Here is a 121,896-nt window from a genome sequence, read left to right as displayed (position 1 = left end):
TTGTCTCTGCTAAAAACAGACCACTTTAGATAATGGGCATACCAGGCACAAGCGTTTCAAATGTATTACACAACAAATTTGTATTAAATATTTACAAATTCAAACATTGTTTAACAATATAATAACTGTGCAATCATAGTCACTGCATTTAGGACAAGATAAATTCAGAACTATCAAACAAAATATATTTGTTATTGCATGCTTTAACAATTAAATTGTCGTACTGTGCTAAAATTTGCCAAATAATTATGAGAACTGCTCCCAGACTGTTCCATACACTGCTGTAGTGCATTCACCACACAAGCTCCCCTTTGCTCCTTTTTCCACAATATAAAAAGCAATGTGCGTTTCCTGGAGGTGTCCAGGTGTGATAAAGTGTGTTGAAAAATCAGTAACAATGGGAAAAACCATGAGGACTACTAAGCCTCAGCCTATATACAGTACTGCAGAAGGTAAGATGGATGATTATATCAATGATCCCATCCCCCAACCCATGGCTGTCACACTAGAGTAGTTTCACGTCAGAATATTTGAGAATGACAGGCATTTATTTTGAGATGTTTCAGCAATAGTGATAGCTATAATAGCTGCTAAAAGTAACCAATTGCAGGAAAAAAAGAGTAAAATGAATTTTGAAGGTTGGTGTTTAGGTCCTTACAATGAATTACAATCAAATCTGGTTTTCATAGCCAAGTTCAGGTCAATACTGTTACAGACACTGTACAATAGACACAGAACAAATGTGTAACTGTAGAAGAAGCTATGCAAGCTAGTTATTTTGTCTTACAGAGCATATTTAAAGTACTGTAGGTTTAGTTTCACGCTGTAAGCAGGCATTACACATTAGAAATTCACGCACGCACGCACACACGCACGCACGCACGCACGCACAATACTTATGTTAAATGCACACAGCGGAAATGGGAAAGTTGCATAGGTACTGTTGGCCAGTATTCCGGTCGAATTTCTGCCTCATTTTAACAATCGACCTCATTGGTGGAAAGCAGTAAAGGGAACGCTCCATTTGCGCGAGAGTAAGGCAACAGCAGTACAGTTAAATGCTAGCTTACAGTTCTTCGGTTGGTTACAAACAGAAGCCAGCAACATCATTTGGATATTGCCCGATGTTGTTCACAGTATTCCATAAAGGGCCTAAAAGTTCAGTTCGCAAATTTGGGGGGCAGGGGAGAGTGAAAACTCAGTATTCCGCGGTGTTCCGGAACACTTCCTTGAACTCAGTCTGTTATCTGTGAGAAGAGAAAGCCGGATGAATGCAGGAACAGTCCAGGAGGCGGGATTTTTAGTGAACCTTGACCCCGCCTCACCTTTTGGCCTTCTTCTCCTTCATCATCTTCTTGCTCTCCTCTCTCCGCCTCTTGTTGACAGGGTTGCGTGGGTCGTAGATCTCGAAGGTGTCCTCGTCCTGCACGTTGGCGTCCTTCACTTTCCTGGTTTGCTCATCAAACTGCAGAACGTGGGCCATCCTAAATCAGACAGCGAGAGTTCAAGCACAGAAAATCATTCCGCTTTTGATTTGATTACTCAATAGGACTTCTTTCCACTGTGCCCCTACTGCACAGTGAGAGAGCAGATGCCCCTACTGCACAGTGAGAGAGCAGATGCCCCTACTGCACAGTGAGAGAGCAGATGCCCCTACTGCACAGTCAGAGAGCAGATGCCCTACTGCACAGTCAGAGAGCAGATGCCCCTACTGCACAGTCAGAGAGCAGATGCCCTACTGCAGTGAGAGAGCAGATGCCCTGCTGCACAGTGAGAGAGCAGATGCCCCTACTGCACAGTGAGAGAGCAGCAGATGCCCTACTGCACAGTGAGAGAGCAGATGCCCCTACTGCACAGTCAGAGAGCAGATGCCTACTGCACAGTGAGAGAGCGATGCCCTACTGCACAGTCAGCAGTTGCTCTACTTTCACAGTGAAGAAATGCTCATCACAATGAGAGAGCAGATGCCATCCTGCACAGGAGAGACCAGATGCCTACGCACAGCAGAGACAATGCCCTATTGTCACAGTCAGAGCAGTGCCTCTTACTGCACGTGAGAGCAGATGCCCTACTGCACAGTGAGAGACCAGATGCCCCTACTGCACAGTGAGAGAGCAGCAGATGCCCTACTGCACAGTGAGAGAGCAGCAGATGCCCTACTGCACAGTGAGAGAGCAGCAGATGCCCTACTGCACAGTGAGAGAGCAGATGCCCTACTACACAGTGAGAGAGCAGCAGATGCCCTACTGCACAGTGAGAGACCAGATGCCCCTACTGCACAGTGAGAGAGCAGATGCCCTACTGCACAGTCAGAGAGCAGATGCCCCTACTGCACAGTGAGAGAGCAGATGCTCTACTGCACAGTGAGAGAGCAGATGCTCTACTGCACAGTGAGAGAGCAGATGCTCTACTGCACAGTCAGAGAGCAGATGCCCTACTGCACAGTGAGAGAGCAGATGCCCTACTGCACAGTCAGAGAGCAGATGCCCTACTGCACAGTGAGAGAGCAGATGCCCTACTGCACAGTGAGAGAGCAGATGCCCCTACTGCACAGTCAGAGAGCAGATGCCCTACTGCACAGTGAGAGAGCAGATGCCCCTACTGCACAGTGAGAGAGCAGATGCCCTACTGCACAGTGAGAGAGCAGATGCTCTACTGCACGGTCAGAGACTGGGCCCACAGACACCGTGTGTTCCACACGGGTAGAGCTCACGCGAGCTTCGCCGATTCCCCATGACGAGCTCGCTGCTCCGTTTCGCCTGGCCGTAGAAAAACAAACAGTGTGGCAGCCCTCCACGGTACAAGCACAGCACGACCCATTTCAACTCATACATCGTTGGTCTAGAATGGTGAAGTGGCACACATTCATTCATTCAGTCTGAAAGAATGAATGAATGAATGACCAAATAAAAAAATTCCAATGATTGAAAAGGACTGGAGACCCAACTGGAGGACTGACTTTAGCATCCGTTTGAGCCAAGGAGCAAGCAACACTTAAAATGGAAGAACAAAAAGGCTGAAAATGTGACATCTGCAAAAAGTAAAGGCAGACAGATAAAAAAAAATACTGCAGACAGAAAAACAGGACTGCTGCAGTGGGGCAGGTACCGTTAATGTGGTTCAAAGCACATCAACAAGAATCTACAATGAGTAACACAGGGCCTGATCGTCCATCAGACGTGCCTGTGGACCATTTCCAAAGCGGCCCCTAAAGCACAAATTTCAACAGGAGGCCCAGATCAACAGACACGCAGGCGAAGACAGCAACAGGGACCTCGTTCAGCGAAAGTGCTGGGGAACAGCTGCGGAGGCTTGTCGAGACAGCCTGTACGAATCAGGATGCCTGGCGATACTTCAGAGTGATGAACCTGACACAAGCAGGGAAAACACGGGCGCAAACGTGTAGCACAAGGCAATCGCCAAGTTTATAAGAGGGACATCCAGCAATATGAACGGGGGGGTTACATGTAAAACTGACCAACTCTGACTTGCTGGGAATGGGTGTTCCACTGCTGTGGGACCACAGTGCCACGCTGCTGAAGCACATACACGCCCACCCCCCCCCGAACCTTGCCAACATGTTAACTGTCGGGGGGGGGCTGGGCGCAAGCAATCCAATAGCTTTCATCAGTAAAAAGGCAATCGATCATCTGCAAAAACTACAGAGAGAATAACTTTCACGAGGACAGGCAGTGACAGAGAACGGGGAGAATCTTCTAGAAGGGTGAAGCGGGTCACCGTTACGCATCGAGTGGACGCAGCTGTCTTACCTCGCTGACATTCGCAACAAAGCAACAAATGCAAAGCAGATCGACAGCTCACACCTGCTCCTAGCCGTTCTGGAGACGGACGCTCGCATTTCACAACAGGGTCAGGGGGAAGGGAGCTTCCAGGAAAACCAAAAACCAGAACATCAGTCAATCGTCAATATCTATCAGTGCCTAGACACAGAGTGGACGTAGGGAGCCCAATGAAGCAACTGCCCAGCTTTTGGTCCCTTCTGGAAACGGCCATGCATACATTCAACCATAAATACATTAACTTTTGCTTTGGCCTTACTTGGCCTGCACGTTTGAGTTATGGCTCGACAGAAACATCTGTCAATACTCAATACTCAACTAGCGTTCAGACAGGAAAATAGCGTTCAGAAATAGTGAAATATGGTTCACATATATCAGGCAAGAGCCATGACGTAAGAAGGTCATGTGTTAAATCACATCATTCACCAGTTCACGACAACCAATAATGCAGAACAGGCATAAAAATATCACACAGAATTCCATCAATCACCGATCCTCATGCTCGTTTCCTCTACCATTTATGGAAAAACGGCGGTTTCGTGATGGATTGTTAGAACGCGTTTATGCAAAAGACAAAATAGCAGGCATGAGACGATGCACTGAGCCCAGGAAATGATTTGTATTTTCATGCAGGGTTCATGACATGATATTCCCTCGGCGCAATATATAAAACAAAAATTATGCGGGCCGAAGAAGAAACAACCCTCAGCTCAAGTTTTCCTATTCACCGAACAGAAGAAATAAAATATGAATTCAAAATCAGTGACATTTTTATTCAACAAAAATATATTTGAAAGTTTATTTTAGTGACAATGCAAACACCCTGGTACTTATAAAGCATGCGCTATTTTGTAAATAACGTTTCCTGAATGAACACCTAAATTTATCAACCATCAGTGTTTACTACATGCAGCCTAATAAAGGAAGCAAAAAAAAAATCAAGTAGAGGCACCACTAGGACACTGCACTTGCATGAAAGCTGGCACTTTGCCAGGCAGTCAATCTCGACGAGAAACCGTCATTAAAATGCAACCTTTAAGTGAGGGCACTGAACCACACTCATGCGGGAGACGGTATAGGACACAGGGACACGTTTCGTATCGTATTGTTTTGCATTGCAGAACGCAGTAGAACAATATTTTGTCAAAGCCCTACAAAATGAAGTAGCACAAATCACAAAGGGTTACCCTATGAAAAATAAAGGGGTTATCTGGAAGCCAAACAAACGATAAGAAATTATTAATGGATTTTATGGTTTTTTTTTTGTTTTTTGTTTTTTTTTAAGCTTTTGAGCGCGAAAGAAAACGGACTAAGCCGAAGGGCGGGACGACCGCGCCTCGCCACAGAGCGAGCGCCGGAGCGAGCGTCGGAAGAGCTCGGCGAGACGCGAACGCGACGGCGGCGTTCCGAGGGGCCAGCGGGACGGCCGCGGAGAGAGAGCCGAGCGCGCTCCCATAATCGGTCTAGCAGTCCCGGCGATGACAGACCCCCCCCCCCCCCACCACCACCACCCCACCCCAAAACTCGCCGCAAAGAACTACAGCTGGAGCAGGGGCCCTACTGTTCTACTCACCGCTTATGAAAACGGCTCTCGCTCCCGCGCTGCCCCGACGCGAGGCAAACCTTCCCCCCAATTTATTTTTCTTCTGCTTTTCAAGAGAGCGGCTCATGGATTGGGGGGTGGGGGGGGAGGGGAGGGGGAGAAGGCCCCTTGCTTTTCTTTGAGAGGGGCTTGTAGACGCAGACACAGATGGAATAGTTTACACTTCTGGCCCAGACTTGACTTCCAGTGTCTGACCTGTTGTAACCCATGTTCCGTTCACGGGGTGCAGCAATCGCGCAGAAAGCGCTACGGATTCCAGCCTCCCTCTTTCTTTCTTTTTTGGGCTTTTTTTTTTTTTAGGAGAGACTGCCGTGATTCCCCGCTCTTTCCTCGATACGACTCTCGGGTTGGCGGCCCCACTCCATCAGGGGGACAGACAGGTGAACCTGGGCCTTGTACGTGCTTCATTTCAACTGTCAGCCCTGGAGCCGTTTCAGGGATGAAGTAACTGATAGGAAGTAAAGGCTTTATTATTTTAAATCTCACACACAGGCGCTCCATTGCTCACAGACACACAGACGCACGCACACAAGGACTCGCGCACGTACACATTCAGACACACAGCGGCAGACACCTAGACAGACACAAAGACACACAGAAACACATACATACAGGCATGCACGTACTCATGCACACACACACACGCACGCACGCATGCACACACACATGCACACACGCACACACAGCAGAAGACACCGAGACACACACCAAGAAAACCAGAAATATACACAAAACCACATGCGCGCGCACGCACGCAGACAGACACACATCGACAGACGCGCACACATACACGCAAAGACACACAGCAATACCAGCAAGATCTCTTTCAATGTGACACTCGTGCCATGATAACATTCAACCGGTATTTCAAGCCTACACAAAACGCTCATACTCAGGATGTCTCAGATGAACAAAAATATACGAGAGGAAGAGCCGGTCGGAGCTTATTTCCTGTTGCTGCCCCTGTAGGCCACGGGGATGGGGACGTGGATGGTGCACTGACACAGACAGCAGCCCCCTGCCCCCACTGAGGCAACACATGAAACCACAATCCAGCGCAGACAATGAGGGTCGCCAATAAATCTAAGTGGGAACCAAAAAAAGAGAACTACCAGCACTGCTATCATCTGGCAAGGCTGAGAAACAGAGTAAGTACTTCAATGCATTTTCCACAACCGAGCCGCACTATTTGGTCTTGGGCTGAATAAAAATGAATGAGGGCATCACATTTACAGAGACAATGGAGTAATTAGACAATCAATCAATTTACAAGGAATGTTCCTATACATCGGACAGATGTATAACTGCATGTGTCATTGTTACGTTTTCACTCAAACTGCTTTTTTTCAGTTTTTAAATTGGAATGACTTAACAATCGGTGACTCGACTGTGTCTCTGGGGTACACTTCACTGCAGACTGTGTCACAGGGGTACACTTCAGACTGTGTCACAGGGGTACACTTCAGACTGTGTCACAGGGGTACACTTCAGACTGTGTCACAGGGGTACACTTCAGTTCAGACTGTGTCACAGGAGTACACTTCAGTTCAGACTGTGTCACAGGAGGACACTTCAGACTGTGTCAGGGGTACACTTCAGGTCAGACTGTGTCACAGGAGGACACTTCCGGTGCGGGAAGGCCGCTGGCTCTCAAAGGACCAGTCACATTTGCACAACAGTACAGGGAAAATGACTCACAGCCGCACAGGTAAGCGTGCTGGCACAGTTAGGATTCAATATCACGTACCGGCCCAGAACCTGCGCTTTGGAAAGACAAGCCACACAGCAGCCCACAGATGATTTTACGTGTAAAATCTGTTAATTATGTACACAACAGAGTGCAAAAACAAAGCAGACTGCCCAAAGCTAGCATGTGAATGCTAATGAATATGACATCACCCCTGGAGAAGCAACGTGAGTGCAATAAGTTCCCTTGGATGGGAATCTAGGTCTTTGGCTGAGGAGGCCATTTGTATCTTGAAGCTGGCGAGGGCTCTGGTGTGTTAGACACAGCCTACTTGTGACTGAGCTAATACAGAGCATGACAGTATTTATTAAAGGAAATAACCCCTGGATCAGTCTGGACTCAGCCTGTTCAGACTTCAGATGAATTTAATTCTGATGCTTGATTTTTCACATGTGTATTCTTTCAGAGGGGAATTCTTCAGCTCTCATGCCACAGAACAGCAAAACCAAAGCCCTAAAATCTCTCTCCCTTTCAGTGCTCAGGGCTCAGATCCTCCAAAGCCTTTGAGGATCTTGATTCAGCAGTTTTCCAACCATCCTTAAAGCACAAACCCTTCCAAAGGAGGTTAAACTGGTTCAGCCCAGACTGAATCAGGTGGCGATTCGAGCCTGGCAAAAAAGATGTAAAAAGTTTATTCTTCAGAAAAAAAGTGATAAGTTCTCTCATGTAGACTCAAACATAACATGATGTGACACAACCTTTAAGATTTATATATTTTGTCACGCTTCTTCAAGATCTGAAACCACACAAGAACCATCTCTCAACATACACACTTGTAACACATGACCCAACACTACATGCAAAACAAAATACCATCTCCAGCTGATGCACTCAAACTCTCAGTTACACAACTATTGCAGTTACACTACCATGGAAAGTGGAATGACCTTAATGCTTCTGTACTGTACGTGTGGGGGTTCTACTACCCAAACAGATTGAAAAAACACATTAGAATTAACATACAGCATATTCCCATTAAGGTAATGTGTATGAAAAATATTTTTAAAAACCTCAATTCAGTCTTAATATTTAACCGAGTGTGAAATATGACCCAGTAGACTTAATATTTGCAAAGTAAGTGGTGTCTGCGATACTCTGCTGTGAAGTCCGCTGACATGGAAATCATTTCATTTTCTCCTTTCTCATCTAATGTAACACAGTGCTGAGAGACGGGAATGTCCTCCAAAACAGACCGAAGGCAGCCACTGGCAAGCCACACCATATATTACAGCACGGTACCCATAAAACACAATACCTAACACACACACACACACACACACACACACACACACACTGTATATCAAAAACAAACAGCATGTCACTAGTTATTTGAATGTGGACACAAGTGAACAAGAAGTTGTACACCACTTTGCAGTAATATAATCTATTTTTTTTTTTAAATCAAGAGACCGTACACTGTACTGTCACACGAATCCAGCGTTACGCACAAAACAGGACACAGACAAACAGCTCTACACGCGGACGAAACGTCTATACGGCTAATAAACGGCCCATGTTTGTTTGGGCTCTTCAGCCCGAGCCTCCTATCCTGGGACCGCGGACAGGGAGCAGGGGCAGGCGGCCTCCGGGTCCCGCTCTTTTCGGGCGCTGCCTGGGTGGTGATACACCCCATCTGCGCTCAGATGGACTGGACAGCGGCCCGTCTGGCTGGGCCGGCTTATTTACCCTGCGGGCCCGGCTGAGTGAAGGGCCCATTCACAGACGCCCGCCGTAGCGCTGCGAAAACAAACAGCCCGCGCCGCTCAAATGGCGTCAGTGTCTTCCGCGGCTAAACACGCTGTCTCTCGCCGGGCGGCGGGGTCCCTGCTCGCGGCCGCGCGCAGCCCCGTTCTGCTTCCTCGGGGTCCCGTTGGACGCCTCCCCCTCCCCCCCAACTGATGTGCAGAACAAGTCCGCCGGTGCGTTTCCTCGTTCACGCTGTGTTCAGTGCTCGCTAACGGCACCCTTGAGAAAGACGGGATTTGGTGAGATGTGGGATACTGTTGCCTGTGCTTCTACCAAATACGAATGAAACTTACAGTTTTTCAAACTGTTCAAACTCATTTCTTGTATTGGAGCCTGCTCTTTCAGGCTGTACAGACCCCTCTCGAATGAAACTTACTGGGGCATTGGCACAGCCAGCAACTGTTCTCCCCCTACGATTGCTGAAATGACTTTTTTTTCCCTTTTCCTTTACAAACTCTGTGAAAGCACTCTAAAAACAGTTGAAATGGGAAGCTTTCAAGAGGACCTGAAAGTGAGTTTTTCAGAACAACAAAACTGTGGAGAATAAATGTAACATCTGTCATGTTCCCGTGCTCTGTGCCAGTGCTGAAGAGCACAGTGCCATAAGAGGACCAGGAGCAGCGGTAATGAACAGAATGTGCTCACCAGCCCTTGTCCTCATCCTCTCCAAGGTCCTCCACGTCCTCCTCCGCACCTTCCGGGGTCTCTGTAATGGCCGTGGAAAGCTTGGACTTGAAGCGATCCAGAAGGGCCATCGTCTGTGAGAAAGCGGGAAATTAACGATCGCTTCAGACAGACCCAAACAGAGAGGTTATACCTCACACTGACTACAAAGACATAATAATGTACATCCTGGTATTGGCATACATTGTCTGCTTTAAAAAAAAGTAAAATGTGATATAAAATGATTGTTTGTACCACGTATTGTATAAAGTTTTGTGTTGGTTACACACGTCTGGCTAAATAAACACATGAAATGAATGATATCGAAAGTCCCCCGACCAATGACATTCTGTGCCTCCAACATCCGACAGAACATCGATAGCACAGACTGAAATCTGCTGGAAGGATGGAGGCTTTAGTTACTTGCGCTTCCCTGGAGGATCCCTTCTTCAGCTTCTCTTTCCGCAGCGCCACGTACTTCTCCCTCTCCTCCAAGTACTCCGCCACCGCCTGGTTCGGGGCCATTTTTTCATCTGTGAAAACAAAGACGTTTCCAGTTACGACGCCGTGACGGAAGCGCCTCGGCGATTGACAGGTAATTACTATCAAAGAGCTGCTACCCCCAATACCAAACCTATCAAAAGCCAAGGACGGTGATGCGAGGAGGGAAATGGACCAATCATGTAAAGACAAGATAAGAACGATGTGGTTCCCGCTCACAAACAGCTCACTTGAAATGAAAGCACGCTGTACAGCAAGACAAAAAAAGAAACGTATCCAAAATATGTTATTTGGGCTTTTTTTTTTTTTTTTTTTTTTTGCATTTGGACCTAAAGAGAGGTTGTGGATTCGATCAAAGAAAACCAGGAGCACGATACAGAGCTTGTAATTTACCGCAAATCCCAAGCTCAGCTACTGAGAGGAGTTATTTCCATTTCTGCAGTAACAATCAGTCTCACAGCACAAAAAAAACCGCAGAAAAACCAAAAAAAAAAAGCCCCACATTGTGATAGCGAATCGGCCGCTGGCACCAGACCGCGGGAGCCGCACGGGGGCGGGGCTCGCCGCTCGCCACAGATTACCCGGGATATCGCCCAATCGGCTTTACACTCAGACGTGAGGACAAGCTTCGGCGCAGCGACAAACTGATAGCGGAATCAACTACAAAGGCCGGGATGCAGATCAGAGGACTATAACTGATAGCGCCCCCCCGCACCCCCCCCGTGCACGTTCTGTTTAACAAGGGGATCCCTTATCCCTTTTTCTCCCTCATGCAGTTGTTTGACGGCATCCAAGCTACAGTAAATTTTCTCCACCGAAAGGAGGGAGAAATGTGCTGAATTCAGAAGTCTGTCCTTGAAACCGAATAGGTTTTCTTTTAAAACTATACCTCGGGCCAACAGGTTTCCAAATGAGAAAACCAAATCCCCACAGGGTGCCTGGACTTGACAAAGAGTACGCGCTTAACATAACAGTTATGTTAACATAAGCAATGAGCTTATTATAAAGCAAAATATTTATTTTTGTTTCTATATTCTGAATGATTAATGCAAAATGAACAAACAAATTATTTAGTTAGAACATATTTTATACTTAAGACAGAAAAATGCTTGCATTAATAAAACATCAACTACAAATAAATAAACCAAAATAAAGCCAAACAATATGAAGAAATATTGGCGTAAAATAACAGTTATATAAAACACATCATAGCACATATTTTCAGAAGACCTTTCCATAATTGATTTTAGAGAAGACCAGCCATACTCTCTGCACTAATATGCACTTTGTTTACATTCCAGGAGCCACATAATCAATTACACTGCACAAGCAGTTAGGACCTGCACAGAACCAAGATCCCACGGCAGTGAATGGACCATTTCATTTTAAATGTCCATCACCATGCATGGACTCGAGCTCCCACTTTTCTTGAGGAAATAGAATGTCTTACACTGACACCAGGCCGGTCTTAAAAGATCAACTTGGAGTTTAACTTGCACTTTCCTGATGTGAAAAACTGGAATGCAAAAAAAAAAAACCAGCAATCCTGAAGGACTGTCCAATTGACCAATACATACAGGTTGGAATAAATTACCAGAGACACCATCAATAACTCCCTTTTAGTGTCATGTCAGATATTGGCCAAGGACTGCAAGGTGGCTGCTATGGCAACAGTTGTCCTGGGGTTGTTTTTGGTCATAATATTGGCTCGTTAGCTTGTTCCTGACAGTGTCTGTTGTTAGACAGAGCGGACAAGCCAGGTCTCGCTGGTGAACTTTTTGGAGCTGTTGTGTGACAAACATAAATTATACATCTCCGGTTTTTCATGTATTTTGATTTTTCATTATACAATATAATGTTCTCATTAAATCTGTAAACCCACGTTTTTTAAGAGTGTGTGGGTTAACAGATTTAAACAGTGTTTAATTGGGTTTATTTAATTAATTCTGGTGGCCAGACTTATCCAAGGTTTCCTTGAGGTCGAGGCCTGCAAACTGCTTAGCTGATTTAGGTAGATTCTGAAGCTCATAATAGCAACCACATGGTCACAAGGCTCTCACTACCCTCACTGTAACAGTGACCCTGGAAAACAAAGGTGAAATAGTGCTCCATTGGAGAGGCAATCGATCAAACTTGGAATACATCTATCTATGCAAAGGCTAGCGGGGAAACAGCTTCCCCGGAGACAGGCAGAGACAGGGGGAAGATTCCTGGAATGGAGAGTGTGGTTCAGGTCAAAGCTTCTTGCTCCACTAATCTTTTCACCGGCAACAAACACCATGCAATCTTAGCAACTGGATTATGTGCATGGAGAAAGGCCAGCGACGCTCCTCAAAGGACAGGAGAGATAGAAAGAGAGATACACAGAAGGAGAGAGGAGATTGAATGAGATAAGGAGGGAGAGGGACAGAGAGCGAGGAAAAACAGAACGAGAGAAATGGCGAGAGATAGAGATAGAGATAGAGAGAGAGAGAGAGAGAGAGACAGAGCATGTGTGTCTGGGCAGAGAGGCGGAATCTACAGAGCAGGCGCCTCATAGTCAGAAGCGCTAATGTTCTTGTGTAAATCTCTCGGATCAGACGATCTGGCACGGGCATTATAGCTGTACCAGACGCGGAGCACAGAGCCGGCCTCACAGCCAGCCTGGTTCAGTCTTTTTTTCCACGACGCCTCAGACGCGACGCACACACTGCTGACCTCACCTGGCTGCTCGTGTCACGGCAAATATGCCAGCGCTTGGCAGCGCAAACCACGCCGGGGCCTTCCCCGTGCCTGTCAGTCAGGCCCACGGTTCGCCCGGTCACACACACTTGGACACCGCAAGACTTGGCTGCGAATATGGAGGTCAAATTTGGACGTCAAAAAAAGGCTATATGGTGTGTATGGAGGCATGTGACTGGCTGGTGTTCAGGGTATGGATAGCATTAAAGGGTGGGCTTTTGTTTTCATTTTAAAAAGGGTGGAATATTTCCTCACGCTCAGGCGGTCAGTGACTCAGGTGCCAGAACTCTGACAAAACTGAAAAACCGGAGGAAAAAACAAACTACATCAACAACCTTCATGATTCTGCCCACTGCAGACTTTGTTAATGTACTGAGAGAGAACTTTCAGCACCTACTATACAGATTCAACTGTTGCATAAACGCACAGGAACACAGGTATGAACACAAACGTGCGTACACACGAACACACAAACCCCTTCTCTGGGCTTCTCTAGGGAACAATTACATGTTCAGTTTCATGTGGAGTGAGGCCTAACACACCCTGGAACAGCATTGTATACGTGCTAACAGCTCTCAGGGGCTATCGCTCAAGGGCACCATCAAGCCAAGTGATCTCAATTTCACCCTTTCTGATGGAGATTGGGATCATCAGTCTTGCATCCTCTGTAGCAGTTGCATGCATTGCTACATCAAATGGACCTTCTTCTGCTTCTGCTCACAGATTTCTGGCCACATTCACAGCAGCATGTTAATATCTACCACCAGGTAGCACAGAACCGAGAGAACAGTATGTATATCCACGTATACCGTAGGGCAGCGTTTCCCAACCATTTTCCTTCCACGGCACACTTTCCAAATTTACAGAATCTCACGGCACACCACTCTCAAAAGCATAAAAAATAAACACCCTGCAGCCCCCCTCCACACACGCATGCACGCACGCACATGTTCTTTTGGGGTTTTAATTAAGTGATGTGCATTTTAATTACATTTATTTTGGCTTTTGTGAATGGGACTTGTTCATTTAAGTTTTTTAAATTCATTTGAACATTAAAAGTTTTTTAAAGGATGTTTCACACGGCACGCCTGACGGCACACCAGAGTGCCGCGGCACACTGGCTGGGAAACGCTGCCGTAGAGTATATAAGTCTGTCTCGTCCACTAAAGTCACCGAAGAAGTTAGTCATTCACGCAGAAAATCGCAAAGGTGTGAACCAACTCTGGCAGAACAGCCAGACACTGACTTATTTTGGGAAAAAAAAGAGTCTAAATTGCTTCTTGTCTGTAAGGGCTGGGCAAGTCTTCAGAAAGGTGTTAAAAGTCTGCTTCAAGTAGGACTCGATGAAGTAACAGAAAAGGTGGAGCCCCACAGGATATTTGGCCTGGGCGGCCATCGTTAAACCCCAGGATACCTTGCGAGTACAATCGTTTAAACCAAAGAATTTATTCTTGGGGCGAAAAAGGGAACTGAGCATTTTTCGTACGGCTTTGCGCATGCGGGGAGACGAGCCCTCTCCAGTGCTATCGGGGGCCTTGGGGCCACACGGACGGGGGTGGGGGGGGGTGGAGGAAGCTGCTGCCTGATGAAGCGGTATCTGACGTACGCGGAGCGCAGCGCGTTCGGCGGGCTTCTCGCGCGGGACGCTGAGCGATCGCGCCTCGGGGGTCGGAGGGAGCTCCTCCGCTCCAGCTGTTGTCACTAAATACTATCTTTGAGTTTGACGGCCATTCTGACAACATTCCTCCCCTGGCCCGTCACCTGGGCCACGGAAAGCTACAAATCAAGCCCTCGGCTGTTGTGGCAACGGGAAGAGAGGGAGGCAGTGAAAGAGCAAGAGGGCGGGAAGGGGGGGGGGGGGGGGCGCAGTGTAGGGCCATAAGTTAAGGATTGTTAAGGAGCTTCTTTTTTTTCTGCCCTGCCAATCAACACATTCTCAAGATAGAAACAAAGGAAGGGATAGCCTCCAGCGTCGAGCCCCCGAACGGTCTCCTCCTCAGATCAGCGCAAATACCTTTGGACAATTAAAGAGTTTTTCAAGGAGGTGAGGGGAAGGGAGAGGGCTGACAGTCCTCTCCCCCTCCAATCCATCACTTATTGTTCCAAATCGATAAAGGAGGCTCCAATTCCAGCCGTCATCTGAGGGGGTATAAATCGGCACTGCTCATGCTGCCTTCAACGGGGGGAGAACCAGGAAGCAAAGACCAGAGTGAGAAGCTTGAAAGGCCAGGTAACCAGGTACACCAGCATTCCCCCCAAAAAATGCCCAAAAACACCCCCCACCATCTGGAAAATATTAAGCAATATTTGTTTAACAAAAAAATAACATGACAATATTACAACTCAGTTACAGTATGAGTACAAACAGCATAGCGCTGTGATCAAGTGCACAATTCAGCACTGTGACTGGAACAGAACTTTATTACAGAGAATGAACTGATAAATCAATTAAAAGAAAGAAGAAAAAAATGCAGGAAAAAAAATCTGGAAATCAGGAGGCAAGAGGCAAGAAAAAGATGCAGACGATAGTATACTTGAGCTGAACGCATAATACATATATACATATATATAGAGGCTAGGTGATATGTGTACCATGCAATCACAAATTAATGGACATTTTCAAATTGTTCTTTCTATTTTTCTTCCCACATCGACGGCCTGACTGACTGGGCGCCATTGAAATAAAACACCCCATGAGCACAGGCATACCCTGTATAAATAACTCGGAGTGGTCGAAAAAAAAAAAAAAACCGTTGCCACATCATTTAGGGTGGGTATAAAACGGACAGTGTTTTTAGCATGTCTTTCTTATTTTTGGCTCTCGCGGAAGACGGTCATGCCAAGAAAGAGAAAACCAGACTGGAGGAACATGCTATAATTTATGTCTTGAAAATTGAAGAGATGTCTGTCTAAAATAATAACTCAAAAGGTACAAATGTCTCTTTTAGCTTGGTCGCCGAATTCTGAGGAGACAATTGGCCTTTTCCCTCTCAAATATGACGCCAGATGCCAAGAAAGTGCACTGCTGTTATTAGTACACAGCGAAGGAACGCGTTTGCTTTAGCGACCGAGACCAAAGCCGCACGTAGCCTCTGTAGGCACAGGACACCAGAGACCAGACTGAAGACCAGCTCGAAAGCTCGAAACGGCGAGATCAGGGGGCGTGACCATACGGCTGTCAAAATATCCGACTTTCACGTTAGTTAAAAATGACCTGGACAGCTCGCTGCATTTCGTTCCACTTAAAACCAGCAATTACCCAATCAATTTAACCACTGCTTACATGTAATATTATCAATGTTGTCCTTGCTCTTAACAGGGCGTTTTCAGAGACCTACAAACCCTGCTGGACCACACCTAACGAGGTGCAACTTTTCATAATCGCAGAGACCTGGAACTTACTGATATTTATATATTTTAAGACCCTATCTTTATCCCAGTCTTCAAAACTTCCCTGCGTATGGAACTATTCCTTTCAGTCGTGCCGATTGATAACAAAGAACCACTGTCTATCAAGCTTGGATTCGGATCAAAACGGTTGTAAGATTGGTTTTTCTCTGGTATTTAGGGAGATTGCAGAGTAAACGGTGAACATGCCTCCTCCAAACGGTCCATGACCTCTCTTGGCCAACGAGTTGTGGGGGGATACTGGTCCAAGCTAAACACGTGCACAAAGGACAAGAATTTCACCCTCTGTAATTTCATTCTCAAAAAAAAGAGACAAAGCAAGAGCACTTTGGTCTTTTGTGTATTTATCAATAGCATAATAGAGTTTAAGTTCGGCCGGCTGACAGAGTGATATGGAATTTGGGCTGACCATAATTTTGCACTTCCATTTATCAAAACCCACTTCCAAAAAATATCTTTGGAAGGTGACAGCTTTGTAAACATACCACACATCTGCCAACAACCAGAAACATAAAACTTGTTTGGGTCTATTCATCTTCTTCAGATTTCATCTCTTTTTAAACGTATAAGTACAATTCTCCATTCTTTCCCTGGGAATGTCGGGAATGTCAACAGTATGTTAAAGTGCATGGCTGTATTTGTATTGGAAAGACTGAATATTGTAACCAATGAAGTAAAGGGGGGGGGGGGGAATCAAATCTGTGTTTATTAACGATGGGCTAAACTCCTTCACCCGCCACATGATTTAACTGTGGTCAGATTTAATTCTGATCAACATACGGTATCAGCCAAAGACATTTCACTGAATTGGTCAGGAAATTATTATTTTAAATTTTTTTTTTTTTTAAAGTCCCATACCGACTGCGTCCCTTGTTTGAAAAGTGTGCATGACTGTCATCAGTTTCACTCATACAATTTAAATAAATGAAATGACTGTGAGCGATAACAGGACCCTTTAGAGGCACAGCGCCTCAGACACATCCAGCTCTATTCAAAACCAGAAGGAAAGTCTGTTTAAACCACTGAGCAGTGGGCACCAACACGCTTTCTTCCCTCATACTTCAGGTATACCAGAGGGTGTCTGTAAATGGTGTGCCTACCAGCAGTCTGGCCAAACAGACAGAGGAATAGTTTGAGCATCTATTTGGCTTTCTCAGAGCCAAGCAACAATAAACCCCTTCCAGTTAATTTGCAGTCGTCTATTTTCATGTTTACTCACAGGTATTTTTGGTCATATTTTACTTCCTGTTTTTATTTGCTGTTAAACAATATGGTAGAGTTTTTATACTCATCAAACTCTTGTTGTTGTCTAATGTCAATTTTGCTTTACCAAAAACTACATACAAAAATACAAGCTTGATATGTGCAATAAAATACTATTGTGCTGAGCACACTAGCCATTTAGCATATGTAACAGCAAGTGAAAGATATGGAAACAGCACACTGTTTGGGTCACTTGACTATCATCAGGGTTATAATGTAGTACAAGTCCTTCATACATTGCTTGAATGCATGACTTGCCTTTACTGGTAGTTTCTTGCTTCATTTAGTGATGTATGCATGAAATTGCAAAGGGAAAGTTAAGCAAAGGGAAGGTTATGCATTCCAGGACCAGGGGCTAGTTCCCAATTGATACGCTATATGTGTCCCTGACACTGCACTGCATGCTATCAAGAATCCCTTTATTTCTAGATCTTTTCAATAAAAGAGCATGCATTAAAACTCCCACAAGGTCAGGGTTGTACAGCAGGCAACTGTGTTTACAAGTGCGATGACGGTTATTATTTTGCTGGAAACTGCAAGTGAACCTCGACTTCAGTTAACCTGAAAATAATGGCAGCGTGGTGTACATTATTCTCCTGTGGTTCCCCGTAGCAATTCCCAGGCACGCTGGGTGTCAGCTCTTCGCCGTATGCAGGCCTGCGTGTTTACATGACGTGTTGTACACGATGCTGACAGGCCCTCAATCAACTCGCACCATTACAGAAACACAGCCACGCCAACTGCATAAACCAAAAAACTAAAAAGCCCAGCATGAGGGAAAGTGGCTCGCCCAGAAAGCGTAATAAAACATCTCTGGCCTTTTAATTATCATTTGCTTTGTCATGCCATTAGGATTGCAGTGGAAGCAGAAATTAGATTACAGCGTAAAGCAAAGCCGTAATTTCACTAATTTGGCATTAGCATAAATTAGTTTACTTGGAGTTCACACCCTTATTACGCATCGCTTGCGAAGCGCGCGGGGGGGGGGGGGCTGTGCTGTTAAAGCGGACCGCAGTCGCCCAATCGAGTCATGGTTGCATAAGCTGAAGAATACCCAGAGGGCCGAGGAGCGCTCCCCTCCCCGAGTGACGCCACGGACGAGCGTGCATCGCCCCCGCGGGGGCTCCCGGCCGCAGTCGGCGCGGCAGCGGTCCGGATTTGATGCCAGACTGAGTGGCGCTTCGCCGCCCCGAGGACCAGTGATTTACTTGGACGCGGATCCCGGGAGGGTCACAACAACGTACTTTATGAGGCAACTGCAGAAATCATTTGATTAAATTTCAAACGCCAACAACTAATTCGAATTCTGACTCGCGTGCAGCTCACGATGGTGCTTTCTCCGTCTCTTCGCAACAGTTCAACAGACAACTGCGGCACACTGAAGAAAAGTACGACTGCAGATTTGCGTCCCTGTTCTGAACTGAAGACGGACTTTAAACAAAAAAGAGAAGGAAAAGGTCTGAGCTCTGACCCCTGGGGGCTTTCCCTGCCAAGACCATGATATACAGCAGGTATGGTGAGCAAAGTTCAAAGGTCAAAGGTTTCCCTGTGCAAAGCTCAAGCCCAAACTAATCTACAAAGAAAGTAGGGCACAAACCTTGAGGACTGAGCCGTTTGAATTCATGACCCAAGTCAAATATGGATTAACCTTGCCTGTACCAAACTGATTTAGGTTTTCAACCAAGGGCTGTAACCTGTTCACTAAATGTTGAATTAGGAAGCACGTTCAGTTTCACTGACCTCACGGCTACTTCTAATGTGCAACCGTTAATGTAGCACGTTGTCTTTGTTGAGGCCATAAAACAAGAAGTTAATTATCTACTGCAGCACCTCCACTTGTTCTTTTAGTTTTGCTTAACTGCAGTCAGTAGTACTGAAATAGTTTATCATCTTATTATCACAAAACACGTTTTATAAGCTCATAAGGCATTGAGGTAATCTACAGTCAGTGAGTTCTCAATGCCTTGAGTGGAAAAAAGGGGAAAAACTACAGAATTAGTCTAGATTTAACACGTACATTGAGTTCCTCCAGACTTAGTGCAAATGTGCCTTATTTTGTTAGCCATTTGGCTATTATTTACATTTTAATAATAAATGAAAAACAATTTTATACTTAGCATTTCTTTTTTTCTGCAGTACCGAAAATGAATCGAACCGTGAAGACAATACTGAGGCATGTACCAAACTAAGAACCTTGTGTACCGTTCTACCTCTAATGTCTACCCATAATGTCTACCCATTCTTCTTGGCAAATTTTCTCAAACTTTGTGGGACCATTGTTTACTGACAGCAAATTTCAAGTGTTACCTCAGACCAGATTCAATTAATGCCTGACCGGGCCACTCAAGGACATTTGCCTTCTCCTTCTCCTTGTTGAGCAAGTGTTGCTTTGGCCATGTGCTCGGGGTTGTAGTCCTGCCAAATGGTGAATTTCCATCCCAGTTTAGCAGACTGAAGCAGGCTTCCCTCCCCTGGATTTTTTCTGCATCTTGCAGCATCTATTTTCTCCTCAGTTATGACAAGCTCCTGAATCCCTGCTGCTTGAAAGCATCCCCATAATGAGATGCTTGACAGTAGGCACGGTGTTGCCTGTATCATGCACTGTGCTGGTACTGATCCAGGGGAAACGCTTCACACAGACCAAAAAATTCCAAATTTGTGGATCTGTGGCCGTCTCACCACAAATCCTTTTGCCATATGTTACAGTATTGTTTAAATGTGTGGTTGAAAACTCATATGGGATTTGAGACGGATTTTCAGTAATGGTCTCATTACTGCTGCTGTCACACATGACAGCTCTGCACAGTGACCAGTATATTACAGACTCATGGACATTTTCTCCCATCTCAGCCACTGAACTGTTCAGAGGGACTAAAGTGTCGAGATCCAGGAAGTGACTGGCTGGTACAATGCACCTTCTACTTACAAATGTTTGACTCGATTGTGCTTAAAAATAAATATTTCAGTATTTGTTAAAAATAACTTTCTCCTTATTTGTGCTTTTCTACAACTTTATACCATAGTCATTTTGAAACGACCTTAGTCTTCATAATTGAATTTTGGCTTGTAATTCAAGACCGGAAAGGTAATAATTAAACAAAAGACAAGTTTATCTTTAGGCACCTCACTTTTTTCAGTAAAAGTCCTGAACTCTTAAGCACTCTCATAAACGATCTGTTTCGCCTTCCCAAAAGGCTTAAATGTGCAGCCAAATTTCTCTGAAAGAAATCTCTAGTCCTACACAATGTTTATAAGCAAGACCTCATTTTGCCCTCCCATAATGCCCAGATACAATTCAGGTATCACAGAAACCCAAGGACGTGCTTTGAAGGTATCAAGCATGAACAAAGCACAGTGTCTTAAACAGGTTAAATTATAAAGACAATGGTTTCAAACACCTCTGGGTGCTCTACAAGAAGCTAGTTCGTATGATTTCAATGCCCACTCAACTCACCAACCCACTATGAATGACAACACTACTTTCGCTGACCAACTAACAAAATTAATCTCAATCTAACAATCTCATAAAACTGAGCAAGGACCAGGAGACACCTTATAAACCCGACCTGCTCCACAGAACTACTTCTTGTAATGTATGATTTCAAGTAGTATGGAAAAAAAAAAAAATCTAATTAAGATGAAGATTTTCCTTTCCCTCACAGTATTAAAACAGGCCTTTTTTTTTTTTTAGCACCGCAGACGCAGCAGGTTCTCCCGTGAAGGCCAGTGGCGCACTGGGGTATCCGATGGCGGCAGTATTCACATCCTACACACTCGTGTAATCAGAGGAACCTTCAAAGCTGCACTTGCCCTGAGCTGAACTGCTGGAGCGGCACATTGAGGTTCACTGAATACCCTCGACAAGAGGGAGGCCCGACTGCATGGCAGACAACTTCGGGGGAAAAAAGAACGTGAATAAAATCAGTTGTGAATCACGCTGGAAAGCGGCTGTATCACTGCAGCGGAGCTCAATGTTCTCTCGGCAGAACACAGTAACCACTCGCACATGTCGCGCTGGGTACAGGAATCTGGCGCAATCTGACGGCCAGGCATGCAAAGTCGTACATCAGATCGCGGAGACACACATACATGAATAAAATGTTTGTTCAAATCTGTTATAAATTTACTTGGGAATGTGCCAGATGGACTAAAAACGAATATTCCATGCCCCTGGATCTGATTGTGGCATGAAGTTGAGCTGGCATTCACACTGCCGCAAGGCAACACGGGGGATGTGCTGCCGCTTCTGTTGTGGGCCGATGTTTACGGGGTCTGAGCCTCATTTACAGGCCACTGTGGTTTCCAGACTTAGCCGAACACAGAAGTTTGATCATCCGTGGGTGCGCACCAGTGAAACGCACTGAAGACGATGTGCCCGTTCCGCTTTGTGTCGGACACGAAAGGCTGCTCCGGATTGGTGCTCAACTGGATGCCAAGCGTCTGTCTTTAAGGAATGTGCGGGCTGTTTGTTTTTTTTTTTTCCTTCTTTAAAGATTATGCTGATTTTGTGGTGAAGAATGAAGAAATGTTGGGAACACAGAAAGGGGAAGGGGGAAGATAAAATAATCACACTTGTACTACAATCCTGGATGGGTTAAAGTGCAGTAAAATCTCATCTATAAAAAAGGTTGCATGTTTTAAAAAAAAAATCAGGACAATGGCATATTTGCGATATGACATTCCAGGTTACATTTCACCTGAAGTTATATTAAAAACAATTATCACTGCATCAGCCAGGGTACTGGGGCGAATAGTGGTCCATGTTTAATTGCGCTACAGCGCCCCACCACTGGTTGCTCAGGTGCCCATGGACTACGTGTTAAAGCCACATAAGAAAGGTCTTCCTCCGACTCCACTCTGTGAGAGCTCAGCTGCAGTCTGCGGTGTAAAAGCTGCTGGCGACACCATATGTTTTGGGGGAGAACTGCGGATGTCTACACTCTCCCGATTCGGCAGCAGGGCTTGTGCATGAACGTGGCTAGTTGGCCATTCAAAATTAGGGTGGGAAAGAGACCCATGTTCGGTCCCATGTTGGCCATCAAATTTATTTTGAAAAACTATTAATATGTTGTTTTCCCTTAAGAAAGATTTTATTTCATATTACTTTCAGTAGTTGTTGATAACCTGGCTAGCACATGAGAACGTTGAAAAATGAGAAGTGTAAGTTAATGGCACATAGCAAATAGTTCCTTCGCACATGACCTTGCAGGTCTGCAAAATCTCCCTTGGTAAACATGTTACATTTGTATTTTTGAAATACAAATAGGTGATGAAATAGTGGGTCCCCAGTGAGATAAACACAAGGAGGAAGAAAGGAAAGGAAACCTGGACTGTGACATGGGCACACAAGCTTATTCTCACACTTTTCCACAGACTTTAAAATGAGACCACTGGCCATCATCAAAACAAACACGATGCCCTGAGTTCAGGCGCCGCACCTTTTAATGGAGTTGTGTGTCGTTCCCCCCCCCCACTCCCACTCCCACTCCCACTCCACTCCCACTCCCACTCCCACTCCCACTCCCACTCCCACTCCAGAATATCACTAAGAGCTTGCCCCGATCTGACAATGTTTACAGGACAGGAGGTCCAGCTTTGATCTGATTTGTAAAGCTACATCATTTCAGAAGACAATCAACTCGGTTTCACACTCCACAGATGTAGCCACCTACCAGCAAGCCTAGCGGCTGGGGGAACACTGAGGGAAACCATGCAAGGAGAAAAAGAACGCAGGAAATGCTGTGGCAACAAATACTCACAAGCAACATCTAAGTGTGTGGGGGAGGGGATAGCTCACTTTATTTTTTACAGATGGTGTCCTATAAACCAGTAATAAACCAAACAATATCCAGAGTATCTGCTGAGCAGCCAGGGAACATGAGGACACAAAGCTAAATGACGAGACTGGGCTTCTCAGCCCATCCAGGGGCCATCATTTCGCCAGCAGTCTAGAGCGCATCCAGCATCAGACACAAGACCAAAAAACCTTCTGCCCTTCCCGTTGGAGAAACATCCTCACCTTCTTTGCTCTCTTCCTCCTCCTGTGCCCTGGCATTGTCCTCCCTCCTTTGCTTTATGGCCAGGAGGTCCTTCTTTAGCTGTCGAGCCTCCTTACGCAGTTCATCGCTGCAGACGGGGAAAAAAAAACCACAACACATTTGTTTTCCAGTGTAGTAAAACTACTGAGAAGGAAAATATACAGGAGATCTGGGAGCCGAATACGACCTGCTGTGAATCGCTGCCAGGCAAAATCTTAAGTGCGTCACAGGTTACTGCCAGCAAGAAAGATTATGAGTGATGCAATTTAAGTACAAGCCATACATAAAATAATCCTCTGCTAATTGTATCTATTATCTAACTAGGCTTTATGTACAATATAACTACTGCCAAAAGATGAAATACATGTACAAATTAAGAGAATTCAAATAAAAAATTAATGAGACACGTTAGCCACAGGCCATGAAATCATACTGGAAGATCTGTTTTGCGAGTTAAAAATAAAAGATACCCTGCAGGTCAGTTTGACTGAGAGGATTCATCATCGTATATCCATCATATACATCTTATCATCAATCAGGCAATTACTGGGGCCCTCCCACAGGGTGGTGAGGGAGGGAGGGAGAGCCACCATGCTCCAGGCCTTCCTGATGCTCTCCAACACTGATGGCATCTATGGAGGAATTTATATGGACTTTCCGAAATGTTTTGAATTTTTAGTTTATTTTCTTTTCCTCCCCATGCCACACGCACAGAAATATTTTACTGAATTTACGATTCTTGTAATTACACCTTGCCCCCAGAGCCCGAGTTTGTGATCAGTGCATGTGATCAGTTATTCTCTTGTCTGAGCACCTTGCTGGATGCATTCAGATGCACAGACAAGGAAAGACATTCTTAAAAGATTTATTTATTTTTTTAGCTGAGGCACAGCCTGAGGGGCAGTCCATATACAACACAAATGCCTAAATACTATCCAAATGCAATCTTTGCAAATTAGAACTTGGCAACAAAATGCATGAATAAATGTCTGAGTAAAGCTGCTATTAAATCTTGGCTCTTGTCAGCGTTTATTGTGTTCTGTATTGTCTGCACTAATCATTTTCTGTATCAGTCCGGTGGTCTTGGTTTTGTTTCTAATTTACCTGCAGAATTGACAGTTGAGATGTTGCCAGTGCTCTTCATGCCAGAGGCATCACAGGATCTTACAAATAAACACCAATCAAATAACTGGAAGCTAGATGTTCATATACCATTTCTTCACACTGATTTATCCTTACAAATGTAGTCTTTCTTCACTGAACTTAAGCCATACTTTCAAGCCAGTCATGATGTGAATCCACACATTTTAATGGGATGATCATTAATGTTCTCAATTATAGTTCTTTCACACATTCAGGCTGTCTGTTGAGCAACGATTGGACGATAAGTTATTTAAGTCCGCAACTGAGAGGACTACATTTATTTTCACGGCACTTAAAAACTTCATGTCCCAGCAGTAAAATCTCTTTAACACTTACGGTTTATTATGTACAAGTCTAACTAATAAAATGAATCCATTAATGAGAAATACACAAATAAGCACAGTGGTGGTCAGATGGACAAGTTTGAAAGGTGCACAAGCTTAAGCAAAGAGGCAAGACCTGAGGATTGTCCTCCCTGGAGCCAGAGTGGGCTGAGACCAACACAGAACATACTGTGTTACTTCCATCTTCAATGAGAAATCCATGAATAGATTCCAATGATATTAGATTCCAGTTTATGGGGGAAGCTCATATGAGAAATGCGACTGTGTGGGTCTGTGCCTCAAAGCACCATTAACTTCCTTTGAAAAGCTAAGCTATTATGATTTGAGTGACCAGCCCAAGAAGCCATATCACCAATGTCTCTGACTTGCCATCAAAATTAAGCATCCAACACAAAACTGTCCCCCAATAACGAATATTACAAAGACATGCATCAGTATTACTACCACATGCAGTTTAAACTAAGCCCAAACCATGAAAAACAGCCCCAAACCAATGGGTGTCCAGATACTTTTGGTCATATAGAGTATGTGTCCAATACAGCCTATTTAACTAGGCGGTGCAAAACCAGCACCGAGAACCTCGTCCAACAGCAACATTAAAGAGTGAAGGATTTAGACGCATTAAGGAAAGAGTGTGGAGCCAGCTGTTCCAAAACAACCTGCTCCAAGCCGCTCACTTCATTAAAGCGTGAGCACGAGACGGGGCTTTTCCGCAAACGTTAAAGTAAGCAATAAAGGTGGCGACCAAACTTCAGCACAAGCATCAGAAACAAAGATGAACGTTAGCGGCGAGAGCTTTCGTCTCTAATGAATCGAGTGGCGCCTTATGGGAACGAGTGTTAGCCAAGGCTTCCAGGCTACACGGGGTTCTGGCACCGGCAGAAGGGATGCTGCAACGGAGCCTATGCAGCTCAGGCCCATTAAACTCCAACTGAAAACGCTTCACATAATTCTGGGTAAAATGGTTCCAACCCTTACCCTGGTGGCATAACGCACCAAATAAAAACAAGATCAAGGTGAAGAGAGAAATTGGATAGAGCCCGTCAAAAACACTGAACGGGTTCACACTTCAGACTACCGTGCTGCGGTCAATCACTATGGAATTTTTCCATTTGCTTCCCGACATAAAGCTGGGGCAGTGAATCGAATGACTTCTGAACAACTGCCGACAAACGAATAGATTGGAAAACATCCAGACCACGTCCCCTTAGCATAAAATGGCTTTCGGCTAATACTTTGAAACTTGTAAATATATACTTGCACCTTGAGACTATCTTCGTTTGGCGCAAAGCTATTTTGCTCCCTTTCAATGCTCTGCCTGTGATATATTGTTTCCTACCGTTATTTCTACTGACTGCTGTTCTTCTGGTAAAGCACAATGGTAGGGTCTGTTAAGACGGGCCCTCAGCCGTTTTATTTTTATAGATGGATGTGGACGTATACATTCTTCTGTTTCTGTGCATGCCAAAATATGCTAGACAAAGGACTGCCAACCGAGTCAGTCTCAATAGCTATTCAAACAATATCTTTGAGTGTGTTGATGTCCATACTACACGGTGTTTTCTTCTGAAATTTGGCTGCGCTCACAGCAATCTTCTATACCAAAAGGAGAACACACAGTAGGTTTTACTCCAAATTCAGAAACCATCCCGCTGATCATAAAAATACCAGCGATGGAACATTTCAGACATCAACATTTATGATATGCAATGTTTTACTGGCGGCACACACTGAAGGATGCTTCACACAACAATATGCTCTTAATCTGAGAGGGAAAAGACTGGATGACTGCATGACTACATTTCATTTTATAGAAAGATTTTTCTTTTCTTTTTCCTGAGACTACAAAAATTGCAATGGTCCCTTTTAACATGCCACTCCAGCCCAGTCCAGATATGCTTTTCATAGCATTTAAACTTTTATTCATGTTCGCTTTTCTTCCCAACTTTTCCCATATTAGATCAACTAGTTTTTATAAATGTCTCAATTTGAAACTCAATTGTACGATCAGTCACTCAAATGTGCTGTTGCAATGCCTGCAGCTACAATAGTTCCCTGCTGTTCTGTGCCCGCTTACACCACTGGCCTGAATTTGCTCAGTGATCCTTCCAGCATCACAAAGGTATCAACTGCCATGTTATCACTGAATCAGAGTGGCTGAAAAGGATTCCATTACCCTCTCACAATGTGCTGCACCACTGTTGACTTCGCCAGTGCCAGGAAACCCTCCCCCAAGACATACAACTCTTCCTCTTGCCTAGATAACAAATGTACACTCGACAGAAGTCCCGTCCTTGCACATATCTCTCAGTGGAGCCAAAACAAACCAGGACCCCGGACCACCTCTATCAAGTGCTCGGAAACAGTTTTCAGTTTTGCGTGCACAAGATGATGGCAATTAAGCCATCAATCCCCACTCTGGTGCAAATTAATGTGTGATATGTGGAAGCACCCCAAAATAATTTAAGCCCATGGGTGCCATTTGCGTCCAAACACAATTTTCCATCCAAAGAAATATATTGCCCTTCAGTCTCTCTCTCTGGTGACTACAGTTTGTCAGCCAGCACACGCCCACACACCCCCACGCCCCCCCCCCCTACACACACACACACCCCAGTTAGGTATAAAGAAGGCTGGCGCAGTGAAACATTCCATATTCGTGCTCCATTGAACCCCTCGAGTGCCCACTTGAGAGCTGAATTATTTGTACAAGAGTATTCTTAAACTGGGGTGGAAAGGAGGGGAGAAAGTAGGGTGTTATAACCAAGTGTGAGAAAGTTGGGAAGGTCTCCTGTCAATTCCCATACAAGCAGAGTGACAGATTTTTAACGTTTAAGCCATCAAATTATTGTTATGTACACCCAAAAGCCAGTCTTCAGACACTATGACCATTCCAGCTTTCAGACTAAAGCTTTACCCAGCTGATGAAGCTTTACCCAGCTGATGAAGCTTTACCCAGCTGATAAAGCTTTACCCAGCTGATGAAGCCTTACCCAGCTGATGAAGCCTTACCCAGCCGATGAAGCCTTATCCAGCTGATGAAGCTTTACCCAGCTGATGAAGCTTAACCCAGCGGATGAAGCCTTACCCAGCTGATGAAGCTTAACCCAGCGGATGAAGCTTTACCCAGCTGATGAAGCTTAACCCAGCGGATGAAGCCTTACCCAGCTGATGAAACTTTACCCAGCTGATAAAGCTTTACCCAGCTGATGAAGCTTAATCCAGCTGATGAAGCACCCACGCTGATGAAGCGCGTACCCATCGCTGATTGGCTCTTAGCCAGCTGAGAAAGCTTCCACAGCATGATTGAAGCTTACCCAGTCCGAGAGCCTTATCTAGTGATGAACTTAATACCAGCTCGCCATGCTTGGCTGTACCCACAGAAGTGTACGCTGCTAAACCTTAGCCCAGCTGATGAAGCTTTACCCAGCTGATGAAACTTAACCCAGTTGATAAAGCTTTACCCAGCTGGTGAAGCTTTACCCAGCTGCTAAAACCTTAGCCCAGCTGATGAAGCTTTACCCAGCTGATGAAGCCTTACCCAGCTGATGAAGCTTTACCCAGCTGCTAAAACCTTAGCCCAGCTGGTGAAGCTTTACCCAGCTGCTAAAACCTTAGCCCAGCTGATGAAGGCAGGCCACACTGCCGATACAGGCCGAGCGGGAAGCCCATCGGCCTGGACTTGGCTCTCAGGACGCGAAAGGAGGGAAAGCGTGTGCCGGGAACAGCAATGATTCCCCGAAGTGTACGCCAGTCACAGAGCAGGTTATCTAGTGTTGGGAAAACAATAATATTTTTATATGGACCAACAGCTCCGTTTCCATCCCGCTTTGCGCCGGAGCCACAAAGCACAGGTAAGCTGTGCTGCCTGGGACATAAGCCCAGAAACACGTGAAGCATCTCCTGCCCAAACAATGGCTGCCTTTGTTTCTCACATCTGCTTCTCTGAACCACCTCACTCCTTTTTTTTCCCTTCTTTTCCTCAGCTCTCTCTCTCTCTCTCTCTCCTCTGCATTATCCTCAAGCTGCCTGATGTATGGATGAGAGTACTGAGAAATGACAAATAAAGAAATCTCTTGAATCTTGATCACTCCTGGGGCTCGCTTGAAGAAAAAGACTGGGAGCTTCAGATTGGACAAACCGTCAGGATGCAAGACTTCTCTGTATTTGCAAAAGGACGGAACAATAAACAAGCGCGGTCTGTTATCCCCTTTAAAAATACTGCTACTGCCCTTCCAGTGTTTATAAGGTGGGAGGTATAGCTTCAGCAAACACCGGGAGGCGAAGTACTCTAAAGTCACCACTCTTCCATAGATGAATTCCAAACAACCAGTCAGCTACAGCTCCAGGGGCCCATTTCTGAGAACCAGCGCTCGCTCCGCTGCCCGTCACTGCTGGAGCCCTCTGAAGGTTGAAGCCTATATGCTTACCCCCCCCAATCCCAGCCCGGGATTCCATTCTCATTTCCTGTAGGGTCCCGTTTGTTCTGGGGAGAATGGCTGGGTCGACCGAGGCGGCAGGAGATGGGACAGGTCATCTGAGTTGGTGTCGCAGAAGTGTTTGAAAACCTGACGCCACGTCTCGAATTTAAACAAGTTTTGCACACCTCGTGGCTCCTTTTAGAACATCTTGCTGGTCCGGCACTTCTCACCTATCCTTCTTGTGGCAAGGACTTAACCTCTTTGTGCAATGCTGCACTGAACCGGAAGTGCCTTGCCATTTTGTTTGGCATGTTGTTTCAATTTGTTTCTTTGCAATATGAAACCCAAAAAAAGACTCAGATGCATATGTAAGGCCAGGCCAAGAATAAAGAGATTTACGGTAAAACTCTGTTGATTTTTACAGTCCTACAAGTGGCAGGTGTCTATAGAAGGACAGAAGAGGTTACCTTCAAAACTGCAGCCAAACCTGAAAATGCACACAATTCATTACTATGATGACCCTGAACCAGGCAGGAAAAAATTAATAGCATTCAAAGAGAATCTTTAACTTTACAGTTATGGTTACATAATGATGGCATGTTTACGAAAGAAAAATATAGGTATGGTGGTTCGGGTAAGTCCGATGGAAATAATAATTCATATTAAGCATTATTTTGAGAATATGAACATTATTGAGGAAGGAAGGTTACACACGTTATGCACCCCGGTAATCTCAATGATGTAATGACTTAATAATACTCACCATCTCCATTATAATTTTCAAGCCGCTTGAAAGTACAATCATTTTTCCCATTTCTATTATTTCTTATTTTTTTAAATTAGAAATCATTATCATTAGAAAGTGCAAATAAGAAGTTTTTGTTTAAATGTTCTCAGAAGATTACTCTTCCTTAGAAAGTAAACAGGCAATGGCAAAAAAGGATTAACCAACACCTGCCAATGGATGATCTAATGGTTAATTCTATCTAAATGTTCTCAGAACATTCATCCTTTCTTATAAAGTAAATGGGTAGCAACAAAATTGATCAACCAGTGACTGCCAACTGATGACCTAATGGTAAATGCTGTCAAAACGTTCTCAGAATGTTCCTACTTTCTAAGAAAGTAAACAACTGGGGATAAAATAATTCACATTTTCACAACCCATTAATCAAGACAAAGCGCTTCTGCTCTGTAACACATTCATGACTATAAGCTTTCAACAGGGAAGTGCATCCAACAAACGGGTAATTTTGCTTGCCTTGACCTGCTGTTGTTTACAAACCATATAAGATGTATCCTAGGCAACAACCAAACAAGCATGTCCGTGGGCCCCGCTGCCAGTAAAATGGAGGCCAGATAAAAACGGGGGAAAAAAACCATGAACACCTGTTAATTCACTCCTCAGGGCCAAACAATTACCTCAGAAAGCTTGATTCACAACCTGAAAAATCCTTCTGTTCCACAGGTAATATCTTACCTTCACTGTCTGAATGGGGGGGGGGGGAGTTCACCTTAAAAACTGCATTCCAGCTGTAAACCAGATCAGTCAGAATTCATTTAGAGCAGCTCCATCTGCGTTTTCTCCCAACAGCACTTCGGTCAACACAAGTTTTTCATAAGTGTGCTTTTCAATTAAACTGAGAAAGAAAATGTTAAATTAAACAAAATAAAAACCCTGGTATGTCTTAAACAAAAAGTTGTCCGGCTGTTTATTAACCAAAGACAGGCAGTACACAGCTGTTGCTGTGTGACACTTCAGAGGGAAATGGAAGCTACTAAGCATTTGCAACAAATTCATAGCTGGAATTGTTGGTTTGTCACCATCTTGATGGCAAACGCCCCCCATTCCCAACACACACACACACACACACACACACACAACTGGTGAGTGAAACATCATGTCCATATTTAAAAAAAAAAAAAAAATCAATATAAGGTTTCATTAGTTGTGAATTTTCCCATCATTCACTTTGAAATTCTTCTATGAAAAGTTACATCAACAGTCCGTACGAACCTCGTATTCGCAATTCGACAAACTTATCATGGCGATGTCAGGACTCAGCAAAACATCCAGACACACATTTATTTGCCTTTCTACACCATTCAAAGGAGAATGAAAATAACAGGCCCCAAATACCTCCATATCTGTTATTAGCTTCCTTTGGGCAGAAACTGCATTACTCACAAAAGCATCACCTCCGTTCCCTCAAGGACCATGTGCTTTGTCTAAGGCCAAGCAAGCCACAGACCACAAGGTGTTCCGCACTGTTCACAGAGAAGCCAGTATTTCTATCCATTTGGATTTGTTCTTGTCAGTATTATTTCAGTAAAATAAAACAAAATGAAATAAAAACATTTTTTCAAGAATTTGGAATACTCCACCATAAGCTGTATGTCAATTTAGGAGGACACATACTTTCACCTCAGGAACCTTGTGTATGCTACCAGCTACTACTACTTTTCACTTTGAGGTCTGCCAGCAGAGCGGCACAGTTGCTCTGCCTGAACACCTGGCAGACGGCATCTGTAGGCGACTGAGCGACCAGAGGAGTCACTCATGAGCAGTGAGACGGGGAAAGCCCTGTTGACTGAAGCTCTGCCCACTGAACCCCTCTCAACAGCAACATTGTGGTTAATATCATGCAGTATCTTGTGGGATTTGCTTCCACAGACACAGTTGCACAAACAGGGTCTGAATAGCACACATTATTATTCAAGCAATACCGATCATAATGGCTCATTTTGGTGAAAGGCACTCGCCACAACCAGTCTGAGCCCTGCACAAGCGTCTGAGACTGCGCTAGCTTTACTGTATCATTAGCCCACCAAGTCCTCAGCGGCAGGACACAATGGGCCGCGTGCCACCAGGGTAGGCCCAGGTTGGCCAGTGCTCCACAGGTTACCCTTGCATGAGCATTTTCACCTTTGTGGCACGGTTAATGTTATAATAATGTTATAAATGGTTTGGCTACATCCCTTACTCGCATTACACACAATCCTTATCACAGGCCAAAGACCTGCCTAGTAGTGCAGTGAAAGGCCCCAATCAGCCCTCCTGTTATGGTCACATAAGGCGTGGCCATGAGGTACCTGGAGTGGAAGTGACAGAGGCTAAACATTAGTGTCTTCTCTGTTACTAACTGTTCCCTGTTAGTAACTGGGATGAACTCATTTCTTGGACTGCATGCCTTCTTTTCTTTCTTTCTTTTATAGGAAGGGGGGGGGGGTATAATTCAACATGAACATCATGATATTCACTTATAAACTAGCTTATGCTGTTTTGCTTCCTCTTAGTTTACTTGCCAGTGTCTTTCTAGCTGCCCTGAATGACTCGACATTGGTGGTCACAGTCTGGCAGTGGGCCTTGGTTTCTCCACACCAGCGCACACATATTGGTCCACATTCATTTTCCCTAAAAAGGGCAAACAAAGTCAACCGAGCCATTCCTGAAAGGGCAGAGAGCTAAAATGCCGAAATCAGGGAGCACAGAATTAAGTGTGAAATCACACAGCGGTTTAGCTTCAGCGTTAAGAAACCTGAGACCTGCAATTACATCTGTGACATTTTTCGACCAGAACCAGCCATTATATGGGCTGTAACAACCATGAAACGAACCTGCCATCAAAACAAATGGTAGAAACGCCGCTATAAATTGGGAAATTGGGCTTAGTGTAATGTTTGCCTCCACCAATGAGCTTTCAAGCTGAAAGCTTTTGTTTGAAAGGGCAGTGAGAATGTTAAGACAGGAGTGAGTTTCCATGCAGAGGAAAGTGCAGGGGGCACACCGCTGTGAGGGTGACATTAAACAGAGTGGTCACTGCTGTCCGTCACAAATGGAATTACAAAAACCAAGCTAGCCCTCTCCACCGTAAATCTTCCCTTTCTTAATTTTCTAACAAATACACAGATTCTTTGGCTGGATGAAATTATATTCATTCTGTGGCTTCTAGTGGTAAAAATTCCTAATCTTAAAATAAACGTATGTGTAATAATGCATAAATGTGAGTGTGTGTGTGTGTACTGTAAAAGAGACAGGGAAAGAATGGGAATAGAATTTCTGTTACAAATCACTTAATTCAGGTTCAGGTTTTTTTTTAAATCCCGCCATTTTTGACTAAAGACATATACAGTTTAACCCTTATTAAAATTCACATATTTTCAATCCCTGTTTTACAATAATAATATTTCAAAAAGTTTCCCAATAGCCCTGAGAGTTCATGAGTGCCTTTTACATTTAGTTATTACTGTACAAAGAGTGGAAATAATCAAAATGGATCATTATTGATTTTGGAAATTGATCAACATTTTGAATAAAGGATATATGACTAGAGGGCTTTTAAGAAAGTCGTTGCGACAAAGTAGCCTTTATCGGACAGGAAGCAATCGAGTGCAGCTACTGACTACATTTATTTTCAAAATTTTGAAATACCTCCCTTTCAGTCTGATATTTTACTACCCTGGTGCAGCTTTCCAGAAATCCTGGTTATTTAAGACTCGTGCAGAACAGCATCAAACCACAGCTCTGCAGGTCCAGAGACTGAAAAAATACATGAATAAAAACACACACTGCTTCTAGAAAATGTAATAATCTGTCGTCTACATTCAAAATACATAAATGTGAAGACTTGCTTCTAAAATAGTACTTCAATAAAAGATAAAAATTGTGCTGCTCTTAACACATATTTAGTTTTTGACATGTTGTTAAAAGAGGATGGAGCTTTTGCTTGTGTCTTATGAAGTATTTTTCTGTTCATATTTCCACAAATAGAATAATGTTGCAAGCTTCTGTTCAAGGGCACCTTGGGTGGTTATGAGAAATTAAACCCAGACGAGCTTGGATGGACATGCTGAGAATTTATTAATAGACACTGGAAAGGCCATTAGCTTTCAGACAGCTTGCTACGCCCCCCAAAAAACCCTTTCCTGGGTTTTCAACTTTTCTTAGAACTTGAAACAAAGTAACAGTAGTAGTCCATTCTTTAACCCTTTGAGGGCTAGGGTCATCACACAAATAATCTGTGGTGCACACTGTACTTATAATAAATGCACAAAGATGACCATTGACAAAACTTGCCAAAAAAAAAGTTGTGTGGACATGAAAGAAGGGTTAAATATAACGTTCTTGAAAAAAAAAAAAGCAGCGAAACTCGCCATCCCAAAAAGAAAAACATGGGAGCCGTTTATTACACAGAAGAGAGAAAGAAAAACAGCCCCCGTGAATAAAACGTCCTGTTTAACGGGGGGAATCTCAGTCCTTTCAGAGCGCATTAATGAGAGCGCCGCTTTGAAGAGGAGCCAGAGCGTGCCCCACTGTCTGTCACCCTCGCTCCCTCTGATCCATCAGCCAGGGAAGGGGGACGGACGCGGCCGCAATCACAATAACAGCCATTCAACGCGTCCGCCCCACCTGCCAGCTCTTCAGGCTCAGCCCAACGCAAGAGCCTGGATGGAGCGCTGGACGCCCCATATACGCTCAGAGCACTCTGAGCGAGGGGGGGGGAGAGAGAGAGAGCGACAGAGAGGGGGGGGAGAGGAGAGAGAGAGAGGAGGAAGAGAGTGACAGAGAGAGACAGTGACAGAGAGGGAGAGAGACAGAGAGAGAGAGAGAGCGACAGAGAGAGAGAGACAGAGAGGGAGAGAGAGACAGAGAGAGAGCGACAGAGAGGGAGAGAGTGACAGAGAGAGAGAGAGACAGTGACAGAGAGATGGAAAGAGAGAGAGACAGAGGAAAGAGGGAAAGACAGACAGGAGGGAAAAAAAACGTATTCGTCACTCACAACTTTCAGCGGCTGCCAGCGACTGTCGCTCACTCAGACAACTCAAATAAGCGAAGCCCGGGGAGCTCTGGGTGATTTACTTTTCATAAAGAAAGCACACAAAAAAGTGGTCTGGCCACAGACCAATCCCTCTTGTGAAATCAGCGCCAAATATTTAACACTCTCCCACCCAGAGGAGTCCAGGAACAGCCGGAGGAATTGACCTACCATAGGTGGCCTGGAATTTTTTTTGCTTATTTTTGTAGGGGGGGCATCTTTGTCTGGTGTCTTGCCAATGTACAAATGACAATATTTACAATGGCCTGTCAATTTTCTAGACTGAACATGACTGCAAGTCTCCTTTAGGAAATTAACAAGAAGTCTTATTCAGACCTATTCTCCACTGGATCCTTTTCAGAGGGACTACGCAATTGTGAATAGATCCGATCACGAGATGGATACCTGGTAAATGGTAAATGACTGCATTTATATAGCGCTTTTATCCAAAGCGCTTTACAATTGATGCCTCTCATCCACCCATTCACACACATACTCACACACCAACGGTGAAAGGCTGCCAGGCAAGGTACCAATCAGCTCATTGGGAGCAATTAGGGGTTAGGTGTCTTGCTCAGGGACACTTCGACACACCCGACTGCCAGACAACTGCTCTTACCTCCTCAGCTCTGTCACCCCTGCCGTGCGTTTAATCATATTGACCTTGGGGACTGAACCATATAATTCTTTTTAAGAATTTGGGGGTTTTATGGTAAGTACATTAGTTTAGGTGACAGTGCCAAATGGTCCAATATGTGCCATCTGTAGGCATGTATTTTGGAATGCCCAGGATAACCAAAGAATTAGACACTAAAATACTATATTCGCGGCAAAGGGTGAAAATCAGGATTAGTTTTCTGTGGCATGATCAAAACAATCCTGAATAAAACCTGACAAACTATGTCTAATTCTTTCATTAGAAAACCGATGCAAAGTTTCTGATTTCCCATCATTCGACTTACGCATCTCTAAAAGGGCATCTCATGGCTGTTTTTGGTTGAACTGGGTCTTTGAGAATGTCCAATTACTATAAAAATCGCAAAGTTGACAGATCATAATTGACAGGGATCGTAATTGTAAAGCGAAGGCCTTCCCACCGCACCACTTCAGTTCTAAACACAGTGCTCAGTGATGCAATGTCAGGTCACTGACGGAGACAAAACCAAGCTGGACTAATTAGTGAGCATGTCTTGCTCAGCCTTTATATGGCAGCAGCCATTTCATGCAACAGGGCACAGGGATGGGATACACAGCAGGCCAGACATAGGCCATGACTAAAAGGACAAAATGGCACCACATCCAGACTCTCCTGCTTCTGTTAAAACACCATCAGGTTCCGGCTGAACAAATATATGCATGGCTTGTTGTTTGCTTCATTGTATCCCTCAACACATGGACACACAGGCACGTGCATGCACACAAACAAACATGCACACATGCATACATACACACACACACGTGCACACACGCACGCACAAACGCATACACACACAAACACACACACACACTCAAAACAAACCATGCCTCCAAATATGCGCTTGCTACATTCCGTTGCCACTAAAGGGAGATGGGAAGTTTCAAACTGGAAGAGGAAGCCTCTTAATTAAAGAGACGGCCGCGCATTTAATTGCGGCAGCCAACTCAGCTTTGGCCTGCCGATCAAAAAAAGCTCAGGAAACCGCTTCCTGAACGGGCTCCCACGCTGGGCGGACACGCCAGAGAGGGAGCCGGAGGATCCGCATACCCAGCGCGCGCCGGAGAGCTGCCAGGAGCCAGATTATCCCCGACGGTTCCCCGCGCGAGGAAAAGGGCCTGGGCGGGCTCCTCGTCTCCCTGACCTTCCACTGTGAGGTCGGAGGAGAACCGGATTACGGCAGACGACGAGCGACAGGTGCAGCCAATTACCAACCGGGACACACCGTCCCCGGGCGGGGGGGAGCGGGGACTCACAGTCGCACTCCTCTGCGGGTACCTGGCGTCTCCGAAAAGCACGAATAAACACAGAATTTTTTATAAGCAACACAAATGTTAGACACTGAAAGACAAGTGCCTCAAAGACGCAGGTGTGATTACTTCATTGTGGTTCAAGTCTGGGCCATGGCGTGTAATCTTAAAAAAGGAACTTGGAATATCTGCGTTTATAGAACGCAGAGTATTTTTCCCTGCAGTTTGGCTCTTTCTCCTGCATAAAAAAACAAACATTTTGCTTTAACGCTATGACTGCAAGGCGTCTGACAGTGTCAGTATACTATCTGCTTGGGGTCCCTGTATCTTTGTCACATAAAGACGTATTGTGACGTGTTGCATTTAGATCACTCCAAACTATAAAATCACAAATGCAGAACTTAACGTTTCTGCCATTGCCTAATCAAAGGAGGAAAGCCATTTGTGTCTTTGCTTGTCTCAAGATATTATATTTTTAATCATATGTACTCCTTTTTAATAATATGAATATGTACCTGCAGCCAAGCAACAGTACCATCAGGGCTGAAGACAGGGATCACACACACACACACACACACACACACACACACAGTGTGTCACTACCAGCCATAGATAAATTTCAGGCATTGTGAAAACAACACTGTAACAGCCAGCCAAAAGCAGAAATCACTACAAGCCACTCCAACTCTCATTATTATTTCCAGCGAATCAAAAACTGCACACCAAAAACAAAAATAAGTTTAAATCCTTTTCTATGCACTTTTGCCACGTAAAACAATTTGCAGTAGGCTACATCTGTACAGAATTTTGTCAATAAGCCAATGTCTATCGAGAGCTTAATTCCAGCCTAAACATATTTAAATGAGAGAACACCTCATATTTTTCACCCTCAATGAAAATAGTCACCCCAGGTCAATTCCTGGCCATTGTTAACTTCTCGTACAGCGTCATGAGACCTTCACTTCCAAGATAACAACCAGGGACCTAAACTGCCACACTGAACGTAACAGGCTGCAATAATTAGCCACCCTGGGGAAAAGCCTACTGAAATAGTGGAAAAGTTGAGCTGCGCGCATTACTGGAGGAAGCAGCGCTGTGCGTCAGGTGGGTGGGGGGGTTAACGGGGTGCCCGGGCTGAACGGTGAGCCGGGTGAGGGCTTTCACATGCTCACACACACAAAAAACGCCACCAGTGAGTAGGACCACACAGCGCCCTTCTGCACTGTGTCTGACGCCATTTTTTTAAATTTGGTACAAGCATACTTTTAAATCCAGGTGCATAACCAATCTAAGACTACAGTTCCAGGAAGAGGCACAACAAAAGGTGCTGCCAATGAGGGGGGGAAACAGTTACAGAGGAGCAACGTAAACTTCACAATTCTACTTCAACATCACAAATAGAGGCGGTACTGTCAAATTAGGAAATAATTATGGCAGGTGTGTATCACCCATTCTTACCCAACATACATAGCCGCATCAGCTATGAAAGGTAAACTTAACTATGGGAAGCAAAACCTCCCAGCCAGTGTAACAGGCAACAGAACAACAGAGTCCCTGTGTTTCATGGTAAAAACCCAGCCAGTACAACAGGCTACAGGCACAGAGTCCCTGTGTTTCACAGTAAAACCTCAGCCAGTGTAACAGGCAACAGCACAGAGTCCCTGTGTTTTATGGTAAAAACCCAGCCAGTACAACAGGCTACAGCACAGAGTCCCTGTGTTTCACAGTAAAACCTCAGCAAGTGTAACAGGCAACAGCACAGAGTCCGTTTCACTGTAAAACCTCATCCAGTGCAACAGGCTACAGCACAGAGTCCGTGTCTCACAGTAAAAACCCAGCCAGTGTAACAGGCTACAGCACAGAGTCCCTGTTTCACTGTAAAACAGGCTACAGCAGCAGTAATTTCAGCCTCTCTTCAGATCCACTCCACAATATAAAATATCAGCCAAAATAAAAATCTCCTGATGGAGGGCTTAAATAAAGAGGCAATTAACACAGCGTTGGTAAGAACAGCCACGCCACATAAATACTACGGCTGCGAAGCGCTCGAGGCTGAAGCTCTCCCTCGAAACCTGCGTGACAAATGCGAAGGCGCAGGCCAGGGACCGTGGCCCTGCACAAGGACATCCCAAATTTATTCGTCGACCCTTCCTCTGGATCGACTAGCGGGCCCACACGGCGCTGTGTGTGCGAACGCATTAGCAATAACATAATTGAGGATAATTTGTTTTCTCTAATCATAACAGCATTAAATTACAGATGTTAAGTAAGGAGGATATGGAGAGAGCCAAAAGGCCTGCCGGCAGGAGCAGTAAACGCCATGTCCCAAAGCCATATGGAAGCATTTTGTTTCCCCAGTCATGGCCTACCGGCTTTAACAGAAGTGGAGGCTACCACATGACGCTGCTTTCAGAGAGCTTCTTCACGTGAAGGCAGCATATACTGTATAAATGCCATTTGCGATTCAGCCTGCGCAAAGAGGCACACTTGACAGAGGCACAGCAGCACAACAGCAATATAATCCTGTTCTGACATCACGCAGTGAACAATGCAAGATCACAATAAAGTGCTGTTTTAAAAAAAGCATTAAATTACACCACTTTAAAAACTGAAAAGTGCTTATACAAAGACCTTGCGGTTGGGGGGGGGGGGGGGGTGAGTTTGGGTACACAAACCCTTTCTTATTTTTTTTAGAAGAATAGAAAATGCACTATAAAATGACATATACAAGGTGTAAAATAGCCTCTATACATATTGCTTTTACTTCAAAGTGAAATATCTACATGCAGCCATGTCTTTTTGCTCACTGCCTTTCTATCAAAAGAACAGTTTTATTATGTGTTATTGTATAGCACATTCAACCTGTTTCATGAAAAGCATACACCTTCAGTGAATATCCCTGGGTATTCTATATTGTGATAAAATAACCAATCTGGGATAAGTATCTGTGTTTAACACAGAGGAGAGTACACCATAACTATTCATGACAAAGACGTTAACAAGATATAAAGGTATGAGAGAGGCTTAGACAAAATATTACCACTTTATATGAAGGGTCTAACATAAGAATTACATAAACCCTTCACAGGAAATACATAAAACATTCAAATGGACAAAAAGGCTAACCACATGTCTGATGCACTCTACAATCCACTGGTCATGTCTGGTTTCTCAATCATAAATACGCACCCTCAGTCTTCTGAAAAAAAAGCTTGCGATTCTGCCGTTCCAGCAGCTTCCTGATGGTTGTTTCCATCACTGGCAGGGGAAGAATGGAGAAGATCTTGGGTATCCATGGTAATACATGATGGGTGGAGCTGAGACAGAACTGCACTCTGCTAGGTGGTAGAAAAGTCCAGAAGAAGCATTCTGGAGAAGCTTGAGAGGGCTGGCGGCACATGCAGTCAGCCCAGCAAGCCTACAGACACAACAAGGCAGGCTGAAGACAAAAAGGCCTGGACTTGGAGCTGGGTCAAAGAGCAAGAGGGTGAGAAATGGACAGAGCGTTTGTGTTGGGGAAGAACCTCGAGAGAAAGACTTATCGGTGAAGGACGACCCTCTGTTGAGTGTCACAACAAACCTGAGGTTGAGATTGGGCACCTCATTTCCAGCACGCTCTTGCCAAAATCTTTCTGGCAGTTGGGTTTTTGATTTAGCATTAATAGGGCGAAAAACTCTCTGTCACCTTGTGCTTGGACACATTGCAGCCAAGCTATTAATAAGCTCCAAATTTCTGAAAACCACAACTGATGTGTACTGCTTGTGTCCACAGATTTCTATCCATCCATCCATTGTCTATACCTGCTTATCCAGGTCAGGGTCACAGGAGCTGCTGGAGCCTATCCCAGTGTGCATTTTTGTGAGAGGCAGGAATACACCCTGGACAGGTCTCCAATCTATCGCAGGGCACACACACCATTCACTCATACCAATGGGAAATTTAGAATCTCCAATTGGGCAACTTGCATGTCTTAGGACTGTGGGAGAAAACTTGAGTACCCGGAGGAAACCCACATTAACACAGGAAGAACATGCAAGTTCCACACAGAAAGGCCCAGGCCGGGATTCGAACCCAGGTCCTCCTTGCAGTGAGGCGACAGTGCACTACTGCATAGCCGGGGAATAAAGGTGATATATTTATTTACAAAGAAATATCACCTTTATACCACCAAAATGAATCCTAGCCCAGGCTGCAGAAACATTTTGCTGAGAAGCGATCTGCCAGTAAGGTTCTATTGATACTGTGTGCTGTGGACAAGCTTCCTGCAGAGGCAGCTGCTGCTCCAGCAGACTTCCATGAAGAGAAACTGACAAAGATAACCCCCCATTTATTAGACCGGGCTGCAGAGCAGTCTGGAGCAAAGCTAACAGCAAAGGTTTTACAAGAACTGATTTGTTTCATATGGATCCAATTGAGGAACACAAGGGATAGAGTCAAGGGAACTTGGCTTGTTTTTGATATCACAACTTAGATAGGGGGAAGTAGCAGAAATTTGTAAACCTTTTTTTTAAACCACTGAGGTCATTTTTTTCTGGAGTCTCTAAAAATACATAATAATTTACAGTCTACAGTGAAAAATCATGCACTTCTAAGCTAACCCATTACCATCTAAGGACGAAAAGCAAAAAGAACGGTCATGTGATTCATAAGGGATTTTATACAATTTGGTACCGAAGAAATTCAATAAATGGCGTGATGACTCACTGTTAAACACTGTTATAACAATACGGTGAATTACAACAGACAAAAGTTTTCACTTTAATCATACATTACGCTAAGACTGGTGGGATGTTTAATGTTCATGGCAGTGCCAGCATTCGCTTTGACACGTAGGCTACACAGCAGAAGGGATTTTCTGTTCTGTTCTTGTTTTTGTTAAACCGCACCTACCAACAGAAGCCCATTGGCAGCAGTATTTAAAAAGTACATAGTAATGCATTTATTTTTTAAAAACAAGCCCCTTCCTGCTAATTGCCCACAGTATATTATACCAAGCGATCTTGTCTTGACACAACCAATCAAATGCCTGGCCTCCAACGACATCGCCAGATATCTCGCGCCACTCCACAGTGTGCTTTCGCCCGTGTTTCACAGAGCCTTCCGAGAGACTCCCAGAATCCTTTTCTTCATTTCCAGGTGACTTTACACATGCGCGCAACCCCTCACCTAAGATCTCGCACAGACCCCCGCCAAAATGCGAGTGGGAACGAGCACTCTCTGCACTGCAACAATGCCCTCTTTGTCCCCAGCCAACACTATACCTACTGGCCTACTCTTTGATACCGGGCCAAGACAAACAACTGCGTTGGGTTACAGCTCTTGTAGCCAAACAATCTGCGCTTGTGTTTAATATACTACAGTCCGTCTGCATTTTGCTCGCTGTCAATCATCCACTAGGGGCTGGCGGGGGCCAGGTTCATATTCCATTAATGTTAATAAGAAAAGGGTGTGTTTATTACAAGCAGAAAATAACGCGCAACACAGGGTTTTAGCTTTGAGATAACCCTAGAGGGGGTAACTGACAGCTGTAAAGTGGCAGCCCTAGACTGTTGGGTTTCATTGACTGGTCATAATTACTGCGCCTGAGACGGGTACCGTGATTCCACTCAAATGTGCATTTCGGCTCCAAAGCAGTTCGGTGTCTTAAGCTAAATACAGCATGAGCCAACTGAAACATCTTTTCTTTGTGGTCAGAAATAAAAACAGAACATATTTTCTCTAATTCAAATCTAATTTTGTCCACCACACAAAGCAATAAACCAAGCTCACAATGCAACAGAACCAAAGAGCATTCAAATCACTTCTACTATGCTCTCATCTATACCATATCTATACTTGTATCTATACCATTTATCTTTTTTTTAATCTAAAAAAAACCAAAACATTCCTTCTGTATCCCTCCTCTCCCATGCAATTCACACAAGGGTTATCAATGCTTTACAAAAAACAGAACCAGTGTTTTGGACCAAAATCACAGCAGAAAGACGATACATTTAGAGCAATACATTTAGGCTGAACCAGCACATTGCCAGTCCAGCCAGGTTAGGTGATCCTTTCACCGGGCTACCAAAAAAAAACGACGGCGGCCCCAGGTTAGCCAACACGCTAAACCGACCTGCATCTTATAGCAATTTGTACTGCGCGGGTCAGAGACAAGACAACTTTGCCAGGAACATACAACGCAATAACAAGAGGAGACTTCTCCGTTCAGCTTCCTTCCAGGACCAAATGTGCCCTCTGTTTACTCAGAAGTGCAGCAACCGCGTAGCGCCTACAGTAGCAGATCTGAATAAGACACAAGAACGCACACACAGCAGGGCGGTTAAGGAGAGGGGAAGGCCGGTCTTCTCTGCTTTCCCCCATGCTAACCTGCACGATGACAGCTGATTGGGACTGACTGCATGTTGGAAAGAGGGGCCTCCTGCACTTGAGCAGAGGCTCAGAAAGTCCTTCTCTCTGCACGTCCACCATTACCGCTACAGCCGCTGCCACGCGGAGGGCCGTCTGAAAACAAACTTTTTTTTTTTTTTTTGCATTTCACAGCCTGCAAAATGCGCTATTCTGTCCCTTGTTAAGAGAGACAGATGCTGTTGCACTTTCGCGGGAGACCCTACGACAGCTTCCTGAAGCAATTCATTCAGGAAAGCCGCGCTTCAAAAAATCACGGACTGATGTTATTTTAAAAATACCTAACAAAAAAAAAACAGCCATTTTGGATCTCACCAGTTGCTGACTGACACTGAATGACGTAGGGAGATGAGACTCCTTCAGGAAAGGCGTTTGCCATGAATTTGGGCTGGGCCCTATAGCCCAGACGTCTCCTGTGTCATCAGCCAACAATGATATTGGGAGTCTTTAGTGGCAAGACACAATTTTATTCTTCTGACTTTGTCACAATTGAGTAAGGGTGGGCAGATTCGCCAGGTTTTTTTTCAGGTTATCACTGAATAAACGCTCCTTTTCTGGGGGCGTCAGAGAGAAATGCGCCTTTCCTGCTGTATGTGCCAACTCGCCTGTGGTGTGCCGTGCGGCCTATAGTGTGGATAGAGAGCCATTTGCCTGTGGGCAAGTGAACCCGAGATGCACACGCAGCTGTAGGGCTCCCTGTGCAGGTGTGTGGTCACATAGTGGTGGCCCACGAGCGGAGCACAACTGCCGACTTCAAATGGGAGCAACGGGGGGGAGGGGCTGGGGGCTGGAGAGAGAGCCACAAAAATAGCCTGTAGGGAGTGACAGATAGATTGATAACCAGAAAAAAAAGTCAATAAGAGAGCTTGCAAATCCTTATAGTGAATTTAACAAATCGGTGTCAGTCCACACGAAAAGAATAAAAATGAATGAAAGAATAAGATTATGTGATTACAAATGAACGAATCCATTGTTTTCTGCAATAAGGCATTAATGAATTGGCATTCAAGAATTAATGAATTGAGTTAAAAAATGGCTTCTGCTCAATGCGACACTTTCATTATGATACTGGTTTATGACACCTCTCAAAATTCTCATTAAGCATCCATTTCGACAAGCTTAAGTTATTAAAAACAGAATGTTCTCCTAACTTGAGCGATTCAGGTGAAGTTGCTTTTCTCCCGTCTTTCATCAGCCGGGCTTTTCTGCCAAGGATACGACCGAACAGGAGTCTGAAGCGCTCCGCTCCGCAGTGAAAGAGCAGTCTTTGTCTTTCGAAGGGCACGCAATTAAGCGCGTCCCAGACTCTATTAGTCTGAGTGCATCCTTGGCAGGCCCGAGTGGTCTCGCCCTCCGATCGGAGGTACGGGCATGCCCAGCGGCCGCCTCCTTCACCCAAGCCTGCCACACAGCTCACCGCCACGGGGCTTTTCATTTTCAACACCAGAGAAAGGATCGTTTTCCTATCGAAGACCGGCTGCCAATGGCATGTGTCATTTTTTTTTTAAGGCTTGAAATTAGTCAGTTTGGGGAAGCAATTATATTTAACTAGACTTCTTATTTTTCTCCAATCTGATAAAGCGAAACCCAGCAGTTAAGAGCTCCTTGGGCTTTCAATAAAGGGAAGCTTATATTCATAAATTCTTAACACGGCCTCCCGAGGCTGGTTTGAAATGTTGAAGTAATTACAGCAAAGGGGTCAGTGAACTCCACACACCAGGGTTACAGGTTTCTCTTAAGTATTTCATTTTCTTTGTGCGGGCCGGGGTGCAGGGGGGTGGGGGGGTGGGGTACGGCGGGTTGATTCATGTGGTCATTTACTGAAGCATCCTTCCAGCCAGGGCAAAGTAAAACTCTCCTCATTGCTAGGACTTGACTTCTTCCTTCTTCCCCCCATCCCTCTCTCTCTCTCATTCTCTCTCTCTCTCTCTCTCCATCCAGGACTTTACTGGCACAGCTCAGCTCATTGCCCCGCAGTCATGCTGCAGAGTAATTCCACTTGTGTGCCAGCATCTCTCTTTCACCTAGACGGACCCAGGCCAGGCTCCTTGACGTGGGTCCAGCGGGCGCGATGTGTGTGTTGGGCTCAGAGGCGTGGTAGGAACGCCCCCGCCCGGGGTGTCGCGCGGCTTCAACCGACACCTCGGCATCTCCTCTGCCAACCCTTATGGCAGCGGTCAATAAAGCACCGCTATCAAAATGTCACTTCCTGTAACGGGGCGGGGGGAGTGGGGGGCGAGTCAAGCATGTCTGAGTGTGCCTCTTACTCACAAATACATCTGCATTGGATTGACCTGCTGTTCACCTTTGCCTTTGATGGCCAGGCCGTGCTGCTGTTTTAAAGTTTTACCTATTTATTTAAATATAATCTGAAGCGATAAAGGGTCAACTGAACAGTTAACTGAAATGCAGACGTATCCACACACAGTAGGGTTGCTGTGGTCGGAGACCTTCTGTAGCCGATCTGCCTTTGACCAGGACATCAGTCCAACATCTGCAAAGTATGTGTTATGGGAGTCATTATTCATTAATGGAATCACACCAAGGTGTTTACAGTCAATTGCCTGGCTGGAATCTCAAACTAGCAGTACAGGCCATGAACCACTATTTTTTATTTGAACATATGCACAAGGCAAGTGCATTTTTACTGCGACAACTTTTAATAGCGTTGGTATTACCCCGGACCTCCACTTGCATTCATAAAAATAACTTTCAAAGAACCGCAGGGTAGAAAAATTCACATACAGACAGAAGTATGTGAAACTTTTCAATCGATATTTGAAATTTCTGTTGCCTTCATATCTCACCCCCCCAATTTACACTCAACTTAACAAGCCTGTGAACAAGAATTGAAGTTCTACTGCCCCAGTAGTTACCACAGCAAGACCATCGTCAACCGAAGAAGATTTTAAAAAGCACAACAGCACCTCCTTCTGGCTGTTATGTGATGTGCACCATAAAGGCCAGGAGATTCAGCCCATTTAAAATACTGATCCACATCCTCCTAAATTAGCACCTCTGAATCTCAAGCTATGACTCTTAAATACGATCTCCAATGGTTAGAAGCAAAGAGATTTCATTATTGATTACAGTAGGCCATCATACCCCACTATTTCTGATGAGGGAAAGCAGCTCGCAACCTGAGATTAAGATGAATAAAGTCTTACTTCTTTACTCTTCTAGGCGTTCCACTGTTTCAGGGTGGTTTATTTTGCTGTATGGTGTGATTACCTGACCACGAGGGGACTACAATTGTCACAATCACAAGTTATCAAATGCATTTTTTGTACCCAACTATTACACTAAATGTCCACTGAATTAAAAACCTAGGAGATTCATATAAATCAGCAAAATAAAGTACCAGTACGCAAGCCTATTGCTGACTGAAAAACCTTTAAAAGTTTGTGACCGTAAAAAGACTCAATTGTACCTCAATTTACCTCCAGAAATAATCAGCTTTACTGCAATGGATCTTACCCTTTTAGAACAGTGCTGTTGGTGAACATAATTAGCGGGCTGCATTTCTGTGGTATTGAATGAAGAACGATTTATGTTGGTTCAAGTATTGAGAAATGGAAGCCACAGGCTCCCCTTTTAAGAATGACTCATGGATGCTTTGTCACTAAGGGGGAGCACTGTTAAGAATCAGCAATTTAAAAGTCATTAAAATGTGGGTTTTAAATTAATGCAGAAAATGCCAAATCCTCAAATAGCATGAAATGTATTCACTACCCTTTTACCCATTTCACAGCTTTACTGAGGACCCTTTTTTCAGCACAATATTGCCCCCTGCTGGACAGAAATCCAACAGTGGTATGGAAAACAAGCTGCAATTGGATTTCAATTCATTGATTTTTTTTTTCAGATTTCTTATTATTGCCCAGCAAACATGATACAAGACAACTAAAAGCAGTAATTATCTGCTGCTAAAATCTTGCTGAGTAATTATGAAGACTGCACTTGCCGGAGTAGCCCCCAGGTTTACCTGCGACTCGCCTTTCGTCCTCTCTCCTCCTCCAACGGCTCTGCCTTGTTCTCCTCCAATTTGTATTTCTTCAGCTTGTCTGAGATGCGCTGCCTCATCTCCTCCCTGTCTTCAGCATCATCTTCATCAACTTCAAAGTCTCCTTCGTCATCCTCATCCAAACCCTTCACCACGTGGAACAAGGAGAAACCCCCAATCAAACGCGAGACAAAAATATTACTGCAAAGATTCTGTCCGCAATATTTCTCTGCCTCAGAAAATATTTTTTTTCCACGTTATTTCCAGGCTAAATAAAATAAAAGGCGAAAAACAATAACAATTAATAATTTCATGTTAATTGTACTCATCCGAAATACCATGCTTATAATACTCCTCGTAAAACATGCTCTGTGAAGATACTGATGAAAGTTTCCAACTGTTTCAAAATTTGAACTTGCAACCTACCCCTGATGAATCCCCAGCGTCTCGTTTGGACTTTTTCCTTTCGAACAGAAGAAAATATTTACATTACATGATTGAACATAGCACGCTTCTATTTTTTTTTTTGCCCAGCGTACCTCGTGGCTGAACTCGTGATTCGACAGTTAAACTGAACTTAAACTGCAGGGGTCAGCGTGAGGTCAGCGAGGCGAGAGCTCAGTGAGGTCACCGTGGTGTCAGAGCAGCACGCCCGCCGATGGGAACCGCAGGGACGGCAATGAAAAAGCCCAGCGCACCCCACACGGCCACTCCACTGAGACCGCACGCGGCTCAGAGGCTACCTCTCCCCACTGTTCAGAGCGCCGCCGCGTTTGATTTACACATGCAGCATTTCCCAAGAAAAGGAGTGTTTTCTGCCAATGAGCTTCCTGACCACGGAAACAAGCGTTTTCATAGACAAGCAAACGTGAGACGAGGTCGTTTCTCTCGGCTACGGACATTGAGCAGCACAGTTTTCTCATACCTGTCTATGGCAGGGACGGAGCTTAACCTGGGGTCATCCTTCAGTAAATCATGGCTGCTTTTGCTTTTGCCTTTCATGGTCTGCAAGAATAAAACAAGAGGAAACACTTGCATGAAAGCCAGGGAGAATACTGAAGTCTCTCTGCTTCTAACTCTTGTAGCTCACATTTTGGAGTCACACAGATACAGAGGTACCAATATAGCAAGAGATAGCTCTGTTTCAGACAGGTCTAATGCTGATTAAGGAGGAGTGTAATGCTAAAGGTTAAAATGGCTACAGTATCAGAGGTTTTCACAGTTGCTTAAGTGTTCTTTATCATTGCACGGTCAAATAATAAGCCAGTTCAACAGCACTCAAATACCCTTATTCAAAAATGTAAAATTTTAATGTAAACATATCATGTTCATCGTTTAGATGCAATAGGCTTGCTTTGGGCTTTTTGGGGGGAATTTATTTCTGTCTAACTAAAACTGAAACAAAAACTGCAGTTCGAACCAAAAATTATTTATCAGAGGATGGCACAACCACACCCAGCAACCTACAGCCAGCAGAAAATTTCACAAAAATCAATATAAAAATCTGATATTTTAATACTATTCTAATGGAGGCTTTAAATAGATAAAGCCTTTAACACCAACAAAACAATTCCAGGAAACAACTCCAGAGAACACTTACAACCACCCTTTAAAACATTAAATAGTGAAACTGCATCAGTAAAGGTGACACTATGGTAATATGGAGCGATGGCAGGAATTCCTGGGGCACTCTTACATATTTAAATCAGACGATGGCATTGCATATTTCAAATTTTTCCCCAAGTGAACCAGTTTCTTTTACTGAGCACTCAATACATTCTAATACATGAGAACCTTGGGAGCCTCTTCATTAGTCTATGCTGTACTATTGTTGTTCAAATGCCACATTACCACATTTATACAGCAGTTTTCCATTAATCTGACACGTTGGATTGGGACATGGCAGTTATCTTGCGCAGCACTCTCATGCCACTCAAACTACAAGGCTACGGAGCTGCAGGATAACTATCGCAGCTATCGAAACTACCACAGGGGCAACAGGCGCGGCAACGAAGTGACAGGTGATTCAACACTCTGCGGCCCACAACAGTACCTGACTAACTTTATTCACCATCTCCTCCTCCTCTTCCGCCTCCTCTCCAAAAGACAGCAGGCTGAAGTTCCTGGTGGGAGACAAAAGCACTCACGCTTTTACAAACGAACAAGGCAGTGGGGTGCCCGGAAACACTGACGCTTAGCCAAATGTGAATATACAATGTCTCGATTCACAGGTTAATCGTCTCACCGGGAAAAGAGTCAGATTACAATTAAGAACCTGAGATCTAGAATTATATACAGAGAAGAATCATACACTGGATTTGGCGGACATTATCTCAGAAGTATTTATATTGTTGTCACTCAAAGAACCCAGGGGCGTATAACAGCACGCTTGTACACACTTCGCAAATGGGACATTCTAAATTTGGGTGGGATTGGAGGGACCGAATAAATAAAAAAAAGAATGAAATGTGTGTATGATAATGCAATACACACATTGCACACAGAAAGATAATTATTTTCATTTTTCTTGTCTTTTTGCCAATTTAAACCACTTACTTTGTTGCTTTGGACTGTGATTTCTTTCCCTCTTCCTTATCTTTGTCTTTTTTGGCTTTTTTTATTTCCCTTGGAATAATGTCATCAAATGGAGAATGCAGAACCTTAAAACATGAAATATGTACACAGTAAGTCCTTGTCAAAACAACTGCAGTAGTCACAAGGAATTCAGAGGCCAAATTTCAAAGACTACCAATTCATTATTATTGAAAATAACTTATGAATGAACGTATGAATGAATATTTATGGGACAGACCTCGGCGGATCGGATCTTGTGTGGATTCAGAGGTCTTTCATCGCCGTCACATTCTACTTCTGCTAACCTGAGCATGTTGTACACGGTATCACCAGTGACCTGTATGATAGGACAGACACAAGCCCATCCTCAAAAATATCATGCTTCTGCTGTGAAGAACACAAGAGTAATACCGTGGTACATTCACCAGACACTGAAGACAACGGCAAAAGCCAGGTAACTGCCAAATCTAAGCACAGTATTTACATCCTATTTTTAGCATGAAACAAACCATGTCCGGTTGCTTTCCGTACAAATAGATAATTCTTTTCACTCAAGTAATCTGTTTGTGTTTCAGATCTGACCACCACACCAAGTGCCTTAAACAGTAGGCTTGAGAGCAATGTACTGCTGAAATCCAAACACCCAGAAAAGGTGTACTAGCCTGAAAGAATATTAAGTGCTAATAGTGCTCAAACTCCCCAAAAAATATTAATTTATATTTTACTAGCCTTGACGAAGGCTTCAGCCAAATGGCATACGCATCTCTGTATGCGCTGTTGACTTGGGTACTAATAAATGGCATAGTTGAAGTTTTTTTTTTTTTTTAAATTATTAAATCAGCTTTGCTTTGCTGTAAATGTCTGTACAATTCCATAATTCTGACTAATTGAAAACTATAATCAGAGACTGTAAAAGCAGATGTTCCACAACATTGCTTATTTTATAATATTTCATACCTTAGATGGGTTTTCTATGTTCAAATTACATGTACAAGGCACAATGTCAATGAGACAACTAATTGCAGGGTCAGTGTTCATGTTCCATGGATTTAAACATTTACATCTACAGCATACTCATCATTATAGTAAGGGAGCATCTTCTCTAAAATTACAGTTGCAGATCAATGAACTGTTCAGAATTTTAAACCTGAGTCCAAACGTACAACCTTTGAAAGGTTATTTATGAATGTTTCTGTCAGGCTGTGGCTGCAAACAAAGGAAACATACAATGCATTCTTCTGAAATGACACACTCAGGAGCGTAACCCACCAATGTAGAAAATATAACCCTGATATTCCTTTCAAGGATTACAGAAATATACATGGGCAGCATGTCCTATAAAATATTTTTCGGTTTTTGCAGCATGGGGATTCATCCAGCTATTAAAACTCAGATGGGTATAAATACCTGAAAAGCTTTTGCCATTGCACACTGCAATGCCTTTCCAGCACAAATTCAACATATGCTCAAACCTCAGTGTTCCTACAACAAAAGCCCAGCCCAATAACTACTCCAACATCCCATTTTCCTTATGCTTTTACCTTTCCAAAAATAGTATGCTTGTTATTGAGTTCATCTGCGCGCCCAAGAGTGAAGAAAAATTGGCTGCCATTATCGTGAGGCCCTGCATTTGCCATGGCAACCAAACCTCTCCTGTTGAAGCGCAATCTGGAGTGGAACTCATCCTACAGAAAGAGAGGGGGATAAAAGAAATGTAAAAATATACTTCACTTGTACTGGCCTTTTTAAATGGCAAAACTCATAATTAGCACTACTCAGAGCTTTTGCCACATTGTTCAAATACAACTTTATGTGGCATCCATGAAGAAACAAAAAAAATAACAGATTTTTGACATCACTGCTCATTCCAAGACATATCCATGACAGAAGACAAAGGCCTAAGTCTGTCAACATTTATAAAGGTCAACATTTGAAAATCTGAGATACAGTATGACAGTATGAAAAGATGCATACAACACCTACAATATTTATGGAAGGTCAAGATATGGATTATTTATGCACTGAAACAAGCATGAGACTGAGATTGTGATTGTTGAGGGTTTTACTGTTGTGATGTGAATCTATATTGATAGATAAAATGTTGATAATGTGGCACCATTGTATAACATAGCATAACTCTCAAGGGATAAAAATACAAACTTTCATTAACATTTTTTGTATGAAATGAACCAAGTGGAGTATTTAGATGGATATACCAAGCACAGACCAAGTAAATAAACTATACTAAAGAACTATTGATCTATGACTATACAATAGTTTATTGTGGTTTTTATTATAATTTTGAATAGCCAATAGTTTCTTTCCTTCCAGCACATAATTAAAGGTCATCTTGATATAAGCAATTCACTTACTGACATTTTTAAAAGTAATTTACAATACATATGCAATTAATTAGGTTACAATTAATATTCAATACTAATTTCACCTCACATTATTATATTTTAACATTAAGCAGAAACTCCTATCTAGAGCAACTTACATAAATTCATACTTAATGTTTTAGACAAAAAACGGAATATAAAAAACACTATACATCTCAAAAACATGTAGCTCTTGAAGTGACCCAATCGGCAAAATCACTTATCAGAAGTGCAGCTTGGCCCCTTAACGTTGCAGGTTTTAGCTCGGCTTCAGAGAGAGTGGTGGGAGGGGATTAAATCAAAAATAAGATTACAGATAAGATTACTTTTACATAAGTTTCTCCCAACAATACGCCAGCTGCACACAGGTGAGGCACTGCCATTCAGATATACACCTCTGCTCCAACAGGTTCTAGGTCTGCCCAGTAACGCTGCCTGTCCTGTAAAGTAGCCACTGACTCGAAGGCCAGTGCATTTGATCCGAGCATGTGCTTCAGCTGCAGAGCTCTTCATGTGCAGGAGAGTATAGAGGCAGGCTAACTCAAGTGGCACAACACACAATTTCAAATTGGGTAGGTTCAGAAAAAAGGGAAAATGTGCTTATAAAAAAGAAAAGCAATCTAATGATTCAAAGGCTGTTTAATGTTAGCATCCCCAGGAAAATTTGCGGGACAATGACGTAACAATGTGGTTTCATTAATTAATTATAAATGATTACCAGACCTAAGTCAAATACATATTTGTATTTGTTTTGGATTCAAATAGCAGTCTCTACTAAATGGTTGTAACTATGAGATAACAGAGATATGAGATAACTGACTGAATGAACACCATGGAGCCATTAGTGAGATGCCAACACACACAAACTCAACTCAGTGGTCTATTTCCTGGAAACTCAACTTAGTGGTCTATTTCCTGGAAAGTACCATCTACATCAGGGGTGTGCAATTCCGGTCCTGGAGGGTGTGTGTATGCAGGTTTTTGTTTCCACCAATTGCCCTGGTTAAATGAGCTGACTGACTGTGTAAACCAACACTGCTTCACTTGTAAATTAGATCACAGAAAAATGTTTCAGACAGGAACACGAGAATAGTCTTCGGCTGTCATTCACATGCTCATCAAGGAATGAAGCAAAAATGTCAGATGGCGTAAATGTTAGGGCTAATTGCATAATTAAGGCCAGAAGTTGGCATGAGAACCAGAAACAGATATGGCCCTCGTTGCCCACCTCTGATCTACATGATGCATGCACTTAAGGTTCAATGCATATTGCATTTATTGGATAATAGGCTTGTGTGGTGTGGGGATGGCTGGTTTAAGCAGCCACACCTGCCCTGGGTCAAGCTAATTAGACCTGGCTAGTTAGATAATTGGTTATGAATTAAATAATTGGCTAGGCTAATTGGGCCCAGGAACAGGGGTGGCTGCACCTGTGCGTAGTGAGGTAATCAGTGCGCACAGGTTAAATCTGCCATCCCCACCCACACAAGGGGAGCCTCTCTGTCTTTGGCCTGGAGGATCTGTCTGAAGCCATGTCGGGAACACCTCAGCTGCCCCTCCTCCAGTGTGCGTCCTGGCTGGCCCTCCTGTGCCTCTTTCCTGTGCCGGAGCGGCCCGACGTTGGGCGCCACTGTGGCAAACAAGCCTGCCACAGGCCACCGAAGTGGCTTTCCACGGGGCCCTCCAGCACAGAGACACAGGGAGAAGACGTTGAAATAGTCCACATTCATTTATAAGGGTCGGCAAGATGTTACAGCCAACTGAGCAGATGTAAAACAGTCATGACAGAGGCTCCCCTTGTGTGGGTGGGGATGGCAGATTTAACCTGTGCGCACTGATTACCTCACTACGCACAGGTGCAGCCACCCCTGTTCCTGGGCCCAATTAGCCTGGCCAATTATCTAATTCATAACCAATTATCTAACTAGCCAGGTCTAATTAGCTTGACCCAGGGCAGGTGTGGCTGCTTAAACCAGCCATCCCCACACCACAGCTTGATTGTCTGATTACGTCAGCTGTGCTGCAGATCTGGCAACAGTGAATAAGCATTATAATGTCACAACAAGTCTACAGTGGAGGGGGACGGGTGCGTGCAGGTGCATAGATGATTTCAGAATACATCTAAATATAAAAACACATTCTATTACTGGGACGACTTTATAACCAGAAGGCATAATTTTCCAGAAAGACAGCTCTTTCACCATGCAACAAGGCTTTGGTTAGCTGCTACAATGCCCTCTAGAAGGTGTTGATGCATACTGAAAAGAAACAGTGCAAATAAACACTCTCTCACCTTGAATGGGCGTCCATACACAGACTCCCCACCGGTCCCTGTGCCTGTGGGATCTCCCCCTTGAACAATAAACTCTGGCACCACACGATGAAATATTGTGCCATCATAGTAACCTGCAGCAAGAAGCGAAGCATCAGCAGATGTGGACTAATGTGCCACCTGTCTGACAGAGCCTTAGTAAAGCTGCAATTGCTTTATTAACTTTCATTTTGATAGCATACAATGTATAATTGTCCAAGTTATTTTAGCATGAAGCACCAAGTGAAGCAATACAGGGTTTGGGATTACGCTCAGGCTACTTACCTTCCATACAGAGCTGAACGAAGTTTCGACATGCCTTTGGTGCCTCTTTAGACCACAGCTCAATGTCAATGTCACCAGCTGATGTCTTCAGCAATACCTGGAGAAGTACAACACTTAGCAATCTAGTAACACACTGTGCACTTTATACTGACTGACGCAAAAAAAAACCTAAATACATTCAGCCAGCTATACTGCAACAAATATGCATTGGCATTTTTCTTGTCGCCAATTATTGTAGTGGAGCTAGGGTTAAGTGCTAACAATGTGTGCAAGGGTATCATACTGAGGGATTACGATATGAACGGACAATTCATTAGCGAGCGATCTACATTCGCTAATTGGGAATTTAAGACTATTATGTGGGCTAGCTTGCTTGCTAGCCACCTACCCACCTTGCCGTTTGTCGGTGGCTCCTGGATGTATATGTTACTCATTTCGTCGTTTGTATATGCTACCGACAAAGCGCTCTTTTAACCTGATAATATTTTAAATCCGGTTGAATACAACAATTTACTGCATGCAATTAAAAAAATTACATTTCCCTCCACGCTCCACAACACAACTTGCTCAAACGAGAATCTAACTTCCGGTGGCGGTTCTAAACCGTTTCAAAATAAAAGCACAGTAAACTAAACAAAGACACAGAAGAAGGAACTCTGACGTACTTCTACGGTTCTTTGGAATATCTGGACAACTTTACATGACTCTTGTGAAAATGGGCTTTCTATTTCCAAGAAAGATAACGCAAAATGTTATAAGTTTGGTAAAAGTGTCATAACCTTATCAATTGTGCGCTATTTTTAATGGATGGTACAATTTAGAATGTGCGCCTTGAGATGTGATGAAATGGAAAAGTGTTTTCCAGTGAATAAATTAGATCTATCTATTTCTTATAATTTATATCTATAACTTTCACTCAGAGAGGTCAGTGAAAACATATGGACTGTCCCCTTCGAAATTGGCGTGAAATGGAATACTGTGAAATCACTTTTCACGTCGCTTAAATTCAAGTCGTGTGAAGTGTTACATAATAAGAAATCCCCGAGAAACAAGTCCAGGGTCAGACGAGCAAACAATCTAACTAACGTTGATTTCGGGCTGTTCGTGCAGTAAAAATCAATGGTTGCTTCTGAAACAAAGGTGAGCAGTTTTGTTGACATCTAGTTCACTTCTTGTTTAACACGCAGAGTGCATATAGCTGGCACGGAACACACGTTTGATGTTTCTCATCGGGCATGTTTTGTAGATGCGCTGTCGGGAAGTTTTGAAAGTGGTTTGACGGCACAAGCAGAAGACTAAGGATAACTGCATGGCTCTCCCAGGTAGCTATTTAAATAATTCCAAAAACAAATAAACTGTCGATGTGCCCACCTAACATAATGGGATATTTAAATAATGAATAAGATTGTTACGAAACAGACTGTCGCGCTTTTCTTTTGCCAGAATGTCAGCGCTGAGCTTCCGTTCTAGAATTCTCCATCTCTCGATGTGTCTGTGATGGTGAGATAGCGGGAGTTTGAAACTAACTGAACTGGGGGTATACTACGAAGGAACCTTAACATACCCAATGTTTCTTTCGTTAGCTAGTTTCACAACACTTTAACAACCGCAATCGGGCGTATCACGAAGGTGGTTATCAACTTGCTAAGTGAATACGGGCTCTGTTAATCGAGTTACACACGTTCCCATGAATGTGTCTGTGTCGTCATAAATGACCCTATAGCAGTAGGCTACAGTATGAACCGTACTCGAGTAACGATATCTGAGGGAAAAAAATACTGATATGGACGGATACAAAGAACATAATACAGTCATAATTTCAAAAAGTAACACTGTTGTCGCCAACAAAGCCAGGGACAAAAATAGCTAATAGTGTGAATGTTAGTTAATATAGCCTACCTTATGCACCTTACCACTGCAAATAAACAAGTAAACACTCTCACTAATTGTCCTACAGTTTATTTCTAATGTGACAACTGCTCATTCTAGAACTCCTAAACATTACACTTGGTACACGATGTTTAAAATATTTCCTGAAGCAATCACACCGAAGTTTATTCATAAACGCAACAATTATTGGACTCAGGCCAGTGTCCCATACTTAAGGGAAGTAGATATTGACACATAGGATTCAGCGATTAAATTCGGTATGTAAATAATTGCCACCACCCCCGAGCTCTACAGGATCCTGCAGGAATATTGATATCATTTTCCAGGTTGATTGGTCAATGCTTTTATGTTTCAGTCCGATAGCCTGAACATGCAGCCGTAAAGCGTAAGTTACCAGGGCGATACACCCCGATTTAAAGCGAGTCTGCTCCGTGATACGGAAAACACAGGGTTAAAGCTTAGGTTAGCTCTCTCTTCTTAAGTACACTCCTCTGCACTGTTACTGTAACGCTATTTAGGCAGCTTGCTTTGTCAGCCAATTCACAGTATTCTTTCGTGTTAGTTATAGTTGGTACTCCATCCCGTCTAAGGAAATAATAACCAATAAGTCCCTCTCTCGCAGCTGTGTTTCTTGATTTCGTAATGGGACTCCAAATAGGGAAGCTTAGAACTTATTTTTCTTTTTGTTGCTGAGAGAAGTCAAATTCATAATTTTTTTCCCCACATGCAAGGTAGTTCAGGTTGACAGTCAGCCAGGTTGACTATTTATGTAGCCTCAGTGATGAGCTGAAATGTGGTCACTATATAGATTTGCCAGAAACCTTGATCTAGATCTTTGCAGGCTCTTAATATAGAGCAAAACTCTGTTAAAAAATAATTTCTGACTTCCAAATGGCTCTTTTTTTTTCATTGCAGGCCCAAATAAGGATAACATCAGAGCAGGATGCAAAAAGTGTGGTTACCGTAAGAAATCCTTAATGCATTCCTCTTCAATCATGTGTTCAGCAGCTTTTCTCACACTCAAAGCACTTTTCAGTAATAAGGGGGCAACTTGCCTCAACCAGCACCAATGTGTAGTACTTAACTGGGTGATGTGTGGCAGCCATTTTGCACCTGAACGCTCACCACACATCAGCTGAGGTGGAGAGGGAGATTTTGGGATCTTTAATGACCACAGTGAGTCGGGATCTCGCAGGACCAAGTGAGAACATTATGTATAATCAGGGTGTATCCAAGCCTGAAGACCATATTTGGAAACGCACAGATAATGCGTTGTGTGCACGTTTATTCTTCCCGATATTGACAAATGGGGAAGGTGTCATATGTGAGGGCTTTATTTCATATTATGTTAATTTGTCCAATTACATTTGCTCCCATAAAATGGTGGCTGTAATTCCTACACTGACCACCTGATATGGATGTAAATACCCTCAAATTAAAGCTCACTGTTTCTACTTTAACTGCATATTCATTGTTTTATTTCAAATTCAGTGTGCTGGCTACAGAGCCTAAAACAAATGTGTCAGTGTCCCAATACTTTTGCATTTACTGAATGCTGTCCATTTTTTTGCACAAAAACTTGAGTAAATTTAGGAGATTAAGTTTATTAGTCTGTTGATTCTTACCTCTTTTCTCTCATCAGTTCTGAGTTTTTGTATCTTCATGTGAATACAAATATATGTTTTTTTCTTGCTTTGAATGTTAAGTAAAATGTACTCATTTAGTAAAATACATAATTCACAGATTAAGATGAAACATATTAATCAGAACCGTGACTGCAGCCTACGTTAATCCTAACGATGTGGATCCCGTACACTGTTGCTGGCTGCGCAGCAAAACCTCATCTCGACCTGGAATTGTTGCCATGGTGCCCAGTCAGGCTCCTGCCTCACGTGGGGTTGCGTTTGTGTCGGTCTCCCAGCGGGTCACCTGACGTTTGAGTGTCGGAACTTTGTACGCGTGGACCCGAGGAAGGACATCGTTCTGGATGTGAGCAGCACCAGCAGCGAGGAGAGTGAAGAGGAGCAGGACGTTTCACAGGACAAGCTGCCGGGCAAGGGTAAGAGCTGCGAAAGCCTGCGTAGAAGCTGCACTCCCATTACTCTCCTGTCTCATCTTCACCAGAGTGCATTTGCATGTACTTTAAGAAGCGCAAACATTCACACATCTCCTCGTGCAATTAAAGTTCAGACAATTAATCTTGCGGATGGTAATGTAGGTATCCCACATCATAGATGTGACCTTGCCATCATGAACATCAGTCCTACAGTTTATACATTTTTTAAGTGATTTTTCTGTAACTGGACCCCGGATATTCTGCTTACAGCAGTGTTTATTCCTGTGTTAGGTTTTTTTTCAGACTTTTGAACTGTTCAAATGTTCAGGTTTTAACAGTTTATAGCATTTTGCCAGTACAGTCCATCAGTACTATTTTTATTTTATCCAATATTCTTTTCTTGGAAATGGGATCGAAGCAATTTTGTTTTGCTGCAGGTTCCCAAGAGGATTCCGGGAAAGCACAGCACAAAAGGAAAAATAAAGACAAGTCTCACAAAAAGTTACGAAAGAGGTAACTATTTGATAAAATTGTTCATATGACCAGCCATCACCTGTCAAGCTATTGGCTGATGTTAACTGAGAGACCATTATCTGTGTCCTAGAGATGTAGTGTGGGCTTAACTTATTCACGGTTACCAGGGTTGAGTTGGTGCCCTGCTAGTTCGCTGCAGTTTACCAGTTGTTTGTTTAATTTAATGCATCTATCAAAAAATACCACCCTATCATATAATCTCAAAAGCAGCAACTGACCATTAATCACTGCATCTGTGCTTAATGCTTAAAAGGTCGTTTGACAGGGTAAGCTGGTCCTTTCTCTTCACCATCCTCAACCATTGTAGATTTGGCCCATATTTCATCATCTGGATAAAAATCCTTTACAACTTCCCCAATGCATAAGTAATTACCAGTGGACACATTTATAAACCCTTCCATCTACTGAGAGCTACCAGGATGCCCACCCTCACTATCACCATTATCACTATCACGGTCAGCACTACTATTCGCATTTTCGTAGAACCCCTTGCCACATCCATTAGAAAAAAATAACAATACAACCAAATCATCGAACCAAATCATCCATCCATCCATTATTTGTACCTGCTTATCCTGGGCAGGGTACTGGAGCCTATCCCAGCGTGCACTGGGCGAAAGGCAGGAATACACCCTGGACAGGCCGCCAATCTATCGCAGGGCAGTAAATTATAATTGCTAGTAAAAATTAAGTTGACCAAAGAGGGTGGTGGCGGGAGATAAAAATAAATTAATAAAAAAAATTTTTACAGGAAAACGCATAGCCCATATTTGATCTCATTTGCGAAAGGTTGGTTTATCTGCTTAAAGGAAAACATTTCTTCACCCTCTGTTCAGTCCATGTGTTGTTACTTATGTTTTTGTTGTAATAAAACCAAAGATACATAGATTATGTAAGTTATTAAAGGTACCTTTTTAAACCCTGTTGTGGTCGGCGTAGCTGAGACGAAGGCCCTGAAAGGAAAAGGCTTTGAGCGCATTTTCATCAGAGCCCTGTCTGCCACGCTTCTGCACAGCGGCACTGAGCAAACATCCGGGGGACACTTACAGATGGCATTGAAACCCCAAATAGATATCAAGTGGACCCGTCTCTGAGTCGCTAAGAGCTTCTGTAGAAGTTTTTTTTTTTTTGAGGTTGTTGCCCTTGTGGTGGTTTTCATTGATTTTTTTCTTCATACCCCCCCTAATGGGTGACTCACAAGCGTCTTTCTCTGACGACATAATAGCTCTGGAGCTCTTTACGGTGTTGTTCCTTCTTCCCGCAGACGTAGCAGGTCTGTTGTTGGCATTCAGGGGACTTGTATGGAACACTGTGATAAGACGTAGCTGAAGGATGCTGTGCCACAAGCACTACTCTGCTCTGCACTGCTAGAGCCAGATTTCACACAAGGAGTTTTTAGCACTTGGTCATCAGCTCGGCTCCCATGGAAAAGCATTTGGTCAGCAGTGGACCTCTCCTGGCCTGACACTTTTGTGTGACATGTATTTGTTGGTCGCAAAAGTACCAAACGAATGGACGGCGACTTTTCATTTTAGGTTTTGGGGGGGCCTCCTAGTTGATGCCAGCACTGGGGCAGGAGTCCCCTATGTAGTGATGCACCCTGTGCTCCCCCAGTCAAAATCCTGACCGTACCAGTGCCAACTAAGGCTGATGGTCCTGCGTAATTGTTCATTGCTTTGTATGCGGAGGGAAGACTTCACTTGACAAGTTGTCCCGTGACTCTTTGCACATTACACCTCCTCTAGCTGGTCAAAATTCAGTCCTCCAGTATAAAAATTGCACACCTCATCCGGTGCACTGCAGAGTGAAAAGAAACGGTGGCACGTCACACTTCGTCCACTTGTCTGCGCTCTCCCGAATGAACAGAGGACCACGCGGCAGTGGGACAGGACAACGCGTACCGCAGGGAATTCCGCTAGCAAAGTCAAGCAAGGGAATCAGAAGAGCTATAAATGGGATAAAAGTTCCAACCTCGGAAGAAAGGAAAGTAGAAAATACACAGCCTTTAGATTTGACGTGATTATGGGCACCATCACCGGTCATAAACCCAGTCATCTTTGTAATTATGTTTTATACAAATTATTGTATTGTAGAAGAACCCCCTACATGACGCTTTTAGGCCCTTGGCTGGAGAACGCATCCACACTGTTGCATGATGTTAGAAGTGATTTTGGGCGGTATGTGACGGGTATTCTCTCAGGGCTTTTTTTAAACATAGGGAATGCATTAGGCCACATGATGACTGCCAAAGGGCAATGTGACTCAGTTGATGATGCAAGTCTTGTGTGATTGGAGACACTGTGTCCCTCTCCACAGGGCATACTCATCAAGCGATGATGAGGAACGGAGCAGAAAGAAACACAAGGGACACAAGAAGAAGGGGAAAAAAGAGAAGAAGGAGAAGAAACAACACAAGAAAGAGCACAAAAAGGCGGAGAGGCATTCCTCCTCATCTGACAGCTCTCAAGAAAGTGACTGACAGGAAAGCAGTACAATCAGAGCTTTCTGACCCGAAGTTAAATTAAAGTCTCAATTTGTTTTCTTTTTCTTTTTTAACAGGCATTAAATGCAGCGTTGAAATAGGTGTATGAATAAAATGTTCACATCACTGATTAATTGAAACTTGATTTGGATGTTCTTTGATTAATTTGCTCGTATTTACAAATGCCTGTATTGGTCTCTATGCAGGTCATTTATAATGAGATGAACATCCCGTTCTTTGAGGGGGGGACGTTCCTGTGCTATTTTTTGGTTTGGTTGGTTAGTATTGGTTCTGGCTTTTTTTTCCTTTGTTCCTAGTCAGTGCCAGTGTCTTCTAATCAAAGATAAATAATTCACTGCTGATTGCATCTCTGAAGGGTCTCTTGTAGTCTTCTCGTTAAGACAGACTGAAAGAAACCACCTCAAGCCATCAGTCGTTAATTTATAGGCAGAACACGACAATTGACTAATGCTAAAGCTGTAAATAGTTGATGTGTAATGAGCATTTATCAACAGTAGATACAACCTTGTATACTTAATTTCTTTTTTATTTTTATTTCAGAGCATTCTCTAAAGGGTCGATGTACATTGCTTTACATAATCACATTTGTTTTCAGCTCTAGCACACGTCTGTTGAGTAAACATGATTTGAATATTCCTGATGTACTTCCCTTCTATGCTGAATTCTGTTTCTCTGCTTCTTTTTAAAATGCAATGTTATGCTAGTGGAATAAACACCTGTATTGCAAACTTTTTAAAAGGTTGTGCTGTCTATTTTTGTTACTTGATTTGCCACCCAATGCAGATCATGTAAATGCATCTCTCATTGTTCTTATTTCTTGATCTCTGGGCTATTTGACTCTCTGAATTGCAAAATATGGGAACTTTACTATGGAGGGGGCTGACAAACAGAAATATTGTCCAACGTATTTGAGACCCTGAAGGCAAGACCAGTTTTAGGTCAGGATGCATTTTTTAAGAAGTACTCAATGCAAGCTAAAATCAATTTAGTCCATAGCATGCACTTCATCGAAAACACACAAAATGCATTTGGATTACATGCCCAAATGTGTTCATGTGGGTTTTTGCAAAGTATTTACTTGCTCTTGTCACCAACCGTAGCCTAAGAGTGCCTATGAGTGCCTGAACCCTCATAGTTTATGATGTACTGAAAGCATTGAATTGCATCCTTGAAAGGTTTTCACCAATGCATTCTACGAAACACAATTGTTTGTTGCCAGAGACTTCACCTACGACAACAAAACACTCCAGCCCAGAGAGTATCACACAAAAATATTTTTTCACACATTTTTATGCCACATCTTTGTTTGTCTATTCAGTCTTGAAACCCTCTGAGGTGTGAAAATGACGTGTTTCATCCAGATAATTCATATAAATTTAGCATTCTGTAGAGTAGAATTTTTTTTTTTTATTCTTTCTTTTTACAAATTTGGCACCCAACATGAGGCTGTACATGTTCAATTCCCACCCTAATTTTGCACATTCAGTTATCTGCAAGCACAGCCATGTTCATGCTGCCAGTACAGTTCTCTGAAACAGCAACGCTTGCACAGAGTGGAGTCGGAGGAAGATCGTGATATGCCACTTTAGCATGTAGCCCAGTGGTGCTTCATCGACCAGCATGGGTCAGCTAGATAGCAGTGACCCCTAACTGACTGAAACCTCCCATAACCTTGGCGACAATAATCAGAATTTCTTTTGATGTTATTACACAGGGCTTGTTCTGCTCGGCACAAATCACATTTAATGGCATACGTACACACAATATGATTGCAGTCCCCTCTGTATGGTGACAAGGACCTGAGAAATAGTTTTCATCCAACTACACTTGTAGTAAGGGCACCTTCATTTGGGATGATGAAATATAACTAGTTTAGCACCCTAGTAATGGCTTGGTGTCTTTTGAGTGTATAGTACAATTAATGTGGAGTTCAACTGACTGCACGTGGGCATGATCCTACAGCTGATTGCCAATATGTTATTTAGCTAACTGCATCAAACACAAAGTTAAACTGAAAACTTTTGTTTTTTTATTTGAATTTTGACAAAATACATACTCAGTACTCAAAACTAATAAAACAATCCCATAATTTCAGATGTCCCACAGAATGAATCTTACAGGTACTCCAAAACTGTATTGAAACTCACAATTTTTACATTTATCTATATTACAGTGATGGCAAAGAGAGGCTCTATGATCATGGATGACTTGTATGAACCAATCAAAGACTTTGCTCTCCAAATAAAACTATTATTGGTCCAAATCAATCAGTGATATGTAAGCAATTGTAGGGTTCATTAAGCTTCACTCAAAAGTCACAGTTCATTGATGACCATGATATGCACTTTTGTACGTTGCTTTGGATAAAAGCATCTACTAAATAAATGTAATCTAAATGTAATGCAATTGTATTATTATGCTACTGCATGTTATAGACAATGGCATTTTAATTAATACCCTTCTACAACAACTGAACCTTTCACTGATGACAATATCTGTGTGTGTGTGTGTGTGCGTGCTTGCGTGTGTTTTAATATAACAGTTATTATATCAGTTTACACAAGAGTTCACACATCCTGGAACCGCAGAAAGTCTGAACTGCAGTGTTAATTATTTGTTGATTATTTATTTTAGATTTGGTTTATTATGTTCGTATCCCCAACCGGAGTGACAATAGCCGTTTCACTCTCTTGAATTCTTTTCCCCAGTCTGGTTGAAGGGTCTTCCCCATCTGTGGAGTTCTGACTTGTGATGCTACTCTGTGTCACATTGCCTTTTGAAGCTGCAAGCACACAAATAATAATACATTAGAATGTCTCTTTCATTATACTCAGGCCTCAACATGGACTCAGCAGAACGCAGTGAAAAGCATTCTGATGCAGTCTATCAGAGACCATTTTTAAAGATGAGTTCTAAAAACTACTGTTCTGTTTAATAGCTGGTGTAACTGACTTCCCATAGTGTTGCCTTTATACAGTATCTTTCCCTGCTTCATTTCATTCAGAGCTGTTCCAAGAATTCAGTTTGATTTGATTGTCTTCCCATTTGAATCAAGTAAAATGTGTTTATCAATAACTCAGTGATAACCCAGGCCAGAACTGATTGTGATGAAATATATTATTAATTAGTTTGTTTACTTATTCGTCTATCTGTCTGTCTAAGAGCTGCTTTGTGTTTTAGTACAGTGGGCTGAACGCAACCTTAAGCTTACTGTTGATATCATGGAAAAGTGATGAGGAGAGTGCATATAGTACAGGCAATTCAACAAAGGTAGAGGCAGTCATTACAGTGATCCTCATAATTCATTATCCCTTGTAAAAATGATGTGTCAATTATAAGCAGGTTGTAGCCAAAGTAGTTCATTTTCTGAACGGTAACCACTGTCACTCCACTGGAATAAATCAGATTTAATTGTGTTGATGTTCACTTCAACAGTTTTCTTCTGGAGTCAATCATGAAATAAATATCAATACTATGTATACAACAGTGTGATTCATGTTGTTGAAATACTTTCTTTTCATGCATTCTTTGTCACCTTTTTTTGTTTTCTATGATGTACACTACAGAGTGCAGCTGTTTGGTGTATCAGACACCGCTGGTGCAAGGATTTTGCTCTGCGCCTGGTCTTATTGTGGGGGCCGAGCACACCTTTCTCTGTGGAGCCGTCTAGGATGTGCAACTTGAGTCCGGAATCAAACCGCCGCTGTGGCTTCTTGTGGAGAAACAGGGCGCAGAGGACGCAGACGCTGACGACGAAGGCCAGGAGGACGAGCGCCGCGATAGCCAGTCCGACCAGCGCCCCGATACTGAAACAAGTCGGTACAGGCGAAGCACGACATGGTTCCTGCATCAACCCTCACATTTTTTAAACACGCCTGCATGCTTGTTTATCTTCCAAGCCCCCTCAACCCGCACACACACACACACACACACACATACACACAAGTACACCATCCTATCAAATACTTCCAGCTTACTGTCTTTAAGCTGTAACTGAACAACAACAGGAAATGCCAAGATTCAGGGGGAAAATACTTTAGTAGTTTGACCCCAGTTCGTGTTTTGGGCAGACAGTATCTTCATGTATCAACACAATTCAGAGCTACTGGTCCAGAAACCAGTTAAAGTTCACAATGATGAAGTGCAAAACCAACTTCTTTTCTTCTTTGTCCAAATGTATGAAATGAAATGTGTTGTCTGAAATAAAAGCACTCAGATGCTACCAGTGAAAAATCATATTATTTATAAACTAAGAAGTATAAAACTAAAAACATGCTTCTGTCACAGCAACCTATGCTACCTTTCACTTTTCCCCCCATTTTACTGCAGATGTAAAATGTTTACAAAGAGCCATTTCACACTGTCATGCCCCCCTTTCTGTTCAGGCACCTGTGCTGACCTGCTCCCTTTAAAATCCCTTCACTCACCTCAGGGTCCACATGTACGCATGCTTGTAGGGGAAGTAATTTCCCGGCTCACTGCAGCAGTACTTCATGTCCTCAAACCCACAGCAGAAAATGTGCTCGGGGCTGTCTGGGTCCAGGGGACAAGTGAAGCGCTCCACAAAGCGGATGTCATCACTGTAGTAGCCCTCGCAAACATGTGCCTCAGCCATCCTGAATGGGGGTACGAGGGGGCTCGAGTCTGACCAGACTGATGAGGATATGAACCTGGTGTTTTCCTTCCCACCTTGCGCACAGGATGTGTAGCCAGCTGGGTTTATCTCTGTCTCAGGGTACTGAATGGGGAGGAGGGCACTGCTGTCATCAGAGAGGTGGGCTTCCATATGTTAAGTTTTTTTTCTCACACTGGGGAAATTTTACCTCACTCATTAGATTTTTGTGGTTCAGGCTCAGTTCATCCATTTTTTTCTATTGTCTATTTTATGTTTTTTAAAATCTCTGTTACAATGTTTCTTCAAAAAGGGCTCTCTCTCTCCCTCTCTCCTCTCTCTCTCTCTCTCTTCTCTCTCTCCCTCTCTCTTCTCTCTCTTTCTCCCCCTCTCTCTCTCTCTCTCTCTGAGTGAGGCACAGCTGAGCACTGTTCTTATTAAATGTCATCAATTCACCTTGCTTTGAATTTTAGTGGAGAATGTAAAGTGCCCTTGTTTTTCTTAAGAGAGACCAAAAGGAGAAGGGTACATGTTTATCTGATTGGATTCACATAAGTAGTTCCCTGCATAACATGCTTGAACATAGCATGCTGAAACAAAGGAGGGAAAAGATGTGCTTATGCTGTCTTGTTTTTTCCAGAAGAACATCTGAAAAAAATGACTGGTGTGTGTGTTCAAGTGTTGGCTATCTTTAGTTCAGATTGGTCAGGTCATTCAGACGGAGTCAATGAAAATAACAAGCAATTAAATACGGAAGAAAAATGTCACTGCAGAATCACTTAGTATCCAAATGATGCTTGTTCACAATCTATTCCTTGTGTGCAATTTAATATTTTTTAATCTTAACATGTGATTAGATAGAAAAGATAAGGTGTACAGGAAAAAGCAGACTGTTCATGTCAATATGCCTGAGCAGTGAGCATCTTTATATTGCACATAATTCAATTTCAAATTATTTAATTTCATTGCAATAATGACACCGTGAATTGGTGGTTTTAGGCTCTGGACTGTTAAGCTCTGCTTTGACATTTCTCTATTTAGTATGCTTAGAACAATAGAGAAAATTAACATGATAGACAAAATGTCTGTACAGAAAATGTCATGCACTTACAAATGGTGAAACATTACTTTAATTAAAAGCCTTTTGTCAACTGTTGCCAAGGCAGCAAGAAGGCAGTGTTGACGAACATCTGACTGACTCATGCTAATTGTTAGGTAAATACCAGACCTAACAGCACCATGAGAGCACAGGTGCAGAGCTGTGATTCCTCAGATGAGTACCTCTGAAAGATCCTTTGATCATGAGTCACATAAAGAGGAGAGTACAATGTGACTGACCCCCATTGGACAAAGCAATAAGTCTCTCTCTCTCTCTCTCTCTCTGTCTATCTATCTACCTCTCTCGATATGGCCTGATACATAAGCATGTAAAATGCATTAAATGGGCACAGTGACACAAAAAGATCCACTTATCACTAAGGGAAGAGCATAATAATGATAAGTGGATGGGATCCATCCATAGGCTATATTGATAAAAACCATTTGAGTTGCATATAAAAATGCACAACTCTTAATTCACAATGCATGAAGATTTGGATAAAATATTAAAAGCATCTGATTTAAAATGAATAAATGCAATAAATAAAAATAATACTACTGCTTATAATAATAATAATAAAAATAATAATGTATTTATTCATTTTAAATCAAATGCTTATAATACTTCATCCAAAAAATCATGCATTGTAAAGGAAGATTTGTGCATTTGCTACACAAAAATATGGCAATAGGATCTGACTGCTGACCTAATCAGCTGCACGCTCCACCACAGTAGGTGGCGGTAATGCACCTTCCACGCAAGTTAAAAACAAACACCATCGAAGAAGAAGAAGCGTTTCCGCCAGTGACGTCAAAGTTCAAAATTCGAAATCATGGCGTCTGAATCGAGTAGTGCAGAACTGAAGAGAAAATTAGATGTTGATGAAGGAAACGGCGGCAATGCTGAAGACGAGGAATGGGTTGGGCCGATGCCAATTGAGGCGACACCTCAAAAGAAAAGAAAAGGTTAAAACAAGTGTTTATATCCAAAGACTAGATTGTAATTTTGGTATATAATTAACCGGCTAACGTTAGCTAGGTAGCACACTACTGTCGTGACAACTCTACTAACAAGCATGCAACCTTTAACAAATGTGAGTTACTTAACATACAGAACAGTGCGATCTGAACCATATTTGTGCAGGTACGCACGAGTTGTCACTGATAGCGCTATCTAGATGGTTAACGTTGTCTAAATGTTTCAGATAGCTTAACGTTATGTTACCTACTAGATAATGTGTTTGCATAGATTAAGACACCTCACTAGCAAAAGATTAGTTGGCTACTAACGTTGGGTAAATTCGGCTAGTATACAAATTACTTTTCATTTGTTCGCTAGTTACTTTCACGCTGGCTGGATACATTTCGAATGACCTGTTTTGTATTTCCGACAGTGCTGGACTATGAGCGTGTGTACCTGAACAATCTTCCTTCTGCCGCTATGTATGAACGGAGCTACATGCACAGAGACGTCATCACTTATATTGTCTGTTCAAAGTAAGCCCTGTTTATATTCATCGAGGCGGCACAAAGATATTTGCCAGCACGGTGCCTTTTATTTGACCATTTATTTGACGGTTGATGTATGCCTTTTGTTACTGATTTCGATCTTGTCCACCAGCAGTACTGGTAAATCAACAACAGCTGCAGGACTGTAGTTTTCTGAATATTTAATCATTTTCTTAGTCAATCCATCGGTCCTGGCTATGGGTAATTCTATAGTAGCTCCAACTGTTTGGTTAATTGGGACAGAATGGAAACTACTCATGGAATAGTATTCACATTGACATTAACTTTCAAGGAAAAACTGACACTTTGGCTTACAAGCTTTTTCAGATTTAGATTTTCAGAATAGGAAATGTTCATTTTTCTGTTACTCTTCCTCTAAACTGACAGGACTGACTTCATCATCACAGCCAGTCAAGATGGTCACGTCAAATTCTGGAAGAAAAAGGAGGAGGAAGGAATTGAGTTTGTTAAACACTTTCGCAGCCACCTAGGTGTGTCTTTTGTGTTTTTTTTTATGTGGGGTAAACTTTGTTTCATTTACAAGTAGAAGGAGATTACTGGAGACAGTGATGGATGTTGTGTCTGTGTGCTTTGTCCCTCAGGTGTGATCGAGTGCATTGCAGTCAGTGCAGAGGGCGCTCTGTTCTGCTCTGTTGGGGATGACCAGGCCATGAAAGTGTTCGACGTGGTCAACTTTGACATGATCAACATGCTCAAGTTGGGGTAAAATCATGTCTCTTGCTACTGTGAGTTTTAGAAGAGCAGCCAGAAAAGTGGCTTTGGAGAATGGCAGTTCCCATCCTAGAAACAAAATCTGAATTTAAGGGGACTTTGTGTATGTATAAAAATTAATTTTATTTTTTCTTGCAACGCAGCTTCCATCCTGGCCAGTGTGAGTGGATCTACAATCCAGGTGATGCCATCTCCACGGTGGCCTGCTCAGAAAAATCAACAGGAAAGATATTTGTGTATGACGGCCGGGGAAGCAACACGCCATTCCACACGTTTGACAAGATGCACTCCTCCCCCCTCTCCCAAATCCGCCTGAACCCACGTTTCCGGGTCATAGTCTCTGCTGACAAAGCCGGCATGCTGGAGTATTGGACTGGCCTTCCCAACGAGTTCAAGTTCCCCAGACAAGTGGACTGGGAATTTAAGACCGACACAGACTTGTATGAATTTGCCAAATGCAAAACCTATCCCACCAGCCTGGCCTTTTCGGCTGATGGCAAGAAAATGGCCACCATTGCCTCGGACCGCAAAGTGAGGATTTTCCGATTCCTGACTGGGAAGCTGATGAGAGTGTTTGATGAATCGTTGACTGTAAGTTATTCCTCCAGATAGCTCTGTGTGCACACTACACAACTATAATGCTGCTGCAGGGGGAGCATGCAGCCTTTGTGATTGCATGTAAAAGTACGGAATGCCTTATCTGAGGTCATTAGAAATGCACACACATCATAGGTTTTCAATCTCTTTTTAACGACACATTAGTTCACACTTTCTTATAATTGATTTTTCATTTAATATTTCTGCTTTACTTTTGTAGCTCTTCTTATCATTTTGTCTCTATTTTATCTTTAACTGTTAATTTAACCTTTATATCATTACTTTATTTGTACATTCCAGTATATACATTTGTAAATTATTTAACTGTACAGAGCTGTTAATAGTGTCTTTTTTAATAGTTTGTTTTATGGTATTTTGCAAATCGCTTTATATTGTTACAGTTTGCACAGACACAGACAGTTGTTAGTTAGGTGGTCACACACAACGTCCATTAAACACTAAGGCTTTCATATTCAATCCGTTAAAATAACACTGCAAAGCTGTGTTTGCATGTGACGCCTGGGCTGGCTTACTCTGAGCTCTTTCATCCTCTCAGATGTTCACCGAGCTGCAGCAGATGCGGCAGCAGCTGCCTGACATGGAGTTCGGCCGCAGGATGGCCGTGGAGAGGGAGCTGGAGAAGGTGGACGGCATTCGGCTGACAAACATCATCTTTGACGAAACCGGACATTTTGTCCTCTACGGGACCATGCTGGGCATCAAAGTCATCAACGTGGAAACCAACAGGTAACCGGAGATGGAAACCATGGTGTGATTGTGGCAATGCTTTCATCCAATAAATGCTGCAGATTCTATGGGAAATCAGCAGAATTTGAGCTTTTACATTACATTGCAGGCATTTGGCAGACGCTCTTATCCAGAGCGACGTACAACAAAGTGTATAACCATAACAAGTGTGTTGAAAACACACTTGGAGGGAAGTACAGTACCAAGCGCAGGGAACGACCGCGTAGTTTAACTTGGACCCTGTAGGTTAATATAGAATATATTTAATGCAGCTGCTGACTCAAATTGGACTGCCTATAAAATTGCAGATTTCAAAATTAAGCCAAGTTACAACGAACAGACTTAACCATATGTCTTACTCAAACAATAGAAGTGGGACTGAGAAAAAAGAATTAAAATAAACCCAATGGAGAATAGTGAAAAATTATGGTACACATGATGCTTAAATGGAAACTCCACCGGGAAAAGTTTGAACTCAAAATGCAAAAAAGGTAAATTTAGAAAGTCTATCTTTTGGTTTCCTTTTTAAAATTGTTTACTTATTTGTTATTCATTTACAAATTTATATCAGAAGACACAAACACAATGGAGCACTATATAGACAGGTCTGCTAGCACTCTGGCACCATAGTCTCCCATTTTCCAGTGGATGTTTCCTTTATAAACACTAGCCACCACTCAGACGCTTATCCTTAGCACAATTCACAAACAGCCATTTCAAAAGAATTAATTAAAATGTATCTTCATAGAGCCACCTGAATTGCTTTGAGAACCAATCTGGTGCAACAGAACCCATTGGCATTCATGTATACAACACTGTTTTGTACAGTGTACAATACATTTTCTATATAGCTTTCTTGAATATGCTTTATTCAGCATATCACGTACAAACACCTTTCCGCCCTATCAAAAAGCACGTAGCATCTTAATACATGTTTAAAAGGAAGTTACTTGGAAGAAGAAAGAAACCACATCTCACATTTTCTTGCCCTGATTAATTTTGTGGGCTGCCTGGTCGTCCTGTATGCTTCCCTGTGATCTGACTGGGACAGCTTGATCCGCACCTTTCCTTGAAGCCCCTCAGTCAGTTCTGGGTTTATGGAAGGTCCCCACAGGTGAGAGGATTGTTAGCGCATGTTGAGACGCGTCACTTGTGCCCCCTCTCACAGATGCGTTCTCGCAGATCTCTCACACACACACGTGTTCTCACACAACTCTCGCAGATGCGTTCGGATCCTGGGAAAGCAAGAGAACATCCGCGTGGTGAAGCTGAGCCTGTTTCAGGGCATCGCCAAAGCCACGCACGCTGCCCCCACCATCGAGATGAAGGCCTCAGACAACCCAGCCCTGCAGGCCGCCGAGCCCGACCCCGTCATCTTCTGCACGGCCTTCAAGAAGAACCGCTTCTACCTGGTGAGACACATGCCGAAGTTCAACTGAAACGCTGCTGCCTTTCCTGCACAGAGAGTAAAATGTGCTTTGCGTTTTGTATACGAAACATAAAATGCACTTTGCATTTCATGGCCAAAATGTTAAATGTGCTTTGGATTTCATCCACAAAATGTAACATGCATTTTGGATTTTGTCCAGAAATCCATTTTGAATCATTACAATAACCATTTTAATATAATTACCATATTAAATAGACACAAAATGCCCATGAAACATCTTTTAATTTTGCATTGCACATACATACTGTAGCAACTCTGTCTGGTCCATTTAAATTTTCTCTCCTGCCCTGCCTGTTACTTGCAGTTCACCAAGAGGGAGCCTGAAGACACAAAGAATGCTGACTCAGACAGGGACATCTTCAATGAGAAGCCGTCCAAGGAGGAAGTCATGGCGGCCACACAGGCCGAGGGTCCAAAGAGGGTGTCGGACAGCGCCATCATCCACACCACCATGGGAGACATCCATATCAAGCTCTTCCCTGTGGAGTACGTAGTCTGCTGTGAAGCCACACCCATTGACACTAAAGGCTGAAAGGTCATCGTTCTAAAAAAAAAAAGCAAGCAATATACGCGGCATTCAACTATACATTTCTAGTTTTTTTGTGGTATTGTTAAATGTGATCATTTTTTTTGCCCAGAAGCATGGCTCACGGTGCAATTATAGGGGTCTTACTCATCGTTTATCTCTTTTCAGATGTCCAAAAACGGTGGAGAACTTCTGTGTTCACAGCAGAAATGGCTATTACAACGGTCACATATTCCACCGTGTCATCAAGGTAAGGTGTTTCTCCCAGAGATGCTGCTCAGTGGTGTCCTATCGGGTGCAGTGCATTTGGTGCTGTGTTTGGAGACCCTTGTGGGTTGGGCTAATGGATGCCTGCGTCACCCCCGTACAGGGCTTCATGATCCAGACAGGAGACCCCACGGGAACAGGGATGGGCGGAGAAAGCATCTGGGGAGGAGAGTTTGAGGACGAGTTCCACCCTACGCTGAGGCATGACCGGCCCTACACGCTCAGCATGGCCAACGGCGGCCCAGGAACCAACGGCTCCCAGTTCTTCATTACCGTCGTCCCCACTGTAAGAGCAACGTTTTATTCCTTGTGTGTGTGTGTGTGTGTGTGAGCATGAGATTTGTACCTCATAAAAATAATTTGATGTTTTTTCTGAGCAAGAAATGGGAGTAAGTATTTGTACAATTTGCTGAAAGGAGGTTCATTACCAGTTTGTAAAATAGAAATCCTGCATAGTATTCCTTTAACAGTTTAACATATTTCTGTGTAGCCCTGGCTGGACAACAAGCACACCGTGTTTGGGAGAAGCGCGAAGGGAATGGAAGTCGTCCAGAGGATCTCCAATTTGAAAGTTAATCCAAAAACCGACAAGCCCTACGAAGACATCAGCATCATAAACATCACCATCAAGTGAACAGAAAAGGCTGTTTGGGTTTCTTTCTTTTTTCTTTTCTTAAGCGAGCTGAATTGAAATGTACAGTATGCATAATAATGAGTGTAAAGACAGAAATGCCTTTAGATGTAGTCTACATCTGTTATCTTGACTTTTTAACTGCAGTAAAGATTATTTCCTAATGTCAGTCTTCTTCCATTTAGGGGAAACCATTAGCAAGCTGTGTGTGTAATGAAACACTTACCATGTTCGTCAGTTATTTAATAGCATAATGTTAATTATGAATGGTATAGAAAAGAAATGAAGTCCACAAGTTACAAATGCTTTAGATGAGCACTGTGCTTTGAGGGGTTTACAGATGTTATGCTGTTTATGGAATATTATTCACAAATTGACATGGAATATTATTCTGTTTAAGAATGGGAACTAAATTCATACATGCTTTTTAAATAGGTACAAGTACAGAAGTAAACATTACATAGCAATGATGTTGTATAAGGATAGTATCAACTCAAACCGACACTTTGAATTTCTTAGAAAAAGCAAAATGATGGTTTTCAGTACAATACACTCAAAGACCTAATGGTATAAAACAAAAATTGAACAAATTTCTATGAAAAACACTAAAAATTAAAAGTAGGGCTGGGACTAATGCATCAGTCCATTGTATTTCATAAGCTGTCAATGCGCAGAATATAGTATTCTTTAACGGACCCTGAATATTTCGTGCCAGAAAGGCACACAAGTGTCACCTTTCATTTTGCCGGAGGATTTCTATTGTTTCATAAGTGGAAGTAAGCTTCCCCAGTACCTCCACTCCCACCCCCCACAGAACCTATTTTTGTAGATGTGTGAACCATAAAATTTATTGCCAGTTGCCAGCAGCCAATTAAGAATATTGGTCCACAGATCTGTATCATGAATATTAACTCACTGGTGCAGGGGAAGCACAGATAAATGCAACAGAATAGCATGCTAACTTTAATCCCCACATCTGCATATATTTTTAGTTCTAATTTCAAATATAAATGTAATATCAGCTAGTAGTTTAACAGCAGTTTAGTTGGTTTTGTATTGCACTTCAAAATGGATGCTACACCTGCATCAGCAGAGGTTAAAACATACAGTAGGACTGTTGTATCAAAGCCAGTTTTCTGTCACAAATGATTCAATGCATTGGTGCACCACGTTTTCGGACCGAGAAAGAAGTTGGTATGAAAACTGCCAGTCCCAGCCCTAAGGAGAAAGTACATAACAGAAGTAGCTGCACGCTATCTAGTCAGGCATGAAGTGCTGAAAACAGCAGTTTTTACAGCAGTTGGTCACAGTTCTGCCAGTGACGGGGTCAAACCAAGAGTCACAGGATCTGTAGCATGGCTGTCACTTGTCCATTTGAGCTTCAAATAAATTCTAAGGAGAGACCACCAAACTGCAGGCTAGCACATCCAATGCGCTCAGAACTTAACACACTCCTCAAAACAGGAGGTGGGGGAACAGCTACAAACATTAACTGCTTTACCATCACAGCTACAATTCCTCCAACTCTGATCAAGTATTTTTTTTTAAACTTTACTATATACAAAAGTACTAAAACACAAATAATCTCAGTAAACTACATATTTTTGTACCATCCTAGAGCAACACTAATCTGACTAATCTGATCACCTCTTTCTTAGTGGACTGTTTTAAGACTTAAAATTGGGGCAGAATTGGAAAGCTTGACCGTATCTGCTAAATTACAAACACATTACACCCCCCTCTTTCAAGATGGATAATGCACATTAAATCAATTGAATAACCCGAGATTTCAGTTGGGAATTCAGCAAAATGCTTCAGTTTTTTCAATTGTTAAACTGACGATGTGCTTCAGTCAACACAATGGATAGGGCAGTAATGGTCCCCAGGCACTTCTTACAATCTTGACATGCGAGGGTTTTTCTTTTTCTTTTTTTGAAAGCAAACAAGACCTCAGAAATGCTGAAAATATTGAAACTGGTGTAGCCCAAGAGTGAGCCACTTCTGATTAGGGTTCATTTACCAGCACATACCAGGTGCTGCATGGGGCCACGGAGGGAGTGGCTTAAAATCACTGCCAACAGGGGGTGCCAAAATAGCCAAGGCCTGTAATCGCCTTTAAAAGCACGTTCAGCTTTAAACGCTTCCGGATGCAGAATTATGTGCGAAAACCGACAGTGTGCTCTGTTTGCGTCTGTTAAAACTGCACTCGTAGAAAAGCATTCTGCTGCGATCATCCGGGGTAGAGGGGGGTATGTTTACGAGGCTTTTTGAGGAGCTCACCGAAACCGAAAAGGTGTTAAAATGATCAGCAGCCCCATGATGAACACTGAATCAGGCACTGAGTCATGAACTCTGAAGGGGGTTTTCCAATAAGTGTATAACATTAATATTGGCAAACAGCAACTTTAACCTGACATGTAACGAACAAAAACATGCTGAACACCCGCTGTCCTCAGTTATATTATACACACACAACACTGAGGTTATAAACACAGAAACAACCTTAATTGTTAAATTATGCTCTAAAGTTAACCTCTCCACACTCTGTGCAGCAAGGTACGATGGAAATAGTCTCATAGGTGTGTTAGTAAGTTCTCAACTATCACTGAGCAGTTTGATTCAATGGAGGGCACATCCCAACACCAGCCTTGTTTATTTGCAAACGCTGCTACTCGAGAAACATGAAGCATCAACGACTTATAGCTGCTGCTGTGTGTTAGGAGATGTTAGTCACGTCACGGGGAGGATGGGTGGCTGGGCTGGGCGGCTGGGCTGAGGGAGAGGGGTCAAGGGTCACGGGGGCTGGGCTAGAGCAGGATCCAGTGCAGATGAGTCAAAGGGCGGGGCCTCAGGCCACGTCCAGGACGCCTGCGGCCACCAGCTGCCGGGACAGCCAGTCCAGGCCCTCGTGGAGGCCCATTCCGCTGCGGGCGTCGCAGCCCTGGATGTGCCAGCTCCGCCCGCAGCACAGCTTATGAAGGCTCAGCAACTCCGTCATCTCCTCCACAGACACCGCCCCGGGGACGTCCTGCGCGGACACACACAGAAACACAGGCCTTTAGGGTAACCTTCCCATTCCACTGACTAAGCGCAGTGCTGTAGCCTCTTCATTTCCCTTGCTTAAATGCAAGACTTTATACATTTTGTGTGCATTTTCGTTATATACATACACGTCAGCAAAACGTCTTTGTAGTTACTTAAAAAATCATTTTAAATGTATGAAAAGGTTTAGAAATAACAATTTTTAACATATTAACAATTTTTTAACAATTTTTAACAAATATGAGACCTAATACTCATATTTCTTTCCAAGTGAAACTTATTTTTACCTGTTTGTTGGCAAAAATAAGTAACAGTGCATCTCTAAGCTCCTTTTCTGTCAGCAGTTTAGCCAGCTCACTGTGAGACTCCATCAGTCTGTCTCTGTGACAGCTGTCAACAACAAACACCACCGCTATGGAAACACAGGAGAAATAATGGCACCATTAGCAAAATACTCCCACTTTCAAAATGCCATGTACATGCAAAAACTGGATAGCAAAGCTTCTTTAAGGTGAACTTAAGGGTAGAAATATGATTCTCATATTACAAAGATAAGCTAAATGTCCTTAATTCGCAAAACTGGAACAAGCACAACAAAATCAGTCGTTTCCTGTGCTGCTTGGGAAAACCTGCTGAGTACTCAGAACATTTTGCCTGAAATGAAGCTTTCCTTGAATCTAACTTCCTTTGGCCTTGCCTACTTTTTCACTTCAGTATCATCATCACTAACAATAGCTTAAAACATACATTCTGCTACACACAAAAACAGGGAAATGATAAAAAGGGTGGATACCTTGCGTGTTTAAATAGTAGTGTTTCCACAGTGGGCGGAGCTTGTGTTTACCACCCACATCCCAGATAGTGAACTTCAGATTTTTGTACTCCACTGTCTCCACATTGAAACCTGGAAAGTAAACAGTGTTCCGCTTTGTATAAATTCAACAGGCCTGAACACCACTTTCAGATTTTAATACGTGTGGTTCCACTTCCATAACTTACGTAACAGTTCACTGTGTAAACACCGACACAGTACAATACCCATATTTTTATTTTTCTGCCTGTGCTGCTCCGGTAATATGGCTTCAGCACTGTACCGTGTTAACCCTTTGCTTTGCACAAGGGCACATGTGGCAGGACTGAGATAACACAGCAGCTGCATTGCCTTACATACAGCAACACAGAGCAGCAGGAGGTGAGATTACCTATTGTGGGGATGGGCTGCATGAACTCATCCTGTTTCAGCTTAAACAGAATGGTGGTTTTCCCAGCACCATCCAGGCCCAGAGTCACCACGCGGATCTCCATCTTTGGACCGATGTGGACTCTGTTATCCTGAAACATGAATATAGATACAGGAAGTTAATTTAATGGGACTCCATTGAAGGGTTGGCTTGATACTGGTACTCAGTGAAAAGTTCAGCAGTGCCAGATAAGAAAACTAAGGGCTACCTGACACTAACCCCCTTTGTCATTAATCCATAACATGCCATAAACTGGTTTTAAAAAAAGATGTTTTTCCACTGAAAATTTGATTCATTTCTATTCGTTAATCACAGTTTCTGGACAATTATTCATAGTACTGCAGCTTTAAGTTTGACTGGAGGTCTGGGCATGCTCAGTGCGGAGGATACGTGCTGTTGCTCTGTCCCTCCAGGAGAGGCGCTGTAAGCGTACCTTTGTGAAGGTGACGGGGATGCCGGCGTCCAGCTGAATGTGGTCGGCCAGCTCTGTGAACTGCTGCTGCTGTTTCTGCAGGGTTTCCAGCAGCCTGGTGATCTCCTGCTTCGCCAGCACAACCCTGCAGTCGTCCTGTGGGGAGAGCCACAGCCCCCATCACTCTACAGATTTACCTCCACGTTAGCGCATGAGTCGGCAAGGGCGTATTAACGAGGATGCCCATCTTCACAAGGAGAATTTCTGCATCCTACACAAATTGACAGTCCACTGTTAATGTGGGTAATTTTGGCTATTTGATTTGTGCAAAATAACTCCACCAAATCTCAAAAACACAGCTTTTCAAATGATTTACTTGTATTTTACTTTTATAAGCTGTGACATTTCTATCAGCAGAAAATGTAAAATGAGTCACAAGGCAACCTTGCACTGCATCTGCAGTGATGGTTTTACACATCCCCAGTTAAGCAGTTTTTTTTAAATGACCTTTTGATTAATAATTAAATTACTCATGCCTGGAAAACCTCTCTACCACAACAGACTTAACAGCTGAACAGCAGGTTCTGAATGGCTGACATTTTTATAGTCCTGTCTATGAGACAGTCCATCAGGCTGCAGCTCTACCCTTCTCCTTCTGAATGGGCTACCAGCCATCGTCCATACAGACGTACGCCTGCCATTTTGGCTCTACCTGCTGCAGTGTCTTCTCGCAGTGCAGGCAGGCAGTGGAGACCTGTGACAGCAGGATGGTCATGTCCTCCTGCTGCTGCCGGAGCCAGATGAGCCTCTCCCTGACGTGGGCGTCCACCACGCTCAGGGCCATCTCCTCCTGGCGGCACAGCGTCTCGTGGAGGTCCGCGAAGTAGGCCCGCACGCAGGAACGGGCGCTCTCCGCCGTGCCGGGGACCTGAGGGATCGCACCAATCACTCGGCCGTGATTAATCGCGGCGGAAATGTGCGCAAAACGTCCACCAAACACCCTCCCTGCAAATGACAGACCTGCCGATCTGACGGCCTCAATCAATGCTATCCACTTGTGATCAAGGTCTCTGTGATTTAGTCAAAGCTGGCTATTTTCCTCATCTCCCTGAGTCTTTGATGTTTTACGCATTGGGTGATGTACAGAAGTGTGTCTGAATAAAGTGAAAAACATACAGCCTGCCCCATCTCCATTTAAAATAAGAGCATGAACAAGGGAGGGAATAAAGGGAAGTACTTCCTTCTGCTAGCAATGGGCTAAAAAATGGCTGAACATGTAAACCCAAACCCATACCATGAGCTAAAGCCATACTGATAACAATAAGTAAAATACTGATAAATTAAACAAACCATTAAATGCGTGATTGTATATATGATGCATGGTACACATTTTTGTCACAGTAATGGAAATATTATATTGTACTACAATAATCACCAATATGGACTGATCCATTTAGCCTGAGATATTCCAAGTGCAATTCAACCTCTAAATCAGGGCTGCCCAAGCCTGTGCCTGGAGATTTATCGTTCTGTAGGTTTTCATTTCAAACCCTGCTCTGAGCATTAAATAAGGAGAATAAGAAGACCCGTGATTAGCATGGGTCTTGAGTGTAAGGTTTTGTATCCGTTGTGGGACAGACAGTTGTTTAATATTCCCAGGTGACTAACGGAGAGCACGCTCGTACGTGTTCAGTGTGGGCCATGCCGATGCTGTCCTCCACTATCTGCTCTCCGCCCTCAATCTGCTGCACGATGCCCACCAGCTTCCTGGAGTACTCGGACACTTCCTCCGTGAACGTGCGGATGCAGTGCGCCATGTCCAGGATGGAAGCCCGGATTTGGTTGGCCTCCGCCTCAAGCACTGCATGCTGGGAAAGAATCAATTAGAACAGGCTCAGAATCGGCAACATGAAATGCGAAGACACTGTGAACAAGAGGTGCTCACCCTGTTTGGTGAGAAAGTTGCCATGTGACATGACCAATCAATAAAAACACAAGTGCGCACTGTGGGCAAATATACGCATCTTACCTGGACACACACATCGAGTACAACCCCCTGAACAACAAAAAAGTGTGCGGGGAGGGATTACAGGCAGCGCTGGTACCTTGTGTCCCTGGTGCTTGCCGTACTCCTTGCACACGCAGCACATGAGCGGGCCGGGCTGGCAGGCGTCCTCCAGACAGACGAACTCGATGGCGTGCACCTGGTGCTGGGAGCACAGGGTCTTCTCGTGGGGCTTGTCCGCGAGGGGCACGCGGCGGTGCTTGGCCAGCGTGCGGGTGGAGTGGGTGAGCTGGGAGCACTCCGAGCACAGGTGGGTGGCGCACACGGTGCAGTACATGGAGGCCGTGTGGCTCTCGTCCTCGTCGCAGCGGATGATGCACTGCAGAGACAAACGGCGGTAAGACGCCGCCTGTGGGCAAGAGGCGGTCTGCGGTTCCAACAATTTACAAAAGGCTTTAAGGTCTGTTGATTATGGGCTTTTCAATGGCTTGCAAACTCCAGAGGATGCATCGCTGAAATAAATACAGCCACGAAAGATGCAAGGGGACTAAAGGTAATGGCATTTACACTTTATGTTTTACAAGTGGATCTGCACTCAGATCCAGATTAGAGCACGGCACATTTGCAGCGCTGGTCAGTACCTCTCCCGCCCCTCCGAGGGCGTCCTCCATCATGCCTGACTGGTTAGACGCCCCATGCTGCAGCCTCTCCAGCAGTTCCAGCAAAGCAAAGTTCTTCTTCAGCCCCCACACCCCAGAGTCCCCTAAGAAACGGAGGACACTCAAATGAGTGGATACTTTAGGAAGCGAAGGAAGACAATGGCTGTTTCACATGACAGAGCCAAGTTTTTTTTAATCATTCCTGCAATTAACATAAAGTGGGGCACTACTTGCCCCAGGTGCTTGAGGCTGTTTTCTTAATAGCCTGCCAGTTGTTAACCACCATTATTACATAACAAGAATATAATAGCAGCTTTAAATTAATGAAACTTTGAAGAAGCTTTAAATTGGTCTAAGAACAAATCCAAGAAAGCATTAAGCTGGATGCACCAAGGCAATTAAGTATTGTTGTTTCATTTTCTCAGAAATCTAATGTAACTTTTAAAAAAGAAATTCGTCAGCTATTCATGCTCAGAATGCTTTGTTGCCTCTTCTTATTCACATTACTAATGGTGTTGTACTGAATTCGGAAATTTACAATTTCTTAATTACTGTAACTGCTCTAAAAGAAAAGTATTACTCCCCAACTGTTGGACCTGAAACAATAGCCTAAATTCAATCAACAATTGTCCTCAACTTTGATTTACAAGTAGCTTAACTGCAAGCGTTAGGCTACACTTTCATTTCCAAAGACAATTTGACCAGTTCTTTTTTCCTGACTGCTGAACTTGCCAAACTGTTTGTGAAGGAAAAATAACTTGCTTTTAATTGTTATTCAAAAGTAAATATTGACTGAATCCCAGCATATGTCTTTTTATGTAAGTTAATTTACAGCACTGCAATTGTCTTGCTGACCAACAATACCGAAGTTAAGCTTACAAAAATAAAATGATAGGGATGACATGCACAGTAAAAAGTGTTGACTGCTAGGAGCCCAAAGTGGGGTCCACACAAAGGGCCAATATTTTAGCATTAGGCAATACCCTCTCAACCTAAGTCACCCCCTTGTGGGTTACACATGAACCAAGCCACAGGCCCACATAAGTAACTTCAGCTATGAACTTTACATAGACACATAGTGCACAATCATAGCTCTTAAACAAATACTCACTCAAGTGCCTGGCTTTTTGCCTTGAAAGCCTAGAATTATTTTATTCACCGGGGGCGACATAGCTCAGGAGGTAAGACCGATTGTCTGGCAGTCGGAGGGTTGCCGGTTCAAACCCCGCCCTGGGCATGTCGAAGTGTCCTTGAGCAAGACACCTAACCCCTAACCCCTAACTGCTCTGGCGAATGAGAGGCATCAATTGTAAAGCGCTTTGGATAAAAGCGCTATATAAATGCAGTCCATTTACCAGTCCATTTACCAAAAAAACCTTTGTACAATTACCAGATAACACTCATAAATCTGCATCGTGGCCTGGCATGTAGGCCTACAGTATAATAACCTCTGGAGTGACCACTGGAGTGGTATTAAATAAAATTATTTTATTGATTAATTAAAAACTTGACTTGCCATGATTTATCTTTGTCTTATTCACTTTTAAGAAATTATTTGGCCTCACTTTTGGAAAAAGAACATCCCCTAAAGTTGATATTGCTTGCTTACTACAGAGAACAATAAAATGGTCTGCAATACAAGTAACAAGTCCACGTTCACACAGGTCTGACAATCCCAACACCTCAGAACTACTAGACTGCCAACTCACTAAAACAGTGTGTCACACTGTATCTTTGCAGATTTTAACTACTGTTTCCATTAATAACATGAATTAATTTATCCAAGGCAAATATCCATAAATATGGGCATTACTAAAATTTGAATTGTTTTCAACAAAATTGTACAAGTCAGAAAAAACCACAAAACAAAACATACAACAAAATAACAGAATCAAACCACAGCACTCAACTCATTCCTTCACAATGTGTGCTCAAATGCTTCAGTTTCCTCAAAATCTTTTCCCTCAAATTTCTGTATTTTTATTTTTTTGCATTAGTTTCTCTTGGTATTTTCACTGAGCTGAAATTCTGAGCCGCTTCCCAATCTAGAAAGCATTTGGGACTAATGGTAAAATGGAGTAGAAGATACATCAGGTTAAACAGCAGTGCCCTGACTGAACCCATCATATCAGCTCAACATTCAGTATAAAAGATTCAGCACAATCTAGTTCCAAACAAAATAACAGGAAGGGGGAAACAGAGCTACAGTCTATAAATACACATGATAATAAGGCTGCCTTTGACAACAGAGGGTGCCATTGTATTGAGTACAGGTGGACTTATGCATAATGTAATACGTGTGGTATTGGTTTTAAAGTCACAGTACCTCTTGCGTCTGCACACTGATTCTCTGCCATGTCATGCAAACAATAGCTCCGTTTCAATGTTATGACCTGGCATCACCCATGATGATTGTATGTTTTCATTATGCCGTATCTCTTTCACTCACTCTTTTGCTTGCTCACTCACTCTCTCACTCGATCGCTCGCTCAATCTCTCACTCGCTCCTTCGCTCTCTCCCGCTCGCCCTCACACTGAAGTACAGAGGAGGAGGTTCATCTCTGAAGGAACAGCAGACGACCACAAAACCAAACCGGAAATGGCTCAAACAGGCGGTGCGCTACTGACCGAGTTCAGTGACCTGTCTGTCGAAGGGGCAGCGCACAGCCCTGCCATGCAGGGGCAGGCGGGTGAGACAATCGTGGCACACAGTGTGACCACAGAGCAGCAGACGGGGAACCTTATCCCCTTGTAGGGAAAAGACATCTTCACACACTCCACACTCCAACACCTGGAAAAAAAAAAAAAGCATTAATCTCAGAACATCTTGCGAACTCTTATGCAGAATGCAATGTGTGGTTGACTACTCAGTGGAAATGATACTTTAAAGACATTTCCTTAATGTCCCAGTGCAGGCTGGGTAGTCCTACAGCCCTGACTACAGCACCCACAAGGGGAGGGAGGGATTCGGTTGGCAGGATTTAGACAGTTTCAGCATGAAATAACAGGTTAGGAAAAAATGGTGACAATACATGGCTTCAAACTGGATTATGCCATTAATCTGACCACTCTGTAATCCACGGTATTTGTTGGGGCAATGTGCCTGGTTTACAATTACAGTTTGTTAAAAATATGCCTATTTCAAAGAAAACTGAAATTGGCTTTCCTCAAAATCATTGACATTGGTAACTGCTTTGTTCTAAAATTTGAATTTCCTTTAAAAATACATTTGTTATTGTTAAATTATTTTTAAAAATCTATTTTCAATGTTTTCTCTATCAGTTATTGCTTCCCTCTGTATCTCTGTATATCACCCTTCTAAAAAAAAAAAACGTCTGCCTCCTAAACTGAACACACAAATGTGTCTGTAATGTTGTTCTAGTGCCTTTTGTACAGTGGCTGGCCGGTCAATTTGCATGGTAATTGAATTATCTAGCAATCTGTTTGATCCCATATCTGCTAGCAGCTACTACGAGACTAACTGCAATTATCACGGAAGGAACTTTTCTCCAGATTACTTACTGTCAATGATTTATTGTTATTTTTACTTGACCCCAAAAATGTATGAACTACACCCTAGTTTCATGTTACTAGCCAACGGAGCAGTACCATTTATCTGTAGCACAATGTTCATTAACGAAGCCAGTTATAACACCTCAGCTAAGACTCACACAGCAGAAAATTTTAGCTAGTTGCCTAAACAGCTAGCTGTAGTACTTTGATAACTTGGTAACGTCAGTTAATTTGCGAGCTAACGTGTAACGTTATAGTGCGTGATCAGCTGACATTATCTCGGCTAGCTATCGCTAGGCTATCTTAACACAGCAACTGAGAGAACGTCTACATTTTGCAGACAACGTATCTCTAAGTATAATGTTGCATTATTATATTTATATTGTCACCATCTATATTTTGCGTAAGTTCAACCGATTTGTGTGCACTAAGCGGCATGGAAATTTCCAGTCTGCACAAAAACCGGTCTCTCATCGGCACCACGGCATCACAGACAGTTACACATTCTAGCAGCACGACTAATTTACTGTATTCAGCTGTTTCATTTGTAATTGAAAAATGCAATCGTGGATTTAAAGAATCTGTGGACGAAGAATGCGTCGTAGATATGCGTGCGGTTATTAAACATACTGCGAACCGTGGCAAAGGCCAAGGGCTGTCAGGACCGCATCAAAACGACGCCCCGCCAGCTACAGCATCCAAGCCACGAATACATCTAATCGTCGCGTAAACTGCTCTCACTTGCTGTTCACTCACAACTTTTGCTTTGAGCATTGCAGTCACGCAACTGTTCTCCAGTTTCCCATTCTTTTTCACCCACCTTCACCGTATTCCCAGCAGTAGCTCTGCCGTGGCGACCACAAACCTCCATCGCTGCAGCGGTCCCCTGCTTGTTTACACCCGCAGCAGCGGCCATCCTCGGGTACTACCACTGAAACCTCTGCCGGGTTAATATAATTTGACGTAATCTGTGATTGTATAGGTGTATCTACATAACCCCATAGTTGATATAATTTTGGCATGTAGGTAAATTAATTATGCTCAGTGCGATCTGATACACAAGTAAAACTGTAAAACAAACAATGACATGATCGACTAAGAATGCCGCAATTTAAACAGCGATATCTCCCCCCTACATGGAAGATTCTGTCAGCTGTTTCCGTCAGTTTAGACCGAGGAATGCCAAATGCGACTGCGCCGAAGACAGTTTAGCAGGAAATTATATTTTCATCCTTTGTATTCTGATTGGAGAAAACTGAACCATACCCCGAAAAGTCAGACGCATAACGGCAGATAAAAATGTATTTGATACAGTCTATGGGCAGAATGCAGAGATCTACTCAAACGTGCCAAGCTGATTAGAACTAATTTTATTTGAATTTAAACTAACATTTGAGCTGTGCTGGCTCTAGCGTGCGAGTTTCATAGTTCATTTGACAGCGACCTACACCTGACTCCCTGAAACCATTATTGCAAAAAGGCTGGAATTTGACTGAAGTTATTTGTCTTCTTTTCGAAGAACACCTCTGTATTCCCTTTTCTGTTTGAAAGCAATGAAAGCATTACTTCCCAAGTGTTTTTGTTTTAATATAACTTTAGAGGCGAATTTACAGTCAATGCAGGTATGGTCCATTTTATCCGTTGCATGACTGGTCACTTTATGTGCATCCAGGGTAGGCTATTCCCACAATTTATGTTTTGAAATGAGCTGCAGCTACATAGTGAGGGATATAATAGTATAGTTGCAGTGCATAAACCACTCATTACAAAGACAAATACACATTTGAGACTTCAGTGGTGCGAAAACCATATGCACTGGTCAACAAAGATGTGGAAAAAAAAGCAATATGGTAAGATGACCATCCTTCACCATATCCTCGACGAGTGGGCGAGTGTATGTGTGGTGTATACCAAGAGAACAGTACAGGCCTGAATGCTTGACAACTATGAGGGGGTCTGGTCGCTCTGTTATGCTGTGGGCGCATTTTCCTGCAATGGTTTGGGTTCACTTGTCCCCTTTGATACAAATGTCAATACAAATGTCAATATAAAGTTATTCTGAGTGATCAGCTTTACCCTAACATTATTCCCCCATCGACAGGACTCAAGGGGTCACTGAATGGTTTGATGAGTATGAAAATGATATGAATCATATGCTATGGCCTTTGCAGTCACCAGATCACAACCCAATTGAACACACATATGGGAGATTTTGGACAGAACTGTTTGACAACGCTGTCCACCACCATCATCAAAACACTGAATGAGGGAATATCATTTGGAGGAATGGTGTTCCATCCCTCCAGCAGAGTTCCAGAGACTTAAAAATGTGTGCCAAGGTCCATTGAAGCTGCTCTGGTGGCTCATGGTGGCCAAACACCTTACTAAGTGACTTTATGTTGGTTTTTCCTTTCATTTGTCACCCATCTGTATGTATTTGTAGCAGAATTAAGAGATGTGATTGAGTATGTCTGCCGTAGAAAGTAATGTCACCCACATAATTTACTTGATTATGGACTGTGGTCATTCTTCTCCTATTTATGCATTTTACCAGCACTGATGGAAGCAACTATCTGAAAGCTGTGCCACTGTGTACTTGGCCCCTCATCCAATAATAAAGAGAAAATGTAAATTAATTTAGACAATTTTGGCAGATTTCCAAGCACAGAAATTCTACCTGCAAGAAAAATATAATTCACTATTATATTACTCAAAATACGGAAACGATTCTATAATCACTTACATGCTTAGACATTTCCCTGCGTAAATGAGAAAAGCTTTTCTTTTTTGTCGTCGAGCGTTCAACCTGTACACTCCTGTCCAGCAGCTGGCGGTACTGCACCTTCAATACCTTCGTATACCGACATACCCAGACATGACCCTTAAAACGAGAATCGAGAGTTATGTCCCTTTCCATGCTCCGTACTCAGCTGATAATGCGGGTGAAAGTTCAAATTAATTTATGAAAAAATGGATGTCAATCAGGCGAAACAAGAGCAGCTACTCGCTTTAAAAGGTATTTTGTTTGCATTACATTGTTTATTAAATAGACAAGTGAGTAACTGAACTTAAATGGTAGCTAACGTTAGCTAGGTATGTCGAGCGTTATGGTTGCCTCGCTAGCTCAGGCGCATCATTGAGTTTTTGACTGGTGGGTAATTTAGCGAATGTAAACAAATCGCTACGATGTTGCAACATCAGTAAAGCTGCGTTATTAAACTTGTAATTACAACATGTCGCTTGTTAGTCAACTAATGTTTCAGAATGTCATATTGGAAAGGCGTAGTAGCTAAGTGCTGATGACAGTACAAGACCGGATCGCGTTAGGTAGCTGGCTAGCAAGGCTAGCTGTAATGGCAATTTGACAGCCTAGAGATTTGGTCGTGCAGTAACTTACTGTCACGGTGTGGATGTCTGAAATGTTGTTAAGCCTAAGCTAACACGCCTCAGCTAGTGGCTAAGGGGGATTTATAGCTTAAACCAAAGGCCACAGGCATGGATTTGTTATTTTGCATTACCAGCCTGCATCATGACATTAATCATTGACACAAAAGGCTGGATTTGTCTTAGAACGTCAACTAGATGGCTGGAAAGGGAATGTGCAGCAGTTCAGTCATTAATTTTCCATAACTTGACTATATAACTGTATCGGTAATCGCTTGTTTGACAGGCTGGCTATATCCACATAAGTAGAGGACATAATTTAATTCGGCCATCTAACCTGCCTTAGTGCAATCATTGTTTCCCCACTAAACAGCCTATTTTGAGTTGAATATAAGTAGTTATTTTTGTTTGCTAGCTGCAGCAGTGCTCTAGAGGGTCTCCTCTGCTTAGCTTGTTAAAATGAAAAAATTAGCAGGCGACACAAGGATTAGGCCTACATGTCAACATACTGGTTAACAGAATGAAGCAGAGGTGAACGTCATGCACTTGCAAGAGCCACACGATTGAGCCGTCTGGATTTGGCATGGCCATCATTCAAATGACACCCATGAGGTCCATGCCATCTGATTTAATAACTTCGAAGTTGGTTTGCTACTTCATTGAGGTGTTAATGTGTGAAAGAATATTCAAAAGTGTCAGCGTTGAGTGATTCGGATGTTAAAACAGTTGCCAGCAACAAGGAATGTCGAAAACAGGAACTGTTAGTGTTGTCAGAAGAGTTCTAATGTTCTTTAAAAAAGGGGTAAATTAAAATATACATAAATGAAAGTATGGGTTTAGTTGATGAAGCTCATCTAACTATATGGTTCAAAGATGCGTTTAATGTCTAGGTGGCGGCCAGAATACGAACCTCAATTCTAGATACTAAACTTGACTCTTCCAAACCTCTGCTGTCCTAGGTGCCAAACAGTCACTCCAATAGCTAGTATGACTGACACATGACTGTGTAACACTTTATATGTGAAAATTATTTTAAAATAGCAAATGTCATCAAGATGTATAGCCCAGAAATAACTTTAATACCAAAAGAATAAAACCTGTCACAGTAGTATGCTGTACTGTGTATGTTAAATGGTATCATATATAGCCTTGATATTTGCAGACAGTCATTCAATCCTAAGGTAATTGTAAACATGATTTTGACAGCATGGAGGGATTTTAGAATTTATTTATTAGGCTTGGACATCTCTTGTTTTTCAGTGAAGACTAATATAGCTAGAAAGAAACTTAACTATGGCCTGCCAATCTCTGGAACTCCTGTTCCAAATCATAAGAATTTTGACTAACAATTTTATTCTGTGATACATCTGCTTCATAAAGTATGATATTTGTAAATTCAATGACATAATAATAATAATACAGTTTTGTAAGGTATGGTAAATGTAAACAAAATAAGAGTTGTTGGGGTCATATTAAGTCACAAACTTTTACAGGGCTTTCATTGAGAATATCCTCTCATTCTCATTCACATGCTGGTATCAATCCTTTCGGTCAAAAACATAAATGGCGTCTAATCCATCCTTAATACCTCCCCTAAAATAATTGACACGTTCCCCAGATCTCTATCATCGTTGGACAACCAACAGACAATAAACATAGCTCACAACATCATGGACGATTATACACATGCTTGTCATTCATAGTTTGAACTGTTGGCCATCTTCTACACTGCCCTAGATGCTCCACCAACAGACTGAAAAAGCATTCATTCATTGTGCCATCCACTTTATTAATTAATTATTCAAGAACTGACAAGGAATGAACACTTAATGATCTCCATTTCATTGATTTATTTATGTCTGTCTGTTATGTGTCAACTGTTACACATTGTGCATTGCTGATTTGCCCTGTATGAAATTGCCCCAAGGGGATAAAAACAGTAATATTTTATTCTATTGTAGAGATGGGTAAGGTGTATATATATATATATATATATATATATATATATATATATATATATATATATATGTATATGTATATATATTAAAAATGAAGGGATTCTGAGGAACAGGCCCAACAGCCTAGTCCATTTTCCATGGAGTGACTCTGATCAGATTTTTCAGAGAACTGTCTAGCTGGCCTTTTCATTCCGAGCTGAGTGAAAGTGAAATGGTCAGCTGCTCTCCAAAACCCATCTGACCGGTCACGGAAACCGTGTCACGGCTTTTGACCGCTGCGTTGACCCCAGCTTGTAAATCCTCCGTCTCGTTTGCCTCCTGCAGTGATGCGGCTGACGAAACCGACGCTCTTCACGAACATGCCGGTGACATGCGAGGACAGAGACCTTCCAGGTAATCACCATAATTTATGGGGGCAAACGGAGTTTCACCGGTGCCGGAGGACAACGGTCTGCCAGTGGTATCCTACATCAGAAGCGTCTGCTTCTCTTGATTCCATTGTTTGAATTGGCAATTAAGTGGCGAGGGCGAATGCAAACTTGCAGGCGCTGTTCAGAGTAGATTTCTCAGGTCCACCTTGGCTTGTTAAGTGCTGAGTGATCATGTGAAGATTTACACAGCAGCTTGGATGAAGTACATAAAAGAGTGTCAAGTTGACTTGGCAACCCTACTAGAAATAAGAGTGCATGCATCATGGCAACAGTGTAAGTAAGGGGCCTTAGTGTTGTATGAACATTTAATGTTTGCAAATAGTGTACAAATATGTAAGTGTGGTTTAAGTGACTCTGCACTTCCCGATAAATATGTCACTATCAACACAATACATAAACCTATTTGCCAATGCGTTTGTGATAAAGCTGTATCAGTTTCAGCCTCTTTAAGCAGAAGGTGATTTACTGGGCAGCTCTGGAAGGACACAGGGCCCAAATTTAGCATCTGAGTTTCTGACATAGATTTATAGTGTTTGTTTTCCCTTGTACTGAAATCCAGCTTGCTGTAACGTGATCATAGAACTGGTAATTGGAACTCACAGAGATCATACATCATGACATGACATTTCTGGGTAGGGTCGCTACTCGCTGGCTATTTATATTATTGGGGAGGAATGGGATGAATACATATTTCATGTGAAATTGAGACACAGTTCTAAGAATATGATAGTCAGTGGAGAAAACATATGCGTGTATTTTGTGCCGCACTTCAAACACATTTCCTGTTTTATTTTTTGTAAACAACATATCATTCAAATTTAGGTGACATACTCGACATGTGCCTAGTCTGTGGGTGCTTGTTAAAGTCAAGTCTTTTGAGTGAACAATGAAAAACAAAAAGTCTTGCCAAACTTTATATGCAAAGAAATATAAAGATGTAAAAATATTTTATAGCAGCATGGAGCCTCATACAGATACTGTCATCAGAAGATAAATGTATTTCAGCCTGAGATTTTGCTCCACAGTCTGAATATTGCTATTGATCCCAGGCGATTATCATTGTCCCAGGTTTTGGACAGTGTCCAAAAATATTTCTGGGTAGAATCAGGGAGCATGCCCATCAAGATCCACCAGCTACACAATCAGCAAATGTGTGATCTTGGGTCAGCTGTGCCAGCATAGGTAAATGTGTCATCTTGGGTCAGCTTTTCCCATTCCAGTACACATGGATTGGTTATGTAGAATATGTGGAAATGCTGGTCTTGCAACCAGATGGCCAAAGTGTCAAGTTCCTGACAGAACGGTGTGCATCATTGGGGTTCAAAGGGGGCCATATTGTCAACACCTTGTATATATTTACTCAATGCTCATATAAGCTAGTCATTCATTTATATCATTCAGTGTTTTGTGTGTGTGTTTGTGTGTGTGAATGTGAGTATGCACCTGTCTGCCTGCTTTTGCATGCCTTAATATGGTAATATGCAATTTACATCACTCAATGTGCTCCCTTTAAAATGTCTTTACAGGCTAAACTGACAAATGTGTCAATTATTCTGTTCTGTTTTATTAATACTGGGCAGCTTGTGCCTCACAGTCTCTTTCCACACATGTTCACAGGTGACCTGTTTGGTCGACTCATGAAGGAAGACCCCTCCACCATTAAGGGAGCAGAGACCTTGACACTTGGAGAGATGCTCACACTTCCTCAGAATTTTGGGTACAGCAGGGTTATCTGACTACCTGTGCGTGGGGGCTGTAGGTTTCAGTAACAGCTTGAGAAAGGCCACCAGGCATTGCTTCCTCCTCATGTGAGATCTTATCTCTGAGAGCTTACCCTCATTTAGCTGGACCTGGGTGGTCCTGGCTTTGGAGAAATCATTCTTGTTGGATAAATCATTCTTGTCATTCTTATTGTGGTGATGATGATTTTTATTTGTAGGATAGAAGTAGTACAGGTGCGTTCTCCACTTCTCCACGCTGATTCTCCAGTCTTTTCCACTCCGATTCCCGTTCCCCTTCCTCTCCTGTATTAACCTGCCCTCCCCCCGCCACCCGAATAATAATTTTTAAAAAACCCTCACTACCGTTCCTTCCATATGTTGGTTATAGTGACAATGGAGTACATATCGCCAGTATGTTATGGCCTGACTCTCATTAATTGCTACGTGGCATGTTTGTGATTTATAAATCGAGGCCTTTTCTTTGTGCACTAATTGTAAAAGAGAATCAGATAATTGCCTATAATTTAATATGAATGTAAATGTAGATGTTGTAGTAATATTTCATTCATTGGGCAATGTTGCTTTTGATCTGTTTGCGACTGTGTTAATGTGTTCCCTCTCCTGTGCATAGTAACATCTTCCTGGGTGAGACGTTTTCCAGTTACATCAGCGTACACAACGACAGCCCCCAGGTGGTCAAGGACATATTGGTGAAGGTAAAGAGATGGCTGGAAACTGTTGCACTCGTGCCTGTAAAAGCACACAACTCTTCTTCCTTAAAGAGAGGCTCCGGTCGGATTCCGGAGTTTGTGATGTGTTTGGCCCGATGATGTGGCCAGAGTTCTGAGCTACAGCACCGTGCGAGTGGGCGGATGGCACACACATCTTTAAAGAGAAATATTTTCAGGACACTTAAATTCTCACTGTACAAACAAGACATCTGCGCACTCCTATCCTCTACACCTTCAGGCCATTTTCACAGGAATCAAAGAAATGGCATTTCAGTCCGTTGCAGTTCATTTAAACCTTCAGTCAATCAGACTGTCAGTCAGTGAGTCACCTTTTTGTGATGTACTGCACCATTTATAAACAGGATGAAAATGATTGACTGACCCCTTAAAAGGTGATCAAGCAGAACTTCAAAAAAGTGTGTGAATCACAAAGAATGGCATATTTATACTTTAAACACAAACAGTTGTGAAAATCTGTGAATGCTGCAACTTTCCTTCTGCCATTCAGTTGCCTGGCTTGGATTGTTTTTTGACTCATGGCATGGAAAATTGTTACCTACCACCATGAACTCCTGTGTGGATCACAACACTGTGCCAGCTCAGAGCTTTGGTTCAGTCTAATCCACAGTACGGGGTTTGGTTCAGGTCTAACTGCTTTTTATAAGGAGCCTTCCCTATCACCAAGGCAACACTGTGTGCATATTATATGTATGTATCTAATGCCTAATTGTCCTTTTTAATGGTACAGATATAACATAGTGGCTTCGTTGTGCTGTCTTGCAGGCAGACCTGCAGACCAGCTCTCAGCGTTTGAACCTGTCTGCGTCCAATTCAGCTGTCGCAGAGCTAAAACCAGAGTGCTGCATCGACGATGTCATTCACCATGAAGTGAAGGAGATCGGAACCCACATGTGAGTCCTTTTTGCTAACAGTGCGCCCTTGTTCACTGGCTTAGTGTTGGCACTTATCCAGAGTGATACAAGTCCATGTGCTGTGTATTCTGTCTCACAAATGTTTTGTGTTTTTATTGTCAGTTTTGTGTGTTCGGCTTCAAATCCGCAACTTGCTGGATCATTGCTCTGAATCTTATTCCAGACTCCTTGTGCATGTTTCAGTACTATGAGACTGGGCACATCATTGTGAAAAATACTCTGTGACACCACCTAGCATATTGGATGTAGAGAGGCATAATGGCTGAACTTTGTGTGTGTGTATGTTATTTAGTTTGGTCTGTGCAGTCAGTTACACCACTCAGACCGGGGAGAAGCTGTACTTCAGAAAATTCTTCAAATTTCAGGTGAGCCTGAAACTATTGTGTCCTTATCCTTAGTCGCTATTTTGTGGCACAGCCTCCGGGTGACTCACGCTGTAAAGACACTCGTTCCGCAGCAAATGCAGAAGCCCTGCGACTGGGTGTTTGAGTCTCAGTCGCACCATTGCTGGCTATGGCTGGAGGTCTGCATTGGCGAGGCAACAATTCCCCGGGGAATGATAGGGGGTGAGCTAGCTAGTTCCATTGGGCTCATTGCTCTGTAGCGGCCACTCCTGGTTAGACCAGGTACCTGCAGACTCACAAACCAAGAATATGCAGACCTCATTATCCTCTGACTGCATGGGCAGTATATGATTGGTGGTGCAGCATCTGCAATTTGGAAAATAGCAAGTATAGGCATCATGTGAATCAGAGGAGTCATGTGTCTGCCATCTCCTCCTGAAGTTGGCAAAAAGGGTTGCTGGTGGGAGATCAACAAGTTCGGTTGAGTTTGGGGTTGGGGGGAAAAATGGGATAAAAATTGGGGATAAAAAAATAGTAACTAATCCATGTCAATAAAAGCAGGCAGGAACATTCTGGTAAGACATTAATCGAGTCAACATTTATTTAGCACTGGAGGCTTTTAATCTTCAGGTACTGTTAAAGTTAATGTCTTTTTATACCCCCATGTGTTACACTGCAGAGGGTCTGGACTTCACCCCCTAACAATTTAGCAAGTCCGTGGCAGAGAGGAAAGCAATTTGCACCCGAGCTTTGAGTTTGAACTGGGAAAGTGATGGGAGTGGCTGTGCTCAGAAGCCTCAGAAGCGCAGTCCCCTTTTCCCCTTGCTCTCATCTACTGAAAGACTTCCCAAATGCTCTTAGTCGGGATGTAGTCGACCTGCGCTTGGTAATAAGCCGGAGACCATTTCCAAGCGCCTGGCTTTGAGTCGGTTAATGAAAGGGACGGTGCACGGTTCACAGCCATTTCAGCATGGAGCTTAGCGGCAGCACTGATGAGCAGCCGGAGAAATCGGCCTTCAGCTTGCAATCTCTCTTAAACCAGGTACTCAAGCCCCTGGATGTGAAGACCAAGTTCTACAATGCAGAGGTGAGCTGGCCACTTAACTGCCTGTGTGGGATTTCCTCTCGGTGTTTGTTCCTTTGTCGCTTTGTCATTTGTGGCCTTTGAGAATGGCCAGCGCAGCCGCTGTTATTGGATGCAGATATTCACAGACTTTTTTTAAAAGCAGATATTTTTTTACTTTGGCTTTTCCTGTTTTTCATATTTTATTTTTTCACATCTACTCCCTCACCCCTTTAGCCTTTTGTTCATAGCCAGGATTTTAGATTTTCAAACGTATCACTTTAGAGTAAACAGAAGATATCTACACATTAATAAATGAAGTTCAATGGAAGTAATAATTTGGTGAATAGAATACAACCCCAAATAAGCCGGCATGGTACTACTAGTGATATTTTGGTGGTCTGTCTGGAGCACACATTCACACAATGAAGAAACAAATGAGACTCCTGTCTGAGTTGAACTTATTTGATTTCCTTTCTAGAAAAGACCTGGCAGTTTTTTCTGTGTATCTGCAGTGTTTTTTCTTTATATTTTTTGTTCTATCAAGTGACAACCAGTTTTGAATGGATTTCAAAAATTTGCTTGTATTTCCTGGCGGTCCAGTTAAAGCTATGTGCCTTATAGTTTTGCATTTCGCCTGCAGATTTTATTTGTCATTGTTTTATAATATCGTAGCCATTCATTGTTTGGTTTACTGTATTATATAACCAAATGCATTTTGTTTAGCCAGAAGGTAAAGATGCACTGTCATTTTCCGTAGCACATAACCCTCATTTTTCTAATGTTTCTTTTCTTTCATTTTCTCCATTAGAGTGACCTCAGTTCCGTGGTAATTTGTTTTCCTTTTCATTGCTTTAACTGTTCTCTGCTTTTTCAAAACACTTTTGTTGCAGCATAACTGTGGAGCCTTTGAGCCTCAACACAGGGTGAAATAGTGAAAACGCATCTTGAGGGGGGGCTGGGGCGGGGGGGGGGGGGCTGGGGCGAGAGCACCCATTTGTCATTTGTTTAACTGACACTCCAGGCCCCTTGTGTTCCTCAGCCTGGGTCACGGTAAATTGATCGTGCTTGTGACTCAGTGACACGATGCTTTTTCACTGTTCCTGCCCTTTGCTCTTGTTTTCCCCTCAACGCTTGCTCCCTCCTGCCGACTGCAGTCTCAGTCTTAAAATACACACGTTTTCTGGATGCGGGAAGCACGGGTGATGAAAGGAACCAGTGGTGGGGGAAAAAAATCGCCTGGGAGGGGTGAATCTTCTGGGGGTGGCTGGATGCAAATCAAGTCAATCAATCAACCCTGCTGAAATTCCTTGATTGTTGGGGCAACCTTGAAAGGCGGGTCTGATTCAGAAGAAGGGGCTTGTAACTCACATGCCGTATGCCATGACACCAAGATGAAAAAGCCAGGTTCTAAAATTCAGCCATTCATCAGTTACCTGTGGTGAGAATTGTTGTTGGATCTTTTGCTAAGGATATGTTCAGTTTTATATGTGGATAAATGTAACTGAAGCAAATATGTTTTTAAAGAATCAACGTCAGGAGACTTTTTAAGCAGACAAAATCAAATATTGCTGTAAATACACTTTATTGAAGAATAGAATAGAATAGATCTCTTCTTTGGACTGAGAGAAAGAACAGATGTGTTGTTTTACAGTACTTAGTCTTAGGGCAGAGTGTGCGGTCTTGATTACTACCGAATCCTGTCACTGTCGTGCTAGGGGTTTTTGTTACCTGTCCTTAACACCGGGAGAGCTCAGTATTTAGATGTATTTTTTGAGGGAGATTTAAACCTTAAACGCTGGCTGATTGACAAACGCTGCATGTGAAAGGTTCAAGTGTACTCTGGATTGTACAGTAATAACTAGTTTCCCCCCAAAATTGGACTGTTTTTCCTTTGTTTATAACTAGACTTTGAATTGCAGGCATGAACTAATCTCAACTCTCCTTCTGTCACGTTTTAATAAAATACTAATCCACATTTTGAAGGTGAACTGAGCAGTAACATCTTTCTTAGGTCCTTCAACCTTTTAAACTTTAAACCCAGTTTAGCTTCATGCCTAAGGGAATAAATTTAGGGATGTGTTCCCAGAGGTATGCTTTTCAAAGCCTGCTTGGAAGAGTATGATGAATCCGTAACTTAACTTTTTGATTTCACTGAGACGTTAGTAAGTGCCTGTCATTCATTAGTGGTGTTCTTACGGTCCTCTCACTAAATGTCCAACTCAGGCATTCAGAATGAAGGAAGGTGAAATAATGAATCTGTAGACAGGGAAGCAGGAGTGTCTAGACAGGTGAAACAAGGTGGTACTGCCCAGTCTACCTGTAGAACGGGGGATGGAGGGGGTCAGCTCTGGTTCCAGGGACCATAACTGATGCTCTGACCCTACCCTACAGACAGATGAGGTCTTCCTTGAGGCCCAGATCCAGAACATCACCACCTCTCCTATGTTCATGGAGAAGGTGTCCCTGGAGCCGTCCATGATGTACAACGTCTCGGAGCTCAACACAGTGGTCTCAGGGGATGATGGGTAAAGGAGCAGAGCTGGTTTCATCCCGTCTGTGTTTCAGTCAGAAGCTTTATCTGGCAGATTCTACAAACTGATCCTCAGAGATCAGTCTGTTGAGTATTGCAGTTTGTAGTCCTAAAACCCGGAAATAAGTTTGCATTTTTGAGCAATGGGTTCCCTTGACAGATTTCCAATGCATTTTCCCATAGGGATTTTGTTTTCTGCAAAATAAAAAAATAAGGTCTGCGGTTAATGTAAGCCTGAGAGAGTTTCACGTTTTGTTCTACGAGATAAATTACGCCCATTTACATCTCTACCGTGGATTTAGAAGCTGTTATGTGCTTTAAAAAAGTAAGTAGCTAAAAAGTTGCTATATTGAAACTACAACGGTTGCCGCATGCAGGCGGGCTAGTATGGAAACTTGAGTGGCAGTTGCCAGAAATGCGACCATTGTTGTAGTTTCAGTATAGCAACTTGTTACCAACTTACTTTTTAAAAGCACATAACGGCTTCAAAGTTCACGGTTGGGATATTGATGTGTGTGATTTATCTCGTAGAACAAAACACGAAACCCTCTCAGCCATACATTAACCACAGACCTTATTTTCGGCATAAAACGAAACCCCTATGGGGAACAGCATTGGAAATCTGCCGAGGGAACCCATGAAAAAAACATGTGGGTTGGCCTACAAAAAGACCTAATCACTGTAACACTTTATTGCATGACATTGCATGACCAAGCTACCAGTTATTTATTTTTCCAGACTAGACTTCTGACCACCCAGTATCTGATCTATAATTCAGTGGTATTCAGTTGTCCCCCATAGTTACTGATTATGATATTCAGGGCGTCCACATTTGGGAAGATGTCCTACCTGCAGCCTATGGACACACGACAGTACCTGTACTGCCTGAAGCCAAAGCCGGAGTTCGCAGAGAAGGCCGGGGTGATAAAGGGCGTGACGGTGATCGGAAAACTGGACATCGTCTGGAAAACCAACCTAGGGGAGAGAGGCCGGCTGCAGACCAGCCAGCTCCAAAGAATGGTAAATGGTCTCGCTGCATTGCATGATGGGTACTGTTCTAGGAGCTTAGGTATGAACGGGTGATCTTGTTCAGAGTAATGAGGAGTTAACTGATGAGGAGTAACAGGTTCAGAGAGATGCATCTATATGGCAGCCTCAGGTTGACCATTCAGTGTATCTGCTGTGTGCGATTAAAAGTGTCTGCAGATCTTCATCAGAGTCACTTGCTTGAAATGGACTGTGTCCATCCTCTGTGCCCTAAGGCTCCTGGCTATGGAGACGTGAGACTCTCCCTTGAGATGATCCCTGACACAGTCAACTTAGAGGAGCCGTTCGACATCACCTGTAAAATCACTAACTGCAGGTAAAGAGCTGTTATGCCACAAACACCACAGCTGTCGTCCCGCGCATTTCTAACTGCAGAGGGCCTCCATACGATAGTTGAGTAGAGCCCTGTCTGTGAGAGGATTCTGAGCCCTGCTTTTGGGCTGTGCTGTGTCTCCCCTGCAGCGAGAGGACCATGGACCTGGTGCTGGAGATGTGCAACACCTGCTCCATCCACTGGTGCGGCGTTTCGGGGCGGCAGCTGGGGAAACTGAGCCCCAGCTCCTCCCTCTCCCTCCCCCTCAGGGTCTTGTCCTCAGTCCAGGGACTGCAGGTGAGTGTGAAAGACGTGCCACCTAAATAAATAATAAAAAAAATCCTACCCAGTCATTTGAAAATTATAATCAACTAACAGCCACTGGGACAATAAACAACATAGTAAATTAAAAATGCAATTTACAGTCATTTCAGGAATCTGATTTCATATAAATATGCAATATAGCAGAAAGGGCTTTGTGCTCTGAAGTTAGTGGGAACAAGTATTTAAGAGCTATGCCGAGAACATACTGTAACTTTATCCTGAAAACACTGCCTCCAAGACTGGAGGGAAACCCAAGAACCTTGTGCAGCAAGGGTGAAAGTTTTACCTTCTTCTGACTCTTCTTCAAATTTGTGATACTAGGTTTGACTACACCATCCATCCATCCAATCAATTAATGAATTCCAAACACTGTGCTACTAAATCCTCTGTGCACTCTTTTTTGTTTGCCACCATGAGAAAGAAAGTTTGTCTATGTAGACTCTATATTTCAAGTTGCCTTCATGCATTTATGCCCCTTAATGATTTATTATTTTTTATTACAGAGCATATCTGGACTGAGGCTCACAGACACGTTTTTGAAAAGAACATATGAATATGATGACATTGCACAAGTCTGTGTAGTTTGTCCATACATGAACCCAGAGAGCTAGACCCCACCCAGCCACCCAACAGAAACCCAAACCCTGGCACTTTGCATCTTGAAGGACCAACTGTGGAAACCTGCACATCTCTCTCAATCCCCTTTTACTAACTATCTCAAAGGCAACGAGGTTTTAAAATGTGGAATGTTTTAACTGTGTTGAAATGTACACTGATTTTAAATGTACAAACAAGTGATAATAAAAGTCTTATTAACCCTAGTTCCAACAATGTATTCAAAACATCACACAAAAATATGCATTTGTTATGGTCTTGATTTCTTGCGGTCTTTACTTAAATGAGTCTCCAATGCTGTGTAAAACCTTTTGGTACAAGATTTGGTGAGTTTTTCTTTGTCTCCAACTTTTGTTGCTTTAAACATTGATATATAAGTAGTGAAATTGCATTAATTGTTTCAGGGGTGAATATTGGCACTCAAGAATAATGTTTGGCCACAGTTCATTTCAAGACAACTTTATTGACATACTTTTTTAAGACTTAGAATCTGACAATACATATGCTTTACTGAGTCCTCTGTTTCACAAGCATAGCCTTTCAGCCTTTAACTGTCAATAGTACAAACATCAGATCTTGTTGAGGAGCATGCAAAATAAATATGGCTGAGGCAATGTATATTTTTAATATTTTCTATACTTTAAGTCATTGATATGAGGTAAAGTGAAAAATGGCAAGAAATGTGCCAGCCAATGTACAGTGCAACATTAGATACAGTAATGTGAGTGCAGCAAGTGTAGATTTCTACAGATGTTTTAACACCCTAGAATTTATTCAGCTGTTATACACCACCTTTACTAAATATTCTGGTGCTTATATTTGTTATAGAAGTAAACTCAGCCTGTGGTGTGTTGACAATAAAAGATAGAACTACCTGCTCTTCAAGGGCACTCGGGGTATGAAAGCTAAATATCTAACAATATTAAATAGCTAAATATTTACTTTATGTGTAATGGTCTTTATGAATAATGTACTCATCATTTCATATTACTCCAGTCTTAAAAAAATTACTGATCAACATTCACGGTTCTTGCATTTCCTTTTTTTGTTATTTTGCTTCCCTAAAATAATATAGGAAATAATGTACAAAACTAATTCTAAAGTGGCGTCTCCTGACATGGGAAACTTCAGTGAGAGGAAAATGTTACCCTGCTGTTGTATGCTACTTACAGTTAGTCCCAGGAAGAGCAGCAGACACAAGGGCACACAACAACATATAAAAACACATAAAAAACATTTTTGAATGTTACCAGTGAAATATGATGGGGGACCAGTTCTCTGTGGGCTGGTTGGGTTTCTGTAATGTGTTGGATAACAGTGTGCAATGCTTCGCCCTCTCCTTCCTCCCCCTCTCCCCCAAAGCTGTTTATCACAGTAAAGTGCTCTCCTCTCCCAGCTCGCCGCTTCCCTCCTGCACTGCCGGGGGAACTGCTGTTTAAGAATGGGTGTGGAGACTGCGGCCACGTACGTCCTCCCCTTCTCCGGCCTGCAGGGAAATGCAGCAGAGAGCCACGCTGCACGTAAGGCACTGCAACACTCAACGCCTGATTGACATTTGGGTTTTATGTCCTGCTCAGAATTTTCAAACGGCTATAAGTCAGCAGAAATGAGTGTGTCTTAAAACATATGTTTTAAATCGTGTTCATTTTGCTCTAACCAAGTTCGTGCGAGTCTACTCCAGATAAAATGTACTCTGTCAAGAGTTGATTTGACACATTGATTATTTTACTGCTCTAACAACATGCAAACAATGGGCAGTTCCAGTGTCCGTATTCAATGAGGCAGTGATTGTCGCAGGTGTGCATGCGCGGGAAAGGAGGCACTGTGACATCACAGACCCGTCTGGATCAGGAGTGCTCTTCCGCGCTGCCGCTGAAGGAGCGGCTCCGTATGTGGTTCCGCAGCTGCTCTATCAGCTCTGGATTCTGCTGCTGGATCTGCTGGGCAAACTGCTGTCCACTGCAGGGGACAAGGTAGCGGTTGTTAAATACAACAAGCAGCAGCACTGACCACTGCAGGGGACAAGGTAGTGTCGGTTAGTTACAACAGCACTGTCCACTGCAGGGGACAAGGTAGCGTTGGTTAGTTACAACAGCACTGTCCACTGCAGGGGACAAGGTAGCGTTGGTTAGTTACAACAGCACTGACCACTTCAGGGGACAAGTTAGTGTCTGTTAGTTACAACAAGCAACAGCACTGACCGCTGCAGGGGACAAGTTAGCGTCTGTTAGTTACAACAAGCAACAGCACTGACCACTGCAGGGGACAGTTTAATCTCAGTTAGAACCAGCAGCACTACTTATAGCAAGGACGGACCAATACTGACTAGATTAAGGGAGAAAATGTTCTTTTAAGTGTTTTAGCTTCCACTGGAAATAAAATGCATAGTTATAATATTTATAAACTGAATGTAGGCTGGATATGATTTTCATATAACTGAAATCAACATGTTAAACAAATATTAATATAAAATACTGACTGTTCTGAGAGTGTGCAAAAATGACTGGAAAACCACTTATTTTTATTGCAAATAACTTTCTTTTCCATAAATTTTCTTTTTCCAAAAGTGAATGAAGAATCAAGAACGGATTTAATGGATGTGATTAAATGGGATCAAAGTGTGAAGTGCTTGAAAAACTAAAGGGCGTTGTGCAAATGGAGCCGGGCAGATAAGGGGAGCTTCTCACGCTTCGATAAGGCTGGAAATGTCAGATAATCCGCCCACTCCAGCCGCTGGCCCTCCAACTGCATTCGACATCATCCCTGACATCCTGCCAACAGAGAGGAGAGAACAGCCACTGCAAAGCACCTCTTTTACCCACACATAATGCCAATGTAACCATGCTACCACCCATAATACAATAACAGAGCCATCTGACTGTTAGACTGTTGGATTTATATTGATATTTAAAATGGTGCACAGCATGTATGAAACTTGTGCTCTTTGATAACACTTTTCCCTGTAGCATCCCTGTCACACCTCCCTGCGGTATGGTCTTAGCACTATTGTTTTTATGACTATTTTTTATTGCCGCTGCTCAAAATGCTCTACCACTATGGTAACCCATGATACTTATAGCTATTTATCTACATAGGTAAGACATGACAGTAGTCTCAGGAAGGGGCAGAAATTGTGCACTTGTGACATAAATGTGTTTTCAACATGCTTGCAACATACAGGTAAAAAAATACTTGTGTGTGTGTGATCAAGATAAATGCCTGTAACCCATGCCATGTTACAAAAACTTGGGTCCAGTACAGTAGAACCTGTGCACTCACAGTTGTTGGACTTGTTGGTTTTGCATCACACTGGCAGCCTGAAGACAAAAAAGAATATTATTAATATTTATTCCATTTTTTCCATCTCACAGTGCTTAGGTGGAAGTACAATGTCAACTAAGTAAATGGTCCTGACCAAGCCAGTTACTCAATGCATTGCCTATTGACAACAAAAAACCTTACCATGGGCTTAGCATATGAGTTTTAAAAGTGCATACAATTACTTAAAACTGCATAGTTACACTGCCACACTGATCCTGTTGTTGTTAATGCAGGTCTGCACCATGCAATCTATTCAGCACTAAGAGGGAGCTACGTCGTACTGTAAAACCCAGGCCTGGTTCGTCAGATCTCCAGGCAAGCAAAACCCACTGTAAAGCAGTAAAACCCCCACAGGGGTCCTGAGGCCAGGAGCGAGTGGTTGGCACAGATCGGTTAGCGCAGGTTTGTGCGGATTCTCACCATGCTGATGAAGGCGGGGTTATTGATGAGGCTGGCCATGTCGAAGCCCAGTCCCGTGGCCGTCTGTAGAAAGACACATCCCAGGCAACACAGTTTGCATGTCTACCGGCACCTTCCATTCATTTTCAACCAGTAAAATAACAGCAGGGGCTGGCTGCACCAGCTGGGTGTAAAAAAAAAGCCAGTCATAAGTGATATGCCAGATGCCCATATGCCCAGGAGTACACCCAGCAGGGGTAACTTAATATTACTGAACATCTGCCCAAATACAAGTTCTTCTTAATCTCAGAACCCTTGAAAGTGACCGCCCTGCAGAGGACCAACCTCAGAGACATGGTAAACATGACACCTTAACCTAGTACCCACAACACAAAGCAACGTAGTGGCAACACTAGTAAACACACTAGTTTGTGGAATCCTGTCTAAATTGTGATTATATTATTTAATGGATTTATTGAGGATATATAATCACACTATAAATGTTTCAAAATTAACTCATTTATAAAACAGGAAAACAGAAATATTCTTAAAAGGGGGAACCCCTGCTTAAACGCCATCTGGAGGGCCCGTCATGACAGCCTACAATTATGACTGCTATATTAATCACATATGATTGTGTAAGGCTGTTTGAGGTTACGCTTCTTTAAGAGGCAGGGTGGAGAAACATTGGGGGCATGGTCAAGTAGCATGGTTACAGCGGGGCAACCTGAGCCCTTAAGGAGACTTGTGTTTCCTTCACGTCATTCAATACAAACCGCAGTGCACGCATAGACCCTTGACTGCCTAAAACCTCTTTCCGAATGGGATTAAGGGGTGAATATATGTGGTGCTACTTTACATAAATGGAATTCTGACATCCAAGAACTCCCAGGAGATTAATGTTGACTTCCTATCTAATAAACCTACTGCAGCTACTGCTCTGCAGGACTATATATTATATTTATAATCAGGACGTATTGCCTGATCCATTCATTTCCCTGGTCTGGGACACAGTACTATCAGCCATTATAAAGAGCCCAATGGCAGCGTCCCGTCGGGACTGCTGTTCCCATCTGCTGAACCGACACCCTACTCACAGGACTAGACGCCTCTTTCTGCTTCTGCTCTGCTATCTTCAGGTTGGACTTGTAGGTCTCATTCTCTGGGTCCAGCACCAGTGCCTTCTTGAAGTAGGTGATAGCTTCTGGGTACTTATTCATGGCGGTCAGGGCCAGCCTGGAACACAAAGGGCATGATGGGAAGGGTAGTTCTCTGAGTCAACACAATACGTATCTCTTGACTCACCTTGTCCTCTTGTATCCAAACCAGCACAATCATCACCCTCTTGCCCATGGCTAACTGAATCGCTATGCTTCAGCAGAACCTTGCTACGGGCTGCTGAGAGGAAGTGAAGGAAATTCAGATCCTCTGATGACCTGACCTCATATCACACCTTGCTGGCAGCCTTCACATCTTCCATCACATCGGCTAAGACTTCATTTTTCCAGTCTAAGATCAGTGCATGCGTCTCTAACCCACGCAAAATGTTCTCCACCTTCTCTTCCCTATTCATTCCCCCTCCACCCCCCTCTCCCTCTTCCCTTTCTGCAGATGACTTTCTGGTCTTCTTTGAGGGGAAGGTGGCTATTATCCGGAACTTCTTCTCCATCAGAACAACCTGCTTGACCCGTACCAGTCTGGCTTCCGATCCGGGCACTCAACAGAGACTGCCCTCCTGACTGTGACGGAGACACTTGCCACTGCAAGAGCCTCAGGCCTGTCCTCTGTCCTGATCCTCCTAGACCTGTCTGCAGCATTCGACACAGTCAATCACAAACTACTCATCTCCACTTTGGCTGAGATGGGCATTTCTGGAACTGCCCTCTCTTGGTTTGCTTCTATCTTGCAGGTAGGTCCAACCAGGTTATCTGGACGGGGTCTGCTTCTGCTCCTCACCCCCTTGTTACGAGAGTCCCACAGGGATCTGTACTGGGGCCTCTGCTGTTCTCCATATGCACTAAATCTCTTGGTTCACCCCCTGCCAACCGGGTGAATGGTTCTCGCTCGTCCCTACCACGGAGCTTCTCCACCCTAGCTCCCCAGTGGTGGAACAAATTCCCTGTTCCTCTACAAGCCACTCAGTCATTGCCCATCTTCCACCATGGTCTGAAGACTCATCTCTTCAGAATATATCTGGACTAACTAACTATCACCACTCTGCGGGGCACTCACAATCTGGGATCATTTTTATCACTTAAATCCCCCTCTTTCATGTTACATGTACCTCCATCCAGCACTTATATTGTACCTTGGATTATTATCTTGATTTTGTAGTTTGTCATGCCTCCTTTGCCTAGTTTGACTTATCATAGGTTAGGTCAGAGAGTAATGTTTACTGTGTGAATTGGACTTAATGTATTCATGGCTATGAATAACTGTTTTGTACTTGCGTATTGTACTTTATCGGACCTGCGTTTTGTAGCTGTTCCAATGACCTTTGGTATGTCGGATAAAAGCATCTGCCGAATAAATGTAATGTAATGCAATCTCAGTGATGACATGCTGTTCAGCCTGCACAAGTTGTTCAGCCGGATACAAATGCATGGGTCTCCTAATTTTAGTTCACATCGCTGCCGTGCTATAGAAAAGCCAGAGGACTATTTGTCATTGTCACAAGGCTGGTGGTGGCTGGGAGGATGCCCTGTTGACAGAACCGCTGGTGGGCAAACACTCGCAAACACAGGGGCTCGACATAGCACAGAGCACTGACGGCTCTGTGGGTCTGAAATGTCACAACCGCTGAGTGTCCAGGGACCGTGCGGAATTTCACTCTTGCTTCTTGTGAGGCACACATAAAAATTAGGATTTATGTTAACTGCGACATTTTGCTTTCAGTCCAGGCTCTCACTACCTCCTGTCCATAGGAGGCCAAATATCAAAACCCCGTGCATCTCAGAAAATCTCCATCAGTCAACACTCTTGGTCGGTCCTGCTCATTAAACTCACAAAGAAAGCAAATATAAAAGGAGGTGATAATCCTGGATTCTGGATGGCAGCCAAAATGCAAGTACAGACTGGGAAGTTATTTTCACTCACACAAGGCTATTTTAGTTGTGAGTCTGCTACAAATCCCTAGTCTTAAAACAAGAGAGTGTTTGTGGACTCCATTTGCTGTAACAATTTTGGTGGGTTCGTCCATGTTTGCAGGGATTAAATTGAGTTCAACACTCAACACCAACATGAACACCCGGGCTGGATAGCTGGCCAACTTACAGCAATCAAGTCTGAAGAAAAGAAAATGAATTATCTTGTGAGATCTGTCAGTGTAAATGTTGCACATGCTAATGCTAATGCTAATAACGGCACAAAGGCAGCAGATTGGTGTCACTCTGTTGCCCTTGAACTTCTCTCTGAGCACTGCCGGACTGAGACTGTGCACGTGTTTCACGCCGACAGATTTTGTGACTGCGCCTGAGGCCTCCTTTGCAGTGTGCATAACCAAGAGTTTCTGTCCAGCGGGAGACTCTGCCTTCATAAACCACCTGACCAGCCTGATGTTTTCACGGCCCCACAAAACCCCCAACAAACAAACAATACGAGCACTGTGTGAGCATGTCTGTTCCTCCACAGCGGAGAGGGAACACTGCTGTCCGCATGATGAGAACAGCAGCCTCTCAGGAAAGTCGACAAATGTTCTGACCATTTTAGAAAACCATACAGAGCTAGATTACACGCCAACTGGAAAACCCAATTCAGTTTCAAACCTCCCATGTCTGAATAAAAGCACAGGTCAGGAAAATGCACCTATATATATGTCTAGACAATGCAATCGAAAAACCTGCTCGAATTTGGGAAAAGCATATGTAATACTGTGAGTCTACACGACCATGTCGTGATGATTTGTGACCATTCCTTACACAAACAAGTCCTGTGAATCATCACAAGCCCAGCTGATGGCTACGTTCAAACTTAGACACAGTAATCCACACAGCTCAGTGCACATGAAGCCCCGGGCCCCCGGCCCCCGGCAGGCTCAACTCACCCCATTCTCCCGTAAGCCTTGCTGTAGGTGGGGTCGATCCCAATGGCCCGCTCACAGTCGCCAGTCGCTTCTGTGTAGTTCCCCAGTTTACTGTGAGCGGCAGCTCGTTGGGGGGGGGGGGGGGGGGGGAGCAGCAAAGACCAGGGGCAGAGCAAAGACACAAGTTCATTCATAAACCATAAATAAATCAACCATTTAGCTTTCAAGAATGAAGTCTCTCCAGCAAACAGAGTGGCATGTCATCGCAGCCATGTTATATCAAAATATGATCTAAACCTGCATCTATTTTGGTTCATTTTTCAAGTTTTCAATTTTTGTGACATTTCATCGCAATCTGAAAGCCATGTACTTCAGTCTGTCCTGTGAAAGTATGAAAATAATAATACTCTATAGAGAACCCCTGCTAGATGCCACAGGATGCTACATTTTAAAAAAAAATCTGTATTAAAACACATTGCACATTGTCTATTCCTCCATTTTCTCATACCTGTTACAGTAGTACACTGCATTTCTTCGGTCCAGGTCAATGGCTTTTGTATAGCACTCCACCGCAGAGCTGTAGTTCTCCTCCTTCATGTGGTTGTTCCCTAGAAATGCAGTTCAGGCGTTATGTCACAATTATGTCACACAATGATTTCAATAATTTATGCTGGATGTGATGTCACCTTCACTAGAATTGCATGCAAGAAAAGACAGAAGGCACCTTCATTTTTGAGTTGCTCTGCTCTCTCTGTGTCCTCAGCAGTTGGAGATATTTCTGGTATCGACAGGTTGTCATTCTGTGAAAAAGTGACAAAGAGGAGTAAAAGGTCAGTCATGAACGATTCACTTGCAATACGTTATTCATGTTACCTGCACATTACTGATATCCTGTATCAATTTTAGCACTTGAAACTGCATTTTTAAGTCTAGAATTTGCTAACAATATATGGAAACGCAACTATTTTAAAAGAAAGATACACCCTAAAGAATAAAATAGGCATTTTGGCACTTGGGGTGGACAATGTTATGGAAAGTTAACATGGAATGTTAATCTGTGAATGACTTCGAATGGGGTACTCAAATGAAAAGTCTAGAACCACTTCAGAAGGAATTAACACAGCACTGATAACAATCTGTGTGCTACCATATTGCATCGCATGCATATTACAATATTATTATAAATTATATTATGCACATGCACATATATTTAATACTGCACATGGTTGGTAGCTCCTATCCCCACCTTAAAGATGGAATTGAGGAAGATCTCGGTCAGGGGCTGCGGCACGGCCAGATGGCTATCGCCGGAGTTGATCTTGAAGGTTGTCTCCAAGCACTGTATCGCAACTGAGCAACATGAGATCATACAGTGGACCACATGCTTGAGGCCCCCTTTTTCAAAAAGCCACTCAACAACCACCAAAAGTCCACAACAAAACAAAATGGGAAAGTGAGATATCCAGCTATAGGCATGCAAGCCGTTGGTGCTTTGATGCATCACATGGTCTGGAAATCAAATTTGGCCTATGCCAGTGCTGACTACACCTGACAGCCCTGCATGATAATGCAAAATTGGCTACAAGGAGAGAGGGATACATTTGGCACTGCAGTGTTTCCTCTGGCTTATTACAAACCACAAATTCCTCCTGTTGACTAGGCACCTACAGTCTGACTGTGCAAACCATGCAATAAGTGGCAGTGTAGCTCAGCTGCAAGGACTACTCTGTGAAATGACGGCACAGTGAAAAGAACTGGGACTAGTGACAATTTCAGGAGGCTTCAGTATTCTGCATCTCTGTATTGCAGAAGATTGAAATTCATTAATAAATGCACATAGGGCTTCCAATGAAAAAACAATAAATGCCTAATATAACAATAACTGTGTAAGTATAAGGGTGATAATCTATCAGCAGATGAAATGCACTCAAATGCCAACAGCTTGAGCACTAATGTTACTTTGGCGGTAGTACAGGTGGTCCATCAATACACTAACCTGTTTCTGATAGAATAATGTCATATGTTGGCAATGCAACTTCAATCCCAACTGAATGACCATTCACTGTTCAGCTCAACTTCACTGTGACTACTCAGCAGTGACCTGCATCAAACAAACATTCTGGCAAATTACATCTTTGCTGGGCATTGGCCAAAGTTTTGTGTTTGCGTGTTAGGAATTATGTCGAGAGAGATATGACCTTTTTTCTCAGAGGAAGCAGAAGTCTGAGCTGCCTCTTCAAGCTTCCTGCTCATGTTCAGGCACCACGTGCGTTGACTCGTGACTGCACAATGAACAGACGCTTCTCCCAGCATGTCTCTGCCTTCACCCAGACTCCTGCTCACCAATCTGAAGCACATGAAAATTCATGAAACCGGACTTCCTTTCATAAAACATTCAATATCTCCTGCAGCCATACACATCAACGGGGGATAACCCAGAGGGTTCGGTGGTAAATGGCAAGCTTAGATGGGTTTAATAGCCAGCTCTTTTGCCATAATAGATTCTTATGTTCTTTTGTTTTCATCCATTTAAACTGCAGGTACTTTACCTTGATTCACCAGTTAAAGCCTTGACGGCTAAAATAGGGTGCAGAATTTGAGAGACCAGGTATCAGAGTAGAGTTGACAAGTAAAGGCTGTAAATAGATGTTTCACATTTCTGAAATGTATATTACTGACAGGCCTAGCTCTGGAAATTTTTGTTGGGGTGGGGGGAGGGGGTGGTAACTCAGTGTAGCACTGACTCAGTAAAGGCTCAAACCACATTTAGTTGTCATGGATACATCGTAAAATTCTAGCTAATTCCTTTTAGCACTTTAATTCTGATTGGGCTAGAGCCTGGGTTTTCAAAAGGGGGTTCACAGCCCCCTGGGGGTCCTTGAAGGTACTATAGGGGGTCCAAGGCCAGACCTGATATGCAATGGCTATAAATAGATTTGGGATTTCTTTTTTTTTTGTTCTAGATCCTTGATTGTGGGTAAGTATACCAAAATGTTAAAATGGTCATTTATTTATTTTATTCCAAACACTTTAGAAGACATTCTCTTCCATAACTTAGACATTGATAGGTGGAAAGTCTCTTACCTGGAATTTGATGCAACAGATAGCTGAGAACAAAAAAGGAAATGTTGTTGTGTTGATGTTATTCAAATACAATACAGAGGTTAAATCTAATCATGAAATCTTAACCTCAGAGCAAGGATTTAGGGGCAAACCCTTTCTGAAAACACCTTCTTGAAAGTAAATAGCAGAAAGATACACAAATTGATGTGTGCAGTTGTTCATTACAGCCTTGTTGAAAGTCAGTGTTTTTAATTCTTCTAAAGCTGAATTTTTAAAACCCCAATTTGAGTGATTTTACACTATGAAAAACAACAATTTTTGAAATTGGCAAAAAAAACAAACAAAAAAAAAACACTTCCCACCAAAGATATTTTCATAGTGTGAAGAGAAACACATCACTTAGAATATGCATGCACATTTCCTAGCCATCCTTGATGGTAGCATGTGACAGATCTGGCACATTTTCACAACTCAGCAGGTGGTCTCCCCCAATAGTGAAAAGAGAAAACTCGTTCGGAATCTGGCTTCTAGTCACGTAACAAATAACAGAGGTCATAAGGTTAGATGTCTGGTGGGGTGGGGTGGGGTAGGGACAGCGTTATATCTGAAAACTTTAGAAACAATCCACTGGACATTTTGATATTGCATACTGATAACAGAATAAGTTTTGTATTCTAATGATATAGTAAAATACTTTGTTATCCGTGGTTAATAACTATTTCAGAAATAAAGTACTTTACTACTTTTGACTCATGAGTAGCCCTGCAGTGGTTGAAGCTGTGATGTGACAGATACAGCACAAGATCCAATGTTAGGGTGACTTGTGTCATGTTGTACCATGCCAGCTCTTATAGTCACCTTGTGTTATTGCTGCTGTTGCTTTGGTCAACTGCAAGCCAGAAAATACGCTTTGAGAAACTGCAAAGCAGCTTGTACACTAATGCTGAAATAACACTTAAAAAAACCTTGAAAGAGACCTTCTCTTCACCCAAATTTGAGCATTTATAAATGAATTCGCTTGAATAGTTTCAACTTGTACATATGAAATGTATCTTGCTTATCAGGAACTGCAACCTTTCTGTCAGGGCTTTGTCAATCTGCGACTTCTAATGCTCAAATGTATTATTTATTTTCATACCTTGAAACAAGAAATTTATTGAAACACATGCATATTACCATGTGTATATATAGGCACACACACGGTAATTCACTCACTCACTCAATCAATCAATCAATCAATCAATCAATCTATAGAGAGTGTGTACATGTATATATGTAGTCTATGTGTGTATATAACAGAGAGGGTGTTTCAACAATTTGTTTCAAAATATAAAAATAAAAATACATATACATTTGTGCATTATAAGGTGCAGACTGTGTTCTGACAGGAAGTTATCTGTTTCCAATGATCAAGACTCATTCCAAACATCGGTCCTTCATTTCTTTCAGCTTGGTGCGAATATTCTGTGACTATGCTGTGGCTAAGAGGAGCTGCCTCCTGGAAACTCGCATTTCCTAGCACATGGACTCAATTCGGGAAAAATTCAATCCTTTTTCATTTTTAAAATTTCGTAACAGTTTCAAATTCAGATCAGGTACTTGTTCCGAGTCCAGGATTTTCCTGGTAACCAGCAGGGTTAGGTAAGTCCAAAAGCATCTCGATGTCACGCGGCACATATATAGACATCCATGTGCTGCTTTCACACAGCAGCATGATGGTGGATAAGTTAAATTACAACAGACAGATGCAATTGTGTTCGTGCCTTAACGCATCACATAAGCAATTTCTTTGTACGGAAGGTTACGGATGCACGATCCAACATGATCCAAGCTTGATCCTACTGAAGTAGGTGATACATTTTCCCTCGCGTCATGGACAATTTTGGCAGCTGCATAAAGGTGGGGTTAAAATGGGATCAATCTGTTTCACTCGAATCCCGATTTCAGATTTGCTTCTATAATGCATTATTCCTTGCACTAATAAAATCCTGACCGTTCTCACGTGATACACGTGCGTACAAGTGTAGGCGATGTGATGTAATGTCAACAATATACCAAGGACTGCATTTTAGCGGACAGATATTTATCTATTTGTCAGACAGATTACTAAAAGTAATACGTTACCAATGTCCTTTTTACATCGCCTCGCAGTTCTGCTTACTGCGTATTTACCAAAAATAGGCAGAAATACGCATTTCACTGCTGCTGTCTCAGCTCGTTTTACATACATGATCATAGCTAGCCAGCTAGCGAGCTATAATGGCTGATATGGTCAACATTGCGCGTTATCTGATACATGCATAAAAGGCCTACCCATCAATCTCTCATCTTCTAAACTACATTACTCATTACCTGTAACGTTTATGTGTCCAGGGATGCTATTAGGGCCCCCGCCCACCTACCTGAGCAAATCTCCAGCGGTGCCCACAACACCGTCATGAAAACTTCTGTCAGATTAATCGACTCCGACGCGCCTGCGCAGTTGTGGCGGAAGTGAATCTGTTCAATATACAACTGGAATTTAAGTTGGACTGCGAAGCTGTTTTGTTTATTGCAAATTTGGGTGATTTAAATCGACCAGTTTCCCACATCGTTGCATTATTAATGTTTGCTGTACAATGTTTTCCTTGAGCATTTCAGTGTTTCGAAGGATTAGCAGGTATTAACATTTCCTGATTGTGTTTCTGGCTCGTTAGCTGTATCACGAATTCACAATCTAGCTATCCAGCTAAATGTGTGACTGTCTGTTCGCCATATCTAAGTGGGGGACTAAAATTAACCAAAGGCATGAATCATGACTTGTGGCGTATATAACCATACCATACAACCTGTGAAACCGGAGAGCTTTCCAAAGAAAATACGCGTTGATGTGGGAGTGAATGAACTGTTTAGTTTGCAAGATACTCACAACTAGCTTGCTATACCCACGGCAGCCTAGGACAATTTTGACTCGTTGGAAAGGTTAGTGATAACTTTGCTAACTGTGCGCATAAGAATTTAGAAATAGGTGACTCTTGAGTTATTGTGTGCGCTCAGTGGCAGTCCCGACAGTGTAACCAGTTAGCAAAGGAAACGCGCGCAACACGTGCACCGTCACTGGATCGAATTTCTCGGCTTTGGCTATAAACTTGAGGAATTTATTGTGTTTATACAAGAAGAATGCGATGTTGTTCTAGCGGGTTTTATGATATGATGCCACTTAGCTGCAACGTATTTCTCTGTAGAATATCGTTGTCTAAACATTTGTGTGAAAGTTGTACATTTAAGATTTCGTCTGGTTTTTAGATGTTAAGATTCTGTAGCGACATTTGAAACAAACGCTCAGCGTATCCTCTTAAGAATAAAAACAAAAATAGCAATGCTTTCGTGTAAAGGTTATTTCTGGGAGTATACTTGGCTAGTTTGCAAATATTGAGTTTAAAGTGGCCATCTGTGACTTTTGCATCATGGAGCAAGCGCAGTTTTGCTATCTGCAGTGTGCGTCGTTGGCTACTTCTCACCCACTTTTAGATTAGTGACTGTAGGTGAAGTTAAGCGTATTACGAAGTCAGACGTTGTCCGGTACTTGTCACCTGGAAAAGGTAATTTACAGAATTTATGAATTGCTTTAAAGGGATAACAGCTCTCATGTTCACACTGACGTTGCGTGGTGTTACCGTGTGTGTAGCCTACTGTACTTTATTGGTTATTGTCATACATTACGACTGCTGAAGCCTATATCGATGTGTCGTCGTTCGTAGTAAGAAATTTAACACAGTTTTCCTTGATAGTTCATTTAACTACAAATGTTGTACAAATCGGTGGCATTTTGAAGCTCATTCCACTTCAATTCGCATTTGATCGATACAAATTCCCGATAGGAATTCGTTGTAGTGTGAATCTTTTTACCTGTCTTCAAGCACAATTGAATTTTGTCCTGTAACTGTAGCCTACTGGGTAGTCACTTTTAATCCCTGACTTGATTTTGTCTTTAAGCATCTCGAGTTTGGATTCTGGAGTAGATTATACTCTCAAAAAGGATGAGTTAATATCCAACACACTTTACTACGTTTGTGTTACTTTCAACACATTTTTGTCACTTTTGTGTTACATAGGGAGACTTAACGCAGACTGTGTTGGAAGTCGCACTTAATGTGTTGTCTTTAATTAGACATGGAGGTATGTTAAAAAATGACTGGTTATATGTTTTTAACACACCTGTTTTTGAGAGTACATTTTGTGACACTGAAATGATTATGCAAATTGGACTTGTAACGAGCTAGGTAGGTTTTAGTCGGCGATAAAGGCTCGCCTTTTAGGTAAATGGGGAAACCGGTTTAATAAGCTTAAAATGGAAAATATCGGGCTCTTTCTTTTATATATAAAAAATTACCAAATTGCATATAAGGTGTATTAGAAATTAGAATCACATATGAAGTATAATACATCAGGATTATTCTGTATGTATCTCAAAATATGTAGGCAATATATTTGTTCACTGCTTGAAGAAAAGGCCCCAAAAAAGGTACAGAGTTTCACCTTGATGTGTTAGCCATTTGTGTAATAATTATACAGTGTCTGGGATGCTATGCAGTCATTTTACCCTAAACTCTGTCCATTTCATATGTTATCAAAAAGAGTACTATAAGTGTAGTGTAATGGAATGTAATGCTTTTGTTCAGTCTTTTGGTGTCAGATGGAAATGGCAACAAACTAGTATCCAGCTTGTTTGTGTGATGGTGAGATTACATAGTTTGATTAGTTGAATTCATTTTATATGTTGGTATAATGTGAAAGCCAACAATGTAATGAAATTGTCTTTCTTTAATGGTATGCTTTAGTTTAGGAAATGAAAACACCCAATTTAAGTCATTTATCTCTGCACTAATTGTAGTTTCCTCATAACTAAAGAGTCAAACCTCCCTGTCCAGCTAGATAAATGTGATAGTTTTGCCCATTTTCTGTTTAATGTGTTTCTGTGTTTAATTTGACTGTAGCACAGATTATGTGCTTTTCATCTAGTTCACTAGAGTGCATTCGCTTCATGTGGAAAGGAATTGCTCTTATAGGAATGCAGTGCTTGTTACATTGCATTCAATTGCATTACACCACATGTAAGATTGCTGCCATTTTATGGAATTTTGTAAAATTCATGGAACTGACTGCCAGCAGATGTCTGTGCAATGACACCAAGCTGGGAAAAACAGGTTGCAATGTTCTGGTTGGGTGTACAGTGTGAACAAAGCTAGTTCTTAATACTTTCTTTTGTGGTTATTATCACAGAATTCAAAAAGCTGCTGCAGTGTTTCTTGAACTCTGAATTGTAAAGAATGTTGTTGAAAGAGGACATGTTTGTAGTTTTATCGCTATGATCAAATCATTGATCTCCAATAAGATGATTAATTGTCATAAAATGGAACTGCTGGCAAGAGTTAAGGCTTTAAATGATGCACCACCAGCATGTGTGTCTGATATGTGAAACTGTGGCATAACCTTTGTTGTTCTGACACTGGCCTTGTGTGCGATCACAGTTCAGGGGGTGTTTTCAGAGTGACAGCGCCTTATGCCTCTCAGCTCCTGGATCATTAGCGGAGAAGCTTGGGCATTCCTGGGTTAAATGTGTGGTCCTCGGTGTATTTCTTTAATGTCAGATGTCAGAGACCTGCTGATATACACTCAGATGAGTTATTTCATGTGAAACCAGAGTCTTTTCAGAGACTATACGCCTCCTGTTAATGTAACAACTCCTGCAAACGTGTCATGCTTGTGTCTTAATGTGTGAAAATATGATTAGATGTTATAATTTAAGAACTTCTAATTATATCTAGATGTTGTTAAACTTCTGGTGATTGTCCCTCCACCAAGCATTTCTAAGTCAACATAGAGCAAGTAAAAAATAAAGAATGGTTTCAATGGTTTCATCATTTTTGTTAAACTGATATCGGTATTCTTGATATTGTATTGGTGTTAAATTTCATATATAGGGTTATGTTGCATCCTGTCAGAAGGTGTTTGCAGGAGCTATAACACTATAGAAGTCATATATTATTTCTAGAACATTTCATTTTCTACTTGAATTGAGTTAGCCTACCTCCCCATCATACAATAATGCTTCAATTGTAAGAGATCCCACACTGAACATTGCTGTGGCTACACAGTATATGTATATGTTTCAAAAAGACATGTGTCTAGGTTTAGCACGATATCAAGACTATGTTGGATCACTGTATTTTGTGTTGAACTTAAGTACGAACTATACTGGAATTTAGTTGAGCAATACCAGTGAAATGCTCTGGGATTGCTGCCCTTGTTTTTGGACACAGCACGTTATAAGTACACCAGAGGTACTCTTAACATATGGGCAAGTGAACAAGATAGCTTGCTTTTTTCCTCAGCCTATTTATACTGTAGTGTTCATACTAGGGTAATTTAGGTACAGCACTTTCCTCAAGGGTGCAACAGCAGTGTCTCACATGGGATCATTAGTGCTTTAATGCCCACGGGATCCATTCTAGCGTTAGGGGAGGGGGAAGCATTTTGTCCTTATGTCACCCCATGCACAGAAGAGATACTGTAACTGAGTGTATTGAAGTCAGCGACTACGCTAATCCATTGAATTCAAGAATGACTTAAGAGCATGCAGGTTAGGATAAAGCCTTAGTGTGAGTTATTGTCCTCCACCTGAGCTGTTACTTACATTTGTTCATGTATATAATCTGAATTTCAGAGCCTCTTGTTCCAGACTAAGGCTGAAAATGACCCTTCAAAATGGAATTGAGCTCCCTGCTAAGAACTGCTCACAGTCAGCTGGTAACGGGAACAATCTGAGATGGGATCTCACTCCTGATCAGATCAAATCCCAGACGGAGAAGCTGATCCAGAGAGTGAAGCAGACCTATGACAGCATTGGGGCACTGGAACTGGAGAAGATCTCTTATGAAAACACATTGAAAGCCCTGGCGGATGCAAAACTAGAATACACTGGTATGTCATCACATTGTGTTCAGTGTTCTGCTTTGTACTGCTTAGCCAGTGGCTCCAAGGTTATAGTTATGGACAGATTAATGGTAATTTGGTTCTTTTGCCAGAGGAATAAATTGAGTACTTAAGAGAAATGATCTACACCTAAGACAGGACTACAGGAGCAGTCCTCTAAGGGGTCATGGATGTATGTTCATTGCTTAAATATGAACACAAAACCCACGTAACATTTCTCTTGGCTACACCAAACACTGTAACCCATGGCAACAGTTTATTTTTTGCCACTTTTTTATTTACTCACATATGATGGGCAAATGAAGGGGCAGTCTGAGAGTTTCTCTCTCACCCTATTTGAAAACAAATTAATTACTGAACTCCTAACAATTTAAGTTAAGGGACTAACATTTTGCCATTCCTGTACCATTTTAATCCTATGCATGAACTGGTGGTTCAGGGCCTTATCAGTATGAGCGTGAGGCCTTCGTCTGCGTCAGGTTTGTACACATACAGCCTTTGTTGTTGAACGGAGCCCGCGGTTGTACTTTCTCCCCTGCCCATGGCCCTCCCAGCTACCCCTCCTGACAGCTCTCCGTGCACTGCTTTTGCATGCCAGGTGTGCTGTACCTTCTCTGGTGATGTTGCCATTGACCCCATTAGTCTTTCACGGATTGAGCTGATGCAGCCTTGTCAATGAGAGTCGAGCCACCTTGGCCAAGGATGCAGCTGTTTCAGATATCTGCCAGCTAATGTTCGCTGCTGAAAGCTGCAGTTGCCCAGGCCTTCGATCCTGAGTCTGCTGTCCGTGCATACCTGCTTTCTGCCCAGTAATCCTCTCTATTTTTGTCTTGGTGGAATCTGGCGGAATGCGGCTGGGCAGCATCCCTAGCCTGAGCGGGCTGATAGCGGAGCCATCGTCCCCGAGGGTGATGCATTGGACAGTCGGCAGCAGATGGATTTCAGCTTAGTGCTTTGCCCGCCGTCAAATGGACTTCACTTTTAGAAAGTGGATCAGCTCAGGTGAAGTGGTCCCCAGCTGGTCCCAGCTGCTGTTGTTTCCTAACACCAATGGGGTTAGCAGGGGTGACTCAGTTGCCACCCAAATAGGATGGGGTATGGAAGTCAGTTCAGAACCGCCAATGAGGATGACCCTGATCCACTGCTACTGCAGGTCCTCACTGAGGGAAGCTGGGTTAGTCTGGCTGACATCCTGATGAATTGGAACAGACTCAAGGTTATGCAGGAGAGCATTCTGGGCCCGGCTGTCGATGGGTCCAGTGTGTGGATCTTTGTTGGCCCGACTGGGCGGAAAATCCTCATAAGGATGTGTCCTGCTGTTAAGCGGGCAGTGTAGCCACAGTTTGGACTCCAGTTTACAGTGTATACTGACATCTGATAGCTGTGAAGATTCTGCCATGGGGGGCTCGTTTGAGCCCACGTCAAAGAGCGCTCGTTGCGCATTGCCTTCCAGGGTGGCTGCCAGGTCGACCATTTTTTGTTAATATGGCCAGTTTCCAGGCCTGGCCACCATCCAAAATGTGAGCCAGAATGCCTGTAGATGCTGATGCTATGGAACAGCCACTGTGAGAAAGGAGCTGCTCATCTTTTTCTATTTAGGAACTGCAAGGTAGCTGCCCTTGCTGAACAGTCACTGTAGGGCTACACTAGCTTTTGGACATGGTACTACTTTACCTGCCAAGGGCCACCGCTGGAGGGTACGGTCCCTATTTCAACTCAGTTCTGCCCCACATATTTTGGCAAAGTTTGGCTTCTGGTGGGGCGTGTGTTCTTGTTCACCCAGCTCATGTCTTGCTGAAGAGGGTGCCTTTGGCCTCCAGTTGGGGGCAATAGGATAGACATGTTGTACCTCTGTTGGGTGTTCTGTTATCCACTCCACTTTACCCATCACCTGGGTATGATAAACTATCGCTGAGGTGGCCCAGTGGAGCTCCTGGCTTGTACTCTGTTAAAGTTTCTCCAGGAGCTAGTACAGTCCATTCCAGGGTTGACACTATGGTATCATGGGAACAAATTTATGAATGAACATGTACAGTCGTTGTGTTTTGTTGGCTTGCAGAGTGCCATTAATGCCCTGATCTGCCTCTGGCCAAACTTAATGAACTGGCAGGAAACCCCAGCCAGGGGTCCTGCTGTGTCATACAGGGTGACCGCATGTGAACGTCATATTTCCCAGCATGCAAGTCTCCTGCTTCCTCCTCCCATCACAGAACACATGCTGGTATTGTGGTTGGGGCTGTACTTACTGCACTAGGGGCTTGGGTTTGATCCCAATTTGGTAACACAAAGGTTAGATAAGGCTAGATGGATAACCACAGAGGTTGTTTAAAATAGGATGTGAGGGAACCAGACCTTTTAATATGAATAAGTGAACGTTAAATATAAGTACTAATTTAATTATTTTTAAGTCATTTAATTTTTTATGACCTCATAAATGTCTGAAAGCGCAAGCATTTTTATTTTTGCAGTGGTAATAAGTGAGTCTGATGAACTCTGTTAGTATATCTCAGTAATACTGAATGTTTTTCTTGCTGCAGATTTCGTTACAGCAGTACACAGTATCAGATTTTACACCACAGCTTAACATGGACTGAACCACATTACGGTTCTATGAATCTGTCTAATAACAGTAGCATAGGCCATAGCATTAATGCTGTGTAGGATAGAGTATGTTCCAGTGTTCTGTTCTCACATTTCCTGTTTTTAAATTTCCATGTTTTTTTTTTCCCAGTATGCAGGCACATGCTGGACTTCCCTCAGTATGTCTCCCCCTGCAAAGAAGTGCGCTCTGCAAGCACCGACGCCGACAAGAAGCTGTCCGAGTTCGACGTGGAGATGAGCATGAGGGCCGATGTCTTTCACCGGGTCATTGCCTTGCAGGTACACCGGGGACATCGGATGTCTGCCTCGTACCTCGTAGAGCTAAGAGGGGAAAGCAAAATCCCTTTGGTCTCCATTTAAAGTTCAGTGTAATCCGAAGACTTGCTCTGCAGATGTACTTCTGCTGGCTATAATTTGCTAATGCTCTAAATTGCAAATGGTGCTTAGATAAATGTGTTAATGTGTCCCTTGAATGTACTTGCCAGTGTGCCCTTTGTAATGGATATTCTAATGGCAACGTTTTACAGTGGCAGGACATTCGGGGCTGGCTAAGTAATTTGCGCTAATTTCTGGCGTGAAGCGCAGCTGAAGTAGAATTCTTGATAACGCTCCCTAAATGACCACTTTTCTCCCGGCGAAACGGCCGTCACCTGCTGTTTTCACAGACAAGTTGTATTGTGGGAATTGTGTGTTTTAACGGAAAGTGACTACGAAACAAATTCAGGCGAGCAAAAAATAGGCAGACCTCCATTTAACACCGTAATCAGAAATAGTTTTAATATGTAAGGTTCATCTGTAGATGAGTGTGTGCGCAACGTGAGCGGTGGCCTCCGTCCAGGTTCACTGGTGTTCCGGGATGTACTTCATGATACGGACGTGAGGGCCCCGAGGATTCGCCCTAAGCGAGGCCATCTCCTGCTTACGCCCGTGTGCTGCACTAGCAATCTTCACACTCAGCGTATCACTTGAGCCACA

The 121,896-nt window shown here is 43.0% G+C and overlaps 8 protein-coding genes and 1 long non-coding RNA gene across 15 annotated transcripts in view; 4 read left to right on the top strand and 5 right to left on the bottom strand.

The window, feature by feature from the left end:
* Positions 1 to 527: 527 nt before the first annotated feature.
* cwc27 (CWC27 spliceosome associated cyclophilin) lies at positions 528 to 56,079 on the bottom strand. 3 transcript variants are annotated; one of them, XM_064307004.1, is made up of 15 exons: positions 55,514 to 56,079; positions 55,122 to 55,218; positions 54,819 to 54,931; positions 51,686 to 51,829; positions 50,383 to 50,481; positions 50,127 to 50,230; positions 49,624 to 49,693; positions 48,496 to 48,575; positions 47,997 to 48,033; positions 47,553 to 47,716; positions 23,472 to 23,578; positions 9,983 to 10,092; positions 9,542 to 9,654; positions 1,326 to 1,484; positions 528 to 1,247 (listed from the first exon to the last, which is right to left on the bottom strand). In XM_064307004.1, exons 1-15 carry the CDS (start codon positions 55,553 to 55,555, stop codon positions 1,244 to 1,246), a joined length of 1,443 nt encoding a protein of 480 aa, XP_064163074.1. In that variant the 5' UTR covers positions 55,556 to 56,079; the 3' UTR covers positions 528 to 1,243. The 3 variants fall into 3 exon arrangements, with proteins under 3 accessions (XP_064163074.1, XP_064163073.1, XP_064163075.1); XM_064307003.1 differs by having other exon boundaries at positions 528 to 1,484; XM_064307005.1 differs by lacking the exons at positions 54,819 to 54,931; positions 55,122 to 55,218; positions 55,514 to 56,079 and adding an exon at positions 52,852 to 53,017 and having other exon boundaries at positions 528 to 1,484.
* Positions 56,080 to 56,238: 159 nt separating this feature from the next.
* srek1ip1 (SREK1-interacting protein 1) lies at positions 56,239 to 62,842 on the top strand. The gene is made up of 6 exons (XM_064307007.1): positions 56,239 to 56,261; positions 56,368 to 56,443; positions 57,927 to 57,974; positions 58,933 to 59,070; positions 59,505 to 59,580; positions 61,918 to 62,842. The coding sequence occupies exons 2-6, from the start codon at positions 56,431 to 56,433 to the stop codon at positions 62,078 to 62,080; spliced, it is 438 nt and encodes a 145-aa protein (XP_064163077.1). The 5' UTR covers positions 56,239 to 56,261; positions 56,368 to 56,430; the 3' UTR covers positions 62,081 to 62,842.
* A 341-nt stretch (positions 62,843 to 63,183) lies between these two features.
* LOC135238867 (protein shisa-like-2B) lies at positions 63,184 to 66,890 on the bottom strand. Its single transcript, XM_064307006.1, has 3 exons — positions 66,532 to 66,890; positions 65,753 to 65,910; positions 63,184 to 64,886 (listed from the first exon to the last, which is right to left on the bottom strand). The coding sequence occupies exons 1-3, from the start codon at positions 66,888 to 66,890 to the stop codon at positions 64,735 to 64,737; spliced, it is 669 nt and encodes a 222-aa protein (XP_064163076.1). The 3' UTR covers positions 63,184 to 64,734.
* A 1,710-nt stretch (positions 66,891 to 68,600) lies between these two features.
* Positions 68,601 to 74,437, top strand: ppwd1 (peptidylprolyl isomerase domain and WD repeat containing 1). Its single transcript, XM_064308906.1, has 11 exons — positions 68,601 to 68,780; positions 69,209 to 69,311; positions 69,711 to 69,814; positions 69,926 to 70,046; positions 70,199 to 70,646; positions 71,209 to 71,399; positions 72,622 to 72,811; positions 73,154 to 73,335; positions 73,544 to 73,625; positions 73,746 to 73,928; positions 74,133 to 74,437. Exons 1-11 carry the CDS (start codon positions 68,648 to 68,650, stop codon positions 74,274 to 74,276), a joined length of 1,881 nt encoding a protein of 626 aa, XP_064164976.1. The 5' UTR covers positions 68,601 to 68,647; the 3' UTR covers positions 74,277 to 74,437.
* Positions 74,438 to 74,501: 64 nt separating this feature from the next.
* On the bottom strand, positions 74,502 to 86,328 carry trim23 (tripartite motif containing 23). The gene is made up of 11 exons (XM_064308908.1): positions 85,966 to 86,328; positions 84,261 to 84,423; positions 81,615 to 81,736; positions 81,074 to 81,352; positions 80,654 to 80,836; positions 79,681 to 79,896; positions 78,990 to 79,124; positions 78,518 to 78,647; positions 78,109 to 78,219; positions 77,603 to 77,727; positions 74,502 to 77,301 (listed from the first exon to the last, which is right to left on the bottom strand). The coding sequence occupies exons 1-11, from the start codon at positions 86,059 to 86,061 to the stop codon at positions 77,122 to 77,124; spliced, it is 1,740 nt and encodes a 579-aa protein (XP_064164978.1). The 5' UTR covers positions 86,062 to 86,328; the 3' UTR covers positions 74,502 to 77,121.
* Positions 86,329 to 88,006: 1,678 nt separating this feature from the next.
* On the top strand, positions 88,007 to 100,747 carry trappc13 (trafficking protein particle complex subunit 13). 2 transcript variants are annotated; one of them, XM_064308909.1, is made up of 13 exons: positions 88,007 to 88,161; positions 90,812 to 90,880; positions 92,536 to 92,635; positions 93,271 to 93,355; positions 94,154 to 94,281; positions 94,595 to 94,667; positions 95,689 to 95,733; positions 96,521 to 96,538; positions 98,104 to 98,237; positions 99,064 to 99,262; positions 99,505 to 99,605; positions 99,752 to 99,899; positions 100,430 to 100,747. In XM_064308909.1, exons 1-13 carry the CDS (start codon positions 88,116 to 88,118, stop codon positions 100,535 to 100,537), a joined length of 1,254 nt encoding a protein of 417 aa, XP_064164979.1. In that variant the 5' UTR covers positions 88,007 to 88,115; the 3' UTR covers positions 100,538 to 100,747. The 2 variants fall into 2 exon arrangements, with proteins under 2 accessions (XP_064164979.1, XP_064164980.1); XM_064308910.1 differs by lacking the exon at positions 96,521 to 96,538.
* Positions 100,748 to 100,984: 237 nt separating this feature from the next.
* sgtb (small glutamine rich tetratricopeptide repeat co-chaperone beta) lies at positions 100,985 to 109,929 on the bottom strand. Its single transcript, XM_064308911.1, has 10 exons — positions 109,529 to 109,929; positions 109,007 to 109,082; positions 108,792 to 108,890; positions 108,304 to 108,409; positions 105,359 to 105,497; positions 104,283 to 104,345; positions 103,821 to 103,858; positions 103,229 to 103,312; positions 102,380 to 102,500; positions 100,985 to 102,027 (listed from the first exon to the last, which is right to left on the bottom strand). Exons 1-9 carry the CDS (start codon positions 109,781 to 109,783, stop codon positions 102,389 to 102,391), a joined length of 972 nt encoding a protein of 323 aa, XP_064164981.1. The 5' UTR covers positions 109,784 to 109,929; the 3' UTR covers positions 100,985 to 102,027; positions 102,380 to 102,388.
* A 666-nt stretch (positions 109,930 to 110,595) lies between these two features.
* Positions 110,596 to 114,428, bottom strand: LOC135239292 (uncharacterized). Its single transcript, XR_010325332.1, has 4 exons — positions 114,254 to 114,428; positions 113,748 to 113,844; positions 111,367 to 111,389; positions 110,596 to 110,629 (listed from the first exon to the last, which is right to left on the bottom strand). It is a non-coding gene; the product is annotated as an uncharacterized LOC135239292 (long non-coding RNA).
* The window catches only part of nln (neurolysin (metallopeptidase M3 family)), an 18,870-nt gene continuing 9,800 nt past the window's right edge, over positions 112,827 to 121,896 (top strand). The window contains exons 1-3 of one of the 4 annotated variants that reach the window (XM_064307848.1): positions 112,827 to 112,986; positions 118,052 to 118,308; positions 121,052 to 121,200. In XM_064307848.1, coding sequence (XP_064163918.1) covers positions 112,868 to 112,986; positions 118,052 to 118,308; positions 121,052 to 121,200 — 525 coding nt within the window. In that variant the 5' untranslated portion in view covers positions 112,827 to 112,867. Of the gene's footprint in view, positions 112,987 to 113,863; positions 114,005 to 114,176; positions 114,307 to 114,431; positions 114,927 to 118,051; positions 118,309 to 121,051; positions 121,201 to 121,896 lie in introns of those variants that run through there. The other 3 variants (XM_064307849.1, XM_064307851.1, XM_064307850.1) reach the window with 3 other exon arrangements.

This window comes from Anguilla rostrata, chromosome 14, assembly GCF_018555375.3.
Source record: "Anguilla rostrata isolate EN2019 chromosome 14, ASM1855537v3, whole genome shotgun sequence".
In the NCBI taxonomy this organism is placed as follows: domain Eukaryota; kingdom Metazoa; phylum Chordata; class Actinopteri; order Anguilliformes; family Anguillidae; genus Anguilla; species Anguilla rostrata.
This window is presented reverse-complemented; position numbering and strand designations above follow the sequence as displayed.

Coding starts and splice junctions, on each gene's coding strand:
- sgtb (XM_064308911.1), bottom strand. CDS start 109,783: ATGCATCAAAGCACCAACGGCTTGCATGCCTATAGCTGGATATCTCAC. Junction 104,346..105,358: donor AGAAAGAGGCGTCTAGTCCT/GTGAGTAGGGTG, acceptor GTCTTTCTACAG/ACGGCCACGGGACTGGGCTT. Junction 103,859..104,282: donor ACCCCGCCTTCATCAGCATG/GTGAGAATCCGC, acceptor TTTTGTCTTCAG/GCTGCCAGTGTGATGCAAAA.
- srek1ip1 (XM_064307007.1), top strand. Junction 57,975..58,932: donor ATGCAAAAAGTGTGGTTACC/GTAAGAAATCCT, acceptor TCGGTCTCCCAG/CGGGTCACCTGACGTTTGAG. Junction 59,581..61,917: donor CACAAAAAGTTACGAAAGAG/GTAACTATTTGA, acceptor CCCTCTCCACAG/GGCATACTCATCAAGCGATG.
- LOC135238867 (XM_064307006.1), bottom strand. CDS start 66,890: ATGGAAGCCCACCTCTCTGATGACAGCAGTGCCCTCCTCCCCATTCAG. Junction 65,911..66,531: donor GCGTACATGTGGACCCTGAG/GTGAGTGAAGGG, acceptor GACTTGTTTCAG/TATCGGGGCGCTGGTCGGAC. Junction 64,887..65,752: donor AGACGGCTCCACAGAGAAAG/GTGTGCTCGGCC, acceptor GTGTGCTTGCAG/CTTCAAAAGGCAATGTGACA.
- ppwd1 (XM_064308906.1), top strand. CDS start 68,648: ATGGCGTCTGAATCGAGTAGTGCAGAACTGAAGAGAAAATTAGATGTT. Junction 69,815..69,925: donor ACACTTTCGCAGCCACCTAG/GTGTGTCTTTTG, acceptor TTTGTCCCTCAG/GTGTGATCGAGTGCATTGCA. Junction 70,047..70,198: donor ATCAACATGCTCAAGTTGGG/GTAAAATCATGT, acceptor CTTGCAACGCAG/CTTCCATCCTGGCCAGTGTG.
- cwc27 (XM_064307003.1), bottom strand. CDS start 55,555: ATGAGTAACATATACATCCAGGAGCCACCGACAAACGGCAAG. Junction 49,694..50,126: donor TCACAGTCCAAAGCAACAAA/GTAAGTGGTTTA, acceptor GTCTCCCACCAG/GAACTTCAGCCTGCTGTCTT. Junction 10,093..23,471: donor GGAGGAAGAGAGCAAAGAAG/GTGAGGATGTTT, acceptor TTGTTTTCACAG/ATGAAAAAATGGCCCCGAAC.
- trappc13 (XM_064308909.1), top strand. CDS start 88,116: ATGGATGTCAATCAGGCGAAACAAGAGCAGCTACTCGCTTTAAAAG. Junction 94,282..94,594: donor AAGGAGATCGGAACCCACAT/GTGAGTCCTTTT, acceptor TATGTTATTTAG/TTTGGTCTGTGCAGTCAGTT. Junction 99,606..99,751: donor TGTAAAATCACTAACTGCAG/GTAAAGAGCTGT, acceptor TCTCCCCTGCAG/CGAGAGGACCATGGACCTGG.
- trim23 (XM_064308908.1), bottom strand. CDS start 86,061: ATGGCCGCTGCTGCGGGTGTAAACAAGCAGGGGACCGCTGCAGCGATG. Junction 81,353..81,614: donor CCCTCGGAGGGGCGGGAGAG/GTACTGACCAGC, acceptor TTGTCTCTGCAG/TGCATCATCCGCTGCGACGA. Junction 78,648..78,989: donor TCCCCGTCACCTTCACAAAG/GTACGCTTACAG, acceptor TTCATGTTTCAG/GATAACAGAGTCCACATCGG.